This window comes from Oncorhynchus clarkii, chromosome 13, assembly GCF_045791955.1.
Source record: "Oncorhynchus clarkii lewisi isolate Uvic-CL-2024 chromosome 13, UVic_Ocla_1.0, whole genome shotgun sequence".
Taxonomy (NCBI): Eukaryota; Metazoa; Chordata; class Actinopteri; order Salmoniformes; family Salmonidae; genus Oncorhynchus; species Oncorhynchus clarkii.
Genome location: NC_092159.1, coordinates 40393635 through 40537813, shown reverse-complemented (window position 1 = coordinate 40537813; position 144179 = coordinate 40393635). Strand labels below are relative to the sequence as shown.

Below are 144179 nucleotides of genomic sequence, written 5' to 3'. Positions count from 1 at the left end.
GCTTGCAAGCCTCCCCTTTTCCTCCAAACATAACGATGGTCATTATGGCCAAACAGTTCCATTTTTGTTACATCAGACCCATGTGTAGTTGCAAATGGTAGTCTGGCTTTTTTTAATGGTGGTTTTGGAGCAGTGGCTTTTTCTTGCTGAGCGTCCTTTCAGGTTATGTCAATATACAGTGGGGCAAAAAAGTATTTAGTCAGCCACCAATTGTGCAAGTTCTCCCACATAAAAAGAGAGTGGCCTGTAATTTTCATCATAGGTACACTTCAACTATGACATACAAAATGAGAAAAACAATCCAGAAAATCACATTGTAGGATTTTTTATGAATTTATTTGCAAATTATGGTGGAAAATAAGTATTTGGTCACCTACAAACAAGCAAGATTTCTGGCTCTCACAGACCTGTAACTTTTTCTTTAAGAGGCTCCTCTTGTCCTGCACTCGTTACCTGTATTAATGGCACCTGTTTGAACTTGTTATCAGTGTGAAAGACACCTGTCCACAACCTCAAACAGTCACACTCCAAACTCCACTATGGCCAAGACCAAAAAGCTGTCAAAGGACACCAGAAACAAAATTGTAGACCTGCACCCGGCTGGGAAGACTGAATCTGCAATAGGTAAGCAGCTTGATTTGAAGAAATCAACTGTGGGAGCAATTATTAGGAAATAGAAGATATACAAGACCACTGATAATCTCCCTCGATCTGGGGCTCCACGCAAGATCTCACCCCGTGGGGTCAAAATGATCACAAGAACAGTGAGCAAAAATCCCAGAACCACACGGGGGGACCTAGTGAATGACCTGCAGAGAGCTGGGACCAAAGTAACAAAGCCTACCATCAGTAACACACTACGCCGCCAGGGACTCAAATCCTGCAGTGCCAGACGTGTCCCCTTGCTTAAGCCAGTACATGTCCAGGCCCGTCTGAAGTTAGCTAGAGAGCATTTGGATCATCCAGAAGAAGATTGGGAGAATGTCATATGGTCAGGTGAAACCAAAATATACATTTTTGGTAAAAACTCAACTCGTTGTGTTTGGAGGACAAAGAATGCTGAGTTGCATCCAGAGAACACCATACATGTACCTACTGTGAAGCATGGGGGTGGAAACATCATGCTTTGGGGCTGTTTTTCTGCAAAGGGACCAGGACGATTGATCCGTGTAAAGGAAAGAATGAATGGGGCCATGTATCGTGAGATTTTGAGTGAAAACCTCCTTCCATCAGCAAGGGCATTGAAGATGAAACGTGGCTGGGTCTTTCAGCATGACAATGATCCCAAACACACCGCCCGGGCAACGAAGGAGTGGCTTCGTAAGAAGCATTTCAAGGTCCTGAAGTGGCCTAGCCAGTCTCCAGATCTCAACCCCATAGAAAATCTTTGGAGGGAGTTGAAAGTCCGTGTTGCCCAGCAACAGCCCCAAAACATCACTGCTCTGGAGGAGATCTGCATGGAGGAATGGGCCAAAATACCAGCAACAGTGTGTGAAAACCTTGTGAAGACTCTGTTATATACCCTTTGTTGGCAATGACAAAGTATTGAGAAACTTGTTATTGACTAAATACTTATTTTCCACCATAATTTGCAAATAAATCAATTAAAAATCCTACAATGTGATTTTCTGGATATTTTTTTCTCATTTTGTCTGTCATAGTTGAAGTGTACCTATGATGAAAATTACAGGCCTCTCTCATCTTTTTAAGTGGGAGAACTTGCACAATTGGTGGCTGACTAAATACTTTTTTGCCCCACTGTAGGACTCGTTTTACTGTGGATACAGATACTTTTGTACCGGTTTCCTCCAGCATCTTCACAAGGTCCTTTGCTGTTGTTCTGTGATTGATTTGCAGTTTTCGCACCAAAGTACGTACATCTCTAGGAGACAGAATGCGTCTCCTTCCTGAGCGATATGATGGCTGAGTGGTCTCATGGTGTTTATACTTGTGTTCTATTGTTTGTACAGATGAACGTGGTACCTTCAGGCGTTTGGAAATTGCTCCCAAGGATGAACCAGACTTGTGGAGGTATACAATATTTTTTCTGAGGTCGTGGCTGATTTCCTTTGATTTTCCCATGATGTCAAGCAAGGAGGCACTGAGTTTGAATGTAGGCCTTGAAATACATCCACAGGTACACCTCCAATTGACTCAAATTATGTCAGTTAGCCAGAAGCTTGTAAAGCTATGACATAATTTTCTGGAATTTTCCAAGCTGTTTAAAGGCACAGTCCTTAGTGTATGTAAACTTCTGACCCACTGGAATTGTGATACAGTGAATTATAAGTGAAATAATCTGTCTGTAAACAATTGTTGGAAAGAAATTACTTGTGTCATTCACACAGTAGATGTCCTAACTGACTTGCCAAAACTATAGTTTAGGGATAGCCCCCTTTTAAAACAAATTTTGTATCCTAAATGACATACCCAAATCTAACTGCCTGTGGCTCAGGCCTTGAAGCAAGGATATGCATATTCTTGGTACCATTTGAAAGGAAACACTTGAATTGAATGTAGGAGAATATAACACAATAGATCTGGTAGAAGAAAATACAAAGAAAAAACCAATCAGTCTTTTTCTACCACCATTTTTGAAAGGCAAGAGAAAGGTCATAGTTCTAGTCATTACTCTGGTTGTAACTCTGATAGTGTCCACAAGATGGCAGTAGTGTATGTGCAAAGTTTCAGATGGATAACTTGAAGAATGAGTAAACAACAAGACTTTCAGTGTAATGTCCCAAGGTACATTTGGGCAAATCGTGGAGGAGACATTCGCATTCATATTCAGTATCGTCAAATCTGTATACTTGGACTTTGATTTAGCTTTCCAAGTATTAGTAGCCATATTATAAGTACAACATTTGCAAAATATCCAGTTTTCATTTATAACTCTGAATGTCCTTATAATTTTTGTCCAAAATGAAAAGTCGTACAGGGTTAGTAGCTACATTTTACGGCATATACATGGTTTACTGATACTCCCGTAAAGCCCAGCTCATTGGCTATCTAGCTAGCTTTGTGTGACCCCGATTGATGCTTATTCGACAAAGATACAGTTGTTCAAGTGATGGTCGCCCGTGTCATCGACATGCCATGAAGACGTCGCTCTCTGACCAAATATCGTGTCCTATAGGATATGCTACACCCCTAATGAAATAGTGAAGTCTTGTTACAAAACGACACTTCATGTTATCTCTGGGACCCTTTGGGTGATAAATAAGAGAAAGATTTCAGAATGTAAGTACACATTTCACCTTCAGATGTGAATTTATCAAACCTATCGCGATGAAAAAGTATTTTGTTAAGAGCTCTCCTCAAACAATAGCATGGCATTTTTTTCGCAGTAATAGCTCCTGTAAATTGGACAGTGCAGTTATATTAACAAGAGTTTAAGCTTTCAGCCGATATAAGACACTTATATGTTCCGACATTTGTTATTTCTCTAAAAATCTGCAATCTTGACAACGCGCTGCATGATTTACAACTGTCCCGTTGACGGAACGCCGATCCTTAAGAAGTTTTAACAAGAAATTAGTGGAGTTGTTGAAAAATGAGTTTTAATACACAACTTATGTGTATGTAAACTTCCAACTTCAACTGTATATAAAATACAGGAAAATCAGGTTTTTGACTGAACTGGGCCTTTAAGCTTTGTCGTTAGTTGAGTAGATACTCAGAGGGATCTTAGCAAATGTCAATTTGCTGCTAATGTTAGACTTCAAGATCAATTAGAAACTTAAACGGATTCTGTTAGTGTCGGTGTTACGGATACAGGTATCCTGTGGGTGTGTGTGTGTGTGTATCCTGTGTTCTTTTCTCTCCTTCTCCCCTCACAGGTGAAAATCATCACTCCCTGCCTCCCGGGTGGCGCAGTGGTTAAGGGCGCTGCACTGCAGCGCCAGCTGTGCCATCAGAGTCCTGGGTTCGCGCCCAGGCTCTGTCGTAACCGGCCGCGACCGGGAGGTCCGTGGGGCGACGCACAATTGGCCTAGCGTCGCCCGGGTTAGGGAGGGCTTGGTCGGTAGGGGTGTCCTTGTCTCATCGCGCACCAGCGACTCCTGTGGCGGGCTGGGCGCAGTGTACGCTAGCCAAGGTGGCCAGGTGCACGGTGTTTCCTCCGGCGCATTGGTGCGGCTGGCTTCCGGGTTGGATGTGCGCTGTGTTAAAGAAGCAGCGGCTTGGTTGGTTGTGTATCGGAGGACGCATGACTTTCAACCTTCGTCTCTCCCGAGCCCGTACGGGAGTTGTAGCGATGAGACAAGATAGTAGCTACTACAACAATTGGATACTACGAAATTGGGGAGAAAAAGGGGTAAAATTCAAAAAAAAAATAAAAAAAATATTTAAAAAATCACTCCCCAATCAGTCACCAATCAATCATCAATCAGAAGACACACCTCCTCCTGTTTCCTACCCAATCACAGTTCCTTTCAGTTCTTTGCTCTAGAGCTTAATCTCTCTGTAAATGCCATATGTCTGTAGATCGCTCTGTTTCACTCTCTCCTACTATGTCTCTCTATCGCTCTTTATGTATTGAGCTATCTTTTGTTTGAGCACCTCCATATCACTTCGTCCTCACCTGTGAGTATTGTTTTTGGTTATGGTGTTTGTTTGCTGGTGGGAAAAGGGGGAACCAAGACAAGTCGCCCATGGGCATACACTACCCGTAGGTAAACTTTGTTAAAAAACACTAGTTAGAACTGGACGGACCACACACTGTATTTTTGGTTAGTTAGTTAGCTGTTGTTGAAATAGGCTAGTCTAGCTCAGGGGTGTTTTGGATGCTTATTGTTTCTTTCCTTGGGTCCAGCTCAGCCCCCCCCATTACCGTGTTTTTTAATAAACCATGTGTTTGACGGTAATTTAGTTGTCTGTGGTAATTTCGTTCTCACTTTTACTTTTTCACTATTACAATTTGCATGAGTTATGTTACGGGTCTCGTTACCATCTCCCCTAGACTGTCGGGCCAAAAGGGATTCGTAACAGTCGGCATTAATAACCAGGATCAAGATCAAGATGTCTGTGGCCAGAACATATGTGATATTTTCTTTGCAAAAAATAACAAGTAAAAGTTTGTAAAACATTGAAGGAAACCGCATATCAACTAAATGACAGGCAACCTTATAATACGTCAATCATCAATAATAGTTTATTCATACTTACATTAGTGAAAATAAAGTTATTGAAATCAACAATGTCAAAGTATCTTGTGACTTGATGAAATATGGTAGATGGCAGTGCACCATAATGCCCATTGTAAAAGGAAGTGTTTTGGCTACGACGCACATGAGTATTTGTAAATGGTCTAATAGGTGTTTTAAAAAAAACAGCAATAGCTGGAACAGTTAATTTTTTTATAAACCATGTCTCTCATAGTGAGTTTTTCTGATTTTCTTAGATTCTCTGGGGAAGGGTCAATCAAAGCAACTTCAATCTTCATATATGAATGTTCTGCATGAGCTGTGCCTATTAAAAGTCATACATAATGCATTGAAAATATAGCGGCAAAATTCTGAGAAATAACATTTAAAAATTAGACGGAAGGTCAAAATGGTAACATTGATATAATTTGATGCAGAAATGCTTAACTTCAATTTGAAATGGGAAATATCCGACTGAATATTTTGCTTGTGCGCATGCATATGCTGAATAGAAAATCAAAGGGTGCAGTAAGCATGCTGAATATAGAAGAGATGTATATATGCCTGACTATTTTCCACCCCCTATTTGTGAATGACCTTTTTTGAACTTGTTTTTCATTTCGTTAAAGAATAGGTCACCATATTCAAAGGGTAGAGACCCAGTTTAAATTAATAATAGCTTTGGTATATTGTAGTTCAGTACAAACTCCTCATTCCACCTTTTTTGACACTTTTCGTTTTTTGTCTTGTTAGAAGGTAGCACAGGTGCATACAAAGCGCTATACTATTTTATTGGTTGGTCATCTTCATCGTTGCTCAGTCTCAACTAAAGACTCTTCAAAATGAACATTTTGGATTTGGTTCATGGTAGCCTAAATGACCTATTGGGGGCTGGCATAATAGACACTGTATAATATTAGATGTCAATCCTGTCAACTGAATCATAATAGTTTTCAAGTTCGCTATGTCACTTTCAATTGCCTTGCACCTCACTGCACAACTGTGATTGTCTTGGATGGGAAAGTACTGTTTCATCACCTAGACCGAGAGACGGATTGTTCCCAGCAGGGTATGCAGTCCTTTTGCTCTTACCAGCCACAGGGAGAACTAGGCTTTGGTAAAGGGACTAGGATACTACCCTGACAAAACCTCTGATTTTATCCGCACAATTATTGACAGTTATTTATTAAATATGTTTTGTTTCTCTCTGTGTACTCCCCCCTTACCCCTCGAGACATTAATCCATCCTAGAATAGACAGTCAAATGTTAGATGAGAAAGTTCCCCAGTAACCTAAATGTCAGGCCACCAGTGGTCTAGTTTATTCTGTGTGATATCCTAAAGCATAAAGGAATATAGACTTTAAAATTGAGGTCAAAGTGTCTCCAACTACTCTCAAAGAGGAACTTGGATATATTCTTATCTCAGAGGAGGAGTAGCTTGCACAGCCAAAGTAATGGGGGAAATGATGAAGATAAACTACAGCTTGTAACCAAAATATACTGTAGAGGTGAGACATTTTCATTAAGATTGGTGTTTTTCATTTTAAAACCATGTAACCACATCCTCTTAAAACAATGGCAGTGCATTGGGAAGATACAGTATTTAGTGTTCCTTCATAAAGTTGACAATATAACAAACATTTATCCTAATGTTCTAGGAATGCCATTTTTTTTTTCACTTTTGTAATCTTTTACGTCTGCATTCCTCTTTATCCGAAAAGAAGAATCTGTCCCTGTCTGACGCATTATCTCATAAACAATATGTCATTTATTACGGGTTACATCACACCATAAGAAAACAGGCAACAATGTGCCATCAGCTATAAACATTTTCCCTAAAGTTAATCTTCCAAAGGACATGTTACATTTGAGTTGAGACATAAATTAATGTGGTCCTAATTTAGGAACAAAAGCAGCGTAAACTGCTGTAGGACACATTGGTTCGGTCAGCTCATTAATTGGCTGGCAATTAAGGGAACAATTCCCCCCAGGAAGTTTTTTTCTTCAGCAAATGTACAGTATTTCTGCGTCATACTGCACTCTTGGATCTATTAGTCACAGTGTTGTGTGTCAAACCAAAAAAAAATGGCTTTAGCTTGAAGACTTTGTGATAAGTCAGTCATCATTTCAATTCGTGCAAGTAAATTGGAGGCGCTTTTGTGGATTGAGCCAGCTAATGTGTGCAGTGTTCCTCCACTGAGAAATAAACAGAACCAAAAAAAAGGTGAGGCGTATCATACTATATGATTACTAATACGAGCTCCCTTTGGCGATGAACTCCTATATCGATGCCAACATGAACAACAGTATCCAATTAACACCAAGACAGCAAGCACAGGGAACGAGATGGCATTGGCAGGAGAGTATTGAGTGTCCAATGGATCACATTGTTTTTCATTTTAGGCTTTCATTCGGAGCCAATTGGACTTTAATAACAGGGTTTCATTGCAGGGAAATTAAACCCGAAAGCACTGGAGGAGTGGAGTCTGAAAAATGATGAAATTAAATCTGTGAAATTGGTTGACAATTAAAGTAAACAGTGAGCCAAGTCCCACTCAGGCCTTGTTATGAGGAAAGGGCAGTTTGTTATGTGGAATTATATTCCACATTATAGGGAGGCAACTTAAAATCAAAGTGTTCATTCTATACAAAACACCACTAATTGACTACTCTGTGGTGTTGGAATATGATAATAGTAGCATGTCAGTTCTTTCTGCAGCGATCTTCAGAGGTGTCTATCGCCATTTTTGTTTCAGACTCTCTCGACGGGACTTTTCTATGTTGATCCCACATTTTAGTTACGACCGCCTCGGTATTCACTCTGTATTTACTCCTTAAGTGAAAAGTGAAGGTGTGTCAAAACTCTAAATGTGTATGATAAACTTTAAACCTGTGGTTCTCAATCTCGAAAGAATAAGAAACAAATACGGCTGCAACCCAACTCATCAAGTTATGCTGGAACACTTAATGAGAATAGTTTTACAATAAGCATGCAATTTCACATACTGTAGTAAATGAGAATATGACACACGATTTGAATACAGTTCCATGTTTCACATTCGACTATAACTGCGATCCATTGGAGGTACTGTATCACCCTCAGCCCCCTCTCAGTCAATGCGTCAGCATTAGTATGGAAATAGTGAGAGGATCCAAGGATATGACAAGCAGGAACGTCCCTGTAATTAACTCTAATCCGCTTTAGACCTGCTCGCCAATCTGTTCCCCAAGTCTGGTTGGTACATCCAGCATACAAGCTAGTCACAGCAACCTGCACATTTCAACAATGATTTGAGCATGATTCATACAACACAGAAAGCTGCGGACAAATTGTAAACATGGGCAACTTGTTCACCCTTCGTATCTGTGGTGTGGAGTCTGCAATAACCAGGTCCTAGGCTTAATGAGAACAATAGCAAGATGTTCAAGATTGCACCATATATATATACTACCTTGGCAACATTGAGTTCCACTGATGATTGTTCGTACATAACACTTCTGAAACCCAAAATGTTTGTAATTAGCTGTTGTTGACAGAGACACTGGCTGCTATTTTTTTCTTCATAATATTCTAACACTGGCACTCAAAAGACTGTTTGTGGCATTTGAAAGTACCCAGGACATAGACCTTCTCAAAGCCATATTTATATTTAATCATAGGGTTCTGTTAGAGGTGAAGGTGTGTAGAAATGCCTAGCTCCTAATTACAGACTGTGAAAGCCCCGTAGCACCTAGGTGACACTGGTGTCGTTGACTGTTAGACATAATTAGAATTTAGCAAAGGCAATAAAGAGGGCCTGTAAGTCTGCCCAAGTTTCATTTAGTTTGAGAAAACATGGTTGGGTTCACAAACCCAACTCGTTCAAATAAAATTAAAACATTTTTTAAATAAAATATTCCAGCCCTGTTTCCTTTTTGCATTCTACAGACTAAACATCATCATCACATAATCAGTGCCTGCAGGCCATTGTTTATTTCAACCACTCTCTTGTGTGCCATCGCTGTAATAAGTATGTTTTTAGGTCAACTACTGTCATAGTGTCTGTGTGCTTTATTTTAGGACAAAGGTGACCACAACCTCCACTTTGACAGGGTGAAGAGTGCAGTGCTTGTTGTCCCACTTGGTCCTCTGAGCCCAAACAAAGTGCATGGCTGTGGAGCCTGAGATGTAGTTCCTGGATGATACATACACAGGGCGATGCAGGCATTCATTATAAACAACCTGCTGTATTTATATTCAGCAACAGAACATTATTCACTCATTGTTTCCTCTCAAATCACATTCATTCACGCGCTATCTTGAAAATCAGATATTGACAATTGTTTCAGGAATATTGACATTTATTTTTTTTCACACACCCTTAGGCATTAACGCACAGGGCTACACTTACAGAAAAACAAAGCGAGTGTGCTGAGACGAGCATGCAATGGACGCAGTCAAACATCACTTCCTCCTCAGGAAAATCAGATGGATACATATTGACAGAAGGGAAATGTGTCCAGATTGAGTGAAGGAAGTGAAAATGAACTCCCATGCTGCATCTGACCAAATTCAATGTGAAGGCCAACAAACACTTCTCACATTTACTGCATACTCTCTCAGAAACATGGGTATTTTACAACAATGGGGAAGTACAGCTTGCAATTCGCAAAGTGAAATATCTTTTATACACGTTTAAATGCAAATCAGGATATCAGCCACAAGACGGTTTTCAGCCATAGTATAGAAAAGTAGCTATATCCAGCTATATGCAAGTCATCCAACCAGAAGGGATTTGTTTGTGTTTGGCTGTCTATTTTAAACCAGCATCCTGATGATTCGTTATTCATCCATTTCCACTGTGATTGCACATCCTGTGCGACAATATAGACTGAGCTCATTTCAATTTTGTCATGGATAATGCTACTTCAATTTCTGCCGCTGAATCACAACAAAACATCCATCAAACTACCCTCATAATATCATCCCTGACAGGGCATTTAAAAACAAATGCAGAAAACACAGGATAACTCTCAATGCTTTGGAAGTGCATTTGACTCAATCTCAGCATCAGTTATTGGACATTAAATTCACATTCAGCACCAGCTATTCTCCAAATGTATCTCCATCATTACCCAAGATTATACTGATTAACACTGACATTTCATTTCAGTTCTGTAGATGACTTGCAATTGCAATTTTTCTGTGTAACTAAATAAATGTGCACAGTACAATAAAGAGCACAGACAGGATCATTGTGTCATAAAAATCCATATCTTGGGTCTTTGTGCATGCGTGTGTCACTAGCTGACAACTGAGTACCAGTGGTGCATTTTTGACACAGCAAGCAAGAATTTGGAAAAGATTTTGCAACGCTATCTGGTTCTAGAGACCAGAATGAGAAACCACCCCCAGCTTTATGGGCCATGTTTGGATGAATATGTAGAATCATGGTTTCGATAAAGACTGATGCAGCCATGCCTTGCAGACAGATTTGCTGTGCTTCTTGTCTGAGAAAGCCAAGGCCTCTGTGTACGCATAAATCAATAAATCTGAACTAACAACTTCTCCTGAAACGAACCTGAATGACTTGGAATAATGCAGACGCCCTGACAAGAAGTAAGAGCAGTACACTGCCTTAGAAGACACACACAGATAAATGCTCAATGCCTGTCTTGTAGCGAAAACAAGATAATAAGGACACTGTAACGTATACACTAGGACTCATTTAATAATGAGTATAAGCAGCTAAACAAACCAGGAGACGCGCACTGATGTAAAACTGAGGGCTAAATAAAGGGGAAGTAATCAAGGTAATGATGAATTCCAGGTGTGCATAACGATGGGGAACAGGTGTGCGTAAATTGGACCAGTGGTTAGTAGACCGCGAAGTCAAGTGCCGGAGAGATGGACCTGGAGTAGGCTTGACAGAAACTCAGCCTATTGACATAATTAATCATGTACAGTACAGCAAGCACATACTCTACTCTACAGATATATGTCATGGTAAATAAGCAGCACCATCAATTGTTTGAGCAGGTGTTGTGCCTGATAAGAAAATTAAATATTAGCCAATAACTCACAATATTGGCAACCAAAACTGGAGGCTTTTTATTTTTGATAGTATAAAATGTATATTTATAACTGAGGCCTAATATTTTTTTTTTTATTTTTTTTTTATTTTTGTTTTTGAATTTTACCCCAATTTCGTAGTATCTTGTCTCATCGCTACAACTCCCGTACGGGCTCGGGAGAGACGAAGGTTGAAAGTCATGCGTCTTCCGATACACAACCAACCAAGCCGCTGCTTCTTTAACACAGCGCACATCCAACCCGGAAGCCAGCCGCACCAATGTGCCGGAGGAAACACCGTGCACCTGGCCACCTTGGCTAGCGTACACTGCGCCCAGCCCGCCACAGGAGTCGCTGGTGCGCGATGAGACAAGGACACCCCTACCGACCAAGCCCTCCCTAACCCGGGCGACGCTAGGCCAATTGTGCGTCGCCCCACGGACCTCCCGGGTGCGGCCGGTTACGACAGAGCCTGGGCGCGAACCCAGGACTCTGATGGCACAGCTGGCGCTGCAGTACAGCGCCCTTAACCACTGCGCCACCCGGGAGGCCCTACTGAGGCCTAATATGGACAAAGGCCCAGCGGTTATCATTTGAGGAAAACCGCTCTCTTCTTGTACCTACTTGTCTCCCCTCCACCATGTATTAATAGATCACGATAAAGTGCTTTGGCTCTCTGCTGATCCCTTAGATATCAATAATAGGCGTTTTAAAGTCAAATCAATAACTTAGAGCAAAAGGAATATAATTGCCTCCATGTTATCATGTAAAACAGACCCTTGAGTCCAGCTACATAATTCAGCTCAAACAAACAGTGTCCAGTTCTGTACAGTGTAGAGATAATATAGCTAATCAAGAGGTTATTGAAGGACATAAATTAAGAACGGTACGTCTTTGTCTCGTTGCCCATTCGATCTTGAGCTTTAGCTACAATAATTTTCTACTAAGAGAGGAAAAACGAACAACCAAATTACCAGATCCTGTTAAAGGACTAGTTCACTATTTTACAATTTGATGTTAGATGGTTCCTTAACCTGAACATAGTCTATGAACGTAACCATTATGAACTTTAGCCACCGCTAACAATCTATGGAAGTGATGGGGGTATATGAGCATGTTTAGAAAAACAATGCTCAAATCAACTCCATATTTGGTTTGATGTTACTTAATTAAAGTTGATTTGGCCATAAACAAACAACAACATGCTCACAAGCCTCCCATCACTTCCATTGATTGTTAGTTAATGCTGGCTAAAGTTAATTCAAGTTTGTAATATAAAGAAAACTGTACCCTGGATTACAGTTACTCCCGCTCCCTCCCTCCAGTGCTCGACGTCGCAGGTCTACTAACCACCGGTCCTGGCAACCCACATTGCGCACACCTGGCAACAATCATTGCCGCACACCTGCTCCCATCACTATGCACACCTTCTCATCATTTTCTCCTTGATTACTCCCCCTTTATTTAGCCCTCAGTTGGTATTGTTCTCTCTCACGTTCAGTACACTTCTTATGTTTGTTCTTGTTTATCCTTTCATTATTAAACTCACCTGCTTCCTGGTTATACATAGACTACGTTCAGGGTGAGGAATAATCTAACATCAAGTTGTAAAATAGTGAACTACTCCTTGAACAATAGCACCATAGGCTAATAGTGGAAACTACCCTGTGAAAACAGGGGTGCCCTGTCAAAATGTAAAATATGTGCCTCTTATTTATGGAACATCGATAATATGGACGTTCTGTCTGCAACTTGGCCCTTTGATTAACTCACTTCATTTGGATCATCTTTCTGGGGCTTGCCCTCCGACCCCAGCTTCAGAATGCACTGCAAGCTGGCTATTTGTGGCTTTGCCCGTAATAATCACTTTTGCAATGGCATCGGTTAGAGCTACATAATGCACATCATTAACTTATTGTAGGCATTTATGAGAATCAAATCTCCTAAAAATATGAAACAATTTCATACAAAACGTTTTAACCATTTGTTATTCTTCTTGAACTCACAATGCCTGATGTTGTTGGGCCAGACGACCAACAAGGGCAACGACATTACAATGGCAGTTTCAAGGGTAACTTCAATAACAGAACCAATGAAAGTATAAAGCAAAATGTCTCCTTACTCAGAACGTGTAACAGAAAAATGCAGCAGATTCCAAAGTAGAGAACGTAATAGACCTTCAATCTTCTCTTTACAGAGGCAACCCTAATGACTCCTCATCGATACGAGGGAGGATCCTCTGAAGCAAAATAGAGTAATTACTAAGAGACGTTCTCATCATTAAAATAGCTACCTTTGACATGGGTACCTACTTTATTGATCCCCTGGCCTTGCAGACTGAACCACTTCAAAGTCTAGGCCTGGTGAAAAAGCAAGATGTCAATATTGTCGCTTATGGAATATTTTTGGGGATTTTTCAATGAGAATTCCTGTCTCCTTGTTTAACTTTATCACGTTTATGCAATACTAATAATCTTTTACTTTCATGCATCGACAGGGAGAGAGCCTTTGAATTACTTGCTCAACTCTTGTCAAATTCGGCCTATCAAGAGGCAACAGCATGCATTATTCATCTCTACAAAACTCCCTGTGCCGTGTCAGAAACTACATCAACAGCCATGACTAGTCCTCTGATAGCTACAGTGCCTTCAGAAAGTATTCATACCCCTTCACTTTTTCCACATTTTGTTGTGTTACTACCTGAATTGAAAATGGATTCAGTTGAGATTTTGTGTCACTGGCCTACACCCAATACCCCATAATGTCAAAGTGGAATTATGTTTGTACACATTTTTACAAATTAATTTAAAATGAAAAGCTGAAATGTCTTGAGTCAATAAATATTCAACCCCTTTGTTATGGCAAGTAAATCACATAATAAGTTGCATGGACTCACTCTTTGTGCAATAACAGTGTTTAACATGATTTTTGAATGACTACCTCATCTCTGTACCCCACACATACAATTATCTGTAAGGTCCCTCAGTCAAGCAGTGAATTTCAAACACAGATTCAACCCGGAGGCGCCTCTTCACTGTTGATGTTGAGACTGGTGTTTTGCGGGTACTTGGATTAGCTAACACAACGTGCCATTGGAATACAGGAGTGATGGTTGCTGATAATGGGCCTCTCTACGCCTATGTAGATATTCCATCAGAAATTAGCAGTTTCCAGCTACAATAGTCATTTACAACATTAACAATGTCTACACTCTCTTTCGGATCAATTTGATGTTATTTTAATGGACCAAATATGTGTTTTTCTTTCAAAAACAAGGACATTTCTAAGTGACCCCAAACTTTTGAACGGTAGATTTGACAAAAACGCTTTATAAATTTGACAAAAATTGTACAAAAAAAAAAACATCTACATAACGACACTATAAGTCTATATCTATTCAGCATTCATCTTAAAAACACAACACTTATACAAATTCAACATACTTTGCTTGTATCAAAAACGTTTTTCCGGCCCTCTCTCTCTTGCTGTTTCATTGTAAATGTGTTGAGGTCTCTAGACATTGATGCTCAAATAATGTTCTTATGTGTTTAATGTTGCTTTGCTCCTAACGTTGTGTGTTTGCCATCGTAACCATGCAAATCGTTTTTTATTCAATGAAGATGGTCTTGTATAATTAACGGGCATATATTCTGTGGAACTGAATGTATTATGATGACTTGGCCAGTAGAGCCTGGGTCTTTTACATTAGAAGGTGCAAGATTTTCCCAAGTCATCTGACTGTCAGCTCAGCTGTTGTTACCATGGCACCCCTGGCTGGTAAAGGAGGAACCACAAACTGATGCAGACAGCAAATGCAAGAATAGAATAAGAATAGAGAAGAATGGTTGTGTTCTTTGCATAATTTGGAGGCCATTTTGTGAAGACTCTCAAGAGTACAATGTGCCAAGTCCAGTTAAGTGAATTCACCTCAATATGTGAATTTGAAATAAATTGACATGCCATATCTTTGAGACAGAACTGTTCAAATTATGTACATTACACAGTTATCGTATCCAACTTTGCCACATCATTTGGAATATTGTGTCAAGATAAAGAGAGTATATAGTAGATAATTAAGTTCCGAGAAGGGCAGGATATGAATTGAAACAGGCTATCATAGAGAAACCTTGCACATTAAAGTAAATGGAACTTAAGAAGAATAGAACAAAATAATAACTGGTTTATTTCATTAAAAATAATGCATTAACAATTATTTATTTCTGTCGAGGAATTTTCATAAATGTTTTTCCTTTTGCTAAAATTCATTAAGGGAATACAATTCAATTACAGCTGTAACAGTTTAGAATCACAAAGGACAACAATAAAACAGAATTATCTCAGAACCCAAAGTCTTTGAGAATACTGCTGAAACGAGAGATTCTCCAAGCCCACTTTCTTCGTCACATGTGTCTTTGATAGACATGGTGCTGGATCCAAAGAGTTAGGGAGCTTTTCACCGGAGTTTGAGGCAGCTTGTGGAAACCATTTATTGTGTGGAAAGTATTGGCAGCCCCCCCCCCCCCCCCTCCCCGAGGACTGAGCAAACTTCTCCTTAATGAAGGGGAAATATCAAACACCATCCACATCAGTACTCATTGCCTGTAGAGGCTTTCACTTGTTGTTTCACAGCAGTAGAATTACAGTGGAGCTTTTTAGTCTCTTACCACCAGTTAGCAGTGTGCATTGCACAGCGCAGAGTGTAACGCAGAGTGTAACACGCCTGCGGGGTCGAATTGAAGTCCGAACAACAGATTGTCTTTGCTCATCCTTCCAGGTGGAGTGAAGTACGCAGCGATCTCAATGTCAGTCGCTGGAGCCAAAACCTTTGTCTAATCAAAAAGTCGACCTAACGACACCTCTCACAATGGAGGAAAACCAAGCGATGGCTTTCTGGCATCAGAACATACATACTAATTGTGCCCCCTGGACTCAGACAAATAGTGACATAACTAAAAACATTAGTTTCAAGTTTTAATGTCACATGCACAAGTACAGTGAAATGCCTTTCTTGCAAACCCCAAAACGCAATAATCAATAACAATGTAATACTAGAAAAAATACACGAGAAATAAGAAGAAATATGAAGAAGACAATAAGTAAGTAAGTAAGCATACTATATACAGGGTCAGTTCCAGTACCATATTTACAACGTGCAGGGATACTGGAGTGATAGAGGTAGATATGTATAGAGGTAAGGTGTGTAGGGCCCTGTGAGTGTGTATAGAGACAGTGCAAAAATAAAAGGTCAATAAGGATACAAGGTTAACTCAGTCTGTGTAGCTATTTTGTTAGCTATTTATCAGTCTTACTACTTGGGGATAGAAGCTGTTCAGGAGCCTGTAACTGCTTGCCATGCGGAAGCATAGAGAATAGTCTATGGCTTGGTGGTTGGAGTCTTTAACGATTTTCCGGGCCTTCCTACCACACCGCCTGATATAGATGTCCTGGATGGCAGGGAGCACAGCCCTGTGATGTACTGGGCTGTCTGCATCACCCTCTGTAGCGCCGTGCAATCAAGTGTGGTGCTATTGCCATACCAGGCAGTGATGCAGCCAAATGCGCTCAAAGGTACAGTTGTAGAACTTGTTGAGAATATGAGGGCCCAAGCCAAACTTTTCCAACCTCCTGAGGAGGAACAGGCGCTGTCGCACCTTCTTCATGACTGTGCGCGCTTTTGGACCATTTTAAGTCTAGTGATTTGGACACAGAGGAACTTGAAGTTCTCAACCTGCTCCACTGTTGCCCCATCGATGTAGTCCACGATCAGCTAATTGGTCTTACTGACATTGAGGGAGAGGTTGTTGTTCTGGCACCACACTGCCAGGCCACTGACCTCCTCCCTACAGGCTGACTCATCATCTCCAGTGATCAGGCCTACCACCGTCGTGTCGTCAGCAAACTCGATGATGGTGTTGGAGTCGTGCGTGGCCAATCAGTCCTGGGCGAACAGCCGGGGACTAAGCACACAGCCCTGTAGGGCCCCTGAGTTGAGAGTCAGCGTGGTGGAGGTGATGTTGCCGACCCTCACCACCTGGGGTAGGCCCGTCAGGAAGTCTAGGATCCAGTTGCAGAGGGAGGTGTTCAGACCCTGAGTCCTAAGCTTGGTAATGAGCTTGGAGGGGACAATAGTGTTGAATGCTAAGCTTTAGTCAATGCACAGCATTCTCCCATAGGTGTTCCTCTTGTCCAGGTGGTAGAGGGCAGTGTGGAGAGCAATTGAGATTGCGTCGTCTATGGATCTGTTGGGGCAGGATGCAAATTGGAGTGTGGCTAGGGTGTTTGTGATGGTGGAGTTAATGTGTGCCATAACCAGCCTCTCAAAGCACTTGATTACATGAATACAGAAGTGAGGCCAATAGTCATTGTAGCATGAAGTCTTAGAGTTCTTAGGGACAGGAATGATGGAGGTCATCTTAAAACATGGGGATTACAGACTGGGACAAGGAGAAAATTGAAAATGACTGTGAATATGCCTGCCAGCTGTTCTGCGCATGCTCTGAGATCGCACCCTGGAACACCGTCAGGCCCTGCGGCCTTGCGGCTGTTGACCTGATTAGAGACCTTTCTCACATCGGCCTCGGAGAGCGAGATCACCCAATCCTCTGGGTCGGCGACGGCCCTCACACACAGCACGATGCCATCGTTGTCAAAGCATGCATAACATGCACTGTGTTGGTCTGGTAGAGAGGCATCGTTAGGCAGATCACAGTTGGGTTTTCGTTTGTAACCCGTATTAACTGTAGCCCCTGCCACATGCGGCGGGCATCGGAGCCCGTGTAATATGATTCAACCGCATTCCTATATTGTCCTTTTGTTTGTTATACCTCAGATTCACATCACTCTATGTCATCCATAGGTTCATATCCATACGCATTAATGAATGACTTGCCTCGTAAATAATGCAGCAATATGGTTAATGCCCTGAATGTTAATAATGTTCACAACTTTATAACTCTCATGTGCGACGCAAAGGCAAGCTCATTTGACTTGCCAGTTGTCATCGACTATCACCAACAGTGTTCTGTTAAGCTGTGATTTAAAGGCCCAATCTGTAAGATTTCCCACTGTTCAATGGCAACTTAATGAGATATATATATATATATACCAGCAGGATCAACCTGCTGAAATAACAGATTGTGCCTTTAGGAGGGATATCTGGATTCCTCAGTAAGGGCTTCAGGGTGATTCCCTTGAGTGAGAGACTCTGGTTTGATTCTCATCCAGCTCATTCCTGGCATTTCTGAGTGTTCGGCAGCCCCTTATACATGTCACCCATCCATCATTTCTCGACAATCGATTACAGTTAAAGTTCAATGTAATTAGTAATTATTCTTAACGTTTGAGCTGAGAATAATAGTGCATCTTAACCCTAATGGAAGAATGTGCCATCTCAGACAACCTTTCCTGAGTGAATGCATGCGTCATTCTCACTAATGTAGGATACATTACAAGATAGTCCCTTGTCAAATAGATGTTGGATTGAACACTCATCAGAGCTGTCTAAATGAAAGAGTTGCTTTTGAGGGCATCAATTACATGATACACCTATCGTGGCCTCTTGATTTCTATACTCCCAGTGCCACGCGATAACAATTCAATGTCAACTATCTTCAAAGCTATGGCTGGAATGGAAAGGCTAATCAGCCAATTTCCATTGAAAAGATGAAAAGACAGTCAGTGTCTGTTTATCCTGTCATTTTAAACCCCTTCTTCTCACTATATGATTGGCAGCAATAAACAAAATATACGGTGCTGGATGCTGCAGTATGGTGCTGGATGCTGCAGTATGGTGCTGGATGCTGTAGAGCAGATATATGATTTTTATGGGATGAAAAAGTTTTCACAGATTTCATGAACATTAAGATCATGCCTTAGATTGTTAGCAAGTGAACTTCAAAGCCAAACCCGAATGCCTTTTTTTGTAAGTTCCTGTGGCAATTAGACAAAACAAGAAACATCCCCGAGCAAATCATGTTTATGCCACTCTGTATACACACACACTTTCAGAATATCTTATTAAACACCAGTTGATTCTTTTCCCGAGGACAAAACGGGTTTGAAATGGAATTTCTCTGCATGTTTTATTTATTTTACTGCACATATACATTAAGATTACGTAGTGATTTGCAGTTATCCCCTTTTCCTCTTTGCAAATGAATCAAAATATCCTTGGCAGAGGCAATGCAACAGACAGATTAAGTTTAATTAAATGCTCCATTTGGTTAAATATCGGGTGAATAAAGTAGCGATGTGCAACTTGTTTTTTTTAACTACTTCATATTGAGCCATATGCAGTGATGACAAACTGGTACTGCATATCCTATGGTGTTGGCACATTCTGACATTCTGATTCTGAAGAAAAATCGGTCATGCCATGTTTAAATTCAATTCTGATTCAAGTGAAGTGCTGTACCTCAGAAATGCAAATCTTAAAAATAAAAAAAAATCATAGGTCACATGTATAATTCAAAGCTCTTGTGTAACAGCAAGAAGAGTCGTTTTCCCCCTTCATTTGTAGACCTCCCGCTGCTTTCCCTTCTGAGAGAAATGTTAGATGTCTTAACAAAAAGTCTTGTCTCCTGCTGCTAGCCTGAGAACTATCACCAAAGGTGAGTCAACAGGAATGACCAGCAGAGCACCGTGGGAGCTCTCTGGTTCTCTAGACAGCCAGTCAGAACAGTTTAGCAACCAACACCCCTCCATAAACACAGGGGAGGTTGTTACAACATACACTTCTCTGTACTGATTCGGGCCATATAGTGGAACTTACTGTAGTGCTGTGTCAAGCTCTGCCTTCACCATCCTTAGAGAGATGAATGGCTACATGTAGTCCAAAAGACTCCCTAGTTTACACTGTGAGTTCCAAAGTAATCCAGGAGAGCATCCAGCTATAACCAGAGACACAAAGTGAGGGAATTTCTCTTCAAAAGGGTTTGGATTTGATAGGCAGGGATCATTTAAAGCAATTAAGACTTGGCATGAAGGTCTGAAGGGGATGAACATTTGTACGCTTCAGTGATTTGTCAATAATATTATTTGGGGGGAAAAATGAGTTCTCTTAACCACCAGTGAATTTTAAACAGGAATATTTTCAACTGTACACTTACTTACAAATCAGTCAGGGTTAGAATAAATAATCTGTTCAAATATTTCTTGCCCTGAGAGTCTGTTCTATATCATGTTCAAATGACATGTCATGGGCTAATTTGTAGGAGATAGTTAGAAAGTGCAGATAATAAATGTACTTGGTCCGTTTTTGTGAATAAATCATCAACACCTCCCATGTTTTCCTTGTAGTGGGACCCAACTAATTTCCCCTGTCTGACAGGTAACGAAGCAAGATACCCCAGAACTAGCCCTTGCGCCATCTGTCTCACCACACGCTCCATTCCAGCAGTAACTTCTCATTTACACTGTCCACCAGCCTGTGATCCAGCCCTGCAACCCCAGAAACCAGTTACACACCTGTCCCTTGACAAGTTAATTAAATTAAAGGAATAATTGGTCCATGGCAGAGGATCCTAATAGCTCTGTCAAACTGTCATGCAATTAAAAGAGAAACTTCTAATGGGGACTGTATGGAAGTCCATGTGGCGTATAGGTACTTCATACAGTAAGAACATATGGGGTTTCAGATACTACCTGAATTAAAGAAGAAACTGCCCTCCATCTCTCTATGTCCTCCCTCTCTCCAAAGATGGAATTCAATTGATCTGCCAGACTAGCTGATGAGGAAAGCTAACCCTTGAGTACTCCCGGACGGGTGTAATTGTGAACATTTATGCTAGAAAGAGAAATGTCTAATTGAAGAGTGAAGTCTGGACACCTGTCTGAAGTCTTTTGCCTGATTTCAAGACTTCATGGTGTAGAGAAAGCTACTTAAGCACCTACTGTTGTACTGTATATTGGCAACCTAATGCCTGAACAGGTATAAATATTCAATTGCATGCCTCATTGTACCCTCCCGCATCCTTCAGGAGGGCCTGCACCTAGATGTTTGCAGACAAGCCTCTTAGTGTGTCCGTGCCCAAATGGTGTAGCTGAACCATCAAAACTATGAACTGTGTCAAGAGATTTCTGGATAAGAGCATCTGATAAATGTGTAAAATGTCAATTCAGGTTCATTTAACTGTCAGTGCAGTTATGAATGCTTGGCCAGTCAACCATAATTTGTGCTTGCTTATAAAATTGGATAAGTGGATAATGGCCTAAAAGTCTATTCAACAAGCTAGGGGGTGTGTGTTGGTAATGTCGTTTAACTTCATCCATTTCTTCTTCCAAGAAGTGAATGCAGCGTCCTGATGCAGTGAACTGATTATTGAGTCAACTGTGTTGCTCTAATGCAGTCACATTTGATCTTATCCTTTCTTTGATGTCATACAGATGTGAGCACTGTGAATCAATGCTCTAAAGATAGTTTTTTTCTGCTGTGTCAAAGCAAGATGAGGTGACTAGAAAATAAATACTGTTTCCAGATTTTGTCATTTTCTTTTTTACGGTTTGCACATCAGAAGTTTCACATTTTGTTAAGCAAAGGTAATCCTTTAACAAATAATAGCCAAGTGTCAGGATCTGCATGCAATGCTTGGTTGGCAACTTTATTCGTCCTTCTCTAAAGGCCGAATCCTAACTTGACAAGCACCAATTTCTCATGTGTCATCCAACTCTGAACTCAAATGACTGCAGACAACATCACTTTACATTCCCAAGCCACTTCCTGAATTTAACCACTAAAAGAGAGGCTCCTAATCTCCCGGATACAGGCTTTTAGCATAAAAGCAAATTAACTCATTGCTGACGGAGCCAGGTAGCTACATCTATTAACAATCCCTGTGGGAATACATTTCCACCACAATCCATGAGAAAGTTTATTGGAAATCCCTAGTGCTGCCTGAAAGAAAGGAAACACATTAGAAAGTTAACTTCAAACAGTTCCTCTAAAGCAGTGGAAGTCTGTTCACAAGCCAGATGATTAAAGAGGTGATCTCATTTCCATAATTGAATTTGAAGGAATTTATAGTGCCTCCAAATGATTCTTATTTTTGTTTCGCTAAATTGGCTACTATTTACATACAAGCCACCAGCTGTCTCCACAAAGGTAAATTAACCCGCAAGGCATTATGCCTAGCCCTTTCAGCAACAGCAGTAACAAGTGCAAAGGGATTGTAGGATTGCATCTAAATATGTGTCAGCAGCACACAGCGTTTAGGGAATAATATTCAAATGTGATCTGAATACCAAAAGAAGTGGATGATCAACAAGTAAGGAGGAGAAAACCAAAATGGGTCAGCTTTTCACATTTCTCTCCATCAACGGAAGAAACAATTGGGATTCAAGAAGGTTTCTTCTTTATTAACGTCATTTCAGCATGGCCAGAAATGTGTTCAACAAAGTATACTCAGTCATCACTCCTAAAGAAAAAGTGATATGTTGCCTAAAGGAAACCAAATAAGCAGATGTAATTAATACATTCACATGAACTATCTATTTCATTGGTGCCATAAATACATGCAAATCAAGTCATAATTAGGTTTAAAAATTCCATTTCATGGGATAATCAGACTTCAAAAAACTCCATTTTAGGTATTAATCAGATTTCAACAAGGATATTAACTCGGTGGTAATTTGAAGGGCATTTATTCATGTAGAGTATATTCAGCCTAAGCCTGAGAGCAGTAGATTAATTAAATAAAATTAAACCGTTGAGAGCTTTTATTCAGTAGAAATGTTAAAACACTGTTAGGCACTATGCTAAAAGAAAGATGTTTTGTTTCACCAATTTAGTATGAACAACCCCAATTGAAAGTAAAATGTCTGATTTTTCAAATAATTTGAAAAGAATAGGAATTTAAGGGGTTATCTTCTGTTGTGACCCATAAAATACTTATATCTCTCATTCTTTTGCAACTTGTAAAGGCTGTATAATTCTGAAAAGCAGCTGGTAGACATTATACTTGGGGATGGCTGAACACAAAGGCTGGCATCAGAAGTCGTGTCGTGTATCTATTGAATAGCAGGACTATCTTTACATCAGGGTTTGTAAAGATAGCAAAATGCCCATTTATAAACTGGGATTGAGCTCTGAATGCTGATTGGCTGACAGCTGTGGTATATCAGATCGTATACCACGGGTATGACAAAACATTTATTTTTACTGATCTAATTATGTTGGTAACCAGTTTATAATAGCAATAAGGCACCTTGGGTGTTTGTGGTATATGGCCAATATAGCACGGCTAAGGGTTGTGTCAATGCATCGTGCATAATTTTATAATTGGGATTAAAAATTAAAATATAGGACAAAACACACATCACGACAAAGAGCAACAACACAACACTACATAAAGAGAGACCTAAGACGACAACATAGCAAGGCAGCAACACATAACACAGCATGATAGCAACACAACGTGGTAGAGACACATGGTAGCAGCACAAAACATGGTACAAACATGATTGGGCACAGACAACAGGACAAAGGGAAAGAAGGTAAAGACAATAATGCATCACACAAAGCAGACACATGATTGAGTCTTTGAATGAAGAGATTGAGATAAAACTGTCCAACTTTTATTAAGAACAGCCCTTAGCCATATACAGTGGGGCAAAAAGGTATTTAGTCAGCCACCAATTGTGCAAGTTCTCCCACTTAAAAAGATGAGAGAGGCCTGTAATTTTCATCATAGGTACACTTCAACTATGACATACAAAATTAGAAGAAAAAAAATCCAGAAAATCACATTGTAGGATTTTTAATGAATTTATTTGCAAATTATGGTGGAAAATAAGTATTTGGTCAATAACAAAAGTTCTGCAATACTTTTCACACACTGTTGCTAGTATTTTGGCCCATTCCTCCATGCAGATCTCCTCTAGAGCAGTGATGTTTTGGGGCTGTTGCTGGGCAACACGGACTTTCAACTCCCTCCAAAGATTTTCTATGGGGTTGAGATCTGGAGACTGGCTAGGCCACTCCAGGACATTGAAATGCTTCTTACGAAGCCACTCCTTCGTTGCCCGGGCGGTGTGTTTGGGATCATTGTCATGCTGAAAGACCCAGCCACGTTTCATCTTCAATGCCCTTGCTGATGGAAGGAGGTTTTCACTCAAAATCTCACGATACATGGCCCCATTCATTCTTTCCTTTACACGGATCAGTCGTCCTGGTCCCTTTGCAGAAAAACAGCCTCAAAGCATGATGTTTCCACCCCCATGCTTCACAGTAGGTATGGTGTTCTTTGGATGCAACTCAGCATTCGTTGTCCTCCAAACACGACGACTTTAGTTTTTACCAAAAAGTTCTAGTTTGGTTTCATCTGACCATATGACATTCTCCCAGTCTTCTTCTGGATCATCCAAATGCTCTCAAGCAAACTTCAGACGGGCCTGGACATGTACTGGCTTAAGCAGGGGGACACGTCTGGCACTGCAGGATTTGAGTCCCTGGCGGCGTAGTGTGTTACTGATGGTAGGCTTTGTTACTTTGGTCCCAGCTCTCTGCAGGTCATTCACTAGGTCCCCCCGTGTGGTTCTGAGAATTGAACCCTGTGGCACCCCCATAGAGACTGCCAGAGGTCCGGACAACAGGCCCTCCGATTTGACATACTGAACTCTATCGGAGAAGTAGTTGATGAACCAAGCGAGGCAATCATTTGAGAAACCAAGGCTGTTGAGTCTGCCAATAAGAATGTTGTGATTGACAAAGTTGAAAGCCTTGGCCAGATCGATGAATACGGCTGCACAGTAATATCTCTTATCGATGGCGGTTATGATATCGTTTAAGACCTTGAGCGTGGCTGAGGTGCACCCATGACCAGCTCTGAAACCAGATTGAATAGCGGAGAAGATAGTGAGATTCGAAATGGTCAGTAATCTGTTTGTTAACTTGACTTTTAAAGACCTTAGAAAGGCAGGGTAGAATAGATATAGGTCTGTAGCAGTTTGGGTCTAGAGTGTCTCCCACTTTGAAGAGGGGGATGACCGTGGCAGCTTTCCAATCTATGGGAATCTCAGACGATACGAAAGAGAGGTTGAACAGGCTAGTAATAGGGGTTGCAACAATTTCGGCAGATAATTTAAGAAAGAGAGGGTCCAGATTGTCTAGCCCGGTTGATTTGTAGGGGTCCAGATTTTGCAGCTCTTTCAGAACATCAGCTATCTGAATTTGGGTGAAGGAGAAGTGGGGGAGGTTTGGACAAGTTGCTGTGGGGAGCGCAGGGCTGTTGACCGGGGTAGGGGTAGCCAGGTGGAAAGCATGGCCAGCCGTAGAAAAATACTTATTGAAATTCTCAATTATTGTGGATTTATCGGTAGTGACAGAGTTTCCTAGCCTCAGTGCAGTTGGGAGGAGGTGCTCTTATTCTCCATGGACTTTACAGTGTCCCAGAACTTTTTTGAGTTTGTACTACAGGATGCACATTTCTGTTTGAAAAAAGCTAGCCTTAGCTTTCCTAACTGACAGTGTATATTGGTTCCTAACATCCCTGAAAAGTTGCATATCACAGGGGCTATTTGATGCTAATACAGAACACCACTGGATGTTTTTGTGCTGGTCAAGGCAGACAGGTCTGGAGTGAACCAAGGGCTATATCTGTTCCTGGTTCTACATTTTTTGAATGGAGCATGCTTGTGGTGAGGAAGGCACTTTCAAAGAACAACCAGGCATCCTCTACTGACGGAATGAGGTCAATGTCATTCCAGGATACCCCAGCCAGGTCGATTTACCAGAGCCCTATCAGCGCTCTGGTGAAACTCCAGGCACTTCATTTACACTACATTACAGAAACTAGTGAAACGCAGCATGTCCCTGAAGCTGGAAATTGAGGACTCTTCAAAGACAAGAATGGGAGGGCAAATGATTAGACACAAGGTAGCCTTAACTACATGGAGACTAGGAGAAAGATCTTGATCTTCTTACCAAGCAATGCACCAATATTGGAACAAGGAATGCCAAAACAATGCATTTATTCAGGATTGTGTTAGGCCTCTAAACATTTCTAGTTTACTTCAGAAGTTCCTTGCACACTTTCCTGCTGGAGCAGGTGAAACCTTCACACGTGCTGTGGTTAATCGTACCACAATGACCTCTGCGTCAGCAGCAATAACAAATCGAACTTGAGGTTACCACGGCGGTGGAAAGAAATCTGGACAGCATATCAGCTCACACAGTGTTCAACGTAATCTATTATGTCCCCTCCTACCTACACACAATGCTTGATGGTAAAGGTGACTGGCTCCAAACCACTCTATGGTGGAACTTGTATAGCCGGTGCTAGTCTCATTTATGGCAGTGCGGTTGAAGGAGTATTGAATAGAAATGCCTTGCTCATTCAGTCGGTTTAACTGGGAAATATTTGTGTCTTTGGTCTTCAATGATTTGTGAAAAGTCGAGACATTTGAAAAACATAATTCAAGGTAGAGTTCAGTGGTCGATACCATGTAGACAACGTTTAAAATGAGGTTGATTTGTCACGCACGTACCTAATATTTTTGTGCAGGCTCAGATGTCCACATTACTATTCATTCTATGTGCTGTGTAACACAAGTCATGTGGAACTCAATACACCAACAATGAACCCTTTACAATCTAGCTGCTGATCACTTATATAACTGAGGAGATAACAGGGAGGTATCGATGGCTTGAAAGTCACAGCTCACTGGCTAATTGTATGAAGGTTTATAATAGCGTCATGGAGACAGGGCCCCTCCACCAATGTATGGTATCAAATAAATGAAACCTTCCATGTGCTTCTTTATGGTGAGGTTATTTTCATCATATTCTCTATTTTAAGAAACATTTGTATCTGTTTCTCCTTTCCCCATCACATTTAATTGTGTTCTCAGTCTATTGCACAGTTCTGATACATTTGTTTCTTTGTTCCTGGTAAAATCAGCAGAGTACTTTCAAACCCTGAGCGCCACATAATTACAGAAAGTAGTCAGTGACAAGAGAGACAAACAGGCAAAGTAAATAGTGCCAAATCAACACTACTGTGGGCCTTCATCCCAAGGTATTTAGCTCTGTATCTGAGGGAAATCTCAATCAGTGGCAGTCCACTTGGCAAAAATAATTCAAAACCACATCATTTCAAGCAGAGCATTCAAATGCCAGCCTGATGATGTATTGAAGAGCACATCCCCGCTCTCTGAGAGCGAAGACCAACACTATTTATAATGCACGGCTTCAGTGGCATTAGCCTTTTCATTAGTCATGCTGTCCATGGCTCTTTCATCCAGCCCGTTTTCCCTTTATAAGCCCTAAATGAGAGAATGATTACATGTTACTACATGGCTGGCAAAACAGATTATAAGCATTACAAATGGCAAACTGGAATACTTATTATCTCACATATACCAAATGTACTTTGTACTACTTCAAACATGCCTGACAAAGGAAAAAGAATAGTTCTGACGGGCACAGAAATTTACTTGAGGAACACGGTGGCTCTGATGACAAGGGCTTGATACATACAATACATTCTGGCCCGTAGATGTTGATATCACCGTGTCTGTGGGCAAAGATGAAAACAGCCAGTACGGAGAAATTGTTGGCCTGCAAATGCACAGCTTATTGATACCTCAAGGGTGCCATCTTCTGGTAGGCTAAATATTTCAGCTCGAGTGAGAAATGAATGATGCATGCTTGATCCAAATTTCTTGTTGGATTTACAGATGTGGTATGGATGGGACTTGTACTTATAAAGTATGTCTAAAATATTTTAGGGAAGGTTTCAAGAATTGTAGATGTTGACTAATGTTAATCATTGTAGAATATCCATCGATTTTAATGAGTTGGGTAAAGATATCATAGCACACTATAGATTTTTTTTACAAAAAGTACATTCAGGAAGGAGAAATAGAGGGGCTCCTCAAGTGCTTTAGCACCTCAAGCCGTTCTTTGCAGGTGAACAAAGCTTACAACACGCATTAAAATATACAGTCAGACTATTTTATTTTCTCTGTACGACCGGGCAAGGAAAAACAACTCCGACGACTCCTTTCGGCTGGCTTTTGGTTTGACTGTCCTGACGTCACGGAACACAGCTGAAAGCTTCTGTTGAAGCTGGTGCGCCAATGCCCCGTCCCAATACTTACAAATGAGAGAGCCACCGGTCTGCAACACCTTCGCAGCCAAGTCAATCAATGACAATGACATTGTGATGAGTTTTTCATGGTCCATCTCCTTGAAACCACTGGCATTGGGTGCCATATCACTCATGATGACATGAGCCTGGGCGCCAGGGAGAAGTTCAAGCAGCTTGGCATGTGTGACTGGGTCGGTGATGTCATGATTGGACAGGAAGTGAGCTCCATCTAGAGGTGCTATACGCAGAAGGTCAATTCCAACCACTGTGCCACGGGGGAATTCTCCATCTGGAAGAAACAAAACATGCAAGAGGTCATGAAGTGTGGAACTACTGTCATAACTCATTTTCACAGCTTCTTGTGCTAAAAGAACATTGGATAACACTGTCGAGCCTTGACAATTAATTTCACTGATGTTCTACAGATGATCCGAATGCTTGTCACACAGCTCTCCACAAGACCAGCAATGAACTTAAAATGTCAGAAAAGAGAACAATGAGGCAACTGTACATTGATTCCACCACCAAAAGTAACATTCATATTTACTATAACGGTACTGAGACGGTTCAAGGTTCGGTGGCCAGTTTGGATCAATTTGTCCACTACTTCGACCAAATAAAACCTCTTGTTGCTAAACTTAAAACCTCTCCACTGTCACTACCGACAACAGCCTCCACTCCCTCTGTGCCCTAGTATGTAGTCCCCAGTGTCGCTGTTCCTCCCTCGCCTGCAGCAGACACAGCCCTGAGCATGAATCTCTAACGCGTGACACCAGCAGTACCACAGCATCTTCTAGAGGAGGAGATCAGCCTGGTGCTTCACCATCGGGATAAGGTTTGGGAGCCGCAGTGTGCAATGAATAATGTTGAGGAGGAAAACCAGGCTCTTAGAACGGAAGTGTGTAGACTTAGAGAGGAACTGCCCAGCACAGTCAACACCAGCCACATGCACGACCTGCAGAAGGAGCTACATGAGCTAAGGCAGGAATTTCTCAGCCACAACCATCCACTCTACAAAGAGTCCCACAAAAACCAGGACAAGAGCTGAATCAGAACCCACCAACCCAACTGACCACTCCATCCCCAACTCACAGCCTGTAATTCTCCAATCACTCCTGCCATCCTCCACAGACCTGCCGAAAAACCAGACATTATATTAATCATGGACTCAAATGGAAAATGTATATGAGAGAATAAACTTTTCCCAAATAAAAACGTGTCAAAGTTATGGTGCCCCACAACAGAGAGTTTTGGAGATAATGACTGTGGCCCAGCTTGTCTCACCCAGACATATCATCATTCACACGGGGACCAATGACCTGTGTGCCCAACAGGAGGGGGTGACCACATTACTAAGGGGAGTGATAGAAAGGGCCTCCACCATCTTCCCCTTCGTGACTATAGTAATATCTACCCTGTTCCAGAGGAGAGATTTCCACCCACCACCATCCAGAGGGTAAATGCCAGCCTCTCTCGGGACTGTGTGCTAAGGCCCAACGTCAGACGTTCCAATAGACCTGCATCTGGTGGCACCTCACAGAGATTGGAGAACAGGCAGCAACACTGACCCCGCCAACACCACCCTCTACCACTTCTCTCCAAGGAACTGCATACAGATACACTGAGCTATGCCCAAGCCGTACGCAGTCAAAGAGGCCCCATGCAGAGTTTGGAGCATCGCCGGCCACACTGCCCTCCACACCACCCTCTTCAATTCCCCTTACAATCTCCCTCCCATGGTACCAGACCAGGCCCGCCTCAGCACAGCACAACCAGACCCATCACAGCACAGCTCAACCAGACCAGACCCATCACAACACAGCTCAACCAGACCCATCACAGCACAGCTCAACCAGACCAAGCCCGCCTCAGCACAGCACAGCTCAACCAGACCTGGCCTATCACAGCACAGCTCTACCAGACCTGGCCTATCACAGCACAGCTCTACCAGACCAGGCCCACCTCAACTCAGCCCAGCGCTACACTGCACCGACCACTACCCTAGGGTCTAGCAAAACACTGTTGAGGTTAGTGCACCACATGATGCAGTCCACACCATGTATCATTCACATAATCAGCCACACTGTCCTCCATACCACCCACCTCAATTCCCCGACAACCTCCATCCCAGGCTAGTTTTGGTTACACTCCCTACTCCCATCCCCGGGACAGGCCTGGGACACTCCTGCTCCCCATAGCAGCTCCAGCCCAGCAAGAGGAGCCACACCAAGGCCTCCTGTGCACACCCAGAATGCAGCATTGGCAGCCGCCTCCTTTGGCAGGAGCTTCATCAGGGTGGACTGAGCTCTGCCAACACTGCTCTCCCAGACCCCCCCCCCCCCCCCCCCCCAGCCCCTGCATCCAGCGACTTGAGGGAGGTCTGTCAAATGCTGTCTACTCTGCTCTCATGTGGGTTGGCCAGAGACCATGGCTAAGTCTCAGCTCACTCAACAAATAGCTGCAGATGACCCTGTGCCTGTTAGCTCTTATGGGACTGAGCTAAATACGCCCTCTGACTTTTAATCCCAAGGGTCTTGGGCTGATGCACCTAATTGTGGGAAGTATGATTTTTTTAACATTTGGGTGCAGGACTTGTGTCCGGACATTCTGGTTCTCTCGGAAACATGGTTAAATGGTTCTGTATCTGATAAAGTCATTGAAGTAAATTATTATAATGTATTTAGATGTCACAGATTACAGAAAGGGGGAGGAGTGGACATAAATGTCAAATCTAATTTCATGGTGTCCCAATCTTTAAATATTTATATTCCCAATACATTTTAGCTCCTGGTTGTAGAAGTGCCCATTAAACCAGAATACACACTTATTTGTTTCTGGGATTTACCGCTGCCATGGCGGATGTTATTGGTGTTATATCTGAGAGTTTTTGTCCACGGAGTTGGTCATTTTATGGGATTTTAATCTGGATTGGCTATCCCCGGCCTCAAATCAATTTAAGAGCATATACATAGATTAAAATCTGACTCAATTGATCTCAAAACCCACACGACTAAATGTGAAAAACCCTGTTAACTCCTCATTGATTAATTGAATTCTCACTAATAACCCCGAAAATATATATTTTAGTATTTGCGTATGATCTCAGTGAAAATTGCTCCATAGTATGTATTAGAGATACAAAACAACAAAACAGCAAAACACTAATCGGTGTTTAATTAAGAAGAGACATTAAAACATTTTCTCCTCAAGGGTTTTTAAATGACATGTTCTACTCTGATTTAGCCACTATCTCCCGCATTTTTGGATCTACTGCAATTTCAGAGCACACTTGTCTGGGTGTGCCAGAGCACACTTGTCTGGGTGTGCCAGAGCACACTTGTCTGGGTGTGCCAGAGCACACTTGTCTGGGTGTGCCAGAGCACACTTGTCTGGGTGTGCCAGAGCACAGAATAACTGATGAATTTTCGAACACTCAACACCCGTTGAATATGGCAGGTGTCAGTAAACCTCAGCAAAAAGTTGTATTTAAAATTGTTGCCAGCAGCACAGTTACAGTCACCAACCCTCTGAATAACCAGCTCTGCTAGGGCGAGAAAAATGGTCTGAGTGAGGTTCTTTCATTTATGCCTGGAAGTAGCTAGCCTGCTAGCTAACTTAACCAGTGAGCTTGGGTGCTTGACTGCCGTGAGGTCAGAACACTCGGATCAACCCTACTCCTCAGCCAGAGCGTCCAGTGTGCACTCCGAATGCTCCGAATTTACAAACGGACAACGCTCTGAATTTATGAACGCCCAGAGCGCACTCTGAGCTCTGTCTGGCAATCCAGAATGAATTTATGAACGCACCCCTAGTGAATCTTTGTTTTCAATTTTAAAATGCACTATCTGTGATGTGCTAGATGCCTTGCCTAAGATTGGGCTGATATGCTTGATATATTTTTGCTGCAGCTCTCTGCCCCCCTGATTGCTAAATCATTAACCCATTTGTTTAACCTGATGATTATATCTGCGGCTATTCCCAAGGTTTGGAAGGCAGCCCATGTACTCCCCCCTTCACCAAGGTGGTGACCCTTGTGACCTAAATAATTATCAGCCTATTTCTAAAAGCTTTCTTGCCTAGCTAAAATATTACAATCCTTGATTAATTATCAGCTAAGAATCTTTGAAATGTATTCTAAATGTGCATCAGTCGGATTTTAGACCAGGTCATAGCACTATCTCTGCTGCATCTCTAGTTATAAATGATGTGGTTAACTGTATGGATAAAAGGCAACATTGAGCTGCTCTCTACATTGACCTTTTGATATTGTTTATAATTCACTGCAAATTCAGAGGCTTTCCTGAATTGGCCTAGACCAGGCTGAATGTAACTGGTTTAAAAATGACTTGACAGATTGAACTCAATGTGTATCTACTGATGGTGTTAAATCAGGTTTCCTGGATACTATGAAAGGTGTCCCACAGGGGTCGATTCTGGGTCCTGTACTTTTTACATTAACAATATCGACTTGTCTGTAAAAAAATATTTTACCTGCACTTGTACACCGATGATACTGTTGTGTATGCTATTGCCCCCATGGGTGACCAGGCTCTATCTGAGCTACAGTCTTTTTTTTCACCTATTTAACCAGGTAGGCTAGTTGAGAACAAGTTCTCATTTGCATCTGCGACCTGTCCAAGATGTAGCAAAGCAGTTCGACACATACAACAACACAGAGTTACACATGGAATAAACAAACATACAATCAATAATACAGTAGAAAAATCTATATATGGCATGTGCAAATGAGGTAGGATAAGAGAGGTAAGGCAATAAATAGGCCATGGTGGCGAAGTAATTACAATATAGCAATTAAACACTGGAATGGTAGAATGTGCAGAAGATGAATGTGCAAGTAGAGATACTGGGGTGCAAAGGAGCAAGATAAATAAATACAGTATGGGGATTAAGTAGATTGGATGGGCTATTTACAGATGAGCCATGTACAGGTGCAGTGATGTGAGCTGCTCTGACAACTGGTGCTTAAAGCTAGTGAGGGAGGTAAGAGTCTCCAGCTTCAGTGATTTTTGCAGTTCATTCCAGTCATTGGCAGCAGAGAACTGGAAGGAGAGGCGGCCAAAGGAAGAATTGGCTTTGGGGGTGACCAGTGAGAAATACCTGCTGGAGCGTGTGCTACGGGTGGGTGCTGCTATGGTGACCAGTGAGCTGAGATAAGATGGGGCTTTACCTAGCAGAGACTTGTAGATGACCTGGAGCCAGTGGGTTTGGCGACGAGTATGAAGCAAGGGCCAGCCAACGAGGGCATACAGGTCACAGTGGTGGGTAGTATATGGGGCTTTGGTGACAAAACGGATGGCACTGTGATAGACTGCATCCAATTTGTTGAGTAGAGTGTTGGAGGCTATTTTGTAAATGACGTCGCCGAAGTCGAGGATTGGTAGGATGGTCAGTTTTACAAGGGTATGTTTGGCAGCATGAGTAAAGGATGCTTTGTTGCGAAATAGGAAGCCGATTCTAAATTTAATTTTGGATTGGAGATGTTTAATGTGAATCTGGGAGGAGAGTTTACAGTCTAACCAGACACCTAGGTATTTGTAGTTGTCCACATATTCTAAGTCAGAACCGTCCAGAGTAGTGATGCTGGACGGGTGGGCAGGTGCGGGCAGCGATGAAATTAGTAGCCTACTGAATGCAGGTAAAACTAAGTACATGTTGTTCTCTAGAGCAGATAAAAATAACTGATGATTTAAGCATATGTCCTTGGGATGGTGTTCATATTGATCTTGTCCCTGCTTACAGGGACATATGAAAACTGTCTTTAAAAAGTATAATTGATGAGTTAGTAAGAAGCTTCTTCTATAGAAATATCATGGGCTTCTTCTATAGAAATAGGTCCTGCCTCTCGCTAAATAGTAGAAAGCAGATTATTCAGTTGACGTTCCTATCGGTCCTAGACTATGGCGACATCTATATGAACGCAGCTGCCACTTCATTAAAGGCATCAGATACAGTTTAACTTAGCGTACTATGCTTTATTACGGGCAACAATTTTAGTACTCATCACTTCATTCCCTATCAGAAAGTTGGTTGTCCCTCTTTGATGTCACATTGCTATGTTTTCATTTATAAAGCCCTTTTACAAAAAGTCCCACTGTACCTAACATCTTGACTAAACTTTAGACATAGGAGTTACCACACCCGATCTCAGGGATGGTTAACTCTGGAAAGTAACTAAAAGCTGATTTACCTTTCTTGCACCTTATTTGTGGAACAATCTTCAAAATGTTCTTAAATGTGATGTTCTGGTGCCTCTAGGGCAATGCAGAAAGCTGATTGAGGACCATATTACTGATGAATGGGTTTGTTTTGTTATGACCATGTCGTTCTTTCCGCTTGCATTTGTTGTATTTCTATTGTGCGTATTTTCAGGGCTCATCTCTAAAAGAGACCTTAGTCTCAGTATGACTCCCTGACAAAATAAAGGTTAGATAAATAAATGTAAATAAACATGGCAGTCAGAACAATGTCAGATGCAGGAAAATATATATTTGGCCTGGCTGGTCGATTAATTATAACAGCATGTCATGTGCTAATCTGCCAGTTGGGTAAATACAAAACGTACTCACTAGCCCCAGTTGAGTTGACCCTGTGAACAGCTATCTGGCTCCAAGCACCCGGTGCAGCACCACAATCTATTACGTTGAATCCGGGTTTTAAAAGTTTGTATTTGTCATCAATCTCCAGCAGTTTGAAGGCGCTTCTACACCGGTAGTTGTGCACATGGGCAGCCTTCACAAAGGGGTCATTAAGCTGCCGAACTATCCAACGCTGATCGGCAGTACTCTTTCCTTTCAGATTATGCGCAACCTTTTTTAGGACATGTACAGAGGTATGTAGATATGATTTTTGTAACACTGAGTACCACATTATTTAGCTAAATGTAATGGCAAAGATGTTCTAATCTGTGCTAATGCTGCTGGCAGACAGCATTTCGTTCGAATTTGTAGTTGCACTTCCTGATCACGTGAATGTGTTGGACACGCTCGATTTAGTCAAAGACAGCCGACTCCGCAATTTAGGGCTCCCAGTAGTCCTTCAGGGCGACATTAGAATCATAGGTGATCCGCCAACCCGGCGCGCTGTGCGAACTAAATTGATCGCAATTAATGAATCTGTCCGAGAACGTCAATAATGCACATAATCTGCGCAGATCTACTTGTTGTGGTGAAGTTATAACGCGTGGCAAATATTTTGTTTTCAAACATGTTAAATTATATGAGGATGCGTAATTAAATATGTTACCGTAATACTACAGCAACTGCTATCACCAGCTATGGATTTTTTTTATGGTTTGGCATTATACTTCTGTTTCCAGTCGACAATATTTGAGGGTAACACATTTTCACAGATCTTTAACTAAAACGACCAATTTTATCCTTTACCCATGTCGAATGTTACAGGTCTCGACACATTGAATACGATCACATGGCAGGCCTTACCACTGTCAACGCGGGACTGGAGAAATTCGTTATTCATTCTGGATAACTCTAATCTATGAAAACCATTTAAGGACTAGATTGACAACCTAAAAGTTGCTATAAAGGAAAGTTACTTGCATGGAGTTTTACTTCTAGTCTACTTGAAGAATGCAATAAAAGGCTACTTGTTCAAGTTTGCTGCTGTGCACTGCTGTGATGTCTTGCATACCAGAACTTTTACAATAGTGTTTTGTCAGAAAATAACTTTACAGAATACTTCTCAATAATCTGCAATGTATCATCTCTAGAGATACTGTAGCTTCGATGCAACCAAGAGAGTGAGGTCATCCATGGATTGTGGTCTACTGATTATTACACACCGATTATGTATATTACAGGTACAATGTTTACCAACAAGCTGCTGACCCTGGTGCTGGTGGTGCAGCCTGGACGGGTGCTGCTGGGCATGAAGAAGAGATGGTTCGGAGCAGGGAAGTGGAATGGGTTTGGTGGCAAAGTCCAACCTGGGGAGACTATTGAAGAGGCTGCCAGGCGGTGAGATTGTTTGCAGTCCTCTGTAGATGTCTTGAAAGGTTTCCCTACAGTTTGGCTTAACAATTTGCATGTAAAATCATGTTAACAGATTTCAGCACTGGGCAGCATCTGATACTACATACCCCCATAAATGTCATATTGTGATGTTACAGTAGGCATGGTCTGATTATTGCCTGTTATCTGAGGCCTACTATCTATTTTTTTTCCTACTCTGGTCTGAAAGCGACACACTTTCCTGCTACTTTCTCTCTACTTACAAACGGTTTGTTTCTTCCAGAGAACTGCAGGAGGAAAGTGGCTTCACAGTGGATGCACTTGATAAGATTGGAAATATCACATTTGAATTCATCGGAGAAACAGAGCTGCTTGATACCCATGTTTTCCGAGCTGACAACTACAACGGGGAGCCAACAGAGTCGGATGGTATTCATTCTCAATCTCATGCATTCTATTTAGGGCCTGGTTTGTGACCAGGATAAACTCAGCCCAATAGGCTATAATCATAGACCCCATAGTTTTCCTGGAAAAAAACTGCTGCCCTATACCACATGCCTTTTTTATAGACATTTTAGACTGATGTCTGACGAAGTTCACTAACTTATACCCTTTCTCTTATAGAGATGAGGCCGCAGTGGTTCGACTCGGACAAGATATCCTTTGGTCAAATGTGGGTTGACAATATTCTGTGGTTTCCACTGATGCTTCAAAAGAAGTTCTTTGGCTACTTCAAATTTCAGGGTCATGACTTGATCATCGATCACAAGTTAGAGGAGGTAGAAAAGCTGTAAGACCGACTACTGGCCTCGGACTCATTCATACTGTATCAAAAAGCATTCCCACATGTTGTCTACCTGAAACATCCCTGGAGAAATACTGCAGGATTCCTACTGATTCCAGCTACCCTTGTTCATATTCAGTGCCAATAAATCCCCAGGTCTTTGTAATTTACAAACCCTTTGTTGCCAGTGACCATATGCCTGTGAATCAGTCAAATTAATTCCCACTGAGCCAAAACTAAATACTGGATGTGTAAATGTTGCTGACACATGTATCCCATTCCACTGTGTTTATATTACATTTCTAAAGTATGTGCGAATGCAGTGTGCTCTTTAGTAAAGAATGCACCTCTTTTTTGTTACTTAATTTTTTGTTACTTAATTATTTTTTCTTGGGCCTCTATAACTATATCTATTGTTTTTTTTTTGCGAATTGGATTGATCCCCCCTACCACACGGAACCCAACTAATCCTACCGACGGAAACGCACGAGGTGGCTAAAAACAGACCTCCATCCTATGCTAGCTTGCTACCGATGGCCTGGCTAGCTGTCTGAATCGCCGTGACCCTAACCAACCTCACTACTCACTGGACCCTTTTGATCACTTGACTAAGCATGCCTCTCCTTAATGTCAATATGCCTTGTCCATTGCTGTTCTGGTTAGTGTTTATTGGCTTATTTCACTGTAGAGCCTCTAGTCCTGCTCACTATACCTTATCCAACCTATTAGTTCCACCACCCACACATGCGATGACATCTCTTGGTTTCAATGATGTTTCTAGAGACAATATCTCTCTCATCATCACTCAATACCTAGGTTTACCTCCACTGTATTCACATCCTACCATACCTTTGTCTGTACATTATACCTTGAAGCTATTTTATCGCCCCCAGAAACCTCCTTTTACTCTCTGTTCCAGACGTTCTAGACGACCAATTCTTATTGCTTTTAGCCATACCCTTATCCTACTCCTCCTCTGTTCCTCTGGCGATGTAGAGGTAAATCCAGGCCCTGCAGTGCCTAGCTCCACTCCTATTCCCCAGGCGCTCTATTTTGATGACTTCTGTAACCGTAATAGCCTTGGTTTCATGCATGTTAACATTAGAAGCCTCCTCCCTAAGTTTGTTTTATTCACTGCTTTAGCACACTCTGCCAACCCGGATGTTCTAGCTGTGTCTGAATCCTGGCTTAGGAAGACCACCAAAAATTCTGAAATGTTCATCCCAAACTACAACATTTTCAGACAAGATAGAACTGCCCAAGGGGGCGGTGTTGCAATCTACTGCAAAGATAGCCTGCAGAGTTCTGTCCTACTATCCAGGTCTGTACCCAAACAATTTGAACTTCTACTTTTAAAAATCCACCTCTCTAAAAACAAGTCTCTCACTGTTGCCACCTGCTATAGACCACCCTCTGCCCCCAGCTGTGCTCTGGACACCATATGTGAACTGATTGCTCCCCATCTATCTTCAGAGCTCGTGCTGCTAGGCGACCTAAACTGGAACATGCTTAACACCCCAGCCATCCTACAATCTAAGCTTGATGCCCTCAATCTCACACAAATTATCAATGAACCTACCAGGTACCTCCCCAAAGCCTTAAACACAGGCACCCTCATAGATATCATCCTAACCAACTTGCCCTCTAAATACACCTCTGCTGTCTTCAACCAAGATCTCAGCGATCACTGCCTCATTGCCTGCATCCGTAATGGGTCAGCGGTCAAACGACCTCCACTCATCACTGTCAAACGCATCCTGACACTTCAGCGAGCAGGCCTTTCTAATCGACCTGGCCGGGGTATTCTGGAAGGATATTGATCTCATCCCGTCAGTAGAGGATGCCTGGTTATTGTTTTTAAATGCCTTCCTAACCATCTTAAATAAGCATGCCCCATTCAAGAAATTTAGAACCAGAAACAGATATAGCCCTTGGTTCTCCCCAGACCTGACTGCCCTTAACCAACACAAAAACATCCTATGGCGTTCTGCATTAGCATCGAACAGCCCCTGTGATATGCAGTTGTTCAGGGAAGCTAGAAACCATTATACACAGGCAGTTAGAAAAGCCAAGGCTAGCTTTTTCAAGCAGAAATTTGCTTCCTGCAACACTAACTCAAAAAAGTTCTGGGACACTGTAAAGTCCATGGAGAATAAGAACACCTCCTCCCAGCTGCCCACTACACTGAAGATAGGAAATACTGTCACCACTGATAAATCCACTATAATTGAGAATTTCAATAAGCATTTTTCTACGGCTGGCCATGCTTTCCACCTGGCTACCCCGGTCAACAGCACTGCACCCCCCACAGCAACTCACCCAAGCCTTCCCCATTTCTCCTCCCAAATCCAGTCAGCTGATGTTCTGAAAGAGCTGCAAAATCTGGACCCCTACAAATCAGCCGGGCTAGACAATCTGGACCCCTTCTTTCTAAAATGATCTGCCGAAATTGTTGCCACCCCTATTACTAGCCTGTTCAACCTCTCTTTCGTGTCGTCTGAGATTCCCAAAGATTGGAAAGCAGCTGAGGTCATCCCCCTGTTCAAAGGGGGGGACACTCTTGACCCAAACTGCTACAGACCTATATCTATCCTACCCTGCCTTTTTAAGGTCTTCGAAAGCCAAGTCAACAAACAGATTACCGACCATTTTGAATCTCACCATACCTTCTCTGCTATGCAATCTGGTTTCAGAGCTGGTCATGGGTGCACCTCAGCCATGCTCAAGGTCCTAAACGATATCTTAACCACCATCGATAAGAAACATTACTGTGCAGCTGTATTCATTGATCTGGCCAAGGTTTTTGACTCTGTCAATCACCACATCCTCATCGGCAGACTCGACAGCCTTGGTTTCTCAAATGATTGCCTCGCCTGGTTCACCAACTACTTCTCTGATAGAGTTCAGTGTGTCAAATCGGAGGGTCTGCTGTCCGGACCTCTGGCAGTCTCTATGGGGGTGCCACAGGGTTCAATTCTTGCACCGACTCTCTTCTCTGTATACATCAATGATGTCGCTCTTGCTGCTGGTGAGTCTCTGATCCACCTCTACGCAGACGACGCCATTCTGTATACTTCTGGCCCTTCTTTGGACACTGTTAACAACCCTCCAGACAAGCTTCAATGACATACAACTCTCCTTCCGTGGCCTCCAATTGCTCTTAAATACAAGTAAAACTAAATGCATGCTCTTCAACCGATCGCTGCATGCACCTGCTTGCCTGTACAACATCACTACTCTGACTTAGAATACGTGGACAACTACAAATACCTAGGTGTCTGGTTAGACTGTAAACTCTCCTTCCAGACCCACATCAAACATCTCCAATCCAAAGTTACATCTAGAATTGGCTTCCTATTTCGCAACAAAGCATCCTTCACTCATGCTGCCAAACATACCCTCGTAAAACTGACCATCCTACCAATCCTCGACTTTGGCGATGTCATTTACAAAATAGCGTCCAATACCCTACTCAACAAATTGAATGCAGTCTATCACAGTGCAATCCGTTTTGTCACCAAAGCACCATATACTACCCACCATTGCGACCTGTACGCTCGTTAGCTGGCTCTCGCTTCATACTCGTCGCCAAACCCACTGGCTCCATGTCATCTACAAGACCCTGCTAGGTAAAGTCCCCCCTTATCTCAGCTCGCTGGTCACCATAACATCACCCACCTGTAGCACGCGCTCCAGCAGGTATATCTCTCTGGTCACCCCCAAAACCAATTCTTTCTTTGGCCGCCTCTCCTTCCAGTTCTCTGCTGCCAATGACTGAACGAACTACAAAAATCTCTGAAACTGGAAACACTTACCTCCCTCACTAGCTTTAAGCACCAACTGTCAGAGCAGCTCACAGATTACTGCACCTGTACATAGCCCACCTATAATTTAGCCTAAACTACTACCTCTTTCCCTACTGTATTTATTTTATTGATTTATTTTGCTCCTTTGCACCCCATTCTTTTTATTTCTACTTTGCACATTCTTTCACTGCAAATCTACCATTCCAGTGTTTTACTTGGCCACCATGGCCTTTTTTTGCCTTTACCTCCCTTATCTGACATCGTATATAGACTTGTTTCTACTGTATTATTGACTGTATGTTTGTTTTACTCCATGTGTAACTCTGTGTTGTTGTATGTGTCGAACTGCTTTGCTTTATCTTGGCCAGGTCGCAATTGTAAATGAGAACTTGTTCTCAACTTGCCTACCTGGTTAAATAAAGGTGAAATAAAATAAAAAGGTGGAATGACAATGATTTTGTTCAACATCCTGTTTAATTCAATTTAGTATCAGGGTAATTTTTTATATTTCTTTAACCTTTAACTAGGCAAGTCAGTTAATACATTTTTATTTACAATGACGGCCTGCTCCGGACGACACTGGGACAATTGTGCGCCGCTCAATCACAGTCGGATGTGATACAGCCTGGATTCGAACCAGGTACCATAGTGACACCTCTTGCACTGAGAAGCAGTGCCTTAGACCGCTGCGCCACTCGGGAGCCCATTAATAATGAGATGATACTTTTTTATTTAACATTAGGTGAGATTCAACATAAAACTGTACAATAGTTAAACGTTCCTGTATCTACATCCTTCACCTAATTCAAATTCTTTCTCAAAGATCATAAAGCATTTGTTACTCTTAATTTTTAAGACTTTCCCCCAAAAAATAAGGTTATGACAATATCGCATGTTGACACAATAATAAGGACTTGAGGAACCAATTAACAGTTCCACAGAGAAGACACAATACTGCATTGAATAACAAAACGTCTAATATTACTCAGTTCTAATTGGGAGACAACATTTTATTACACAGCCTCATTCATGTACTTTAATTACATGTATAAAACATGCAATTTGCACATCCTGCAAGAAGAGGGTGAATTTTGCAAGAACAGGTTACGTAAACCTTAAATTGTGAGTGAAAAAATAAATTTTTCATCAGATCAAATAATGAGAAATTTTATCAACATAATCTTATGCTTTAGACATGAAATCAATGTATACTGTTGAATAAGAGGACAATAAATCATTGGGTATATTCTTGAATATTGCATACACAGAAAAATATTCCATCTAGTTTTCTTCAAATCTACATTAAGTAAACACTGAACCACCATTATTGCATCTTAATTGAAACAAACATTGCAAACAGGTCAAAAGCATTAACACAGAGCACATTTCATTTCTACCTGAAATAAAATATTACAGGATAATTACTACTTAATTGCACTAATGACTATGTGGCATGTTTCTTTGGTATGTTCACCATTGGTCACGTGGAGTGTTATATCAGCCATAAATCATTAATTATTTTAATTTGATCAAACTTCTTCCTCTTGATAGCTTGCTCGGGCTCAGGCGTAGAAACTGAAGCAGCTTTTCACAGTATTGCAACGAAGATTCGATTGAAGCAAGGAATCTGGAGGCCTTTGCTCGAATATCAACACAAGCTAGCAAGCCCAGTTGCACAAGTGTGGTCAGTAGGATGATTAATACTTATGTTGCACTTCACAACAAACCATTGAATAGCATGCTGCTACTACATTTACTTTAATATATATTGGTTTGCCTGTCTTTTTTCAGAAATGAGCCCGTGCCCTGATTAGAATCTTTCTAAACATCTTAAACATTTACACTAGTCATTTTAAACACTTATCTTCCCTGTGTGGCAACATCTTCAATCAGCTTAATTAGTGTATTCTTACACGGAAATACATTCTTACATGTGTCTGCCTGCAATAAGACACTACATTATACCTCGACATAGTCGAATGATCCTCCAAGAAGTGTAGGTAAGAAGTCCCTCATATGGTAAAAGCATTGAGCTACAAAATAACACAAATGGTCCAGCTTTTCAACAAAATGTTCCCTATATATCAATTATGAAATCCATATTTTCCTCTTCTCATACAGAAAGGCAGCAGTACACATTCTTCAAAGCACTCTTCCACTTCCCAATGAGCTCCTTTGATCAACCTCTGACATCCCTAGTGAGGATGCACGTACGGCATAATGTATCTCGAGCTGCAGACCACATCCATTCATTGAAATCAGTGATGTAGTGCTAAAAAAAATAAAAAGTGGGTAAACTGTTCGCCGAGTAGCAGAGAAAAAAAGTAGTGCTCCCTATACTTCAATGCATTTTTCCGCATAAGGTGGATGAACTGTCCCACAAAGAAAATGAAAAAAACTGACTGACTTATACTTAAGGCACAGTTTGTAGTGTTTTTCAAGGTTTTATGAAAACAGTTCACCATCAGTCCCTTCTGAGAGTGACTGTCTTCTTGGCTTGCAAAGCAGCATATTCGTCGCTTGTTGAGAGAAGGGGACATGGGTGTCTACTTCGGTGTAAGAGGAGGGGATTGCATTTCATCGACACCGAAGAGACACCCAAGCTTCTGCTGGAGATCATTCCACACGGCACCCATCTAGTTATCGAACAAACAAAGTAGTCTGTTACAGTGAAAGCATCCTCTGGCCAAAATTACAAGACGATCATCTATAATTGTATTATCTATTAAAGATTAGAATCAACACACACACACATCAACCTAATGAACTGTGTGCTCCACTACTTCAACTCAATCCTGACACTGTATATTTCCAGGTGAGTCTCACCTCTTGGTGACCTTGGACCTGTGAGTTGACAAAGGCTCCCAGGATGTGAGAGGTGATGGGCAGGTATGTGAAGATGAGCTGAGTCTCCTGGTGAAGGCAGAACAGGGAGAAGTAGTTCCGCAGTTCCATGGTCTGAATGGCGTTCTCCTGCTGTTGGGGGAGGATACAAACCATTGCTTCACAAACCACAACCATATGAGTGTTATCAAGAGGAACAACCTCATTGATCATACGACCATGCTGTCATGGCCTTGTCTGTAGGAGTCAGTGTTGAAAAACATGACATATGAGATTCATTCTAAAGGCTGAACTGCCCAACTGTCAAATGCAATATCTTCCTAAGATGGTTTAGTATGAGAAATGCTGTAGGACCTACAAGGATATCAATCCTTATACCAGGGTATCAATCAACTCCCCAATGATGGCATCTAGGAAAATGCTGTTCCCTCCTTCCTCTCAATGTCAGAGAGGACACAGTTTCTCCGAGGGAGGGAGGGTGGGTTGGCCTGTGATGACATTATTTCATCTTCATTATCCTGACAACAGTGTTGATTTGACGTGTGACAACCCTGAGTAAATGAGGAAGGAAGAGCGCTTTTCAAGCACGGAGAGAGAGAGAGAGAGAGGGGGGAAGAGAAGGAGATAGAATGAATGAGAAAGAGAACCTGCACAATGCGAGACTCCAGTTGCTCCACTGACACCTGCTCTTTGGGCTGCACTGTGGCACTCATCATCTGCCTCTTCATCATACCGTACTTCTGCAGCGCTCTCTGGTGCTCGTGCAATACTCCCTTCTCATGCCGCTCACACAGATCCTATGGGACACAACCACACGGTAAGAAATAACTACCCTATTTTTACATTATAGTATTTAGCAGACACTTGTCCAGAACCACTTACAGTAAGTAGTACTTATTTTTACTGGTCCCACGTGGGAAACCCACAACCCTGGCGTTGCAAGCACCATGCTCTACCAAGTGAGCCACACGGGTCAAAGATATATTGTTAACACTTGAAATTAAGTTGCTGTTATACCAGTGTAGTGCATTTGTAATAACACTAGTAACATTGCATTAACTTGATACAGAGTTCTTCAGTAAATATATTTTTTTACATTTCTCAAACTCACTCTGTATGATTGCAGCAAATCCAAGAATAGATTAAGTTTTTCCACGACATCATCCTCTTCTCTCCTCCCCTTAAGATATCAATGAATAAATGATTATGAGTTTGGCAATACCACAGGAGAGCAGATGGTACGTATACAGTGAGCTGGATTGTACCTGCTGAGCACCTTTGTCGGCTAGCAGAGTAAACTCCACGGAAAGGCCTTTCAGAGACTGACGGAGAATGCCCCAGGTGCTTTGGGATGAGGCCAGAGAGGGAATGGGTGAACCATCAGAGCCCAGTGTACTGCAACAGAAAGCATAACTAGAGAAGCTGGACCAGTACGGTGTCTTGGCTTACAAAAATGATTTGAAGTGAAAACCCTGAAAAGGAAAAGAAAACAAATCCTTTACAATTGCCAACATTTTCGTCCCCAAAACTGTTGTATGGGTGGGGTAGCTAGCATAATACGTTTCCCTGGGCTAAAACACTTGTGTAGAGAGGGGCGATAGAGAAAGAGAGTTTTATGCCCTGTAAATGCTGAGTTCTGTACCTGAGCTCCCTTCCAAACATTAGCAAATCAGTGGCATTTTCCTTGGAGCGCTCGGCCATCTTCTCTGCCCGGTCCCGCAGCTTGTGAAAGCTGTTGTGGATATTCCTGATCAGTTCCCTGCTTGATGAAAACTGGGCCTGGATATCAGCTGGGAGATAATCCTACAGCACAGATGTACCAAGACTCACACTGCTGCGTCTCAGTAGGATTTCAAATAGTCATTTGATGCACTATTTCATAATAGAAACAATACAAACCTTTGCCAGAGTTGCCATTGTATTAGTCATGAATTCATCTCCCATTTTCTTGCAAGCATCACGCATTTTCACCTGAACGTCCTGAGAGTAAGCGAGAGAGAGTAAAGTTGTGTGAGCAGTACAGTCATTATCCATGGCAAGCCAAAGAACAATGTGATCTTGGGGTAGACGACTAGCAGAGATGGAGAAAGGTGGTATTTTCAGTAGCAGAGACGTACCGAGCCGTTGAAGGTTAGAAAGGTCTTGACCAGTTCGTCCTCGGAGAAGAAGGGGTGTCGTGCCACTAGGTTGATGAACCGACCCAGAGCACGCCGCCTTCCCTCTATAAAGTCCCTCTCAGACATGGAGGTCAGGACTGTAGACAGAGGTCAGTTAAAGAGCCAGCATATTCAGTTGTTCTGCTTCCGTAAAACAGAAGAGATCATACCATTTTATGTAATACAGTCAGGGTTGGCCCTTGAAGTAACTAATATTATTCTGCTGATTGCCCATTAAGGGTGGATGGCTTCTTTTGTGGTTGAATGAATTGGTAAGGCTTCCAAAACATTGACACCTGGCTCACTGGTCAATGCAAATCATCTGGACTACAGAGTTCCTGCTTGCTGCTTTGAAGCAGTGCAGTTTCAATCTCTGTTTCCTTCGTGAAATGCTTTTAGAATGCACAATATTTCAAAATGTAGGCCTTATCATGGGGAAAGCACTACTGAATGCAACCAATGTGGTTACTGTTTAAGAGAAAAGGGTCTAAGCTTTCTGGTCTGAAATTGTGTTTTAATATCCAACAAAGGGCACTCACGTTGGGCATTAAAGGTAGGTGCATAGGCATATATATTAATATACTGTTAGATATACATTTCACGGCTAACTATCAGTAAAAGGCTATATTTTGAGTTAGCGATCTAGCTAACCACTTCCTCATCTGGTGAATTAGCCCCAAATAAATTAGCCTCAAAATATAAATTATTGCCCAAAAAGATGTCGACATATGAATATCTGTTGATCAAAAAAATATATAAAAATTCTGTAAGCTTATCTTCATAGTAAAATAATAACAATTGCCTAGTTGCCAAACCCCAAGTCCATGACAATCACCAGTTTAGGTTGCAATTCAAAATAGCTGGAATCATGCAGTTGTACTTGAACATGATGTTAGAATAAACCATGTATTTCTTCAATCATACCGTGTTAGTAGTCTAGTACACCTCTGAATAAAAATGTTGAATTACTTTATAAGATGATAAGGCTACCATTTTTTTCTATTGTGTGACCCCACAGCAATTGTGGTGCAACCAAATCATGGGCTGGTGCCAACAAGTGAAAATGCTAGTATGGAGCCCTGTGATTATGCTCTTACACATTGAATAGAACATGAATTATAGGATCTTTAAGCTATGCTCTCACCCCATTTGGAAAGAATGTTACTAAATCAAAAAATACTATATTAAATCAACATTTTTAAGCATTTTCACATATGTCTGAGTGCTAGAAGTTAAAGTAATGCAAAAGTAATCCAAATGTAATCAGATACTTATTTGGAGTAATTCAAAAGATTATTTATCATGTAACTGTAATCAGTAACGGATTACATTTTTCAAGTTATCCGCCCAACCCTGAATAAAGTAATAACATTGGTATCTAATAATGGTAATATAAAGACAGAGTTTATGTCTGGATGTGAGAACACGGGTGAAGTTGGATTAATACAATTGGAGTTCCTCTGGAAAAGCGGGACCCCAGCTCTGATGCAGAGTGGAACACTTATTTACAGATCAAAGCCTCACTCTCCTCCTAATAATCAAACGTTCTGACTGACATCCTCCATATACCTCCTTTCAGCATTCTCTTAGGCGGCAACGCAGGCACCATTCTGTAGGCAAACCTCTGCAGCAAGAGCTCGTGGAAGACATCGAAATCACTGTACCGCCGGTAAACAGATATCTTAAAATGCTGAAAAGGTTCAAACAAATATTACATCTGTGAATAACCGAGATGTGCAAAATAACAATGCTTTGGGGTTGTGAATTCAACAAATATATTGACAATGGATGTGTTTGTCATGTGTTGGCTTTAGTTCATACTAATTGTGAATGCTCACGGCACAGAAACAACACCAGCTCTGTTCAGCTTAGGCATCCAGTGTAAATGATGCAATGTACTGTATGTATACATTCATTCTTAGATGGACAAGCATTAAAGCCATTCGTTTCACCAAGCCAAAAATGCAGAAATAATTGAGAAGCCAGGAATAGAGCCAGAGGGAATTACAGAATTTTTGGAGTTATGATCAAAATTCCTATTAATAAATGTTGCTTGTAATGTACAAAAGTGACCTATTTTAAGTAACAAGGTAAATGCATGGTAAAGTATGTGCCTTACCTTTCCTATTAATAACTTCCTTGACTGTTCATCTAACAAAGCCCATTTATGTTACAATCATATGTAATTAAATGCAGCCTTCACCTGGCTGGTGATCTGGTACTCCACGTGTTTGAGGAACAGACCCTTCTTTTCAGGAATTAGCTCCACCTGGACTGTATCCCTGGCAAGCAGCTTGCCCAGGGTCTGGGGCACCGTGAGGGGGCTCTCCTGAGTTGGCTGCATCCTCAGAGTCTGGAGGTCCTTGAACTCACCAAGTTGGGGCTTAGGGAACTCTGTCAAACAAACACCAAGTCAAACATGAGTTAATGCTCTCATCGACTCATTTATCTAGAAGGCAATCAGCACATCTATGCTCACAGACAAAGTGTAAACATCCAGCTCTATTGAACTAATAGACATAATTTATGATTTCCTGTAGTGCAGGTTTGAATATAAAACATTTTCCTACACACATCCATGTTGTGTGGGAAAAGCAATCATGTTCCAGTGTACATTTGACATTTCACCTCCCTTAGTGGCCCTCTGATCCTTCAGACACTTGAATTCTCCCATTCACAATTTGCCTACTTTTATTTAATCAAGGGAGCCCAATTGAGACCAGTGTCTCATTTGCAATGGTGCCCTGAGGACAAAAACGGCATCAATACAACAAAATATAAAAAATAAAACTACAATTCAGCTATAAATACATTATAACAAGTTATAATAGTCAATTGAAACAATTGCACACTTCTGTGAACTCATTTACAACAGAGTTTTAAACTGCCCTATCGACACCAGGGAATCCAGGTGGAAATTGATCGTAAGGTATTCCAGAACTGGGGTGCGTTAAAACGAAAGGCAAATTTACCAAACTTGGTGAAGACAACCGGGACCTCAAGAGTTAAGAAAACCTCGGAGCGGGATTGGTATCTCATTTTGAAATATTTCAACAGGGAAGTGAGGCATATTGGAATCTTGTGGAGCAGAGCTTTGTAAACAAGGAGTAATAAAGTAATCTACAGGATTTTAGTGAGGTCCAGCCAACCTTCTGATACATGATGCAGTGATGAGTACTAAAACTGTCAGTGAAGTGCACTATGGTAGATGGCTTCCAACAGTTTAAGAGTAGTGGCTTGCTGCAGTCTGGTAAAAGTATTTTCCCCCTTTCAGATTTAGCCAATTTTTTGCATATTTTTGATACTGAATGTTATCAGATCTTCAACCAAAACCTAATATTAGATCAAGGGAACCTGAGTTTACAAATACATTTTTTTTTTAAACGTATTTGATTTAATTCACACAGTTATGCAACACCCAATTCCCCTGTGTGAAAAATGTATTGCCCCTTACACTCAATAACTGGTTGTGCCACCTTCAGCTGCAATGACTGCAACCAAATGCTTCCTGTAGTTGTTGATCAGTATCTCACATCGCCTGAGGCAGCAAAGCATCCCCAAACCATCACCATGCTTGACTGTTGTCATGAGGTTCTTCCTGTGGAATGCAGACTCTTGGAAGAACGTTCTATGATTGATTCAAAAGTATAACTTTTTGGATGACATGGGTCCCATTATGCCTGACGAAAACCAAATGCTGCATTCCACAGTAAGAACCTCATTACCAACAGACAAGCATGGTGGGTGGTAGTGTGATGGTTTGCCTCAGGGCCTGGACGACTTGTCTTAATAGAAGGAACCATGAATTCTGCATCAGATAATTCTACAGGAGAATGTCAGGCCATCCGTCTGTGAGCTGAAGCTGGGTCGTGCAGCATGACAATAATCCAAAACACACATTCAAGTCTACATGAAAATGGCTAAGAAGCAATACATTTTAAGTTTTGGAATGGCCTAGTCAAAGTCCAGACCTCATCCCAATTGAGATGTTGTGGCAGGACTTGAAACAAGCAGCTCATACTTGAAAACCCACAGATGTTGCTGAGTTTTAACAGTTCATGAAAGAGTGGTACAAAATTCCTCCACAGTGACGCGAGACTGATAAACAACTACAACTACAGGAAGTGTTTAGTTTGAGTCATTGCAGCTGAAGGTGGCACAACCAGTTATTGAGTGTAAGTTGGCAACTACTTTTTCACACAGGAGCATTGGGTGTGGCATAACTTTATTTATGAAATAAATGTATTAAGTATGTCATTGTTGTGTTATTTGCTCACTCAGTTTCCCTTTATTTAATATTAGGATTTGGTTGAAGATCTGATAACATTCAGTATCAAAAATATGCAAAAGTAGAAACAATTAGAAAGGGGGCAAATACTTTTTCACAGCACTATATATAAATAGTAAAGAGCACAGGTCCCAATACCAACCCCTGCGGTACACCTTTTGTAATTTTGAGGAAACTAGACTTGACACCATTAGAAAGCTCACATAACTCTCCCTAAACTCAAATGTCTCTTAAGTCTTTCAAACAATTATGATGGTGTGATTCTTGTGACCCTGAATTTAACCCTCCTTGACATTCCACAGAGATATGAGTTAATCGTCCTCCTACAACAACCAGGAAACCAGCTCTACCATAGCTCAGCAGAGAAAACGTGACATCAGTTTCACATAAAGCAGTCAGCTGCCATATTGGCAGCACTGAAATAACACAGAGGGCCCTAAATAATCATATGAGCTTTGGAACAGAGCTCTAACTCAGGGCTGTGTTTGGAGTAATGGCTACCTCTGAAAAACCAAAGACGACGACTCCTCTCCAACTTAATGGTACTGTACACTTTAACACTCATGCTTTTCTTCACAAAAACCTAGCCACAGAATGTGAAAGTAAACTGATTCATATAATCAAGAAAAACAAGTGTACTTAAGAGAGAGGGAAGAGTTCTTCCTGTAACTTTCATTATGATTTTCACAGAGCTGTTCCTGAGGAAAAAAGGGCAGGGAAAGGTTGTGTGTCTTTTACAGAGACATGGGAAGGGAGCTGGTGTATTCCCGGACGCAATGCCCAGAGGTTAGAGGAAACCGGCCAACAAATACAACACACTCTGATAAAACTAGGACCAGCTTTTTAGCACAGCACACCTGCTTGTTTTGTGTGCAAATGCAATGTGTACTTTAGCTTGTCACATGCATATTCAACTTCACACAATATATAGCGAAGTGAACTTTCTCACACAAGCTGTTCATAGGGGTCACAAAGGTTTTTGACCTTAGACACTTAACAGTCAAGCCACTGATTAAGCTGCACATTTACTGCTGTGTCCTCCCTTGAAAACAACTCGTTAAAAGGCTTACCTTGTATGCAGTTCTCTAAGAGTTTTGGGCTTGGTTGCTTTCCTTGCTGAGCAAGGGCGATCAACGCCAGTGCTTTATATAGGGACAACTTGCTTAAGAATCCATCAGTGTAGTCAACATGCTCAGCAATCTGAAAAAGACAGGACATTACAGGACTCTCTTAACAGGTCATTGCTCAATCCCAAGGCCTAATTTCAAGCAGTGGTTGACAAGAAAATGCAGAGAACACTTTAGTAATGATCTAATACAGTAAGAAACATCAAACTGAACCATGAGGTCTAAGCTGAAATACACATTGAAGATGGAAACGCTTCATTGATGTAACACGTTGTATTTTTCATGTCCCATGTGCTCTTGAATAACACAACTTTTAAACGCCATCCCCTCAAATACCATCACTTTTGAGTAAGCTTTACTGAAGCAAATACCACTAATTAAATGGCAGCAAGGAGATAGTTTGCAGGAACCACCCTTTCTAATAACTGGTGCTGGAACTAGTATTGTAATTACCCCCTTAGTACTTAGTGGTAAAACAAATATAGGCTTGAGAGGGTCTTTGAATAGAGTGAATAGTTTGTATCAAAGAGCGCTAGATGTTTTTCAAGTCTTTTCTGCAGAATTTCTTCCAAGAAGGGAAGGGGATAGAAAACCCATACATAACAAACCAGCCTGTGCTTCTGTTTCATAACAACAAAAACTTGAGCCTAAAAAAACCCCCACAAACAGCCAGAACTTCCTTTCCACATTTGGCGGCCATTCTAAATCATAGATGTGACAACAAGTAAAGGAAAAGTTGCTGTTCACCTGGCCCTGCACAGCAGTGGGAAGATCTGTTCTGCTGAGCAACCTCTGGAAGACCTCCACCTGCACTCGTTCCTCTATCTTACTCCGGATGGCCTCATACACCTCCCTGTAGTATGGAGGCACTGATCCTGACAGAGGAGGTGCACAAACCATTAGGCATGGATTTATGTGGATAAAGACATTTCTATTAAATTGCATGACTTGTGGTTAGACATCATGGCAAAATCTGTTTCATTTAACCGAAACAAAGCAAATGTATTGGTCGCGTACACATATTTTGCAAATGTTATCGCAGTTTTCTAGCTCCAACAGTGCAGTAATACCTAACAATACAGAAACACACAAACTCCAAAATAAATATCAGAATGAGCAATGTCAGAGTACGGATACATAGATATTTTGCACAGTGTACAAAACATTAAGAACACCTGCTCTATCCATGACAGACTGACCAGGTGAATCCATGTGAAATCTATGATCCCTTATTGATGTCACTTGTTAAATCCACTTAAAATCAGTGTCGATGAAGGGGAGGAGACAGGTTAGACAATTGAGATATGGATTGTGTGCGTGTGCCATTCAGAGGGTGAATGAGCAAGACAAAAGAGTTAAGTGCCTTTGAACAGGGTATGGTAGTAGGTGTCAGGCACACCGGTTTGTGTCAAGAACTGCAACGCTGCTGGGTTTTTCACACTGAACCGTTTCTGTGTGTATCAAGAATGGTCCACCACCCAAAGGACATCCAGTCAACTTGACACAACTATGTGAAGCATTGGAGTCAAGAAGGCCCAGCATCCCTTTCGACACCTTTTAGCGTCCATTCCCCGTCAAATTGAGGCTGTTCCGCTCAATATTAGGAAGGTGTTCCTAATGTTTGGTATACTCAGTGTATATGCATATAATGGTTGTGAAAATATGGACAGTATATAAATATAAAAAGGTGTGTACAGCAGTAGTTATATAGGATGAGCCTTGACTAGGATAGAGTATATACATACGAAGTGGGTAAAACAGTATGTAAATATAATTAAAGTGGCCAGTGTTCAATGACTATGTACACAGGGCAGCAGTCTCTAAGGTGTAGGTAGGGCTGAATTCAGGGCTTGTAAAATGATACCTAGGCTAAAAATAAGCCTTCAGCATAAGAGCCACTAATTATAATTATTTTATCAAAATAGATTAACCTGCATTTTTGCAAAAATCACTGATCTGGCCTTCAAATCAGTCTACAAAAAATGACCTTTTTGTTATAATACCATTTGTTACCATAACCATGCACATCCACTAATAATGACCAACTTCTGGTAACAGGCATTATAGAAAATTAAAGGTGTAAAAATGTAACTTTTGGGCGACCAAGCATATTCACATAGAAATGTGTGTTATAGATCTGTCATTCTCACCGAACGCAAGTCTAAGAAGCTGTAGATCTGTTTTATTTGTGCTATTTCTATGCTTCCTGTACTTAAGTTTTGTTTTTGTGTTTTTTTACTTTCGGTTTTGTACATCAGCTTCAAACAGCTGAAAATACTATATTTTTTTCTAATGGAAAATATATTTCACAGTGGTTTAGATGGTACAATGATGCTCTACACTATATTTGCTTGTTTTGTCACAAACTGAAATTAGGCAAACTATTCACATTTTAGTAACCAGGAAATGGCGGAGCGATTTCTGCATAGTGCATCTTTAACACAGATCTCAAACAATCTCAAGCACAAGCCCACCTGCTAGTGAGTAGCCAGCTAATCTATATACTTAAAGTCTAGCCAACTTGGATCTACAGTGCATTTTGTTGTGTTACAGCCTTAATTTAACATGTATTAAATTGAGATTTTGTGTCACTTGTCCGGAGATTTTCCGATGTTTCTCAAAGAAGGGCACCTATTGGTAGATGGGTAAAAAAACAAAACAGACATTGAATATCCCTTTGAGCATGGTGAAGTTATTAATTACACTTTGGATGGTGTGTCAATACACTCAGTCACTACAAAGATACAGGCGTCCTTCCTAACTCAGTTGCCAGGGAGGAAGGAAACAGCTCAGGGATTTCACCATGAGCCCAATGGGGATTTTTAAGCAGTTAAAGAGTTTAATGGCTGTGATAAGACAAAACTGAGGATGAATCAACAACAAATTGTGTTACTACACAATATTAACCTAAATGAGAGTTAAAAGAAGGAAGCCTGTACCAAAAAAAATATTCAAAAATATGCATCCTGTTTGCAATAAGGCACTAAAGTAGAACTGCAAAAAATGTGTTAAAGAAACACTTTATGTCCTGAATACAAAACAATGTTTGGGACAAATCCAACACAACAGATCACTGAGTACAACTCTTCATATTATCAAGCATGATGTTGGCTGCATCATGTTGAGGGTATGCTTGTCATCAGCAAGGACTAGGGAGTTTCTTAGGATAATAGAAAACACAATATAGCTACAGTAAGCACAGGAAAAATCCTAGAGGAAAACCTGGTTCAGTCTGCTTTCCAACAGCAAAGCAATGTTGCAACAAAAATAATCGTTGCGACATGTCATGGAAACGGCAGATATAGGAGAAACTTTCTCAAGATCGACAACATTTTTTTGTTCGACAGGTGGATTTTTATTTTGTCTAACTTTCTGTATTATGACAAATGATGATTGAAACTGTTTTTTTTTAGAATAAATGATGATTTCCTAATCATTTTGAAGGTACATGTGATGTCACTGCATAATTATAAAGCTCCACTCCAGGTTTAATTCTAAATGCCTATTGCTTACAAAATACATTTTTTCCACAAACAAAATATATTATGTTTCTTTGCAGAACAAGGATTGTCCTGACTTTCAAGAATGCATGAATTGCTTCGCCTTGCTTGTCTGGTTGGCAAGTTTCACCATTAAATTCTTTCAGGTCTACAGGGGTGCAAGTTTTACCATGGCACCGACTGCAGCGATACGCTGGCACGTGACTTATTAGAATATGGCAAATATGAGTAAATGATTGCATTCTACACATGTTGGCTTTTGTAGGCTACCTGAGACATGCAACAGATAGGTGGGAGGGCATACAGGTTGTCGCCAAAAAAATGCCTAAATGGGTAATGGAAACACTTCATCCACTACATTTTTACATCGACACTGTCATTTTTTTGTGTGTGTGTGATGTCATTACGTCCAGGTGTTTTTATTGAAACGACATAGTTCAATGGAAACGCACTCTAGCAGGTAATTGTCACATATATTTTCTAAATGTTGACCAAAAAAATAAATCACTGGACAAGTTAATGGAAACATTGCTAGTGAATGTTCCTGAGTGGCTTAGTTACAGTTTTGACTTAAATTGGCTTGAAAACCTATGCCAAGAAAATGGCTATCTAGCAATGATCAACAACCAACTTTACTGAGCTTGAAGAATTTTTTTCAAGAATAATGTGAAAATATTGTACAATCCAGGTGTGCTCTTAGATACTTACCCAGAAAGACTCACAGCTGTAATCGCTGCCAAAGGTGATTCTCACATGTATTGTGTCAGGGGGTTGAATACTTTTAATCAAGATATATTAGTGTTTTATTTTTTAAATAAATTCTTTACCAAATGTTAGATTTTTTCTTCCAATTTGACAGAGTATTTTGTGTAGATCGTTGACAATTAAATGCATTTTAATCTCACCTTGTAACACAACAAATTGTGGAAAAGGTCAAGGGGTGTGAATACTTTCTGAAGGCACTGTACATACAGGTAACTGTCAAAATAAAGGAAATGCCAACATAAAGTGTCTTAATAGGGTGCTGGGGCACCACGATCCAGAGCAGCATTACTGCACCTTGGTTTAGATTCTACAAGTGTCTGGAACTCTACTGGAGGAATGTGACAGACACCATTCGTTTGCAAGAAATTCCATTTGATATTTTGTTGATGGTGGTGGAAAACACAGTCTCAGACACCACTCCAGAATCTCCCATAAGTGTACAATTGTTCAACCATGGCATATGGTTTACATCGTTTTCATGCTCATCAAACCAATCAGTGGCCACTCGTGCCCTGTGGCATTATAATCCATAGCATAGCCACGGTAGCCAAAATAATGGCCTGCCCAGCATTTTTATACATGACCCTAAGCATGATAGGATATTAATTGCCTAATTAACTCAGAAACCACCTGCTTTCATTATACTTTGTATCCCTCATTTCCATTATTCTGGCAGTTCAAGTATGGGCAAACCAGTGCTTAAAATAATCTATTTATGTATTTTGGCAAACATGTTTACAAAGTAAACTTAATCATATGTCATTTTCATAATGAAAGAAAATAAAAAATAAACTAGCGACAATTTTCCTATGGTAGTCTGGGTAACGTTACCAACTAACTCTCCACTCCTGTCATTTGCCAAGACGCTGGTAAAAAAAAAAAGAAAGCTAAACGTAATCTCTGCTCTCCCCACACCCAATGTTATGTTTACAATGACATGTATTACGTCAGAATACCCAATGTTAGAATGTTTCTAATCAAATGTATGAATTAAATTAATGTTTTTCTATCAGTCTAATTTGCATAAATATTGTGATTGGATGATAGCTGTGAGGGTTATCGAATCAGGATGAAATCTTAACGATAGAATGTTCACATGAATATTTCCTAAAGTCTCTTAGGCAAATGACAGGAGGCAAGTAGTGGAATATAATAGCTAAACAGAAGACAACCAGGCTAGTCTTATGCTATGGAATGTTGAATTCGTGATTTGGACAGGTCATAGAAATATAATCTAGATTGTAAATCTATGGGACAGGTAACATCCACAACAGATGAGAACATGACAATGAGCAGACCAATGCAAGAGTACAGCAGCCTACCCTACTGTATAAAATACCCCTACAGTTCTGTCAAATCACCCTTAATTACACCCATCTTATGTTCTTGTTTATTACGGTTCTGTACTTCTATGTATTTGTAGGTTTTATGTGAACCCCAGGAAGAGTAGCTGCTGCATGTGCAGTAGCTAATAGGGATCCTAATAAATTAAACACCCTTGCTAAACGTGTAATCTAATGCTCAGATGAGTAGCCTGTATTTTACAATTCGCAGTAAACCAATTATATTACTGTTTATGTTAAAGTTGACAGGTTTTGTAGTTACATCACGAATCGTAGGCTACACTATTTAGCTCTGAACACTTCACACCGCGTTCTCTGAATTCAATCACAAACATAACCTCCCCCCCCAAAAAAAACATTATTTCCCCTGTCGCTACGTAGAACGTTTACAAAAAGTCGAAAACACATTCTTAATTACAACATAAAGATGTGGAACATAACATGTATTTAGCAAATTACCTTCATTGAGCTCGCCTGCCATAGTTCAGATTGTCATGTGAGCACGACAGCACCTCCATGTGATTTCCTGATGAAAAAAACCCCCGAAGAATGAACTATTTCTTAAAGTTGTAGTGAACTTTGGACATTTTCCAGATTTCAGAACTGTCCAAACATTATTGTAGGCACTAAACAAGACCTGGATTACTGCAAACTGGATATTAGGAATCCAGAACATAGGAGCATAGGTGAACAAGTGTTATTGTATATGGATCCTCCCCCACAAAGGATTGAAAAATCTCAAATATGCCTCTGCCCTCGAAAAAATTGCTTTCCCACTCTCAGTCCAACTTTGGAAACCGAACAATTATGACATAGCCTAACCGCAGTGGTGTAAAGTACATGATAAAAAAATACGTTTTAGTACTACTTAAGTAGTTTTGGGGGGGTATCTGTTCTTTACTGTACTATTTATATTGTTGACCACTTTTACTTTTACTTCACTACATTCCGAAAGAAAATTGGGTACTTTTTACTCCATACATTTTCCCTGACAGCCAACAGTACTAGTTACAATTTGAATGCTTAGCAGTACAGGAAAAAGGTCAAATTCACACACTTATCAAGAGAAAGTCCCTGGTCATCTCTACTTCCTCGGATCTGGTGGACTCACTAAACATAAATGCTTCCTTTGTAAATTATGTCTGAGTGTTGGAGCGTGCCCCTGGCTGTCAAAAAAAGTAATAAAAAATGAAATTGTGCCATCTGGTTTGCAAAATATAAGGAATTTCAAATCAAATCCAAATCAAATGTATTTACATAGCCCTTCGTACATCAGCTGATATCTCAAAGTGCTGTACAGAAACCCAGCCTAAAACCCCAAACAGCAAGCAATGCAGGTGTTGAAGCACGTTGGCTAGGAAAAACTCCCTAGAAAGGCCAAAACCTAGGAAGAAACCTAGAGAAGAACCAGGCTATGAGGGGTGACCAGTCCTCTTCTGGCTGTGCCGGGTGGAGATTATAACAGAACATGGCCAAGATGTTCAAATGTTCATAAATGACCAGCATGGACAAATAATAGGTCTGTGACAGGTAGCACGTCCGGTGAACAGGTCAGGATTCCATAGCCGCAGGCAGAACAGTTCAAACTGGAGCAGCAGCATGGCCAGGTGGACTGGGGACAGCAAGGAGTCATCATGCCAGGTAGTTCTGAGGCATGGTCCTAGGGCTCAGGTCCTCTGACATAGAGAAAGATAGAGATAAAGAGAGAATTAGAGAGAGCATACTTAAATTCACACAGGACACCGGATAAGACAGGAGAAGTACTCCAGATATAACAAACTGACCCTAGCCCCCCGACACATAAACTACTGCAGTATAAACACTGGAGGATAAGACAGGAGAAGTACTCCAGATATAACAAACTGACCCTAGCCCCCCGACACATAAACTACTGCAGCATAAATACTGGAGGCTGAGACAGGAGGGGTCAGGAGACACTGTGGCCCCATCCGATGATACCCCCGGACAGGGCCAAACAGGAAGGATATAACCCCACCCACTTTGCCAAAGCACAGCCCCCACACCACTAGAGGGATATCTTCAACCACCAACTTACCATCCTGAGACAAGGCCGAGTATAGCCCACAAAGATCTCCGCCACGGCACAACCCAAGGGGGAGCGCCAACCCAGACAGGAAGATCACATCAGTGACATTTACTTTTACTTTGTACTTTTACTCAAGTAGTATTTTACTGGGTTACATTCACTTTTACTTGAGCCATTTTATATTAAGGTAGCTTTACTTTTACAATCGAGGACTTTTTCCACCTCTGCCTAACCATAACTTGATTTGAAAAAAAGAACTAGCCAAATCAAAGAACATCTCTTTGAGGACCAGTGCACCAAATATGTTTATTGGATATTGATATACAAATGTGTATATGATTATATTATAACCAATTTTAACTTGTTGTTCGTTTAATGGGTTCAGAAGGTCTAAAGGTTTGAAGGGTGATTTGTCTCCTCCAATAGATCCTGAAGGAGAGAAAAAACAGTCAAGTAACAGTCAGGGACCCTAAATTGATAATTACAAACATGTTGTTATTGTACAGTGTGTGTGTCAAAATGATTTCCTGGATAGAGCCCAATAGTTTGTTCATTTATCCTTTACTAAGCAGGTCGACTCGACAACTCGCTCTTACTTAAAATATGCCTGGGTGTGTGCAGCTTCACCATCTTGCCACCAGAGGCCACTAAGACACAAATCATTTGCTTTGCAACGAGATAGCGGCGCTGCGTAAGGAGTGGGGTTGTTGTGGGTGCGAGCGGGACTGCAATCTGCATCGGATGGTGTGGAGGTTGCAGCGTCGTAGTCCCCTGAACACTTCACCGGATTGTTGTTCATCTTTAGTGAATGAACAGGAATAGTTTACTTTAAACAATTTAGCAATACAGTAAAAGACTTGGTAGTCATCAAAGCAAGGAAAATTGAAGAAAAGACAAAGAGCGCAAATGGAACTGGAGCAACCACGGATATATCCGCTAAGCTCGTTAGCAAGCCAACTAGCCCGCTGCTAACTTGATACACGAGTAACAATCAACTGGCTATGACTGATAACGAGGAAAGGACAGTCAAATTGTAATCCAGAATGAATTATTGAGAATCAAATCAAATGTTTTAGCTACGCATTTTTTCTTACGAAAGTATTTGAATGGATTGGATGCGTTCTGTAGAATTGCTCAACAACTATAGTTAGCCGGCTAGCTAGCCAAGGTTACTTGCATGTTGAGTTGGGAAGCTATCCCGTTAGCCAAATAACGTTACGTCATCTGTACAGTAGTTAATAACTAGACGGCCAGGCAACTACAAGGTGGATGGACGGTCATCTGCGTGGGTGTGTTCGTGAAGTTAACGTTAGTTGACTGGGCAGCCCATTATTCCTCCTTCGGCTTTTTTCGACACAGTTTAGTATTACACATGACAGAAGTGAACATGTGAGTGTTATAGGGCAATGGATATAGTTAACTGCCGGTTTGTTAGTACCGTAGGGAAGAAGTGACAACCGATATCTCAGGTACAGTTTAACGGTGGACCACAATGAATTAGGTCTGACGTTCTGCTTTCGGACATAGGACTCTCTCTGGATTTGCTGGACCGCTTGCTAACAAGAACTTTATGACGTGGGCTCAGTCCTTTATTTAATTATTGACTGACCACACAGGTCACGGTTAACCTAAAGCGTCCACAGCCCTCATACCATGGCAGCGGTTGTCAACTACTCACCGCCGTGGTGGGTCAACCTGCTACACCGACTCCCTCATTTCAACCTTCAATTCGAACAAACAAGCAGCGATTTTCGCCCGGAGGACTCGTCCTATCAACAGGTAACTTTATGACATACACTTACTTGAACTGTGCCTTGTGAATCAGAAACAATAAATGGCTGTCAAACATTATACGTTTGTAAACAAGGGAGTTGCCAGTGGGTTGCTGGTGTTTGAGGTATGATAATATTCTGGGGTGATGCAATTGATTGTGGATTTTGGGACAGTCATCAGCACAGACCAATGCAATGTTATACCCCTGTGCACTGACAATGCAATGTTATATCCCTGTGCACTGACAATGCAATGTTATACCCCCGTGTACTGGCAATGCCTATTAAACTTGTTTGGGTCAGAGCCTTTGTAAGAGTACTCAAGACTCCTTATTAACTGTGGTTCCCTAGGCGGTGTACAGTACATAGACCTAGACCCTACTGAGACTGGGGGGTGACAGACAACTACTCTTGCAGGCTATATTTCTCAAACTGTTATCATGTTGAGTTCCCATTGCAGAAACAGCCACTGTTACCTTCTGACAAGACATTACATGTATGGATTCCAGGGATGGGTGGAGATGGACTAAAGACAGTGGTCTTTAAATCGAGTCATAAATTGCCACATAATCATAGCTACTCATCTAGGCCGGTTCTCCTAATTAAGTGTGTGTGAGGGGCAGCATAATGCCCATTTACTGTGTGGCCGTTATGGCTTTGGCCTGTGCAACAGCAAACAGAAACTATGGACATTTTTAAGTTAGCTAATCACAGGAGATGGGGATTTCCAAAATGAGCTTGTCTACTTCCAAAGTGTATGGAGGAGGACAGGATTAACAGATGGCTTCCCCTTCCCTGTCAGCTGCTGTGGGTATCACGACGACAGTTGTCTCAACAGGCTCTAAAAAGAGGGCTGTATTTTCTGGCACAGGGTGTGACTGTCAGTTGAGTGCTCAGGCAGAAGGGAAAGGGAGATTGCCAGAGCTGCTCATTCACAGCTTCTAGGACCAAGATAACCTGTCTGTTATCAGACTTAATACTGGGCCATGCATGGGCCTGCAGTCCAAACGCTTCATCCAGCCGACACTTCATCCAGCCAACACATCTCAAGATAACCCCAGATTAAGTCATGCTGAAGGAATTGAATGTACTATCCCTGACCTACATAGTTATTTCTCAAATTTACGGGATAACTCTGTCCTGACCAAAGCAAGCTGTGGGCCATGTCATTGTGAATGAGACTCAGTTATGTCTGTAATGTGCCATGTGTTAGCTGATGATTAGTATGTTAGGCATTATTTGCATTCTTTTCTGCATTCTTGTCATACTGTAACTCTGTTCCTCGGGTGACAGAGCCCAGCACCAATATGTCATTGAGACCTTGAGGTATGACCTTTGACCTGAGGTTGTGACCCCAAGGTCGTCTGGCTGCCCGATTTTTTTTTCATTTTAGTCACTTAGCAGGCACTCTTATCCAGAGTGAATTAAAATGAATGCATTCATCTTGAAGGGGAATTTCACTATTTAGGACCCTAATCTGTATTTTTAGGTTCCAGACAGTTTTATTTGCAATTTCACTTGATTTGGAGAAACTTATCCCACCAGCAATTGACTTCCTGAGCCTTCTGGGATTACAAGGCATCCAGAAAACATGAACTGATGCTCCAAATACGTCCTTTTACAAACGGCAAAGCTCTCATTATCCTGATGCAGGTTTTTAGATGTTGTACACATTACATTTTGTCATACTGAACTTTATCCACAGCTTTATAATATATATTTTTTTAACTCAAGCGGTAATTTCTAGTGTGCAATATTGGCGTGCATGCGTCTACTTCCTTGTTCCTCTTGCTTCTGCCTATACCTCAGTGACTACTGTGTGCGTATAAGTTGGGGCGGGGGGAGCGTGTTTCATAAACACCCTAGCCAGTCCACAACAACGTGTCCACTGTAAACGCAGAGCTGCTAGCTAGCTGCCGGTCGCTAATCTACCAAGCAAGCTAATAATTTTTTATTTTTTTACTATGCTACCAACATGTCTGACTAGAAAATACGAGGAGGAAATGTTCGAATTTTCAGGTGAGCCTTATTTACTTGAACCGGCATACACAGACGATCTTCAACAGATGGAGGATGACCGAGAAAGGAGAGGGCGGGACGGAGCAGGCAGGGGCTCAGGCAGATATTCAACCAGCAGCTGAGATGCAACTCAGGACCTCTGGAAACTGGTGGTATACCTGTGGGCAATGCCAAGCGATGCCGACTGTTGACAAGTGTCTTTGCTGCGCAGAGTTGGACCTGCTTATACCAGCTTTGGAAAATCTATACTGAACAACAATATAAACGCAACAATTTGCGTTACAGTTCATATAAGGGAATCAGTCAATTTAAATAAGTTAATTAAGCCCTAATCTATGGATTTCACATGACTGGGCAGCGGCACAGCCATGGGTGGGCCTGGAAGGGCATATGCCCACCCACTGGGGTGCCAGACCCAGCCAATCAGAATTGAGTTTTTCCCCACAAAGGGACTTTATTAAAGACAGAAACACTCCTCAGTTTCATCAGCTGTCTGGGTGGCTGGTCTCAGATGATCCCGCAGGTAAAGAAGCTGGATGTGGAGGTCCTGGGCTGGCGTGGTTACACGTGGTCTGCGGTTGTGAGGCCAGTTGGACGTGCGGCCAATGTTGGGGGTAGCTTATGGTAGAGAAATAAACATTAAATTCTCTGGCAACAGCTCTGGTGGACATTACTGCAGTCAGCATGCCAATTGCACCCTCCCTCAATACTTGAGATGTGGCATTGTGTGACAAAACTGCACATTTTAGAGTGGCCTTTTATTTTCCCCAGCACAAGGGGCACCTGTTACATTTTTCATATGCAAAAAAATATAATTTCTCTCAAATTCTGCCCACAAATTTGGTTACATCCCTGTTAGTGGGCAATTCTCCTTTGCCAAGATCATCCATTGACCTGACAGGTGTGGCATATCAAGAAGCTGATTAAACAGCATGATCATTACACAGGTGCACCTTGACGGGATCCTGAGGCCCATTGTTGTGCCATTCATCTGCCGCCATCACCTCATGTATCCGCATGATAGTGCACGGACCCATGTCGAAAGGATTTGTACACAATTCCAGTTCTTCTATGGCCTGCATACTCACCAGACATGTCACCCGTTGCAATGTTCTGGATCGAGGTGTACGACATCGTGTTCCAGTTCACACCAATATCCAGCAACTTCAATGGCTACAGCCATTGAAGAGGAGTGGGACAGCATTCCACAGGCCACAATCAACAGCCTGATCAACTCTATGCGAAAGGAAATGTTACGCTGCATGAGGCAAATGGTGGTCACACCAGATACTGACTCTGACTCTTTTCTGATCCACGCCCCTACCTTGTTTTTAAGGTATCTGTGACCAACAGAGCTCTGTATTCCCAGTCATGTGAAATCCACAGATTAGTGCCTAATTTATTTATTTCAATTGACTGGTTTCTTTATATGTACTGTAATTCATGAAAATCTTAGAAATTATTACATGTTGCTTTTATATTTGTGTTCAGTATACATCTCTGTCTTAATGTCCTTATGTGCTGGTGCAGCTAATTGCTAGATGCGCGGGAGTGTAGAGCGCTGTAGGCTATGGCATTAGTAAAAATCATGTTTCGTGTGTGGACTTTCTTTTATACAATTCATGTTTTCATTGCTTGCTAGTCATTTATATAAATCAATCTTTAAAAAAAGGGTTAGATGTGTCTAATTCATTATTTGACAGCAGTCAACAAGGTTGTTCTGGCTCTGAGGCCTACTGTTGTCTAATGTGTTGTGGCGAAGCTGACTTAGTAGCTCTCGTCACGAACGATTATCATTTATTTCCCCTTCTAAATTGTTTAGGGCGTTCATGTTTCCACGTATATCTAGTAATTAATTTATTCTAAATGTGTATACTGTTTCCTCTTTTGCCAGTGTCGTGGTATTTACCGTGTGCAAGGCTAATTATGTGTCGAGGGAATGTTTGGTCGAGTTGCATTTTGACTCGTTTCATATTTAAATGCAGTTATTAACCATTTTTGCAATCCTCCCAGTGGATGCGATGTTGAGGTGCCCACAAACACTTGCTACACTGGCGAGAAATACGTTTCTTTCCATATTAATGTGTCCCGTGTTTTGAGGTTATGCATGTCTCGGAACTCCATGTCTTGTTGGTTTTCTCCATGCATAATGGGAGTGTAACTCCTAAAGTAATGTTTTGCCTCCTGTCGGCCTGCAGAACTATTGTTATGAATTGTGTATTCATTAATGGACAGTATTCCCGCATATTATTTAGACAGATTATTTTGATGTAGGTATAATGAGGATGTCTGTTACATGATTTAATATGCCATATTTGGGTTAATGGTAAGGTTCATAGGAGGGGCCATAGGTGTAAAGGTACCTATTTCACCTGTGAGCTTCAGTTATGTTGTAGCTCTGCTATGTGAGCTGTGTGGGGGGGCTGTCCCTATACCCCAACCTGCTATAGTTGGTTTGACAGGGTAGGCCTGATTTGAGGCTTAGGTTTTTGATTCATATTCAAAACTGTATTTTGAGTCTGTTCATTTTGTAAATATCTTTTGTACGTTATGTACATTTTCATTGCATTTCGTCATTCACTGGACCTGTCACTGTTACAAAACTGGACACTATTTTGCTCCAACATGTGCCTAACGTTGTGTCAAATGGACAAAAAATGCACCAATCCTCTCCAACTTGGCATGGTGAAGTTTGATACGGAATATTTTCTCAATTTCTAGACTAATCAACGGTGGTCAGGCCCGGTCCTGGCCGATATGTCGCCCTAGGCGGAACGGCAACAAAAAATACCTCCCTCCTATCCCCGCAGAGTAGAATAGTAGCCTAGGCTATACTGTCGGCCTGCATTTCACTTTTTTGATTGTCCGTGTAGCATACCGTTTGTAAAACAGGCAATTTACCATTCATTTATGTTAATACATGTATTAATACATTTTGTTTGAAGAGTTCAAAACCTCCTACACTTGTGAGAAACAACTTTTGGTTTATTTCATAACATTATTGACATGCTCCATATGAGCATGTGTCTGGTTTCTCTGTCCTGTTAATGTTGACGGAGCACGCATAGAAGTACCTGGCTTGCTTCTCGCAAATGTAAAGTGTAGGAAAGTGCTTCTCAGTTTTTCCTTCACCTCACACAGTAAGTCAACAAAGTCTGTTTTTAAAAAAAAAATGTATTTTAACATCCATTCAAATTTGTAGTAGTTCCTCACTGCATTCAAAAACTCCAACACTCTCCCGCTCGATAATCAGCATCGCTGATAATAGGCTATGGACATGTTGCATGTATTCGTTTCTATTTTAATGATGGTCAATTTAATCTTCATACTATAGCAGAGATGTCACCATTCATACGCTAATTGTCAATTCATTATCTTAGTCTACTTTCTGGAAAGCCTAAGGTAGGCCTAGGTTTTTTAATACCTTTTAAGGAAAGGATATATATATTTGCTCTTGTGCCTGACATACGCCAGTGGCTTTGATTGACGGGTGCTTTTACGGGGGTGTGTGAGTACGCTGATTCTCTCTATAGACCTTTATGTCCATTCAGAAAGTTTCCTAAAATAGACTGTCTGGACTCCATCTCTTTATTAAGAGTCAAACGCTCCCGTCTTGATTAAATCTTGTAAAAGGCCTGTTTCCGTTAGCTTAGGCTACATTATTTCTCTCATTACAGCGTCCTCTCATTGAAGAACGTATGCCACTGCCATCGAATGACAGCAGAAGCAGGGTTTGTGACGTTATGCAAATTAGAACACGTGTTAAAATCCGAAAAGCTTGTGAGAGTACAATGTAATCCACTGACTTGTGGTGCAACTTAATGGGTTGGTTCTGGATGACATGGAGCAGTGGTCAATAAACGTGAAGTTTCCTGTGACATAAAACCCCCCATAAACAACAAGACAACAATGCCAAATCAGTCTTTTATACAAAAAAAGCAAAAAAAGAAACTTCCTCTCACTGTCAACTGCGTTTGCTGAAAATAAACTTAACATGTGTAAATATTTGAATGAAGGTAACAAGATTCAACTACTGAGACAAACTGAACAAGTTCCACAGACATGTCACTAACAGAAATTGAATACTGTGTCCCTGAACAAAGGGGGGGGGGGTTCAAATCAAAAGTAACAGTCAGTATCTGGTGTGGCCACCAGCTGCATTAAGTACTGCAGTGCATCTCTACCTCATGGACTGCACCAGATTTGCCAGTTCTTGCTGTGGGATGTTACCCTACTCTTCCACCAAGGCACCTGCAAGTTCCCGGACATTTCTGGGGGGAATGGCCCTAGCCCTCACCCTCCGATCCAACAAGTCCCAGGCGTGCTCAATAGGATTGAGATCCAGGCTCTTCGCTGGCCATGGCAGAACATTGACATTCCTGTCTTGCAGGAAATCACACACAAAACGAGCAGTGGCATTGTCATGCTGGAGGGTCATGTCAGGATGAGCCTGCAGGAAGGGTACCACATAAGGGAGGATGATGTCTTCTGTATTCTGAAAAATGAGGGGGTAAGCAGCGTTCTGTATAAGATGAGGTCGTACTCTATGGATGCTGTAGAGCAAGTTACTGGTTGGATATTTGCAGAGAACAGTGTCCAGGGTCACACCAAGGTTATTTGCACTCTGAGAGGGGGACACCATGGAGTTGTCAACTGTGATGGAGAGGTCTTGAAGCAGGCAGGCCTTCCCCGGGAGGAACAGCAGCTCCGCCTTGTCAACGTGGTGCGTGGACATCCACGTTGAGATATCTGTCAGGCATGAAGAGACGCGTGTTGCCACCTGGGTGTCAGAAGGGGGTAAGGAAAAAAGTAGTTGAGTGTCGTCCGCACAAGGTGCACCTGTGTAATGATCATGCTGTTTAATCAGCTTCTTGATATGCCACACCTGTCAGGTGGATGGATTATCTTGGCAAAGGAGAAATGCTCACTAACAGGGATGTGCACAACATTTTTGAGAAATTAGCTTTACATGTTGCATTTACATTTTTGTTCAGTATTGTAAATGACAGATATCCCCAAAAACAACTCAAGTAGTGCTTTAAAGTATTTTTACTTATGTGCTTTACACCACTGGATGTTAGACAGTGTTAGCAGGCCTGGCTTAATGCTGTCCAGCACACTCTTCACTAGGCTAAAATGTACTTTCAGTCTTCAAATGTCTTTCAGGGTTATGGGACAGCTTTTGTCTTGGGCCAACTATGTCAGGGAATAATTAGACAGTCGGACAGATTATTGATGCTGACATTCTTGCCGTCCCTGGTGACTAAGGTCTTACCCTCTCCAACATCCCTCTCTCCAGTCTTTCTTGACGCCTCCTAAAAATATTCTACCCATCTTCTACTCTCCAACCCAACTCTTATCTATACTTACATATGCCATACCTCACACCTGGCTACTGTAAATGTGATTTAAACATACAGTATATGACCATCAGTATCCTACCTAATTTCTGCACCGGCAGAGTTCTCTCTAGTTCAAGCAAGGTAATGGCAACGAGGCATACTACTGTAACGGATAAATCCAGATTTTTGTTGAATACAGGGTGGGTGTAATGCTTTAGTTGATAAATGTACTAATAGGAATATAATTTACATTTTCGACTTTCAAATGTTACCACATAGCTTATTGGAGATCCACACATCAGGCAATGTTTACTTGAATGGATATAATAAATATATATATCCTCTGTAGGAAATCATAGAAATATAGATACTACATACAATAGGCATGATCATTTAAATTGACATTGGGTGGACCGATGGCCATCTTTGTGGCACTAATTAGAAGTTAAAATTGCAATTCACTTAAAATGTCAAAGGTGTTGCAGTGGTCTGAAGGGATAGGTCCATTCTATGAATTCTATTTCTAGGATTGAAATGACACCCACCCTGTATTCAAGAGCATGTTGTCTCAACCGATGACCGGCACAACACTAAAACGTCAGTGAATCTAAAGTAGAGTTCAAGCTAAAAACGTATGCGAATATTTAAAAAAATCTGACTTTACCCGTTTTTTATTCAACAAATAGCAAATATAGAATTTCTGAAAGTTTGACAAACCTATTTTGCAAGCTTTTAAACAATATCAAACTCAAATATTTATATTTTCCAGTGATGAAGACATGGATCTCATGATATGGTGGGGTATGCAGAACTTTGAGTACCTCGATCTCCTGGATGTGTTGGCCTTCAGGTCCAAAACGTCACTTTCTGACCACTTCTTCCATGGGCAAACATGTATGGAAAGTTTTTTTGTTTTGAATCAAAAGAGATGCTGTCAAAAAGTGATTGCATTTATATGGATTTACCCTAAGGTCATTTGCATGTACTAACTGCCCTGGCTATTGCCCATCACCAAGTTCCACTACCATAGATTTAGAGGTTAAGCCAATGAGTGTGTAGTAGAAGATGAGTGAGTGCAGCAGCCCAGTGCAAGCAAGCTGCACAGCTGAAGATTGGGGAGAACCCCTCCTGCACTCTGCAGCATGGCACTTGTTCAGAAGGTCAGAATTAATGGCTATTCTCAGCTCATTTAGTTGAGGGTTTCACTCAACTGTCCCTGAAGTAAAATCCACTGTGTCCTTGATGCACTGATCAGTGAACTTTTTCCCATTTTCTCTTTTTAATGGCAAGTGCTAAGATTTTAGTGTTGAAGTGGATTTCAAAATGAGAGATAATTGCCAGTCTGTCGACAGGGTACGACAAAAGCCAGGATATGTTTTACCCCCCCCTTCAAGTGTCCACAAATTTTGAGTACCGGTAGGCCTATGTTGCCAGGTACGCCAATTCTCCCCTTAACCTCTGATTTGGCCCACAAAGGAGATCTATAGGCCTAACCAGGCATATATGCAACATTTGTCCTGAGGCATACATACAGTAATCACACCTTTCATTCTGATATCCAATGATGTCTTAATGATGACAGACAGTCATCCAGTTTCTTCATTGGTGCTTTATAAAGGAGTTTGAAACGTTTTGGCAATAGTGGGAAACGAGTGAAGATGGCTGTCTTGACAAATTCCTTCTCGTCAGAAGGACAACATGGAGGGGGGTTGTCAAGGGGCAGCTTTTGTAAGTTGTGCACCAGAGCCAGGGTTGGCGAGGTGGAAGAAGAGAGTCTGTTGCCATTGTGATGGATGGGAGTGGGACTGGAGCTGGGTTTGTTTTGGGTGTGGGCAGACTGGGGTGAGGAGAGTAGACAGAGCCAGCATGGTTTCAGCCTCCTACATGGGTCAGAGAACCAGGAGAGAGCCCATGCTAGCCTGAGGAGTGGGAAAATATATATTCTTTAGATGTAGACCATACTTAGCCATAAATATATATTTTTAAAGTAGGCTACTTTGGTTAGGGCAAATATGTTGACATCCACACTGCCGATAGCACAGTGAGATATAGGTGTACGGGAGAACCGATGTTTATGTACCTGGTGTGGTGGAGTGTGTTGCACATTAGCCAAAAATGATATGTTCATCAAGCAGTTCATTTTGAATGTGGGGAATTTGACCTGGAAGTGAAACCTGATTGTAAAGGACAAAGTGGACAGTTGAGTCAGCATGTGTTACTTCCTCTCCTCTCTTCCCTTCTTGTCTTGTGATTTGGGTCTGCTATTCTTTCATGGCAATGTGTCTAATTCAAAGCCATACTTAAGTGCCCTTTAATGGAACACAGATGTACCACGATTTGCTCTTTTGACTACCGGTATGTGAAAAACGGAACTCCCATTCCTGATATTTGAATCGCAACATAAAACAAGGACCATTTCCTTTTCTTGACAATGGAGAGTGAAAATTAAAGAAATCTAAAAGGTAGAGAAGGACTTTTAAATGTTAAGGTCGTTATTAGTCAGCATTGAATTCCCATTGTCTTGGATCAGAAGCTGGGAAGATGAGAAGGGGTTGTAACAATGCCAGCATCCTGTTCACAGGATGGTACGGCTCCTCTCCAGCCCCTTTGAACTTCACTTAGTCAGACAGTGACATTGCCTATTTTCCATTTATTTAACCACTCGCTGTATGAATTTTCCATACTTGCATTTCAGCATATGTACAATTTTTAAATGTTTGCACAGTGTATCCATGAAGTAGTGGTATAATATCACTAGGTAACACAGATGGCTGCCCAGGAGATGGAGCTCAGTGAGATACTGTAATTTGAGTTCAGATTTTGTTTCTCCAGGGTCGGGAAACGGTCTCGATAAAGCGCTTCAATGGAGAGGCCTCAATTCACCAAGAGCCCAGGGGCAGCCTGTTAGGCTGATCTTACTGAAAAATGCATCTGTTTAGAGAACCAGGGTGCCGGTATTTTCCTGTTTTAATATATTCGCTACTAGGGGAAGAAAAACGGTCTGGATTGAAATCTGTGTAATTACAATGAACTCCCAGCCTGTGTGAACTACATATGAAGTGCCTGCCCTCTCCCTATGTGCTGCAGGCTGAAGTATGGGACTGCAATAGACCCGTTTCTTTAGCACAATACCTAACAGGCCGTGAGATGCATTTGATAATGTGTTATGCTGTTTCTGTTTGATCATATTTAGCCTAAGCTGGTTCACTTAAGCTATTCAGTTTGTTAGTTCACTCGTTCACTCACTGACACGCCTTTTCATTACTTAAACACCTCACTTTTTCACTTGCTCGTGCTCTCTCTTCACCTCTTTCTTTTTCTTTCTTTCTAGCCTAGTGGTTAGAGCGTTGGACGAGTAACCGAAAGGTTGCAAGATCGAATCCCAGAGCTGACAAGGTAAAAATCTGCCGTTATGAACCTGGCAGTTAACCCACTGTTCCTAGGCCGTCATTGGAAATAAGAACTTGTTCTTAACTAACCTGCCTAGTTAAATAAAGGTCAAATAAAAAAATTCAATTCGAGAGGCTTCATTGGCATGGAAAACATGTGTTAACATTGCCAAAGCAAGTGAAGTAGATAATATACAAAAGTGAAATAAACAATTCAAATGAACAGTAAACATTATACTCACAGAAGTTCCAAAAGAATAAAGACATTACAAATGTCATGCTATGTGTATATATACAGTATTGTAACGATGTACAAATGGTTAAAGTACAAAAGGGAAAATAAATATCTTTGAAACACACACACGTTCACCCTAAGACTTCCAAGGTTCAGCAGATGGGTGCCTTTTCACATCAAAGCTCTATATCGTAAGATCTGATCCCAGACCATATGACATCTATCTACCTTGCAGCCTAGCCAAAACTTTATGTCAGTATTGAACCCACTTTCTTATCATTTTGATCCACTTTACCCGTAGGTGAATAAAGTGTCCTACTCCTACATTAATTGTCTTGCTGATATGATTTTACACTCCGAGTTGAGAAAGCTACACTGCCAATAGAGAAGACAAGCTCTTGCTATTCTTTGGACATTAGGCTAAATCAGGGGAGCAGGCATATCATCATTGACACTGGCCGTGCTCCCAGATTGGCTTGTTTTAGCTGCATTCCTGCTCAGTTGCAGCTTTCCGTTTCCCGTTCACTTTTGCCTTACTTTTAAACCAGTTGGCAGTTTCCACATAGAACCTTGTTTTCTTTTCCTTGTTCTGAGATGAGGCGATGTGAGAGAGGTTCATTTGCCACTATAGCACACTCCAAATCATGTCTTGATGGTTGATTCATGCTTTATAAAGCTCAGTTGGTTACAATTATCAAATCTAACTTTATTTGTCACATGCTTCGTAAACAACTGTGAAATGCTTACAACAACGCAGAGAAAGTAAAAAGAGACATTATAGGAAAACTTGGTTGTATACACTGGGTGAGTGTGCAGGGATACGATGTAACTGAGGTAGATATGTACATATACGTATGGGTAAAGTGACTAGGCAGCCGGATAGATAATAAACAGTAACCCGACACTCATTCAACACCATCCAAAATCATTTGTTAATTTAAGCAGCAAGGCACAGGGGGGTGTGGTATATGGACAATATACCACGGCTAATGGCTGTTCTTAAGCACGACACAATACGGAGTGCCTGCCAATCAGCTGTCAGCCAATCAGCATTTAGGGCTCAAACCACCCAGTTTATAAAAACGGATAGTTACCAGCTTCTGTGAATATCCTTTTTCATTTAAGGACTGTGAATTATTTGTTTTCCAAACAATCTTTACTTGGCATACAGTTGGCAGTATAAAGTCTATTTTGTTTTTCCTGTGCAAGAATGAATGCCTTTTTGCCTGAGATTTGCTAGATGCATCTAAAAACTCATTCAAGTTAAGAAGTCTTAATGGATTTACTTCGAGAGCCTTCATTTCCCTTTATCTACTGTTCCATTTTAGGGAGAATGCTTTTTTTTGTTCGCTTTTCACTGTCCGCACGCATGAACAGCAGACTGGAGCCCAGGCAGCGCCTAAAATTAGATCCTTATTTAGCATTTGCCCAAAGGAGCTGGGCTGTCTTGCATCTTGGAAATAATTTCCTATCTCAAAGGAGCTCACCACGGCTGTTGTTGAGGGAACGTGCGGTAATACTGGATTCATTCTCATTTTAAGGCTTTACAACAACAGGAAAAGGTGGAGAAGAACAAACCAAAATACCATTTCCTATGCACATTTGTTCTCAACTTGATATCCATGAGTAGGGAAGCCAAATAATTACCACTGGTATCTGGGCATTTTAATCATATACAGTATTGCAATGGGCGATTCACTGCAAATGTACATCTGACAGCAGTAAAGAGCGAGTGAGCGGTGCTAAGCCCAAACAACAGTGGCTTTCCCCTCAGTCACACCAGGGCCCTGGTCACTCAAGACTTTGACTGTGTCACTCCACTCCAGACATTTCTCTCTTCCCTCTGGTGGACAAGTACTCTGCCTCCTCACACGAACCCTGACTATCTTTTACCCCACTTCCTATAAAGTCACAAGCTCTCTGATCTGGCCTGAGCCGACACAACGCTCTCTCCAGCACCCCGTACTGTAAGCCCACACAGAGTAGGTGAGACGAACTTTGCACACGCTGCAAGGGAAACGATGGCACCTTGTGAGCGTCAAAAGATTCCAGTCATTTTGAAGTGCTCACATGGAAACAGGAGTTCACCGGGTCCACAAAAAATCTAGTTATTTGATATCGAGCCCAAATTTCGTACAGGATATATCCATTACGATGAACCATGAGACTGAAGTTACTGTACAGCAGACAGATTGGGAGCATAATCTGCTTTACAGTAACTTCTGTTTTTATGATTCATCGTAATGGATATATCCTGTATGAAATTTGGGCTTGATTTGAAATAATTGTGGCCTTCCCCTATATTATGAGAACTGGCTTTAAGTGAAACTTCAAAATGAGGCCAGGGAAACACACACTTTATTCATGTGTGATGACGTTCGGGACTAGGATTATATGGTTTCTATGCGTTTCAGTAGGCTTTGTCAGAGTATGCGTCTTGTGGTGGTGTGTTTATGCTTGTTCATGATGGGGAGTTTTAATGAGGCTTGAGGTTTTTCTCCTCTGCCTTCTACGTTATTCTCAAAGTTATGACGATAACCCTTAATTAACTGTGATCTGGTGTAAATGAGCTATGACGAGCCAAAGGGCATAGCTAATAAACAGAGAGACCATCTCATTACCATGTGATTCCTCTGGGTGGTCAGAGTGTGTATCTGCTTTAATAGCCTCTCATTCCTTGCAGACTGGATGCGCAAGATAGCCTAGCGGTTAGAGAGTTGGGCCAGTAACCAAAAGGTTGCTGGTTTGAAGCCCCGAGCCGGCAAGGTGGAAAAATCTGCCGTTCTGCCTTTGATCAAGGCAGTTAACCCCCAACAGCAAATGCTCCCTGGGCTCTGATGATGTGGACGTCCCCTGCACCTCTCTAATTCAGAGGGGTTGCGTTAAATCGGAAGACACATTTCGGTTGAATGCATTGTTGTGCAACTGACTAGGTATGCCCTTTCCCCCAATATCATTCCAACAGGCAACATCTATGCAGTAAAAATAATAATAATAAAATAGTCTAAATTAGTTCTAGGACCACAAAATGGATCCTGGATGCTTGGCTCCTGTATCTCTACATTCTACATAGTCTCTCTGAAAGCTTACACACAAACAACAGCGGTTGTATGTGTGTAATAACCGCAAAGCGTTCCGTTGCTATGGGTCATTATGTGTGTGAGATGACGTCTCATCGCCCTCTTGTTCCCCCCCCAGTCCATCCTGCTGCTGGGAGGCGTGGCTCTAGCCTGCCTGGCCCTGGACCTCCTCTTCCTGCTCTTCTACTCCTTCTGGCTGTGCTGCCGGCGGAAGAAGAGCGAGGAGCAGCCCAACGCCGACTGCTGCTGCACCGCCTGGTGTGTCATCATCGCCACGCTTGTCTGCAGGTGAGTCCCGCGTGGAAAGACGTAAGGCTCTGATCACTCATTGGTTCACTACCCAAAATACAGGCCTCGCTGTAATGAGGTGGGTCATCTCTAATTTCAACATGTAAAGCCTGGGACTGCAGATAACAATGCAAGGATTAGCCATGTTCACCATTACCCCTTAACCTCCTCGGATTAGCCATGTTCACCAGCACCCCTTAACCTCCTCGGATTAGCCATGTTCACCATTACCCCTTAAACTCCTCGGATTAGCCATGTTTACCATCACCCCGTAACCTCCTCGGATTAGCCATGTTCACCATCACCCCGTAACCTCCTCGGATTAGCCATGTTCACCATCACCCCTTAACCTCCTCGGATTAGCCATGTTCACCATTACTCCTTAACCTCCTCGGATTAGCCATGTTCTCCAGCACCCCTTAACCTCCTCGGATTAGCCATGTTCACCAGCACCCCTTAACCTCCTCGGATTAGCCATGTTCACCAGCACCCCTTAACCTCCTCGGATTAGCCATGTTCTCCATTACCCCTTAACCTCCTCGGATTAGCCATGTTCACCATCACCCCTAACCTCCTCGGATTAGCCATGTTCACCATTACAATTTAACCTCCTCGGATTAGCCATGTCCACCATTACCCCTTAACCTCCTCGATTGGCCCTGTAAGCGTATTTCATGCATGATGGAGCAGTTTGTGCCTTTTTAATCTCCTTGATGCCTTTATCTAACACATTGCTAGCAGTCTTGCTCTGAGATGAATGAGCACCACCCACAGTGTCATACGTGACTGGTTTTAAGACCTCACGCATAGACTGCTGGAGGGAATTTATTAAGGGTTTAACGGTACATGTATTCGTACCGAACCGACCTACGTCTCTTGAGTACATTTCAGGCTATTCCGTTAAAACAGCTAGAGCCTTTGCTCACGTGTTAATCAACATTTTAATTTTAATTGGCGCATATCGAACTGTCCTTTTGTGAGGCGCTTAAGTTAATTATTTTTGTATGATGGCGAGTGGTGGGGTTGATTAACCAGAATTGGAGGATCTTCATTCGTTGTTTAAATCTCCAGTTTGGGAACATTTTGGCTTCCCAGTAGATTCCAGCGCCGATGGACAGAGAGTTGTAGATAAATGCTTAACAGTATGTCATTCTGCTCAAGGAGAATAGCCTATGCAGCTGCCAACACCTCATGTTGACACCCCAGTATACCAGAGCAAGACTGAAACGCTAAGAAACAACAACAACATCGTCTCCCCTCTGCATTCAAGCATTCTTTGGCAGCTGATTCTGACCTGGCCAAATAAATTCCCAGAACGATTGGTAGACTGTTTTATTTTTTGCTGTCTTCGGTTTATAACCCCGGACATGCGCCCATTCACGGTGGTTGAGAATGGGGGGTTTTCAGCCCCTCTTAAAAAATGCTCGAGCAACTATCATGGTGCGTTCATAACCAAGAGGGAAAGGTATATTTTATATTTACTGGGAAGAATCCACTTGAAGGGCCCTCCAACTGGTAATTAGTAGTTGGAACATTGTGAATGCTGAACATTGTGAATAGCATTTAATGTTCCCGCTGTACCGAAACCAAACTTAAACGTGACTCCAAAACCTCAATACGTACCGAACCGTGGGTTTGGGGGACCGTTAGACCCCTAGAATTTATGGATAGTTTACTCTGCCGGAGGCTGAGCTCTAAGGAGAGCAGAGATGTGACCTGTCTCCTAGCTCATAATGGACACAGGAGGTATTTGACACACCCACACACACTGTCTGATGCAGCTTTTATTGTTTTTTACACCTCTCCCCTTCTGAACTGAGGATACAAGAGCAGACCTTCATTTGACATTGGACTTCACAAACCATGGGTTGCATGCTGTGGTCTGGGGTTGACAGACAGGACCCCCACAATTCTTCTGAACTTTGACCTGTAAACTTAATCCCGTTGAGAAATGATTCTGTCTTTGTGTAAGCAAACAACTTCTCTGCAGTGGAAGGGATGTAGTGTTTAAGTTTGTGGTAGAGTGTAGCGTCTGAAAGCTGCTGGTTTAGTGCCAACTACTGTGGTGAGATGGTATTCTCCTTACTTCATTGGAGCTCTCAATTGGAGGGTACTTGGGCACTTGCTGCTTTTCTTTAACCCCTTCCTTATCTGGTGTTCACATTTTTTTTAAACAATCTTGCATCTGTAAAATCTGCTGAAGCAGAGAATGAGAGGTGCACAGGGTTAAGGCTTGAAACCACAAATCCCTCTAGGTACTTTCTGCAGTCTGCCTCAAATGAAATAACCCTCAGTCACGGATACTTTTTTATGTCTAGGCTATTAGCTTTCCTTTCTTAGTCTAGGTTATCTAACTATTATACTTATATTATATATCAACAGACAACGCTGCAATAACAATCACATATGTTTAGTCTAACTAGGCCTAATCAAGGATAAGCCAGGTCTTTCTGGGATTCTCAATGCGTTTTTTGTGACTTCCTGGATTAACATATGTGGATTAATTATAGTGGGAGTGGTATTGATTTGTTTAAAGCTGATGAAGTGGTTGTTGTCTGACTGAGAGACGCTGTTATGAAGATGAGGACATATTTGATTCTATTTCTGGAGTAAGTTGATGCCACAGAACACTGAATAAGTGGAACGAGGAAGTTGGAGAGGCATTGTTGTGTCATGTAATCTGTATGATTATGAACAGTGAAGAGTTCACAGAACATTTTTTGTGGTCATGTGATGGGTCCCAGCTGTTGAACGGGTCTCAGCTGTTATTTTTATTTATTTAATTTAACTAGGCAAGTCAACTGTTGAACAGCTCTAGACTGAACCACAACTTGTTTTAATGGCCAGCCATCCATATTTAGGCTTTAGTTTGCGTCATTGGTATACGCAAGTTCCTGTGCTGCACTGCAGTCAAAATTGCCATAGAATCATGCCAGTTTTCAGCGTCTCTGTCTGAAATGTTTGTTCCTTACCAAACACCATGCCAACGTCCCTATGCTCTGGGATAGACATGATAGCCATGAGCTTGTGAGGCCTCGTCTCTGCAGGTAGTCCTCAAGCAATGTACTGGAAAGTCACATTCAAACTGAAATCATGTGACAAATGAGTCCCCACCGTAGTTTCCATGGCAACATTCTCTCCGAGGCCAACTCAGGACACAGAAGAAGACCCAGAGGACTGGCTCAGAGCAGGCAGAGGGATACTCAAGGACTGGTGGTTTGGAGTTAGAACCCTTTGAATGACAATAAAGTGGTGGTGTATTTTCAGGAATTAGGCTACTCCAAGAATTTTGCAAAAGTGTCAATCTTGCAGAGCTAATCACACTAGATGACCTATATAGTATACAAGATCCCAGACATTTTCCATACGCACAAAAAGCTTATTTCTCTCAAATATTGTGCAGAAATTTGTGTACATCCCTGTTAGTGAGCATTTCTCCTTTGTCATGTCAAGAAGCTGATTAACCGGCATGATCATTACACAGGTGCGCCTTGTGCTAAGGACAATAAAATGTGCAGTGTTGTCACACAACACAATGCCACAGATGTCTAAGGTTTTGATGGAGCATGCAATTGGCATGCTGACTGCAGGAATGTCCAACGGAGCTGTTGCAGGATAATTTAATGTTAATTTCTCTACCACAAGCCACCTCCAACATTTTATAGAATTTGTCAGTACTGTGCTGAGGATTATTTATGTCTGTAATAAAGCCCTTTTGTAGGGAAAAACTAATTCTGATTGGCTGACCATGGCTCCCATGGCTGCGACCCTGCCCAGTCATGTGAAATCTATAGATTATTTATTTATTTCAATTGACTGATTTCCTTCTATGAACTGTAACCCAGTAAAATCTTTGAAATGTTGCATGTTGCGTTTTATATTTTTGTACAGTATACTTCAATGGGATGGCAAAGTACCACATTGGGGTAAATGCTAAGGACAGTATGCCCTTTCACTATCAAAGAGTAGCTCTGTGTCTAGTACATTGGGAAACCAGACCAAACTGTTGTCTGTTTCTGAGTCCTTCCTTCCAGAGTCCCTCCCAACCAATGATTTACACGGCTGTCTGGAAGAACGACAGGCGAGTCCACCCACAGTCACACAGACAAGCTTTGGAATCCCTGGGTCTCACAAAGGGTCATGTTCTGAGTGGCAGTGACAGATAAGTGAATGAACAGTGCTGTCTGTCAAAATAATGGACCTAGAATTCCTAGAAAAACCTTCCTTTTTGATTATGCAGCCCCTTTGTGAGTGATCTCTGAAGACAAAGCTATTGGCCAGTATGGCCACTCTGGAGTGTCTGAGGTCTGGGGCACAGCCCCGTATTTATGACTGATGAAGGGTTTTTCGTCTTCTCACCTCAGGCCCATCCATCCGTCTGTGGGATAGGCACTCCCCAGCCTTCTGTTTCAAGGCGCTGGGACCCAGATGGAGGATGGTACCTCTCCCTGAACTGTAATTGCATCTCTGGCTGAATCTGAATGATGGATATCTCGCCTCCCTGAACCCCCAGTGAGTAATGACAGTCTGCACCTGCTGCTGCCATAATAGTGAGCTTCTGGAGTCTCTCTGCCTGCCTCTCTGGCCCTGCCCCTCCTGTGAGAACGAATCCATCCACATGATGCAAGTCTCTGCAAGCCCAGGCAGCTGAAAATATTTCTTCCCGGCTGTGGGAGTCTTATCGACTCCCATCTATGCTTGTAGGGAGAAGAGATTTACCGAAAACTCACTTCGCCCTGCCCTCCTTTCACAGGCTGAGAGGGTCTCTCCCCATTGGGAAGGAGCACAACCCATAATAAGCAGCGGAGGTATCATGAATTGAGCAAGACTACGCTCTGTGCTTAATGCTATTGTATAATTCATGTGGTCTGTGCTAGGGAAGGGCCCGATTTAATCGCTCAAACGTTAGTTTTTGATTATTTGTGAGTGTACATTTTTTGCTGCAAAAAAGGTATAGGCCTATTTTAACATTGAAAAGGCTTTGCCTGAATTAACTCAAATGATCCATGATGTGACATTCCTACATACAAGTATATACCGTGACATTCGACATTCTTCATTTAATAAAACAAACTTTTGAATATAGTTTTTATGATGTGTGCACTATAAAAAAAGAAACCCCGGTAGCCTTCACACATTTCACGCGTGTAAATCGGTAGCCGATATGAACAAAACCTTTTAAACAGGTCAACATTCACAAAGCTGCTGGGCCAGACGGATTACCAGGAAGTGTACCCCGTTCCGCTAGCGGAACCCCTCGCCAACAGCCAATGAAATTGCAGGGCGCCAAATTCAATCAACAGAAATCTCATAATTCAAATTTCTCAAACATACAAGTATTAGACACCATTTTAAAGATACAATTATCCTTAATCCAACCACAGTGTCCGATTTCCAAAAAGCTTTTCGGCGAAAGGTCAGCAACTAGTCACAGAAAGCATACAGCGATTTCACTGTAAAGTCTAAATTGTTTAGTCAGCCACCAGTATTTAGTCAGCCACCAATTGTGCAAGTTCTCCCACTTAAAAAGATGAGAGGACTGTAATTTTCAAAAAAAAATCCAGAAAATCACATTGTAGGATTTTTAATTAATTTATTTGCAAATTATGGTGGAAAATAAGTATTTGGTCACCTACAAACAAGCAAGATGTCTGGCTCTCACAGACCTGTAACTTCTTCTTTAAGAGGCTTAAGAGGCTCCTCTGTACTCCACTCGTTACCTGTATTAATGGCACCTGTTTGAACTTGTTATCAGTATAAAAGACACCTGTCCACAACCTCAAACAGTCACACTCCAAACTCCACTATGGCCAAGACCAAAGAGCTCTCAAAGGACACCAGAAACTAAATTGTAGACCTGCACCAGGCTGGGAAGACTGAATCTGCAATTGGTAAGCAGCTTGGTTTGAAGAAATCAACTGTGGGAGCAATTATTAGGAAATGGAAGACATACAAGACCACTGATAATCTCCCTCGATCTGGGGCTCCACACATGATCTCACCCCGTGGGGTCAAAATGATCACAAGAACGGTGAGCAAAAATCCCAGAACCACACGGGGGGACCTAGTGAATGACCTGCAGAGAGCTGGGACCAAAGTAACAAAGCCTACCATCAGTAACACACTACGCCGCCAGGGACTCAAATCCTGCAGTGCCAGACGTGTCCCCCTGCTTAAGCCAGTACATGTCCAGGCCCGTCTGAAGTTTGCTAGAGAGCATTTGGATGATCCAGAAGAAGATTGGGAGAATATCATATGGTCAGATGAAACCAAAATATAACTTTTTGGTAAAAACTCAACTCGTCGTGTTTGGAGGACAAAGAATGCTGAGTTGCATCCAAAGAACACCATACCTACTGTGAAAAGCATGGGGGTGGAAACATCATGCTTTGGGGTTGTTTTTCTGCAAAGGGACCAGGACGACTCATCCGTGTAAAGGAAAGAATGAATGGGGCCATGTATCGTGAGATTTTGAGTGAAAACCTCCTTCCATCAGCAAGGGCATTGAAGATGAAACGTGGCTGGGTCTTTCAGCATGACAATGAGCCCAAACACACCGCCCGGGCAACGAAGGAGTGGCTTCGTAAGAAGCATTTCAAGGTCCTGGAGTGGCCTAGCCAGTCTCCAGATCTCAACCCCATTATAAATCTTTGGAGGGAGGTGAAAGTCTGTGTTGCCCAGCAACAGCCCCAAAACATCACTGCTCTAGAGGAGATCTGCATTGAGGAATGGGGCAAAATACCACCAACAGTGTTTGAAAACCTTGACTTACAGAAAACGTTTGACCTCTGTCATTGTCAACAAAGGGTATATAACAAAGTATTGAGAAACTTTTGTTATTGACCAAATACTTATTTTCCACCATAATTTGCAAATACATTTATTAAAAATCCTACAATGTGATTTTCTGCATTTTTTTTCCTCATAGTTGAGGTGTACCTATGATGAAAATTACAGGCCTCTCTCATCTTTTTAAGTGGGAGAACTTGCACAATTGGTGGCTGACTAAATACTTTTTTGCCCCACTGTATTTATATTATATTATTTGAATAGTGAAAATATTTAAAATGCCCATCCCTAGTCTGTGTACATGGAAGCCTTTTTGGAAGGAGAGAAAACAAATCCATTCTTCCATTAATGATAGAAACAGTAACCAAAGTAGTGGGTGGTTTTGTAACAGAGACCCACTGTGGAGCCAAAGTGAATCTTAACTGTCATATGCACTTTGTGTTGTGTGTTTAATAATCTGCCAATAAAGATTTGGGAGGATGAGGAAACGGCTCCTTCAGCTTTAATTTAGAAGAGCTTTGTGTTGTGGGTTCAGCCCCCAGACCACCCAAACAAGTAAACAGTTTAGTCTGTTTCCTATTTGTTTAGTACTTCTCAGGTCATGGCATCATTGTCTACACAGCCAGGAGTCTCAAGGCGCTGAAATGGAAGTCGTTCTGCTCATCTAGGGACGCACAGACTGACACACAGACAGCAAAATGTAGACAGTCACTGTCTGTAGCTCGTACATAGATGATCAAAGCGGAAATAGGAAAGCAAACGCAGAGAAAAATGGCCTTGTGGCAGGAGAAGGAAGGAAGGACAGACAGATGGAGAGATATTAAAAAGGGCCTATATCTTCTGCTCATGATCTTAGTCAGTGTTTTCCTGTTCGCCTGTTGACCACATGGAAAAAGAGGCCTCGGCTCTTCACGGATCCACCCAAATAAATTCAATGAGTCAGTTTAATGTATTGCGCTGCGTTCAAGGACACCTTTAAGAATCCAACCATCTGCTTTGTGCAGTTTATGTTCAGCATTGTGGAGGTGTGAAAACACAGCCTTAAAAAAAATCCACTACAAATCTGCCTGGAAACAAAGCCTATTCTCTCATGTATAGATGAGACCATCATTGTAAATAAGAATTTGTTCTTAACTGACTTGCCTAGTTAAATAAAGGTTAAATAAATAAAAAATATCTATAATAATTACTATTTAAGTAATCCTCTGGAATTTGACTGTTAGGCCAGATACTTGTATAAGCATGCAGTCTCAGAGGAGTCATGAGAAAGGGAAGAACAACATGAGAGCAGAGCGAAGAACTCCCACGCATACAGAAAACTGAAAAATGTGGAGGATGCCCAAGAGAGAGAGACATTAAAAGCTTCCATATCCCCAATAAAGAGTTAATTTATATGGGAGAGCTTGTGAAATCCAAGCATGAGCTTCTTTGCTGACTCAATTGTGGAATCTTCCTGTTTTTGTCACTATAACACTGGGCTTCGCCGACTCCTGTTTTCACTTCCCCTGAGTTGGATCAGTTCAGAGCCATCTTGTTGGATTCAGCTGAAATCACTGCAGAGCGGCGCACAAAAGCATGGAGACTTGATGAGCATGTGGGCTGCATGACAATTACTCTCTCCCTGTGTGTGTGTGTGTGTGTGTGTGTGTGTGTGTGTGGTGAGAGCGCGAGCAAAGTGGGATTAGAGCAGTGAGTAAAAATGCCCCGTGCGGTATGTCAATTCAGTTTAATGCAACATGAAAGACAGGCAGTTTGTAAGTTTATGGTCCAACTCTCATGAAACCTGAGAGAATCTTGATGCATTTTTTTTCTCTTTTTTCTGAAGTCTTGCACAAAGCTCATGATTTGAGGGAGTCCTCACAGTCACATGCCCATCCTCTCTCACTCCTGTTACGTTTTGGCTGCGTAACTTGAGGTTGTTGAGATTAAAGGAGTTGTTGCTGCTTGCCTAATTTAAGATGATAGAAAACCCAGGCAATAGCCTAGGAAGCAGAACTGCCTTTCATGTAAATCCGTTTTTAGGCTTGACATTGAGTATGCGATAACATCTCTCTGGTTTGTCTTCAGCCTACTGTAAACGCACTGTGCTGGTCGATGACAGGGAGATGGAACTCAGATATGTCATTTCTGGCATTGTCTTTTTGAACACCCAAACGTAAAGCACTTAAAAAGTCATGTTACAAACTCAAACTATCAGGGCTAGAGGTCGACCGATTAATCGGAATGGCCGATTAATTAGGGCCGATTTCAAGTTTACATAACAATCGGTAATCGGTATTTTTGGACACTGATTTGGCCTAATTCTATTTTTTTACACCTTTATTTAAAATGTATTTAACTAGGCAAGTCAGTTAAGAACACATTATTATTTTCAATGGCGGCCTAGGAATGGTGGGTTAACTGCCTTGTTCAGGGACAGAATGACAAATCTTCACCTTGTCAGCTCGTGGGATCCAATCTTGCAACCTTACAGTTAACTAGTCCAACGCTATAACCACCTGCCTCTCGTTGCACTCCACGAGGAGACTGCCTGTTACGCGAATGCAGTAAGCCAAGGTAAGTTGCTAGCTAGCATTAAACTTATCTTATAAAAAACAATCAATCAATCATAATCACTAGTTAACTACATATGGTTGATGATATTACTCGTTTATCTAGCATGTCCTGCTTTGCATATAATCTGACTGAGCATACATGTATCTGACTGAGCGGTGGAAGGCAGCAGCAGGATTGTAAGCATTCATTCAAACAGCACCTTCGTGCATTTTGCCAGCAGCTCTTCGTTGTGCGTAAAGCATTGTGCTATTTATGACTTCAAGCCTATCAACTCCCGAGATGAGGCTGGTGTCGCCGATGTGAAATGGCTAGCTAGTTAGCGTGGTGCGCGCTAATAGCGTTTCAACCGTCACTCGCTCTGAGACTTGGGAGTGGTTGTTCCCCTTACTCTGCATGGGTAACGCTGCTTCGAGGTTGGCTGTTGTCGTTGTGTTCCTGGTTCGAGCCCAGGGAGGAGTGAGGAGAGGGACGGAAGCTATACTGTTACCCTGGCAATACTAAAGTGCCTATAAGAACATCCAATAGTCAAAGGTTAACCTCTAGTGACACCCCATCCCGTGAACGGGACCGTTGTCATCATCTGACACTAATTAGCATAACGCAACGGACATACATCTTCCTAGAAAATATTCCTATTCATGAAAATCACAAGTGAAATATATTGGAACACAGCTTAGCCTTTTGTTAATCACCCTGTCATCTCAGATTTTCAAAATATGCTTTACAGCCAAAGCTAGACAAGCATTTGTGTAAGTTTATCGATAGCCTAGCATAGCATTATGCCTTGCTAGCAGCAGGCAACCTTGTCACGAAAATCAGAAAAGCAATCAAATTAAATAGTTTACCTTTGAACTTCGGATGTTTTCACTCACGAGACTCCCAGGTAGATAGCCAAAGTTCATTTTTTCCCAAAATAATATTTTTGTAGGCGAAATAGCCCTGTTTGTTCTTCACGTTTGGCTGAGAAATCGACCGGAAATTGCGATCACGACAACGCCAAAAAATATTCCAAATTAGCTCCATAATATCAACAGAAACATGGCAAACGTTGTTTATAATCAATCCTCAAGGTGTTTTTCAAATATCTATTCGATAATATATCAACCGGGACAATTGGTTTCTCAGTAGAAGCGATTGGAATAATGGCTACCTCTGTATTTTACGCAAGAATTTCTCTGGGAGCATCAGGCGACCACTTGCGCAATGAAGCCGCCTACGGGTATTATTCAACATAAATGCGTAAAACTACGTCACAATGCTGTAGACACCTTGGGGAATACGTAGAAAGCGTAATCTGGTTGATAGGGCATTCACAGCTCAATAGGGACGCATCGGAACGCAGGGCTTTCAAAAGATGAGTCACTTCCGGATTGGATATTTCTCAGGCTTTCGCCTGTAACATCAGTTCTGTTATACTCACAGACAATATTTTTACAGTTTTGGAAACTTTTGAGTGTTTTCTATCCTAAGCTGTCAATTATATGCATATTCTAGCATCTTGTCCTGACAAAATATCCTGTTTAATTTGGGAACATTATTTTTCCAAAAATGAAAATACTGCCCCCTAGTACCAACAGGTTAATGAAATACAAATGGTATAGGGGGAAATAGTCCTATAATAACTACAACCTAAAACTTCTTACCTGGGAATATTGAAGACTCATGTTAAAAGGAACCACCAGCTTTCATATGTTCTCATGTTCTGAGCAAGGAACTTAAACGTTAGCTTTCTTACATGGCACATATTGCACTTTTATGTTCTTCTCCAAAACTTTGTTTTTGCATTATTTAAACCAAATTGAACATGTTTCATTATTTATTTGAGGCTAAATTGATTTTATTGATGTATTATATTAAGTTAAAATAAGTGTTCATTCAGTATTGTTGTAATTGTCATTATTACAATTACAAAATGGGCGATTAATCGGTATCGGCATTGAAAAATCATATTCGGTCGACCTCTAATCAGGGCGGTCGAAGAGAACACTAAACCAACAAACTAGTGGGGCTGTTGTGTATTTAATCCCTGTCTGTTTTTCCTGTTTGAAGTTTCCACCACAGTTTACCAGTCCCCAGAGGGAGATGTGCTTTGTTTGCCCTGATCACAAACCCATAGCTCCAGCTCAACTTTCCATCCTTCAGAGTATGAGAGGAAGAGATTGCCCTAGTTAGCGGCAGACCAGGAAATTGCCAATCCCATCCACTCATTGGATGCAGGGTGTAGAGGAGTGGACTGGCTCCCATTTTAACAGGAGGTGTTTCCCTTGTCAACATGCCATTTGATTTAATCCTCTCAGACGTCAGATGCTCTTGTGTAAAGAGGACTGGGGAGAGGGACTGGGGATGTTATGTCACAGGCATGAAGGGGGGTGGTTAAAATCTATAGATTTTATGCAGGGGGTGATTGAAAGTCTTTCTCCAGGTTTGTTCTGAGGTAGTTTACCTTGCCGTATATCTATAATGATTGACTCTGCTTCTTTCTCTCCTCCCTGAGGTAATTGTCGTATTGTACAGCTTTAACTTTGCTCAAGTGGTTGCCATGGCAATGTCATAAGTATTTGATGGTGCGTCAATGTGATATCACTGTTGCTGTGGCTGAATCGTAGAATTCAGTTCGACTCTGTTTAGAGATATTCTCCTCATCCGTCCTTGAAGATTCTCTACTTCAACTGAGACATTATGTTGAGTAAGCCTAGTGTCTGTTGATGTAGCCTAGTTATTGCTGCAGCCTTAAATGCATGACACTCAAACTTCTCTTTTGAAATGTTCAAGGTTTTGTTTACGACTACTGCAATGGCCTGGTCTTGGCTCCATTGGTGCTGAACAAGCTAGATGTTTATCAATGCCAGAGGAACCCTTTGTTTGGCCTTACCCCAGACTCACACCCTATACAGATCATCCTGGCAGATGTACTGCCTTGCAGGAATGATGGGAACTCTGCTACGGCTGCAGAAAACCATGTAACCATAGCCTTAGGAAGATCAACTGAACGTACCTGCTGTTAACATACTGTAGGATAATGACAGTGAAGCTTTGAAATTCTGCAATACAATGTTAAAAGCCAGTCTGTTTGACCAGAACGTCTCTTTTGATACATTGCCCTCAGACCTTCCATCTTGCTTGTACAGTCCCTCCAACTGCCGTATAATGATGTCGTCATGATATCGGCCTATTTGCTTTAGTTTATAGCGCTGAAGGACTTTCTGTATGGAGCCTGTCCTCCATCTGATGTCACGTTTGTGAACTGTAAATGGACTGTCCTTCACATGGAATGCTCCTCCAGTTTGCATGTGTTCAGCTGAGAGTGACCATATGGTCAATAGGCTATTGTTTGGGCTGGCTGTGTGGCTCGGCAGTCTCTCAGTTAGCAGGGAGGCAGTGATTGTGACGCCTATTCAACTGCTCACAATGGGATGTAATTAAAGAATATTGATTATTTTATTTATGTTAATATTGTAAATCTCCAAAGTAAGCTTTGGCAATATGTGCATTTTTACGTCATGCCGATAAAGTAAATTGAATTGAGAGAGAGAGATATAGTGACCCCTGGTGGTGAGGTATTTGTTTCCCAAAGGGGAAAGAGGTTAAAAGTAGTGACAACTCCTCCTTAGACAAGGATACCCCCTGATATCATTCTCATTGTTGATTCAAATAATTACCCCCCACACATGTATTGAGCAACAGTCTCACTCTCACCAGGTCTTCAGTTCCTTACGAGTTTCTTGGGTTGCATTCTAATCTAAAGGACAACACAGACTTCTAAAAGCCTACTGGTAGTAGTTTTTAGTAGGTAGCTAATATTTGGAATGTTAATGTAAGTAATTAGATATTCAGCGTTGAATATTGCCACCTCTAATGCATTTGATTCCACTTGTTTATAGGTTAGCTCATTGGTCCCCATGCCTGTCTTGACCAGTGGTTTCCAACCTTTTTTGGCTACGGTACCACCATCTGAATTATGCTCTGCCCAGAGTACCCCTGAAGTATCCCCTCATGTGCATTTTACCAGTAGACCTATGGTCTCACGAGTCTTCTCAAGTACCCCCTGTGGATAGAGCAAGTACCCCCAGGGCTCCTGGTAATCCTGGTTGGGAACCACTGGTCTAGCACTAGCTGGGAGGCAGTAGGTCTTTGTGATTGCCAGGGCGGCTCCCCCTATAATCTCCGGCCTCCATGAATGGGCAAGGGTTGATCTCCTGTGTCAGTACAGCCTTTGTCAGCTCTATGGTGGGGCTCTGGGCATTGCTGACCCATTCCTCTTGGTTGCTATGGATTCTGTATAGAGAGGCTTTCTGCTGGAGCTCAATGCTGCCTGTTCAGTGGCATCTATCCCTGGCAGGAGTTGACGCAGGGTTCACATGCCTACCCGCTTCGTCTGTCTGTCTGCCGTGCTATGCCGACCTCTCTTCCTCCTCTTAACCGCTTCCTCTCCTCCCCTTTGTCTCCCTTCAGCGCCGGCATTGCTGTTGGTTTCTATGGGAACGGCGAGACCTGTGACGGAGTGAACAGGCTGACGTACTCCCTGCGCCACGCCAACCGCACGGTGGCAGGAGTGCAGAAACTGGTAATACTCAGAACTCTGATTTGAAACAATGACACCCCAGCAAAATCTCTACTGTCACAGCCATAACATGGGCTGGGTCCACCATTCACAGTCATCATACTGTTGGTCACTATAAGGAGCAGTGATTCCCAAGCTAACCCCACGTAGATACGATATAATAAACACTATTGATTTTGTCTATTCCCATAAGGAGTGGGTTGTTTGTGACTTTGGGTGTCCCTCCCTGTGCCTACTACCTAGGTATCAGACGGCACGGGCTCCCTGAAGCAGACGGTGGATGGCAGTCTGGGGCAGCTGGAGGGCCAGTACGCCAAGCACACAGACTATCTGTCTATCATCCAGAAGCTGCAGGGCCAGCTGGACGAGCTGGTGAGGCAGATGGTGGAGATCCCCTTCTGGGGCAACAGAGACATCTCCCTGGAGGAGCTGGCCGTCAACATCGAGCTCTATGACTGGTACAGGTGAGAGATGGACAGACTTGGGAGGCTCAATATATGACATCTCAGGACATACAATTTCTATTGTTCACCAAAACCGTTACCAGAACTGAGGCCTGTTTGTTTTAGTACATCGTTTGTCTATTGTAGGTGAATGTAGTTGGAGTTTGTTTTCCTGTCTTATTGTATTATACATTGTTTGTATTTCAAGTTGGGGATGAGGGAGTTTTTGTTATTAGCTACTTTTGCTGCTGCCTCATTTACATACAGGAGCTCACAGCAACCTGGGTTTAATGGAGTGTGAACAGAACTACACAACTTCCACTCTGAGAGGAATCCTGCACTATATGATTAGCAATTTACGCGACCAGTACGTCATCCCTCATAGATGAATGTTTATGCTGGTGTCGTGCTGCAGAATTCCACTGCTAGGCCTTTTAGAGAGAGAATCATCTCAGTTGATACTCAGAAAAAGATAATATGAACCAGATCAGAGCTCTGATTTTTCTGGGATAACCCTTCGAATGAACCACGTAGTGGGAGGAGACACTGGATGAAACACACAACACAGTCCTCCCTCCTGTAACTCGTGTTAACAACCCTGCAGTGTAAGATAGTTTATATATCCTCAGTACATTTCACAGTTAGATAGTTCATCTCTCTCCTGGTGAGGCTGTCCAGCCAGCCAGTCAGTGATGGTTGGATCTGTATGAATGTAGTTAACGGAGACGGCTGCAGTCAACTGTGGAAACGCCTTTACAGTAAAATCAGTCTGATTCAGCAGCCGGCCCTCCCTGCTACTTCCTCTCAACATCTCAAACACTTCCTCCCTCAGCATCTCGCAGGGGAAGTGGTCTTCAGATCACATGTTTTTGTTTGATGTATGTTTGAAGCCATCCCCATGTTTGTATCCTTTTGATTTCTTTAGCAGTACCGATGTAATTGGTACACTGGTCATAGATATTTTTTTCTTGCTGTACTGTGCTGCGTTTGTCAGCAGGTGTTGGGGTTTCTTTAGTCAGTCTGTCTATAGTTCCGTTGTGTTTGTGGTTGAGTGTTGGTTTCGTGACTGTTGTTGTTGTTGTTTTCCACTTCAGGTGGCTGGGCTACTTAAGCCTGCTACTTTTCAACATCCTCATATGCCTGCTGGTGCTGTTTGGCCTCATTCGCAACTCCAAGGGAACACTTATTGGGTGAGTCCTACCATGTGAGGGAGTGAACCAAAAAGAACTGTGGGGAGCGGGACCATATTCTGCTAGACCATATATTTATAGCAATTGTCATTCTATTGAATTATTTAAATAAAATGAAAGCCTCCAATGTGTCAGAGGTTTTATCTCATGTATCACTTTGTACGCCCGTTGCAAATTACGTTTGACTGTACGCTGAATAACCTTGTCATTGCGATTATGTGAGACGAATTCACGCTTCATAAAGTGTCAGCCAGTCACAGTCCATTTGGCACGTGCTTTAAAACTAACCTCTCAGAAAACTCTGCAGGACCGTATGTTAGATCCTTTTTGAAAGGCATCAAGGACACAAGCTCAGTGCTGCCTGCCCTCCTCTTCAGTCCCTTCCCTTCTATTTCATTTAATGATCTGTGTCTGTGGATACAGTGGGGTCAGTTTGGGTGGCTCATTGTCATGTGAGTCAGTTCCAGAGCATTGGGCTTCATGGTTCCCCCAGCCAGGTCCCCCTCTCCTATCCCTCCTATGTCCTTTCATCTCACACATCCTCAGTGAATCAGACCCAGGTCATCCTCAAGCCCTGCCCAGAGACCAATGAAGGGGTACTTCCTCTGACATAATTAACCCTAACTCTCCTTGTGAGATGAGGGAAACATTATCCCAAGTCCCTGTGGGTGTTTAGGGTTGAAATCAAGGTTTCCTTTTTTCTAGCATTAAACATTCAACATTAAACCCACCAGCATTTTATTTAGATCAGTCAAAATGTGTAATAGCCTTCGTTTGGGGTTAAGGCTAAGCAACTCCCAGTCTCATGGAATGTTGGCCTGTATGATAGAACAGGTATTTCAATTGTTATTCCATGCTAAAATGTGGCCTTAATGGTAGGCCAACATTATGACCAAACAGCCACAGTAGGCCACAAGTAGCCCACTTGGCCACAAGTAGCCCACTTTTTTTTTTTGCGGCATTGAGAACATTTTTGTCTCCTTGGTGCAAACTTGAATGTTTTGAAAATTCTGTGCAACTTCCAGTGCGTTTTTACTGTGTGAACTGAGGCTGTACCCAGTTTTTTGGTTAATTTTAACAGTGGCCAAGTGGGCTACTTGTGGCCAAGTGGGCTACTTGTGGCCAAGTGGGCTACTTGTGGCCAAGTGGGCTACTTGTGGCCAACTGTGGCTGTTTGATCATAATGTTGGCCTACCATTAAAAAAAAACTATGGAGAAAATGCATCCAATAACATTTTAGCATGGAATAACAATTGAAATACCTGTTCTATCATACAGGCCTACATTCCACTTTTGAAAACATGCAGGGCTTGACATTAACCTGTTTTGGTTACTTGTCCTTCAGACAAGGAGGTGACTGAAACTGTTGTTGTATTGTGTTTGATGCCAAAGGCCACTTTACAAAATAAAATGGATTATTATTCCCATAACATTATTATTGTTATTATTTCAGAGGATCAGACAAAAATGTATGCTACCCTCTGCAATATTGCCTACTTAGCTTATTCAAGCCTGTCTTAAAATACAATATTGAAGACTTGCTTTTCAAAGAGTGCTAGAAATGTACACATTTTGTGAAGGCTGGGAATTGCCAAGGACCTCACAATACAATGTTTCATGGTTAGGTGCCAATATGATATGTATTGCGATTCTATATGTATTAGTGATTCGATACTGTCATTTTATTGCGTTCAGAACATATTGCTCACAAGGGAGAGCCATGAGAAAATGAGTTTTGAACAGTCATGGAAATAAAAGTGCATAAAACAAATGGGCTCCCTGTTAATAAAGAAGATGGAGAATCAGCTATGAAGGACAAGTACTGGAGTTGTGCAGGTACAGCCAACTAGCGCAAAAATAATAATTGCGATTGTCAAAACGATACGAAATATCATAAATAATATATCGGATATGTAACTCTTATCGATTTTTTTTTTATTTTTCCCCCATCAATAGTTTTGTGCTCTTGTAGGAAACAATCACTCCTTCATTGCTTACCAAAAATGTGCTACAGTATAATTTGGCAAAAAAACTCACTAACTATCAAAGTATAGGCCTATGAACAAATGTGCTAGAGCTATCCCCGACGGGGGGGAAAAAATAAAAAATTATAATAAACTTTGTCGCCCGAGAGTCGTCTGTTCTTTCGACCAATCTATTGGTCAAAATATTTAAACATGTATTTTTCATAAATAGACACATCCTATGTGTGTTAATCAAATCAACGATATGCACTGAGCTTGTCTGATGCTTTAACCTCTCTGATCTACCCATCCCGGATCCGGTATCGTGAATACAGACTCAAGCTCATTACCATTACGCAACGTTAACTATTCATGAAAATCGCAAATGAAATGAAATAAATATGCTAGCTCTCAAGCTTAGCCTTTTGTTAACAACACTGTCATCTCAGATTTTCAAAATATGCTTCTCAACCATAGGAAAACAATCATTTGTGTAACAGTAGCTAGCTAGCGTAGCATTTAGCGTTAGCATTATCGTTAGCATTTAGCATGCAACACTTTCACAAAAACCAGAAAAGCATTCAAATAAAATCATTTACCTTTGAAGAACTTCAGATGTTTTCAATGAGGAGACTCTGTTAGATAGCAAATGTTCAGTTTTTCCTGAAAGATTATTTGTTTAGGAGAAATCGCTCCGTTTGGTGCGTCACGTTTGGCTACCAAAAAAACCTGTATCCAGGAGTGTATTTATCCCGGCAAGCTCATTAGCATAACGCAACGTTAACTATTCATGAAAATCGCAAATGAAATGAAATAAATATGCTAGCTCTCAAGCTTAGCCTTTTGTTAACAACACTGTCATCTCAGATTTTCAAAATATGCTTCTCAACCATAGGAACACAATCATTTGTGTAACAGTAGCTAGCTAGCGTAGCATTTAGCGTTAGCATTATCATTAGCATTTAGCAGGCAACACTTTCACAAAAACCAGAAAAGCATTCAAATAATCATTTACCTTTGAAGAACTTCAGATGTTTTCAATGAGGAGACTCTGTTAGATAGCAAATGTTCAGTTTTTCCTGAAAGATTATTTGTTTAGGAGAAATCGCTCCGTTTGGTGCGTCACGTTTGGCTACCAAAAAAAAACGAAAATCCAGTCATCAATTACGCCAAACTTTTTTCCAAATTAACTCCATAATATCGACTGAAACATGGCAAACGTTGTTTAGAACCAATCCTCAAGGTGTTTTTCACATATCTCTTCGATGATATATCCTTCGTGGAAGTGTGCGTTTCGTTCTGAATCCCAGGACAAAATGACCGCAACTGAATCAGAATCATAAAACACGGGACGAGATGTTAAAAACTGTCCATTGTGCCAATAGATGGAATGCACTCGCATGAGATTTGCCGTGATGTTGACAGAGTGGCATGGGAGGTTTATTTCTTAGACTGGGTTAAGATGTCAATTTTGGGACACATCCTCAGTAGTGTGCCTTCGAATCAGTGGGTGTTTCGGCCTTTAATCACTAAACACTCTCATCAAAGGTGGCCAGCTAAAGGGTGATCAAGCCTTAGCTTGTGTCCCATGCCCAATTAAGATGTCCCACGGGACTATGCAAGGCAGGGGCGTCCTCTTCCCTGAGCCAGTCCGACAGCTGACCGCATACCTCATATGCCCTCCTCAAGTTGGAGGGATCTGAATTGGGTTCTCAGGTGGGGGTGGGGGGTCATGAAGTTATAGCCCAGCAAGGGTCCTTCCGTTTAATCCAGATCCACTGGCTGCCTCTTTCAGCTGCTTGAGAAACTGCTCTGACGGTCTGCCGCAGAGCCTGTCCATGGATTCCAAGTTCTTTCAGCAACCTGATGGTGGAAGAAGCCACGAATCCTCTGCATCCCACTTCAACTGGCCAGACTTTTGCATTCCAGCCACGCTGAGTTGCGTCTGCTGCCAACTCTGTGTAACGCAGTTTCTTACGCTCGTAGGCCTCTTCAACAGAGTTTTCCCACGGGACTGTGAGCTCTATGATGTACACAGCCTTTCGTGAAGGGGACCAGAGTACCATGTCTGGCCTAAGGTTGGTAGAAGCAATCTCAGGTGGAAAAATTAGTTGCTGGCCAATATCGACAAGCATCTTCCAGTCCCGGGCCATGGCTAGGTGTCCAGTTTCTGGCTTTGTAGGAGGATACTTGGGCCTTTTCTGTCCCTCCCGGATGAATGTTGTTGTTTTGACAGGATTGCTTGTTTTTGGAGGTAATGAATTGGTTGCACTCCTCTTGGTCTCAAGTGCTGCAGCCAGGCTCTTGAGGACCTGATTGTGCCTCCAGGTGTAACGGCCTTGTGAGAGGCTGGTCTTGCAACCTGTCATTATATGCCTGAGAGTCGCTGGAGCTGGGCAGAGGGGGCAGGTCGAGTCCTCGCCATACCATTGATGTAGATTTTTTGGTGATGGAAGCACATCATAAACAGCTCTTATGATGAAGCTGATGTTGTTGCCTCCATTTGCCAAAGCTCACTCCAGTTGATCTTTCTCCTCTCCAGGCCTTCCCACCGCGTCCATTGACCTTGTTTAGCAAGAGAGACAGCCTTTGCACTTCTTGCAGTCTCCTCCTGTCTGCGCACCTCCTTGACCACCAGCTTCCTGCGTTCAGATGTTGTTGCCTTATGGAACGTTGGTTTGCTTGCTGCCAGGCCAAAGCCTTCTCTTTCATGCTGGATATTCCCCACAATGTCTTGGTGTCTCAGGGCTGATGTTGCTTGCTGCACAGCCTTGGATGATGTCCATTTCTGTCCAGTTTGTAGGGGAGGTGCAGCCTTGCTAATGGTCTGGTCTTTAGAGTCCTTCAATGTCATCTGAAGTCTTACTTTAGAGCACTTGTACTCCTCCGTTAGACTTGTAAGAGGTAGTTCAAGGACCCCTTTGCCATAGAGGCCGATGTTACCCAGCCATTTCTTCACGTATGAGGTAATGGTTCGCTCCATCTTCTCCACTGTTGTTATTGGGACCTCATAGACGGTGAGTGGCCACATTACCCGGGGGAGAAGTCCAAACTGTAGGCACCAAAGCTTGAGCCTCCCAGGCAGTAGGGTCTTGTTGATGTTCTCAAGACCGTCGGCGATGTCCTGCCTTACTTGCTGCACTTGATCTTTATCCCGGAGGCTTTCGTTGTACCATCTACCCAGGCTCTTGATGGGTTGCTCAGACACCGTTGGTATCGGGTCATCTCCAATGCAAAACCTCACATCTTTAAGCTGTCCCTTGACTATGGAAATGCTTCGAGATTTGCTTGGCTTGATTTTCATCCGGGCCCACTTGATGTTATCCTGCAGTTTTGCAAGTAGCCGCCTGGTGCATGCTGCAGTGGTGGTCAGTGTAGTCATGTCATCCATGTATGCTCGGATAGGTGGGAGACGGAGCCCCTCCTTAGTTCTCTCACCGCCGACCACCCATCTCGATGCCCTGATGATGACTTCCATGGCCATAGTGAAGGCCAGAGGAGAAATTGTACAGCCTGCCATTATGCCTACTTCCAAGCGCTGCCATGTTGTTGTGAAGTCAGGTGTTGTGAAACACAATTGCAGGTCTTGGAAATAGGCCTTTACCAGTGTAGTGATGGGTTCTGGTACGTGGAAAAAGTTGAAGGATTCCCAGAGGAGTTCATGGGGAACTGAGCCAAAGGCATTGGCCAGGTCGAGGAAGATGACATAGAGGTCTCTCTTGTCCTTCTTAGCTGTTTGGATCTGGTGCCAAATCATACTAGTATGTTCCAGGCAACCAGAGAAACCAGGAATGCCTGCTTTCTGTACAGATGTATCAATGTACTTGTTCCTTTCCAGATAAGTGGACAGCCTCTGTGCTATTATACTGAAAAAGATCTTCCCTTCGACGTTGAGAAGGGAGATTGGTCGGAATTGACTGATGTCTGTCGCATCCTTCTCTTTCGGGATTAGCACACCACCAGCCCTTCGCCATGCCTTTGGTATTATTTCCTTCTGCCACACTATCCTCATGAGCCTCCAAAGAAAGCGTAGAACAAGATTACGCACGAATTTAGATAAAGGCCACCGGGCGGACCCCTGGAAAATGTAGTCTCTTATGGCCAATCTTCCAATGATATGCCTACAAATACGTCACAATGCTGCAGACATCTTGAAGAAACCACAGAAGCACATGGTCGTTCCTGCTGCATTCACAGCCATATAAGGAGACATTTGAAAACAGAGCTTCAGAGATTCTGCTCATTTCCTGTTAGACGTTTCATCTTGGTTTCGTCTGTAGAATGAGTTCTGTGGCACTCACAGATAAAATCTTTGCAGTTTTGGAAACGTTAGACTGTGTTCTTTCCAAAGCTGTCAATTCTATGCATAGTCGAGCATCTTTTCGTGACAAAATATTGCGCTTAAAACGGGCACGTTTTTTTATCCAATAATGAAATAGCGCCCCTATAGGCTTAACAGGTTAAGCACACTGTTTCATTAAATAATTAAGACACACAAATGACTAGAGGGAGTCCGACCGCAATTTATTTGATTGTGCCAGACTTGCTGCTCTAACATCAACAGAGTTTATCGATCTGTCCGTGTTGTTGAAGATGCAACATAATTACAACCATTTCTGACTGAAAAGTTCTGTTACCTAAATCCCTAATTTGTTTCGGAAAAACATTCCCTACTTGCTTGACCCTTGCTCTTAACGTGACACGTGTATGCATCGGATGCATGTGACCAATAGGGCTAACCTATAGCATATCATAATTACATCAATCAATTAGTTATAACAAACTCCGAACACCGTAATACGTGACAGCAAAAGGGATGCAGAGGACGTGACAAATAAGCTTGAAACAGGAATGTTTACTGGTTGCTCAGGAGGTAAAGGGGAAGTCAGATGTGTGGAATAAATGTGACTAGTTGTGGAAAATACTAGAGATCAAGAAAAAGAAGATAAGGAGCAAGCACTGAGTGCTTTATTTTATTTTTTAACTCAAATGCTTGATTGCATTTCAAATAATTAATGACCTGTATGCTGTGCGATGACATGAACAGCTGAATGATTGATTGATTGATTGATGGATACAGTACTGTAGCCTATTTAACTATTGAAATATAGTCCTAAGTAAGTTACGGTATTAAGACTAAACAGGAGGTGCTCTTAGGCAAGCATTCTAATGACATTACTTATTATTATTATTATTATAATGATGATCATAATAGTAATAATAACAAGGAGATCAAGAAAAGGGAGGGTTGTTATTATTATGATTATAAATGTGATTTTCCTGACAATTTGGAACTGTGTAAACACTAAATAAATGATAAATAATACCAGAGGCTGTTCTAACAGAATAAAATATGTAAAGACTTTATTACAGCATAGCAAAGATTACAAAACAGCCGGATCTGTGAAATTGTTTATCCGACTTGTTGTGGTTGCGTGAGGCTTGGTGCTCACGGAATCAGTAGGCTATTAAGCAAACACTCAAACAGGCAACAGAAACAGGATCTGTCTTATTTATATATATATATATGGATGATTTATAAAGCCTTTAACATTTAGGGCTATTGATTAAATATAGACTTAATTAAGTTTCCTCTCTCCTCACTTTTCTTAGTCAATTAAGGCAAGAGCTGTTTTCTCGTCTCCAAACTCTGCTGCTGCCTCCCACATATGCTGGCTAACTTTGCTATTATGCACATAGCAACAGGGTTTAGGAAAAGCACCAATTCAACAGCGTATTATTTCAGAACCACGGACAGCGACCACTATCCAACGCGGGAGAAAGAGCATTTGTTATAAAGTAATATTATTTTTATTAGTGTTGCATCATTATTCTTAGGTAATATAACCATATACAATTTCAGTAGCACGTCTTAGTGATGGACTGTGCCATCCCCACTGATTCCACAATGGATTAGTCCACACAGACAGGTGCCAATCAGACAGATGTCTTGTAGACAATGATGATAAATAAAAACGAAAGACATCTCGAAATAAATCCCGAAAATGTGAATGCGGATACATGCGATTCTTCACTTTGATCTCAAAAGTGCATCAACTTGAGGTCGCTGGTGCCTGTCAATGCAATAGAATCCTCCTCCGATGCGCTCTGCCTATAACAAACTCTCACTTTTTTTCCTGGTATGTTGCATTGAAAGGGACAAATATTATGTTGATTCGATCACAATTCTCACAGTAGAGGGAAACGTTGCAAGTGTAAACTAACGGGGTGATTCTGTCGTAAAGTTGAGTGAAGTTGAATCTCGTGCTCCTCTGTGCGGGCTGGGATGTCTTCTGGGCAGCAGTACTGTTCTAACCTCTGTCCTCCCTCTCTCTGTCTCCTTCCCCAGAGTGTGTCTTCTGGGCATCCTGGCTCTGGTTATCAGCTGGGCCTCCCTGGGTCTGGAGTTGGCTGTGTCTGCCGTGAGTGTCTCCATGGGAACATGGCTCTATATCTCTATGTTGAGGCTTGGAACCCAGAGCTCAGTCCAAGTAGTGTGGGAGTTAGAACCTGTACAACCTTTTACCTGAGTCACTGCAGTGGGCCAGCTGACACTGAACAAAAAAGAATGTTTGGCATGAGGTACTATTATCAGTATGATTCATGGAGTTAGGTTTGTTAACACTTGCCAAGTTTATCTAGGGACAATTGCGAGGCAGACTAGCTACTACAATTTATAGCTGGTACAGTGTGCCGTTCATTGTGCGCGGCATGCCTTTATCAAATATTTAGGACCCAGTGGGATCTGTCTTTATGCAAATCCCCCTCCCACACCATTTCAAATGGATAATTCCCTCCCCTGCATATGAATCAGAGATGACCCCCTGCCTCGTCTTCCTTCCGAGACACGATGGTGCATGTGATCTTTATTATCTCCTGATGGAATCCTCCAGTGAGACTGATTATCCTACAAACTGAGCATTCTCATTATTCTATCTACTGTGTTGTTGGGAAATGTCCTGTTGTGCTTTCTGACTGTTTGGTTTTTCCCACCGTGTGACTGTGTTTTACTCCCTCTCTGCAGACCTCCAGTGACTTCTGCGTTGCTCCTGACATGTTCGTCACCCAAATGACCGAACAGTATGGAGTGCTTAATAAAGGTATAGATTCATTTAGAGGAATCGCCAGTGTCTTAGATTTGTCACGTTTATTGTGAGATCGATCATAAAGTGAAATACAGACACTGCTCTCTGTGAGATTCACATCTTACGCTACTTTTTAAGTTGTTTGTGCAAGAACGCTGAGAGGCAAGTGTTTGTTAAATTTCTCGGTCACAAGCTTTCATGTCCTGTTTGTTTTGGAGGAGAACCGTCTGCTGACTATGAATTGCGTTCTCTCTTCAACTTGACAGAACACTACAGCAGTTGTAGTAAATCGTTGGAGGGGGAAATGCATAACACCAATGACAAGTCTGGCTCTAACACTCTGTCTGTCTGTGATAAAATATAAGTGTTTCTTTTGTCGTGGGGTACTGTCATCTGGATGTTTTTGATAGCTCTGACAAATGATTGGATTCATTCCCTTCAGTAGCATACACACTGGGATATGATGCGGAAATAATGACAGAGCAACGACACAAATGCCAAAAGCGCTTTAATATGTGCCAGACAAGCCCAATCACTGTGATGCTCAATCAATCCCCCATCCCACCCTGGGGAGAGAGAGAAACCTGTTTCTATTCTCTGGCCAGTGGTGAAATGTATTGCTTTCAGATTTATGGACCTGGGCTGGGGTGCATGAGCTACCTCCTCAAACCTGTAATAGGACTCAATAAATTACCCCCAGAGCATCTGTGGCCGGGCAGACAAGCCAGGGGTGACGGGCTGCGCTGCGTTTTAAGTGTCTAATACGGCCCGTGGCGTAATTGGCCAATCTGGTCCCATGATGAGGAAAGAGAGATGGAGCCAAGGGTGTGTGAAGTAGTGTGTGTGTGAATGAGGTAAGACCAGTGGAGGAGGGGGGTGAGGAGAGACATGTTATGGTGCGAGAGGAAGGCAGGCAGTGTGCGTGTGCGTGTGCGTGTGTGTGTGTGTGTGTGTGTGTGTTTTCTACTGCAGTCGACGGTATCTGTGGATAAGTACTGCGTAATTTAACACAGTCACCAGTAGGGCTGGGAATTGCCAGGGACGATATAATCACGATACTTAGGTGCCTTGGGATTCTCACAAGGGAGCCATGAGAAAACAACAAGTTTTTATCAGTCATGGAAATAAAATATGCTGAAAACAAATTGGCTACATTTTTCATATAAGAAGCTATGAAGGAAAAATACTGTAGTTTTGGTGCAGGTAGAGCCAACTAGCGCAAAAATAATAATTGCCATATTGTCAAAACAATACATGGTTAAAAATACCCTGATATGTAACTGTATCGATTAACATTGTTTTTCCCCCGACACTAGTGTCCAGTTAGTGTCATCCTCTTTCTAAATCACCACTCCATTGTCAAGTCATTGCTGGAGAGAATAGAGCTCTCTACCCTGTCATTGTGAATGCCTCTCTGTCTACTCTCAATAGGAATACTAGAGGAGGGAGCTGAACATTTATATGGCATTGCGAGATTTTAAATTTTGTCTCTCTCTCTTCAACATGGTGTCCAGTACATGTTTGTGACCCCTAAGAATGACCTTGCCCTAAGGTTGTTGTTCTCAATTCGCAAACGGCAGCCTTTGAAAAGGTCCCCCTTTTCGTTACCTTTATTCCGTTCTGTCCTTATTTCAAACCTGAAAGTGTCCGTCCTGGACAAGCCGTTGGTTTTATTACTGCACGCAAATTCCTGTTTTATTTTACCCTGGTAAATGAACCCTACAGGTTATACTTCACTCTGCAGCAGCTCGGGTTCCATTCTTCATCTTATCTGTTGTTCCTCGCTGGCTGTAATATGTCTGTCTTTACTGCCCTGTCTGAGCCCCAACAGAAAGGCTGTTCTATTCTCCCGCTTTCTGCTTAATGTTTTCGCCCGTTGTTTCTCTTATACATCACTCTGCCGTTATGGTAGTAAAATCCCGAACCGAATTATTGAATCTTCCACAAAGATAAGTTATGAGTCTGTCATCTCTGACTGGCTGCTTTAAACACTATTACAAGCCGTAAATGAGAGGTCTTCTATTCAGCCTGTTGTATCTGGCCATCCAAGGATATCATTGAACGAGCAGTTCATTTCCTTCGTCAGTGCCATAATTACACTGTTTATGAGTTTAGAGGAGCTATGGCAGATAGCTGGCGCATCCATAACCAGAGCAGACTTGTTCTTCTCTCTACCACTCTGTGTGTGCCCACTTGATTGTGTGGTAATCAGTGAACGTCACAGGCCAGTGTAGCATCAGAAATAGGATGCCATGTGTTATGTTGGTGATGCTGGTGCTATTCTCTGTGATTAATACTGGGGACCAGAAGGAGAGCCACTCTGATTCAAACCTCTGCCATGCTGTGCTGTGTTTGAGTCACACACTCCCAAATATCATTATTTATTAAATGTCATGAGTGTGTGTGTGAGAATACATGTCTCCTTCTCACACCATCCCAGATTGAGTTCCCTAAAGCAGGATACTGTTAATCCTACTGGTACAGTGTGCCTGAGCGTGCTGCTAGCTAACCCATTAGCATTGTTTACGGAGCTCTGAACTGTCCCCATCGACCCAGGTTCTGTCCCAAATGGCACCCTATTCCCTATATAGTGCTCTACTACTATTGACCAGGGTGAAGGGTAGGGTGCCATTAGAGACGCAACCCCAATCTCCTCTCCTCACGAGCCCCCGGTCTCCTCTCCTCACCAGCCCCCGGTCGCCTCTCCTCACGAGCCCCCGGTCTCCTCTCCTCACGAGCCCCCGGTGTCCTCTCCTCATGAGCCCCCGGTGTCCTCTCCTCACCAGCCCCCGGTCTCCTCTCCTCACGAGCCCCCGGTCTCCTCTCCTCACAAGCCCCCAGCTAATCAGCAGCCATTGATTACTCTGCAGGCCCTCCCAAAGATCATTATTCACCCTCCTTCAGAAAAGCAACCCCAAAAAATAACCCAATCTCTGTCCGTCTCTCTCTGTCTCTGGGGAAGCTGACCTGAGATGATACCACATCACTGTAGGTTATGGGGTTCACCAGCTGACATTCAGTAGGCTGGGCACTGCTTCAGGCAGTGGCATATAAAGGCTATGGGATGTCAAGGTCAGGGAATAGAAATACCATCCAGTAAGTCACCATGGTGGTGAATGACAGCTCCCACATACTGCAGCTTCTAAAGGACCTGCTTTCACAGGGGAAATGGTTGGAGAGAGAACATGATGGCCCCTGTGAGAATGTGTTCATGCAATTCACCTTGTAGCAGTGACCGTCACCGTACTACTAGAACTAACTAGACTGAGGTTGTCTGCGGTATTGCTCACATCATCTGATCCAGGCCTGTTGTGTGTGTTTTTCCACAGACATTTTGCAGTACTACATGACATGCAGTGTGGGCCAAACCAACCCATTCCAACAGGTAGGCTACTTCAAACAGACTTTTTACTGGCCATCATATTTTAGCGAAGCTTTTTGTCCAAAGAATACTGGTCAAGGCTGCAAGACTGTTTTTTTTTGGTCACAAAAAGCATATTATGACATACACTCACTGTACCAGTCCAACTAGAAAGGAGCAGTCTTGCTGGGAGAGAGAGAACACACTCCCTGTGCCTTTCATCTTTTAGGCCAAATGTCAGCTTTTCCTGGAGGTGTAAATGTAGAACTGTGAAACTGCCACAAAGGCCATTGCCAGTGTCAAATATTAACCTGATTTGAAGACCCTGCCCATAAGACCCTATCCGTGACCTGCTTTTAATGGACTAGTATTTCTTTCTTCTTCTCAGTGCAGCACAAGCCCAGCCTAGCTATCACGGGCACGTCTGTTAAGAAAAAGGGTTGATACATAATGAATGTAATATATCTGACGGGTACCAGGGTGTGAATGTGCCGACATTGGGTTGAGTGTAAAGGGACATATTTGACTATCAGAAAGGACTAGAGTTTGCTAGCAGGGTTGTTTTTTACATTTTCTGTGTTAGGGTCAGGAGTTTTTCTTACCAAAGACATTGAACAAGTAGAGCAGTACTCGGTGCCATGTCTGATACAGGCGGTTGTGTTTCCCCTCTTGTGTTGTAGAAGTTGTCCGGGAGCCACAAAGCCTTAGTGGAGATGCAAGACGACGTGTCTGAGCTGCTCCGCTCGGCCACCAGAGAGTACCCCCAAACTAAGGTGAGCGTCCTGACTCCTGACATCCATCACTTTACTTCCTGCTGTGAACGCCACCTGCCAGAGTACTGATACTACTGTATAACCTGCTGGCTCAGTCACGCCACACAAACACACCCAGCCTTTTCCCCCTGGTCTGAATACACCGGCTGTACCATTGTAGCAGTTCTAAGGGTTGAACAGTCCACTGAATGGAACCAGTGGACCAAGAGGCAGAGAGAGGGAGGAGACGAGTGCACCTGGCCACAAAAGGTCTACTGGCACTTCACCTTTGCGTTATGCTCATGTTACTTTCACTGCCGTCCTCTGTGTACAGCCCTGTGTTGTATTGTCCAGCGCTGATCTTTCCGCTGTGTGCACAGAGCAACAAATGGGGCCTGACATTTGGGACGTGTTGGAAAATCGAGGCCTACTTCAGTGGCAGAGTGAAGAGAGAAAATGCTGAGTTCATGGGAACATTTCACATACTGTTGGGCTACCAGAGATGGAGAAGTCAAACACTCATCAGCCCTCGTTTCCCATTTAGTCATTTAAAATAGACCTCTGGACAGACGCTGTTCTCTGCTGGCCGTTACAGTCCATAGGAGAATCCGGACGTGGTTTGTTATTACACCTCGTGCAGACAGACGGCGGTATAGCCTAAGTTTGAGGTTTCGGAGGAAGTACCCTCATTTCAATGGAAAAACCTGGAGTCTGTCTGCACAAGGCTTCAGGGTTGCTGACTCTGTTCTGGTTTGGGAGTTTCCTCAAAGTTTCACCGACTCTCTACTTTTGTTAACGTCATACCAACCTTTACTAGTTTAAGTAGGACACAAAAATGAAGTACTGCCAGTATCTCTCTCATACACTCGCACACACGCTCACTGAGACAGTGGTCTGGCCTAATTTGCTGTGTTAAATGTCGACTTGGCCTTGTTTTAAAGCGTTTGTGTGTTTGTGTTTTGCAGGGGAATCTAGAACAGATCCAGGGGGTGCTGAACACCACAGAGATCGGCCTGCATCAGCTCACTGCCCTGGTGGACTGCCGAAGCCTTCACATGGTGAGCTGCCTTCCTGCCTGGGACACCAGGGGGACCATGGCTAACATCCTTACTCCACAGGGGATGTCGTATGGTCTCTGTGTTGCGTGGTCACGGTCTACATGTGTACGTATCCCTCTCTGGGATGTGGTTGTTAGTATGTACGGTACATTGTACGGTGCATGTCCAGTCCGATGATGTTGGCAGATGTGTTTACAAACTGTGTCTAAACGGTCCAGTGAGTCGTGGTGTGACCCGCAGTTGGCTTTCCCTCTGCCTGTGTGATGGAGAGGACCACGTTCACGGTTCACACTCCTGTGCACGTGCGTCTGTGCTCCGCTCAGCTGAGCTCAACTCTGCTCCACTGCTCCTGGTTCAACCCTGTATTCAGACCTGCTCCTCTCTGCCTGCAGTGCTTCCGCCGCCCTGGGCTGAGCTGCATATCCCTCTGATCTGTAGTAGCAGCCCTCCCTGACAGCTCTTCACGTCCTCCTCTGTTAACCCCTATGTGGCCGGTGCCCTGGGCTGAGCTGCATATCTCTCTGATCTATAGTAGCAACCCTCCCTGTTAACCCCTATGTGGCCGGTGCCCTGGACTGAGCTGCATATTTCTCTGATCTGTAGTAGCAGCCCTCCCTGTTAACCCCTATGTGGCCGGTGCCCTGGGCTGGGCTGCATATCTCTCTGATCTGTAGTAGCAGCCCTCCCTGACAGCTCTTCACGTCCCCCCCTGTTAACCCCTATATGGCTGGTGCCCTGCCTGGGTCTCACTGTTCCTACTGTCACTCCCACTCTCACCCCCACCACTCACAGCGGAGGGCAGGAGAACCTGAGCCAATCAAGCAGTAGCCCAGGAGCTTACATTCGGCCTAAACCAGGGCCACTTTCAGTAGCACATAGAAATGTCATGACGTGAATAGAGCTGACATGGCTTGTTCTTCTACAGAGAGGGATGTTTGTTCTGCATCGTATATTTCTTTCTGATCATTGTGCTGAGCGTGGAGGATGGTGTAACGCGCCTGCCTCTACATCACATGTAAACATGCTGTACCTAGAGGGAACAACCAAGACGTCTCTCAGTGCAAATGTAGGAAGCAGAAGCGGTCGTCATGAAATGTTTTCATTAAAAGCTGGACAATATTATTCCCAACTTACTCTGCTTTGGTCATGTTGAATAGCACTCCCGGGTATTGCGCATGTTGTCACGCTACTTCCTCTCGATAATGACTGTACTTTGCTTGGCTCTGAAGCAGCACCGTCTTGGCCTGCTTTCTCACTCCTCCACGCCATGTATCATTAAATAGTCATGTCTAACCTCCCTCCCCCCAGCATGTGTGTCAGATAGGGCGCTGTGTACAGTAACCCTGTGTAGCAGACAGGCAAAATGTAGCATCTGTTTGGTAGGTTAGTTGTGTCTCTATGACGTGATGTGAACCTCTAGCCTGTGCACTAGTTGTCATGGATACATGTATATGACATGGCAACCAGACGGCAGTGATGAGAGGAAAGTTCCATGTAGTTACATAACGGGTTATTATTGTTTGAAGGTATAGCTCATAGTTTTCACAATATCGCAATATTATTTTTGCGCTAGTTGGCTGTACCTGCACCAAAACTCCAGTATAGCTTGTTCTCCATCTTCTTTTTAAATAGAGAGCCCATTTTGTTTTCAACTTTAAGTGACTTGATCAATTCATTTTCTCATGGCTCTGTCTTGTCCCTCTGCAGAAGCAATATTTTTGAATGATCGACTCGCAATAAAGTCACAGTATCGAACCGCAGTACATATTAGAATTGTGAGAATCGCAATACATATCATATCGGCACCTAAGTAACGCCCTACTAGGCAGTGGAGTGTACTATGTGCAGACAGATCTGTGACCATGTTAGTGGTATTGTATCCAGGCATTGCAAAACTTCACATTTGCTCATGCACAATTGCATCACTGTCCTGTCATACAGGCCTACTATGTATGTATGTATGTATGTATGTATGTATGTACATTTCAAATACATTTCAACTCATTTTTTCTGACTCACAATTCCTGACAAGGCGTCATGAGGAAGCAAAATAATGTGGATATATTCGCATTCGTATTGTGCCGCTAGAGGTGAAATTCTTGGACCGGCGCAAGACGGAAGAGAGCGAAAGCATTTGCCAAGAATGTTTTCATTAATCTGTACGTACAGTTGAAGTCGGAAGTTTATATACACCTTAGCCAAATACATTTCAACTCATTTTTTCACAATTCCTGACAAGGCGTCATGAGGAAGGAAAATAATGTGGATATATTGAAGCAACATCTCAAGACATGTCAGGAAGTTAAAGCTTGGTCACAAATGGGTCTCCTGACAAATGTCAAGAATTGTGAAAAACTGAGTTTAAATGTATTTGACTACGGTGTATGTAAACTTCTGACTTCAACATGTCTGTTTGTATGACATCTACTTATGATCTAACGTCATGCACCATCACATAATTGAAGAGACTGATGCACTGTACCACCCTGTGCATACCGTGATCATAAATAATGTCAGGTATCATTATAAATTACTTGTCTGTTGCTGTGTTCCAGGCTATAACAGGCTTGTGTTGTGTTCCAGGACTATGTCCAGGCTATAACAGGGTTGTGTTGTGTTCCAGGACTATGTCCAGGTTATAACAGGCTTGTGTTATGTTCCAGGACTATGTCCAGGCTATAACAGGCTTGTGTTGTGTTCCAGGACTATGTCCAGGTTATAACAGGCTTGTGTTATGTTCCAGGACTATGTCCAGGCTATAACAGGGTTGTGTTATTAACTGTGTTGCTGTGTTGTGTTCCAGGACTATGTCCAGGCTTTAACAGGGTTGTGTTGTGTTCCAGGACTATGTCCAGGCTATAACAGGGTTGTGTTATTAACTGTGTTATTGTGTTCCAGGACTATGTCCAGGCTATAACAGGGTTGTGTTGTGTTCCAGGACTATGTCCAGGCTATAACAGGGTTGTGTTATTAACTGTGTTGTGTTCCAGGACTATGTCCAGGCTATAACAGGGTTGTGTTGTGTTCCAGGACTATGTCCAGGCTATAACAGGCTTGTGTTGTGTTCCAGGACTATGTCCGGGCTATAACAGCGGTGTGTTGTGTTCCAGGACTATGTCCAGGCTATAACAGCGGTGTGTTGTGTTCCAGGACAATGTCCAGGCTATAACAGGCGTGTGTTGTGTTCCAGGACTATGTCCAGGCTTTAACAGGGTTGTGTTGTGTTCCAGGACTATGTCCAGGCTATAACAGGCTTGTGCTATTAACTTTGTTGTTGTGTTCCAGGTCTATGTCCAGGCTATAACAGGGTTGTGTTATTAACTGTGTTGCTGTGTTGTGTTCCAGGACCATGTCCAGGCTATAACAGGGTTGTGTTGTGTTCCAGGACTATGTCCAGGCTATAACAGGGTTGTGTTCCAGGACTATGTTCAGGCTATAACAGGGCTGTGTTGTGTTCCAGGACCATGTCTAGGCTATAACAGGCTTGTGTTGTGTTCCAGGACTATGTCCAGGCTATAACAGGGTTGTGTTGTGTTCCAGGACCATGTCCAGGCTATAACAGGCTTGTGTTGTGTTCCAGGACTATGTCCAGGCTATAACAGGCTTGTGTTGTGTTCCAGGACTATGTCCAGGCTATAACAGGCTTGTGTTCTGTTCCAGGACTATGTCCAGGCTATAACAGGGTTGTGTTGTGTTCCAGGACTATGTCCAGGCTATAACAGGGTTGTGTTGTGTTCCAGGACTATGTCCAGGCTATAACAGGCTTGTGTTGTGTTCCAGGACTATGTCCAGGCTATAACAGGGTTGTGTTGTGTTCCAGGACTATGTCCAGGCTATAACAGTGTTGTGTTCCAGGACAATGTCCAGGCTATAACAGGGTTGTGTTCCAGGACAATGTCCAGGGTATAACAGGGTTGTGTTATTAACTGTGTTATTGTGTTCCAGGACTATGTCCAGGCTATAACAGGGTTGTGTTGTGTTCCAGGACTATGTCCAGGCTTTAACAGGCTTGTGTTATTAACTGTGTTGCTGTGTTGTGTTCCAGGACTATGTCCAGGCTATAACAGGGTTGTGTTGTGTTCCAGGACTATGTCCAGGCTATAACAGGGTTGTGTTATTAACTGTGTTGCTGTGTTGTGTTCCAGTACTATGTCCAGGCTTTAACAGGGTTGTGTTGTGTTCCAGGACTATGTCCAGGCTATAACAGGGTTGTGTTATTAACTGTGTTGTGTTCCAGGACCATGTCCAGGCTATAACAGGGTTGTGTTATTAACTGTGTTGCTGTGTTGTGTTCCAGGACTATGTCCAGGCTATAACAGGGTTGTGTTGTGTTCCAGGACTATGTCCAGGCTATAACAGGGTTGTGTTATTAACTGTGTTGTGTTCCTGGACTATGTTCAGGCTATAACAGGGTTGTGTTGTGTTCCAGGACTATGTCCAGGCTATAACAGGGTTGTGTTATTAACTGTGTTGTGTTCCAGGACTATGTCCAGGCTATAACAGGGTTGTGTTGTGTTCCAGGACTATGTCCAGGCTATAACAGGGTTGTGTTATTAACTGTGTTGTGTTCCAGGACTATGTCCAGGCTATAACAGGGTTGTGTTATTAACTGTGTTGTGTTCCAGGACTATGTCCAGGCTTTAACAGGGTTGTGTTGTGTCCCAGGACTATGTCCAGGCTATAACAGGGTTGTGTTATTAACTGTGTTGTGTTCCAGGACTATGTCCAGGCTATAACAGGGTTGTGTTGTGTTCCAGGACTATGTCCAGGCTATAACAGGGTTGTGTTATTAACTGTGTTGTGTTCCAGGACTATGTCCAGGCTTTAACAGGGTTGTGTTGTGTTCCAGGACTATGTCCAGGCTATAACAGGGTTGTGTTATTAACTGTGTTGCTGTGTTGTGTTCCAGGACTATGTCCAGGCTTTAACAGGGTTGTGTTGTGTTCCAGGACTATGTCCAGGCTTTAACAGGGTTGTGTTGTGTTCCAGGACTATGTCCAGGCTATAACAGGGTTGTGTTATTAACTGTGTTGTGTTCCAGGACTATGTCCAGGCTTTAACAGGGTTGTGTTGTGTTCCAGGACTATGTCCAGGCTATAACAGGCTTGTGTTATTAACTGTGTTGCTGTGTTGTGTTCCAGGACTATGTCCAGGCTTTAACAGGGTTGTGTTGTGTTCCAGGACTATGTCCAGGCTTTAACAGGGTTGTGTTGTGTTCCAGGACTATGTCCAGGCTATAACAGGGTTGTGTTATTAACTGTGTTATTGTGTTCCAGGACTATGTCCAGGCTATAACAGGGTTGTGTTGTGTTCCACGACTATGTCCAGGCTTTAACAGGGTTGTGTTGTGTTCCAGGACTATGTCCGGGCTATAACAGCGGTGTGTTGTGTTCCAGGACTATGTCCGGTCTATAACAGCGGTGTGTTGTGTTCCAGGACTATGTCCAGGCTATAACAGGCTTGTGTTATTAACTGTGTTGCTGTGTTGTGTTCCAGGACTATGTCCAGGCTATAACAGGCTTGTGTTATGATGGACTGGAGGGCCTGATCTACCTGGTGCTCTTCTCCTTCGTCACGGCTCTCATGTTCAGCTCCATCGTCTGCAGCCTACCTCACACCTGGAACAACAAGAGGTCAGAACCCTTCTCCCGTACACACCACTATCCTCCAGTACCACATACAGTCTGTCCAATTGGACCTCGATGCTATTTCTGTTTCTATGTTAGTGTTCCATGTCTATGAGCAAAATGGTTCAGAAAATAAACAGTTAAGTATTTCATGGTTAGAGAAACTATTTAGAATTGCTTCCAATAGAACTCATACATTAGTTAATAGAGCTTTTGCCTGAACCACGGACTGTAGCCTCTTGAGTCCCATTTTTACATTACACAGAAATGACTCAAATGATAATGATTTGCCTGTAGACAGACAGAGACAATACTATTATAGAATTTAATTGTTTTTTTTCCTGAAGAGTTTCTAAACCCCTGACTAAATGTGTTCGCTGCTTTACGTCTTCCGTTGCTAGTGTGTAGAACACTGGCAGTGTTTTCCATCAGACCTGGCCAGGAGGGCCCAGCTGCTTCCCCAAAAATATAACTTCCTGTTATCCCCCTCTCCCTAATCGTGCAAAGCTTTGCCTAAATCTATTGCAACCATTGCATGGAGTGGTGTAATTTTGGAGGTTGACGTTGTACTTTATGAAATCCATCTGATTTCCCTCCGCTGGGTGCCCCTATCAGCAGCAGATGGATAGGATGAATCATAATGCCTTGTAAGAGAGATGAGAGTTAGCTGTCCCTGGCCACGCCTCCAGTTTAACTCCACTATGTAATTAGCAGAGTTCTGAGGATACTGGCGAATATGTTATGTGCTGCAGTTTGATCTCAGCTCGCTGTTCCTGTTATACAACAAAGGGTTTTGCATAGGAATGCATCTTCTAAATGACATAGTTGTTTGAGTAATAACTCATTGTTTTAATGACATGTAGTTCTTAATAACCCAACATTAAGCTGTACTGCTTTTAATGCCATAAGCCATTCCATTGGTATGTTTTATATATGAACACGGTAATGTTGGAAATGAGTTATACCCCCCCCCCCCCACTACATACTCTGTTTTTGTAATGTTCTGTATGGGTGAATGCGTGCTGCCCTGAATGGGATGATGTCATTAATTAACTGTGTGGAGGAGAACGCTGTGGGTGGTGTGTTGAACACTAGAGGGAGACAAGCACCACCATGTCATCATCATCATCAGCGCTATTCACTGCAGCGCCACAAGGGCTATTTTTTTTGTCTTTTGTGGTCCATGTTTTATACCCTGACCGTTGTGCTACAGGGGGAAATGTCTTTGTTTGTTGGAAATGTGACGATGTGGGCTTTCAGTGGTGCCCGTGCGCTAGTCACGATCACAGCTCCTGTTTGAACAGAAATGGCAAAGTAAAACCAAATCCGTATTGTAGCAGATCAATCTGTAATATTCGTGTGGAAACTGAATACATGTTTATCTTAGTGGAGCGTGGTTTTATTCCTTAAGCTCAGTGGGGATTTGCTCATTTCCCTTTCTCAAAGAGAACACACTTTCGTCTCCCCTTGGGCAGTGAAGAAATTGACTAGAAACGTGGCTGTGGATGAATGCAAAACGTGACTGAATGTGCCTGTTTTTGTGCTGCTGCTGCTCTCCCCCGTCAGTGGGAGAGGGGCTCCACCTTGTGGCCGTTTGTCACTCTGCAGGGTTGTAGTCAATTCCATTGCAATTTGGAAATAAACTGTCATTCCAATTTTTGTCCTCCACGATGAAATTGAGAATGGGACTGTGGATGTGTCCTTGTCTGTTTGTATGTTCGTCACATGCAATAGCCCGAGTTTGACAATTTGGGTGAATGATGCGTCTTTCCATAGAGATCTGACATTTACAAAATGACACTGATTTGCCCAAGGCATGAGCTATAGTAATTAACTGAAATGTGTTAGTCACATGTAATATCTCAATTGGTCCAAGCAGGGGGTGCTGCATCCTTAGGGTATGACATGTTTTCTGTTGCCTTTTCCTCAATGATTTTCTATGAGAAAATGTGGAAGTAAGATTGGAATTTCTGTTTTATTCCTGAATTGAAATGGAATTGACGCCAACCCTGGTAGTATGTGTCCTGGTGGATGTGTGACTCAGCAGTGTCTCTCTCTGTGTCTCTAGGAACGAGGCAGACAGCGAGGACGAGTCCATGTCCCACGGAGGCAGACTGCAGAACCACGACAACCTGTACCGCGTCCACATGCCCAGCCTGTACAGCTGTGGCAGCAGCTACGGCAGCGAGACCAGCATCCCTGCTGCAGCCCACACCGTCAGCAACGCCCCCGTCACAGAGTACATGTGAGTACAGTAACACCAGTCCCGTGGAACACTCGTCTCAAAGAGAATCGCTGGGCAACAGTGGGTGCACTTCCCCTCCACTTTCTCAGTGTTGAAAGGTTCAAAGCAGGCTGTGGTGGTGAGGGTTGAGGAATGTGAGATACCATGTGACCCAGGGCTGTACTAGCACAGCCTCCACGTTTAGGGCACTGCTGAGAAAGAGAGGAGCGGTGCTCTGCTCCCCCGTAGAGGGTCACATTCTGGCGGCCATGAGTGATGCAGCTGTTGCTCTCCAGCTGTGGTTCTTTGAAACCCAACAGCCTTATGAATGGACCTCTTAGGATTTAGGATGGGGCCTGGGGGAGGGGATTTGGTGGTGCTCTGGTTTTGGTGGATTGTACAGTACAGTACAGCCATGGATGTTCTGTGGGGATCTGTGTCTGTGGTGCCTGTAGGGGTTAAATGGTATCATGAACTATTTGTATATGTGGGTATGTGCTTCTGTGGCAATGAAAGTATATTTTGAGGGTCAGTAAGTCATGTACGTGTTTGTGCACCTGTTTCTGTGCGTGTGTGTGTGCGCGCGCACAGGTCCTGCAGCTGTAGTTCCATCCCCGCCTGTGTTTAACCTTGGGAGTGTGTGTTTGTTCTGTTACACAGGACCCAGAATGCCAATGCCTTCCAGAACCCGCGGTGTGAGAACACCCCACTGATAGAGAGAGAGTCCCCTCCTCCCTCGGTAAGTGTCCCAATGTCTACGTTATACACTGATGGACAGAACACCTCCACTGACTGGGTCATTTGGCAGCCATTGTGTAGGACACGATAATGAAAGATCTTGTTTTAAAGTAAACCGTCTGCCAACGGGGCCTGGTTTTGGAACTGATGTCTCGGTGTAGTCGGCGTTTTGTTTTTGCCTCTTATTTTGACATATTCAAGTTTGGCTCACAGTAAGAGCTAGAATCAACATGACGATCCTAGCTACCAGTCTCCACAGGTTGTGTGTTGTAAGTCAACCTGAATCCCTCTGTCAGTGGTCCCTGGTCCTCCCTGGCCGGTCGCCCTCCTGTCCTGGAGGCTGAGCCCCTCCTTGGTGTCAGTGTGTCTGCTTGGGCCTAGACTCTGCGCTGTGCATCTTCTCTATACTGTCTTGTCGCTGTTGTTTTCTTTCCTGCAAACCCACACAGTTGTATTTGACTGCCGACATGGACAGTTACAGCCGCAACAGCTGGCAGTTAAAGCCCTCGGCGAGTGAGAGATCGTTTTGGTAACCTCCTCCGCTATGCTAACAGGTACAGACAATGCCCACCCCTACCACCCACCCACCTACCTTCACTTACTGGCCTGTGTTCCCCCCAAACCAAGTCTACTCCCCCCCCCCAACCCCAACCACCCACGCCCTATCCAGAGTTACCTGCCACCCCACTGCCCTCCTGTGTCTTGCTAGTGTGACCCCTCACCTAACGCGTGTCCCCTGACTGTGGCCTTGGGCAGCATGCCTTCCTATCCCCCAGTACTGCAGCTGTTTTAGGTGGTACACGTCACGTTCTTGTCCTGCCTCCAGGCCCACCATGGCCTTTCTTTCAAGAACATTTAAGCCTACGTCCGATAGAAAACGGCATTCACGTAACTGCGTTGCAGTCTGCCGAGCCCTTCAGACTGTTGCATTCCCCTTTCCACCGGAACCAGGGAGGGTCTGGTAAGGAGTGGACACTGTGAATGACCTCTGAGTAGACTTTTTTTAGGGATTGACGGTTTTGAAAACGGAAAGAGTTAATTACTATAGAAGAGAACAAATTTATCCATTTTGTTGCCAGGAGATTCCCCTGGTCCAGGACTTGTACTGGTTCATTTTGGAAGTCTTGAGTTCTTCTGTGAGCCAGAACATCTTTCTGCTATTGTCAGGTTGTTCCACCTATGTGTCCGTCTCTCTCCTGGCCTTCAGAGCTCATAGATGTACACTATAAAGGGTCAAATGGCTCCTGAGTGTGGAGTGGGATGATCTCCACCTCACTTTACCTCTACGTCTAAGAGACTCCCATTGAAAGTCATGATGATCTGGCAAGGCCACTTTTCAGTACAACCGTGTGCAGGATATAACGTCTGGTTCTATCCAGTTGGCCGAGCATGGCGCTGGCAACGCTGATGATCCCGGGTGCACACATGACTGCAAGTCACTTTGGATAAAAGCTGAATGGCATGTATATTCTATAGGAGTTATAGGCAAGTGGAATAAGTCCTGTTTGTTCTGTAAACCTGTCACATCCTTTCACAGAGTATGTACTGCAAGTGCACCTGGTTTTGTGTCTGCTTCTTCCTTTGCAATAAATACATTGTAATGTACACAGATGTGACAACCCAACCCAATTCCAGTATGGTTTATTATCTCTAAGTACAGTATGATAAGCCCTTACTTTCCCATGTAGAAACATACTATATATACACTGGATAGATGGGTGGGTAGGTAGGTGCGGTAGATACGGTAGATAGGTACAGTTGAAGTCGGAAGTTTATATACACTTAGGTTAGCATCATTCAAACTCGTTTTTCAACCACTCCATTAATGTCTTGTTAACAAACTATTGTTTTGGCAAGTCGGTTAGGACATCTACTTTGTGCATGACACAAGTAATTTTTCCAACAATTGTTTACAGACTGATTATTTCACTTATAATTCACTGTATCATAATTCCAGTGGGTCAGAAGTTTACTTACACTAAGTTGACTGTGCCTTTAAACAGCTTGGTAAATTCCAGAAAATGATGCCATGGCTTTAGAAGCTTCTGATAGTCTAATTGACGTCATTTGAGTCAATTAGAGGTGTACCTGTGGATGTATTTCAAGGCCTACCTTCAAACTCAGTGCCTCTTTCCTTGACATCATGGGAAAATCAAAAGAAATCAGCCAAGACTTCAGAAAAACAAATTGTAGACCTCCACAAGTCTGGTTCATCATTGGGAGCAATTTCAAACGCCGGAAGGTACCACGTTCATCTGTATAAACAATAGTATGCAAGTATAATCACCATGGTACCACACAGCCGTCATATCAGGAAGGAGACGCGTTCTGTCTCCTAGAGATTAATGTACTTTGGTGCGAAAAGTGCAAATCGATCCCAGAACAACAGCAAAGGACCTTGTGAAGATGCTGGAGGAAACAGGTACAAAAGTATCTATATCCACAGAAAAACGAGTCCTATATCAACATAACCTGAAAGGCTACTCAGCAAGGAAGAAGCCACTGCTCCAAAACAGCCATAAAAAAGCCAGACAATGGTTTGCAACTGCACATGGGGACAAAGATTGTACTTTTTGCAGAAATGTCCTCTGGTCTGATGAAACAAAAATACAACTGTTTGGCCATAATGACCATCGTTATGTTTGGAAGAAGAAGGGGGAGACTTGCAAGCCAAAGAACACCATCCCAACCGTGAAGCACAGGGGTGTCGGCAGCATGTTTGGGGGGTGCTTTTCTACAGGAGGGACTGGTACACTTCACAAAAAATATGGCATATTGAGGAAAGAAAATTACCTGGATATATTGAAGCAAGATCTCAAGCCATCAGGAAGTTAAAGCTTGGTCGCAAATGGGTCTTCCAAATGGACAATGACAACAAGCATACTTCCAAATTCGTGGCAAAATGGCTTAAGTACAACAAAGTCAAGGTATTGGAGTGGCCATCAAAAAGCCCTGACCTCAAACCTATAGAAAATTTGTGGGCAGAACTGACTCAGTTACACCAACTCTGTCAGGAGGAATGGGCCAAAATTCACTCAACTTATTGTGGGAAGCTTGTGGAAGGCTACCCGAAACATTTGACCCATGTTAAACAATTTAAAGGCAATGCTACCAAATACTAAATGAGTGTATGTAAACTTCTGACCCCCTGGGAATGTGATGAAAGAAATACATGCTGAAATGAATAATTCTCTCTACTATTATTCTGACATTTCACATTCTTAAAATAAAGTGGTGATCCTAACTGACCTAAGACAGTGAATTTTTACCAGGATTAAATGTCAGGAATTTAGTTTAAATGTATCTACCTACAGTATCTACCACTAGTATCTACCTACAGTATCTACCACTAGTATCTACATACAGTATCTGCCACTAGTATCTGCCACTAGTATCTACCACGAGTATCTACCACTAGTATCTACCTACAGTATCTACCACTAGTATCTACCACTAGTATCTACCTACAGTATCTACCACTAGTATCTACATACAGTATCTACCACTAGTATCTACCTCTAGTATCTACCTCTAGTATCTACCACCAGTATCTACCACTAGTATCTACCTACAGTATCTACCTACAGTATTTACCACTAGTATCTACCACTAGTATATACCTACAATATCTACCACTAGTATCTACCTACAGTATCTACCACTATTATCTACCACTAGTATCTACCTATAGTTTCTACCTATAGTATATAGGTAGATACTGTAGGTAGATTTCTGATCTCACACAGACTGTTCAGAGCCAAATCTGAGGGTAGGGGAATCTGCGATATTCTGAACATATTGCTGATCCTAGGTTTCCACAATAGGCTGTCCAAATGACTCCCAGGGTGACATTCCCACAATGCAAAGCCCCGGTGCTGTATCGCTAATGTACTCTGCTCAGTGACTCCATTTCAAATGAATTAATGGACACAGAATGTTTTCTCTGTTGGTGTTGTCATCTGTGATGTGTGGAGCTTGTTCATTCTCCAGCCCTCACAGCCAAACCCTCTCTATTGATTTGTTAAGGTGACCTGTTGTTCTCAGCTTGTTACATTAGTCATGCTTTTTTGATGTCAGGGCAAAGACCTGCACTTTCCAACATAGAAAATATCAAATATACACCCCTGAGGCAGAGGCAACATGTAAAGACTTCTGTCTTCATTACAATGTTTTCCAGAGGCCCTTTCATGACTTTTCAATTTTTATATAGTTCTCTATTGGATGAAAATGTTTTATCTGTGAATACACGGGTCATCCCCTGCTGTTTTGTTACGCCTACATGTCTCTTTCTCTCAACAGTACACCTCCAGCATGAGGGCCAAGTACCTGGCCAACAGCGGACCGGGTCCCAGTACCTCCACCCCCGTACTTCCACAGCACCCATCACAGCACCAAGAACACGACTCGGCACACCACTCACGACAGCACACTCCACACCGCCCACCACATCACCCAGCGGCGCAGCTCTAGACAACACCGAGGGCGTGACCCACCAACAGACACACCAGTGTGGAACCACCTAGCCTCTGGAAACTCTTCTCCAATGCCCCTCAACATCTCTGTGACGTCATCGCCATCCTCATCCAGGCTACAGTCTCCATCTCCTTTCCTCTTCGCTCTTACTGGCCCTCTCCCCCAGCAACAACTTCAAACATCTGAGCCAAATATGTCTTTTGAAGTGTGCTTGATGGCAGAGCAAAGAAAGGAACGCGCAAGGCAGACGCATCATGTAAATAGTTCTGTCGTCATTACAATGTTTTCCGTAGGCCCTTTCATGATGTTTCCAGATGGCCAGTCTGAGCTGGGCCACAGCGGAGCAGCTAGCCAGTGCAGGGTGAGGGCCAATGGGAGGTTATTTCCAGCATTGTGTGATCTCTGTCATCTTCTTCATGGGCTGCTAGTGGACTGACTGAGTGGTGGCCCTTGTTCCCCTGCTACCCCCTACCACCGCCTCGCCTCAGTGCTGGGCCACCCTCGGGGCCCAGGGACAATACAGACTAATGAGGCAACTGGCCTCCAGCTCTTCGTGAAACATCTCTGCTCCTTTTCCACTCCTCTGTCTGCTCAGTCCACCAAATATCATCTTGAACGGAGTGATATTGTCTTACGTGAGGATATGTTGCTCAAACAACATCTTTTGGTTTTATTTGTCTGCCACTTGTGGGGTCTTCCTGTATTTGATATTGTATGAAAGAGACATCCACCATCAAATGGTCTCCATGTTACCCACTGCAAAAACCACTGGTTATGGTGCTGTGAAGTAGAGAACACCTGAGATAATGAAACTAAACCCCCATTGCTTTGGTGAGGACTGAGACAGTTATGGGAATATCTAGCACTGATTACTATTGATAGTGATTTTGTTCAATATGTTGCTACGTACTGTTCTCTCTCTCTCTCATTGCTGTAGGAGATGTTGAGCAATGCCTTACACAGAGAGCTGTGGAAAGGCCTAGAAACTACTGTTCTCTCACACCTTTTTACAGAACTTGGCCTCTATCATAGCAAGTTGGGATCCAGGCACGGTTCCTCAACGGCCGGATGTACCTCAACAATACTATGGCCCTGATATGTCTGAACGACAAAGACCAGTGTTTCTCAAGCATTCCGTGTTCCGGGTTCTTCATAATAGTGAATCATCTCAGTTCCTCATGTAATCCTGTTATCTGGAGGACTTGCAACACGACCAGTAGAACGCCGGATCGAGGAAAGGGCATTAACATCAAGTGGTATTATCCGTTCTCTCAATCCATGTATCTGACGAGATCACACTGATATATCGTTACTACTGTCTAACCAGCTGAGACTGCTGATTTCTTATCCACGTAGACATCAGCTTGTTATTGCATTTGTCTCAGACTGTGAGTGGGACCAGTTATCTCATTTCATAATGTCTTATAGTAGTAGGTCTATGACTGGAAAAGACTGGGACCTCTTAACTCTTACATTAGTCCTGACCTGCATGTTTGTGGCTGGGGGAGTGATCTAGTATGCCACTATTCCTGAAAAATGACTGAAGCTACATGGATTTTGAACTGGAGAGTTTTGCTGTGGAAAACAAGTTTATTTTCGATTCCAGCGTCTGCTCTTGGATGGTGTGAACTGAAAAGACGGATGACGCTCACTAAAGAAGAAGAGCTGTGAACGGTGGGACCCGCTGTCCTCTCATCAATACCACAGACTGCTGGTATCAGAACTGCAATTCTCATTACATCCAAGAGTTTGGTCAATTGAGGATATGCTTAATAAAAGGTCCTTATGAAACTAACAGAAGCACAAGCTTTTTTTTTTCAACAGACAGATATGAGGACTTGTTCCAGGTTGCTGAGAGACCAAACAAAATAGGAGTTTTCCTCCACCATTATAAGACTCATTTAAAAGATCATTTGCAGTAGTCTTCTGTTAGCCAGGTATCTTGTGCTGGTGTTGGTGTTCGTCTGCGTACAGTGGTCGGTGTGTTTGCTTGCCAGTCTCCTGTCCTCCCAGCAGATCTCTGACCGCCTCGCACAGTTCTCCTCTGCTGAACCCTATGGATATAGTCACAGACTGTAACATCACGTTACATCCAGTGTCTGGAGGCTGTGTACATGTATTAGTATGTATTTCTTCTAAAGAGGTGTAGAATTCATGTGTTCTAGTATACGGTTATGCATGTTACAACAGCCAAGACAACTGCAAGATGGACGTCCTAATGCACCAGCATTTCATGGTCACAAAGATGTGTTTTAGCATAAAGAATTATTTTGGAGAGAGGGAAAAAAAATACAACTGCGGTAATTGTTTCACAATGGGTGAATTGAAGAAATGCTGTGGTGACGCGGGTTCACTTGTACCATTTACCTTTTCAGCAAGAACATCCTACTTTCCTGTGGACTCTTAAAGCATGGTGTCCCTTCAAACGTAGAGTGAAATATTGTTGTACGTTGTTGCTACCGACGCTTCTCTTGGCGCCCCTTCGTCCTGCGTTGTGATCAATATGAGAGGTGTGGTCCTTTCTTCAGACTGTGACAATAACCAAACACAATACCTTACCTTTACTAGGATCTTTTTAAATGTCTCACGTAGGCCTGTTTGTACAGTTCACAGCACTGCGGTTGCCTGAGCAACCAAACGAGGAGAATGAGCCCTACATTTTGAACTGAAAATGAATTGTTCTTTTATTCTCTGTGTGAAAGACCATTTATTATAGTAACGATGCATTTTTACTGTGTTTAGAGTAGTCATATTCTCTTTGTTAATGTTGTAATGCTAGACCAATGTACAGACTTTAAAGGGATACTTCGGGATTTTGGCTATTAAGCCCTTTATCTACTTCCCCAGAGTCAGATGAACTAATAGACCACCGTCTCTGCATCCAGTATGAGTTAGAGGTAGATCTGCGAGCCAATGCTAACTAGCGATAGCTGAATGAGTGGAAGTGTATGGTATCTACTAGCAAATGCACTAACGCTAGTTAGAAACTTCCTTCAAACTGCACGCAGAGACAAAAAAATGGAATATACCAGTGCATCGGACTATGGGGCAGTAGATAAAGGGATTGATTGCAAAAATGCTGTAGTATCCCTTTAAAACATGTTTGCTAAATGAGCTGGTGAAGTTGACATTTCCTTTGTCATTGTGATTAAATCTTTTTTGCTTCATTAAAAAAAAGGTAATTTACCATTGATTATTTTTAGTGTTCATTGCATATATTACAATGTGTAGCAAGCAGAACATTTTTGTTGCTTTTATGGGAATACGATATAGTTTTTGTCTTTCATTGCTTTGTTTTGATAACATTTCCCTGTTGATTTACTCATTTGTTTTCATATTATTTTAAAGCAATTACTAAAATATTGTACATGTTAAACCTGTGGTTTTATTGAGCTTGAAATCAGTGTTTTGAAATTAAACCAACCTTAACTGTTGAACCCTGACTTGTCCTTACATGAAGTGAAGACTAGACCATGTTGATCATAACTGTTTTCAAATGGACAGAAATGCATGATTTATATGAGAGTTTGATTTTAACTCAGGCTTCCACTGTAAAATAATGTAGCCTATGGGCAGCTACCAATGGTGAACAAAGATAAGATTTCTTGCTCCACTTGGCTGACATTGTGACTAGTAGCACTAGGTAGCAGCAGAACTGCACAGTGTCTCAGTAAATATATCTGCGCTATAGTACTCTGAGGTGATGGTTGTTTGTTGATACAAGTATTTTGATATACCAACACAGCAGGCTTTGTTACAGGCAGTAATATAGCTCAAATGTATTTCTGGGTTGTGCTATTGTTCTCTGTAGTGTGCAGATTGAAAGGCTATAGGCCTGGATGTCCTGTTGACTGGAGGAGAAAGGCTGTGTTGTCTGTGTAACCTCACTGGGCCGACGGCAGGCGAGAGGCCAGTGTCACAAACAGGACAGACGTCCAGCATTGTCTCCTTCCTGTAGGGCAGAACGTCAGGCAGCTGCTGTCTCTCCAAGACTGGCGTCCTGTCTAGTCTAAGGGGGGTTGGAGGGATGGGAACGGGGATGGATGAGTGAATGGTCCCTCAATCCTAAATGATCATGAGCCAAAGTACTTTAATCCTAGTATTTTGTTCATACCATTTTACTACAAATGTGACGTTAGGGACTCAGCCTTTACGATACACGAATTTAACAAACATGACAGAAATGTCCAACAAATCCTTTTAAATCAAATCGGTTTTGTCACGTGTTCTTCCAACATAGTATGAACAAAGAGAACTGGTCAACACTTCTTCCTGGGTCGTAGGATGATGATAAGTGAACAGCTGGAGAAGTAGATGAACTCAGCAGCTGTCTGTTCCTTCTGGCCACTCACTGCACTGTCATCAGTTTGGAAGGTCCATTTAGTATCTCGCACCAGATGTGAACTTTGGTAACTCTTTAGGGTATACGTTAAGTATGCATGGAGACAACAATGCATATCAGATGATCTTATATTGGTCTTACATGTAAATGGTTAATGATGCTTACGATATTCGGTAATTTTTTAAAATGACTTTTTCTAATTCTTGTCTGAATATGCAGCAATCACATCTACCCCCTTTCCTTCCCTGCGTCCCTTCCCTCCCTCAACGTTTCAGTTTGACTGAGAAGTAAAGAAACTAAGCAGAACGGTGTTTAAATAGTCTTGTTTCTCCTGTAGAGGCAGCCAAGTTTTTCGCAAATGCACCGGAAATGTATTCAGCGAGAAGGAGCGCGCTAATGAAATTTCACACAGTCTTACTCTTGAGGAAATTGAATTACTCCCCATTGTTGAATTGGAGGAATGCATTGCTAATGCATTGAGGTGGAGGGCTGAATGACGGAGCTGGGCGAGATGGTGCCAGGGCCCTCTGACCCCCAGCAGATACTTCCTGAGTCGGGCCTGGGCGCGCAGCCAGATGCTCCTACACTAGCACAGCTCTCTCTCCTCTGGAGGATTCTAACCCCAGCTATCTCTCCTCTGGAGGATTCTAACCTCAGCTATCTCTCTAGGACTCCGAGCAGCTGCATGACAGACCAGACAGAAGAAGCCTATTAGTGTAGATGCCTCTCTAAATTGTCATCCATTTTAGCTTGAATTAGAAAAGTCTAATTCTAGAGGATGTCTCGGTGTATTCTGATTCACTCTTTTTTTAACACAATGTACAGTAGTGTCCTGTGGGACTGAGCCAGGCAGAGAGCAGTGAATGCAGGTCCCAGGCATCTGACTGGAGGGACGTCCTACCAGGCACATTGTAGTTGGGAGTCATGGGAGGGCCTGGGAGTCAAGGAGACAGGGTGTGTTGCTTGTCCCTCCTTTGTGGCTGGACTCAAAAGAGAGAGGCAGCTGTATCCTGGGGGGGGGGGGTGTCTGTGTTACTCACATCCCAGCAGCTCTTTTACACACATCCCCCACACACCAGGAGGGGGAATGAGGGATCGCTAGAGCTACCCTGTTGCCCCCTCCCTAACCTTTTATTCCATGGCTGTGCTCAAAGCCAGTCATTTTGAAAAGCAAGCATTGGTATTGGTGCACGGTAGTTATCTTCTCAAGCAAATCTCCTCCCTCTCACTGTCCTACTTTTTACATTGATCTAAACCGTATCCCTCTTCATTCCTAGGCTTTGAGGAGAGTCTTGCCTCCTGGGCAAAACTACTGTCTTGAACTAATGTTTTTCCACCACCTCCGGTTTAACAGGTTTAACAAGGTACATTTTCACATTAGTTTGCCACACTTGCCGTGAATGTGGCCGCATTCCTCCTGTAGAAGCAACAATGGCTGGAAATGGCATTTACAGAACGAGCTATTGTGTTAGAAGGCAGGGTGACTTGTATATCGCTACAAAGAACTGGTCTTCCTCTGTGATGACGATTGTCTTTTTGCTGGTTGGTTGCTGGTTGGTTGCTGGTTGGCTCTTAGGCCTAATACATAAATACTGCAATGGAATGATTGAACTGAGCCCCATTTGAAGTGTGGGCACACCCATAACAGTAATCCTAGATTACAGATGCATTAGTTGGATTTGGTATACAGTAGGTTATGAATAAACAGCATTATGCAATAGCTGTAATATACTGTATTTAACTGAAAATCTCCAGACCTAGCCAGTGGCTATGAGGCATACATGGCAGTAATCAAGCTTCAGTCAACACTCGTAGCTTGGAGTCATATCTCTCGAGTGTCTGCCGGGGCAGAGGCCTGGAGAAGGTCCTGTCTGTCCGGAGAATTAATTTGCCTCCTGATTTGCATTCCATGCAAAAGCTTGTGTCTCGCACACCCCTAAGACACTTACACAAGAAAAAACGATTTCTTCAGTTCGACATGTGTTTGAGTCCCTAAGTTAGGACTGTTTTTCCCTAAAAGTTTTCAGGAAATGTTCTATTTTGTTGCATCTGCTATCAAATGAACCTTTCCTGCATATCTCTGCTGAAGATCTCTTTGGTGTTCCACAGTAAGAACAGGCCTTCTTCCTTGTGTACATTTCAGAATGTGTTGTAATGGGGGTCAAATTACTTTAGGCGTGTCAACCTAGTGTCCAACTGGTAAAGATGATGGGTCTTCATCTCTCCAACATCCAGCATGTCTTACGCGACACAACCTGGGGTGTAAGAGCTGCCGGTGATATTTGCATATCTGAGAGTAGCATCAATATTGAAATACTGATCTCCTCTGGTGCTACTGTTATGATGTTAACGCTGAGGGTGTGGGCCCACGTGTCACTCAACAGCCCTGCAGGTGCCAATGTTGTCACTGTAGATCACTGGAGTGGGAAGAGTATTAGACCCCAGGGCATACAGTACGAGATGATCCTTCACGAGATGATCCTTGTTCCCCAAGTATAATGGAGTTCGTGTTCCTGCCTCACAGTGGAGCTCCCTTGTACACGGAGTATACCAGACATTAGGAACACCTTGAGTTGTACCCCTCCCCCTTTGCCCTCAGAACAGCCTCAATTTCGTCGGTGAATGGACTCCACAAGGTGTCAAGGGTTCCAAAGTGGATGCTGGCCCATGTTGACTCCAATGCTTCCCACAGTTGTGCCAAGTTTGCTGGATGTCCTTTGGGGTGGTGGACCATTCATGATACACATGAGAAACTGTTGAGCGTGGTAAAAACACAGCAGCGTTGCAGTTCTTGACACAAACGGATGCGCCTGGCGCCTACAACCATACCCTGTTCTAAGGCACTTAAATCCTTTGTCTTGCCCTTTCACCCTCTGAATGACGCAATCCTTCTTTAACCTATCAAATCAAATTGTATTGGTCACATACACACGGTTAGCAGATGTGTAGCGAAATGCTTGTGCTTTTAGTTCCCACCGTGCCGTAATATCTAACAAGTAATCTAACCTAACAATTTCACAACAACTACCTCATACACACAGGTGTAAAGGAATTAATAAGAATGTGTACATATAAATATATGGATGAGCGATGGCCGAACAGCATAGGCAACATGCAGTAGATGGTATAGAGTACATTATATACATATGAGATGATTCATGTAGGGTATGTAAATATTATATAAAGTGGCATTGTTTAAAGTGACTAGTGATACATGTATTACATCCTCCCATTCCTCTACAGTGATTGAAGTGGATTTAACAAGTGACATTAATAAGGGATTGTAGCTTTCACCTGGATTCATCTGGTCAGTCTGTCATGGAAAGAGAAGATGTTCCTAATGTTTTGTGTACTCCGTGTATGTTTAAGTGTAGGAAAGTACTTTGGGCCTTGGGCAGCGATGGTATATGAGTGAGGAATGGGCGGGGCAGCCTTTCATGTCTTTGATGAAATAAGTGGATGTTTTCAGATAATTCAAACGATTCAATTAGGACAATGTCATGGAAAGTGTGTGAGTACATTATCATTGTCACTCTCTTAAGACTGTTGGTGGATAATTCAATTACAGCTTGTGCCAACAGGAATGAATTGCCCAGCACTCAGATCAAATAATTCTATAATCATGAGTTACAGGCACAGCCTTTCCGAGTCAATGTGGGATGGATGGGTGAGATCAAGCTATTGGCTGAACACACAGGAACTGTTTTTGCCTGCTGTGGGACACTGTAGAAGGTCCCTAATGTATTACCTTACCCAATGGACCTTTCAAGAGGCTATGGTATATGGATGGATGGATCGGTCTGGGAGGAGCCTGCAGCACTCCTCTGAGGCTGGATCTTCACTATAGTCTGTTCAAGGACACTGTCTTGACAAGTAATAGCCACTCTGAAGTTCAAGCGAGCCTTCACTTCTAGAGATATGTGACACCTGGATTATGGTAAAGACAGCCTTCCCAGCTTTTGAGTATATGTTGAGAAAGCGGATTAAGCCCTCAGCCAGTTGCTGTGAGTGCTCCCTCCCAGTGGGGCTATACGGAACTGTCCTGCCACTCCAGCCGCTCCTAATCCCACAGACACTGTGGGCTGTTAATTGGAGACTGGCTAGGTGGGTGATCTGCAGGGGAAGGCCACGGTGACAGCGTGTGAGTCACCAGCGTCTCCGCAATCCCCGGCACGCTGTGGAATGTTTGTCTCCTGGCAGTTGTTCCCAACATTGGACGCCTTCCATACCTCGCCATTTTTCTGCCTTGTGCCAGGATTCACCATGAACATCACTGCAGGAGTTTCCTAATCCACACCACCACTGCCCCACCATTGGCCCAGCGTCGTCCGGGTTTGGCCAGTGTATGCCGTCATTATAAATGAGAATTTGTTCTTAACTGACTTGCCTAGTGAAATAAAGGTTCAATTCAAAAAATACATTTAAAAAATGGAATTGAAATGATGTGGAAACAGCGTTGATTCAACCAGTGTGTGCCCAGTGGGTATGAGTGAAAACGAGGCAGACCTCCCTAATAAAACATACTTTTCGTGTGTGCTTTGACACATCTGAACCAACAGCAGGCAGTGAGGTGCGAGATGTAACACCTATGAGGCTATAGATTCTCTGAGGTGTTAAAGTGTCTTGTCAGCAGGGTACAGACAGTTCCAGATCATCACCGTCTATAGCCATCTCTGACACTTCTCTGTAGATAAAATTATCGTTGGATTAACTGATGAATGTGTCCACCAAATGAGTCCGAGTGAGTCAACATGCAAACTACCTTACCTCAAGAGTGTTTAACAGGTTTGCTTTCACATTTCATTATCAAGCCACCAGTTGTTCTGGCCTTTACATTGCACATTTGTGGGGGGGGGGGATTTCATGATTTAAATATAGTTATATTTGTAATGTTTGGAACCCTACTCGCTCTATTATTGGCCTACACATTCTCAAATAGGTTGTGAGCTTTTTTTAGACAGGAAGCACCCATTAAATGGACCGTCTGGGAAAAGGCGGAACTCAGACCGTCTGTAGCGTCTGAAGTGGAGGGGACCAGTCAAAACAAATAGGAAACCTTTAAGTCCATGTGTGTTTAAAGTACTTATGAATTCATGTCAACTGCCACATGGGAATTCTCAGGACTAACTATCGTTTAAAGGGTGGCAGAGCAGACAGACAGAGTCTAGATACATCAGCTATTCATGATGACTGACGCCCAGGGTTAAAGCCACAAGTACGGCGAGGGTGAGGGCAGACAGTTCGACTGACACGATTCTGGAGAAGCTAACACAAGGAAGACTGGAGATTGAGTGTCGACTGGCATCAGTGTGTGGGGAAACAACAACTATGCGGATAATTCATCATTTAAAAACGGAATTTGGATAGAGGACTGGTTTGGTTCCTAAAGCCTTTATCAGTGATAACAGGATGTGGCACAACACCACCCCCGGTTCTATTTCAACATTATGTCTCGTCACCAGAAGAGATGGGCTGTAGCATCCTGTTGTTGCTCTCTGATAACCCTCTCACCAGTTACATGTCTTTCTGTTTGTCATCTGTCACCTTCTGTTGTGTCTGTAACTACACGTCTATGGTTGTCTGTCTCTTACACTCAGGCTACAGTCCCACTGAATGGAAGTCCTCTCTCTCAAAGCATATTTTAATCTTTTGATTTACAGTCATTTGTCCATTTAGAAAACATTTCATGTGAAGGGATGAAGGACCCGTCAGTGAAGCTGAGCATGTGAGACAAATTACCAGAGAAAACATCCAGACCACAAAGCCATAATCGTAGCTTGGCTTGGTGATATGTAGTGGGAAAAGTTACAGGCCCTTAATGTGTCGGAAGCTCAGTTTCAAACAGACATCTGTCATCAAGCTCTCTCTCTCTGTTCTCTCCTCTCCAGTGACACATGAAATGATAACTGCCCCCCCCACCCCCAATCTTTATGGAGGTGTGAAATGTATTATATGACACAGGCATGTTAAAGCCATCACTAGTAACCGTATCCATTTAACCAGTGGCTATTGGTTAGGTTAAACTTTATCCAGACTAACCCAGAAGAAGGAACGGGTTCCTTTACTGGCACTGGACCCATGTGAACAGCATCAAAATGGCTAAAGTATATGAACTCTTGTACAATTAAGGGGTAAGTCGCGGATGTGTCCTCGTAATAACATGTCTTCTTCGGCACCGAGAGCGGTTTGATTTTTCACTTCGAAAAACAAAGTTTTTTTCATGAATAACAAATCCTTAATTGAAGAGTAATGTGATCTCCTACAGCTTTTGGGCTCCAAAGTCTGGTCTGACTCACAGGGTTACAGAAACGTTACCTTGGTCAGTCGCTTCTTAACCTAGAGGGATGGAAACTTCTGAGAAGCTTTTCTGCGCTATAGGTGAGACTGCATTGGTTGAGTGATGGACGTTGGGTCTAATATCTTTCAGATCAGGCAGGGCTGTTAATGTACTGTAAGAGGGGTACAATGCATTACCCACAATTCCTCATTGCCAAACTGTTTTCCCACACTGTGTGATGAATGATTTCCTCCATCTTTTGCATAGAATTCTAATGTCTGAAGAAAAGCAGTGGCTCCGTCTGTCAGAAACACAGGAATGTCACGTCTGATCACAACCAGTGGAATTAGGATTGTGACACATGGAGAACGGTGGTTCCACACGGAGTCTGTTTATTTCCTCGCAATCCATTTCGACCGCAACAATGTCCTTTCCCATACCCAGTGTTGTAGACTAATAAATAAAGTCTGCGTTGTGGCTTTTAAGTGTAATTTACACGCTGGGCCTCGGCCAACATTCAGACTCACTGGGAGAGGTTGTTTGCCTAAATGCTTTATTTAGTGAGACAAGCACAGGGCTTTAGACTCTAGAATTTGGGCATTGCCATTTCTATACAGCCTTTTTCTATGGCATGGTTGTGAGAGATGACGGAGTTTACAATGGTGGTGTTTAATCGTCATGCCTGGGTGTGCCTTCTAACAGACGGTTTACATACAAAACCATAACAAAGGTACAACACCCTATTTCATCCCTTCTAAATAATGACGTGATTGAATAGGCTGATTTTGGTCACACACACACACACACTAAAAATGTCAAGGATGGTTTATTCCATTCTAACCTTTTATGTAGAAGTCGATCTGTAATCTCATGCTATGAATGAAAACAAAATACGAAACAAAAATAGTTTCTCAGTGGTTATCCAACTTTATTTCAAAGCGTCATGTTCAGGCACCACAGTGGTGGCTTCCCTGAGAAGCAAACAGAACCATCCAGACACTGGAGGATAAATAACAGCCCTTTAGCGCAGGTACAACAAGCAGTAAAAAACATGTCCAGGTCGTTAAAATCATTTACATTCTAATCCGCAATATACACATTTAGCATTTCAACAGAAAAAGCCACAGTACACAAGTACTGCTTTATAATCAACATATACAAACCTACCCAATATGGGTCATTTACAGAGGAAGAGCACCTCTGTGTGTGTAAACACTGGTGTTGCTCTTGCAAAGCACAATTTCAAACCAACTCGCATACTCACTGAGGAATAAATTACACTGGTGTACATGGCTCTCCGTCAATCCATTTTGTGCAAAAAAATTAGAGTATTACATGTGTAGATGGTAATCTAAAGTAAATAAACTCAGTGGAAGAGTTGGAGGTCATTTAGCTACTTCACAAGAGCAAGCAAAAGTTAATTTGAAACCCAGCTGTGCAATTTTTAAAGAAGACCATCTTCAAACAAATCAACAGTTGATTGTAACAGAAAAAAAATCTATAGCAAAGATATATATATTATTTTCCCTGATTCTATCAAATGCAAGGAATGTTCTTAAATACAATCAAATCTAGAGATATTGATATTTTTGGGGGTTTTGACACAGCTGTGAAACATATCTGAGGACGTCAATTCATTCATTTAAAACTATCAATAAGGGAGAAAGTGCTTATTCCGGATATAGCTCAGATTTTATAACCTGACGGCACATTCGGAAAACTGCCTTCTGCCAGCTCAAATCATATTAGTAATAACACTGACAAATCATTAACAAAAAGCACCAAAATATCTTCATATTATTGTTTTTGTCCGGAGTCTGAGATGAACAAAACAAATAAAACTACAACCAAAAATCCCAAAATGAAAACCATTTCCTCCACAATCTCAGAAATTCTGACCGTCTGATTATTTCTATAGAACCTAAAAGGATTGTCTTGAATGGCTTCCAAAACCCAGAAGAAACTAAAAGAAATTGAGCAATAAGGGAAATAATTCCGCGGAAATTCAACAAATGAATCATGTAAAGCTGGCAAAAGGCTTGGATATATAGGTAGTATATTCTATAAGAATTGCAAATACATTTACAAGCAACATTTAAAACAAAGCACTGATTGCCTGCAAAGCCATAATGCTGAAAGCTCCTTCCCACTAAGTGCCTGCCTGGCTCCTCTGCCCCTATGCCAGGGGAGGAAGCCGAGACACCACACAGGAAGGAAATGTCCCAAGGCGGGCCGCACAGCAGCCCAGTAAAACTATCAGAGTCCGTGTGCCACTGAAACAAAAATACAGTGACATCACAGTCTGATACCAAACACGGGTCCCCACCAGCCTTTCAGATACCGAGGCACGACGGGGACGAGGATACCAAAGGAGCCGGTCACCTAGTAGGCAACCTGAAGCGGACACCAAGGGGTGTCTGGGTACAGCAAACAGTGCACAGACTTAAACCTGGAACACAAGGAGCGAGAGACATGGAGGTTAGATTAACAGAGAAAAAAATATATACCCTCCTTACAGTCAAGATAGTTCAGGTAGAGTAGGATCGCCATTTGTGTATTAGTTGTCATGCAGAGGTCATGTCTCACCTTGATGGGTCTTCCTCCACTGGGAAAGCCCCTTTCATATTGATGATGTTCCTCTTGTTCTCAAACATTCCATAACTCAATGTGATCTGGAATAAGCAAATACAAGAAAGAAATTAGCACCCCTGCCCAATAAGTTCAGATAAATGCTGAAACTCTATTCTCACAGAAACAACAGACGGACACACATGCCCATCTCACCTGTTTGTGAAGCTCAGATCTGGACACCTGTTGCAGGTTCTCCAGATGGGAGTGGAAGAAGTTGCTGCGGGTCAGAGGCACCCCCAGCACCGACTCGATGATGTAGCCGATGGTGCAGTCGTCAGGCAGACGAATCTTCTCTGCCGTGTTCATAAAATGGCCGCCACTGGCCCATGGGCTCATCTTCAAAGCCAGGCCTCGACTCACACAGAAGCCGGCTCCCCCAGTAGCAAACCAGAAGTTTACTGGTCGCTGGGGAATAAAATAAGAAAAAAGACAACGAGCATGTTAAGTTGTTGTTGTTATGCAACCCTTCTGAAGCATCTCAAACTTTTAATAACCAATTGAAAAGTTGTTATAAGTTGTTATAAGCCAGGAGGGCTAAGTCCACCTACCATCTTGTTGTCTCCTAGCCTCTCTGTGGCCTCGATGGGCCGGTCCAGGCTGGGCTTGCCAATGTACATGTCCTGGGTGTGGGGGTAGTGGGACAGCAGCTTCACCAGAGTCCTCATGTTAACGTAGTTATCATCATCCACGTGACAGAACCACCTAAGAGGGGAAAACACTGTTCAAGCGTTCTAATATTTCAATTAGAACAATAATCAATATCAAATCTAGAATGACATACAGCCTGGGTAAATGCAGCACTTTAAATAGACACTTACTTTTTCCCAGACTCAATGAACTTGTCGTACTCCACAGCCATCTTGCAGGATAGAGCTTGGCGGCTGTGTGCTGCTGAACAGTTGGTGTTGATGGCATGACTCCCTGTAGGAACAATGAGGGAGGTGAGTTAATAGTGAGGGAGGTGATAGTGAGTTACAAACTAGTACCTTACAAGCTAGCTAATGCAAGTAATTGTAGCTATAGCGCTGTTAGAGCCTTAACCCCATCTGCCACTAAGACTACATGCCCCAAGAGCTCAAAGCAACAAATTCCATGGGGATTAAAATAGGGGCTTGGTTTCTCACTATCAAATCTGGACATTTAATGGTGAACTAATCCCAGCTACTGTTCAGGTTAAGACAAATATAAAATGATAACTAAAATGTTTCTAAAAATTTTTTTTTAAACTCACCCATTTTCTTCTTCAGCTCCTCATCTTCTCCGTCTGTGAAGATATATGTCTGAAAAGGAGGGAAAATACATCAGATCACGTTGTGGGAGTAGAAATCCATGAAATCAAAGCCCCTCACAGAACAAGTGGTGGCACAAGAGTCAGCTGGATTCCAAACTACAGTATGTCTGATGTCCTTGTTCACCATACTGCAAATTCAGTGTGATGACCATCTATCAGCAGTCTTTTATGCATGTGGAAAACACATGGCGTTAAACAAGCCATATTCTAATAAAGACCTCTTATGCAATGTTCCCCTCTCTCCATAGCAACTGTGCAGACCCCCCCCCCCCCCCCAAAAAAAGTATCCCAGACAGAACAAAGAGGGAGGCAACCCCCACGGACCCCCAACATCCTTAAGACCCAATTCCATTCTGGATCTGTACCCACTCCCTAGCTCCAACATGTTGACTAGAAATCGATGGCCATCATACAGATATCAATGGGGACATCACCAACGATCATTTCAGCACCACCTGTGTGACACAGAGTAAGGTCTTGGCAGCCAAAGAATAAAGCTGTCAAGGTTAGAACGCTGCAGGCTGGTGTTTAGTTAACAACAAAAGGCAGCCTCAGTGGCACACTTAAAAGAGCAGGTAGGGATTAGGAGTTGTTTTATGGTGGGTAGGGCTTAGCAGGTGCTAGGCAGCCCTCCCCCAGGCAGACAGGGCTGATGAAAGGGCCCCCATGGCCTGTTTGTGTCTGCCGTTGCCTGTTTGTGTGTGTGTCTGCCCGTTGCCCGTTTACTTTTCGTGCCCCAACACGCCAGGTAGCAGCGCTCACTCAGCCCCACTCCCTCCTTCCCTTTCTCGCTGCTCGCGACCTCCCAACAGCTAATAACTGAACCAACCCCACATTCCCACTAATTGATTGCTGCCTCTGACTGTTGAGCAGCAACAGCCATCTGAGATCTGTATCTTAACCATGGGGCTGGCTGAGTTCGTGCCAGAAGGCGATAAGGCAAAGACATTCACTTTTCTAATAACTCCCCTCCCATTTCTACACTTCAGTACTATCTGCCCTCGGTGCCAAAGATTTATCTGATTGGTTTGCACAACAAACTGGGAGCAGATGTTGTGCGATGGATGCTGCAAGGCCCTGGGCCTGTGTTTGTTTAAGGAAGGGTGGTGGTTTCACTGGTAAAGGGATCAGAGGCTGGCGCTGCTTGCTTTAAGTCCCGCTGAATGGACAGCCTAATCACTGAGGCAGCTGCCAGAGCGGCCCGGGTACTGACAGAAAGGGGTCGAGAGGGGCTGATGGAGGGGGGGGGGGGGGTCTCACTGCTGATTAGTAAAATCGAAATCTGTGTGTGGTCATTCACCCCCACTTCAAGCCCCTACCCATCCCCCGTTCTCACCACCCCATACGCTGCCCCTCTTCAATAGAACAATGCCGGGTGTTTTCATGCTGGTTAAAGTCCTCCACTGGGTAAATTCTAACTATGTTTGCTTGTATTTGCATACAGCTGCAGCAGTTAACTAAAAGAGAAGTCTCCAAAGGGCTAAATGTCTTTTGTCTTAACTGAAACATTAAAGAAAAGTTATCACTCAAACGGAATACTAATTTATTTACCCCCGTAGTTTGATGAATCCTGTCCCGTGAGGAGAATAGAACATTTATTATGATGACTGTCTGAACCACAGATGAGGGCTGGGGTTGGGGGAGGGGGGGGGGGGTGAGGGGAGACTGCACTCCTCCCCACTAAAGAAAGGCCTGGCACGGCCCAGTCTGAGCATGGTGCCTGGCTGGCTGTCTCAAGATCCCCGGGAAGGAAGGGCACGGACTACACCCCCCTCCACTCATCTCCCTCCAACAACCACCTACACCCCCCCACCCCCCTCACTCAACCATGCCGCTTTCTCCCTTCCCCTTAGCACAGCACTAAAGTCACTGGAGTGTGGACTACAGTACTGGACAGAGAACAGGCCACCTACAGACACACAATGACACTTTCCCACTCTGACCAGCTGGACATTCACACACTCATTCCTTCATACTGTGCAGGGCTATTTGATTAACTCAACAACGGAGCCAAGTCTTCTCCAAACTACCAGACGTACAGACGCTCGTTTTGGGAGTGCTGGCGAATTAATATAATCTCAATTAAAAATGGAATGCATATCAAACCACTATGCCAGGCTACCAGCTGTCCTGTCCAGATACAATCAAAGTCAATACCTTTATAATGCCCATTGATGTGTAGTTTAGAGCTAGATTTCAACCTGTGTTTGGTTGCTAGTTATATACTGCAGAGCACAGAGTACTACTAGCCAGAGAATGCTGTTGCTGCACAGTTTGTTCTCTCATTGTTTTGAGGCTCACTCACTAGGGAAGCTGCATTGTTCCAGGGGGGAAATCTGCTGAAACACCGGAAACAAGGGCCTACTATTTGAACAACCCGTGCATAATAGCAAGTTGTAAAAATAAAAAAAAACATTGTATTTATCATGTTATGTCACAGTACTTTTGCTTACTCACTAACTTATGACTCATTAAAAAACAAACAATTGGGCCTTTCACTACAACGATTCTCTGAACCAAATAATTTCCCCCCCAATAACTTCTTTAATTTGGTGTAATAAAAAAACAAACTTCTGACCATAATACTAAATCAGATATATTATTCTGCCAGACACAGTAAGCCACAGGCACAATTCTATCATGGTAATCACAGATTGGATCTACCCTCTCTATTTACATATAAACATGATCTGATAGCAAGTCCGTTGGCTTAAGGAAACAGAAAGTGTATATCCTGTGCTGGAAATACTAATCAGGGCTCTGATCTGCCCAGTGAACCAGTGCACAGTTCTAGTCAGGCCTCACCTGCTGGCAGAATGCCATGATCTCTCTACCAGCTTCAGATACCAGCTACAGACATGATCAACTGGATGCAGTCAGCTGAGCTCCACAGGTGTTCGTCAGTTGAGCATTATCATTTAACCTGGGTGCAGATGTCCATATGTGCTGGGACCGGATTCCTATGACTGGCATTAGAACCATCCTTTGTTCTCTAACTTCTGGCCACCTGTCAGCCTTCCTCCAGGAACTCCCATTTGTATTGTGGGCCCAGGCTGGCCTTTATGCCTGCACTGGCTCCCACCAGCTGCCTGATTAAACCCTGCTGTTAACCCATCTCAGAGAGAGAGAGAGTTCACTTACATCATCCACTACGGTAAGCACAACACACTCAACTCCCCATACTCTATTGACAGCCCATCTTCCTGAGCATAAACCTGTCCTGAAGAGTGTGTGTGTGTGCGTGTGCGTGTGTGTGCGTGTGTGTGTATATTTGATAATGTATTGGATTTTGTAATGTATTTGATAATGTGATGCATCTTATGTGTTCAAAGTTGGCAACAGACTCAACGCACTCCACTTCCTCTGCATACAGAGAGAGGGACAGTGTTGCCATGACTAACCTTGCCATTTTCAAAACGCCCAACACAGAGTGGGGTTTGGCTTGGGATGGAGAGAAGAGTACCCAAAAGAAGGTGGATAAAGAATGTGTGATTGTGCCCGAGGAGAATTTAATTGACTTTTGAAAAACATGCGTGACAACTCTGGGTAGTGGATAAAATCACTTTGACTAGCCTCGGTTTCCTCTCGGCGATGGCTGTGACTGCCTTTGTGCACCAGTCTAAAAGAGCTTGGTTCTCAGGACTGAATGTTCAAACTCAGCGTGCTACTCCCAGCACAAACCTCCCTATAGATGCACCCCTTTGTCCCAAGCATCCCCTTAACGAAGCCCCCGTTCTCCCATCCCTTGGCTGCTTGACCCAGACTCAGCTCCCACGTTCCCATGGAGCGGCTGAGACAAGGGGGCTGGGAAAGCTTTTCTTCCCCCCCTCAGAAAGACGCTTTGTTAGACCCTGGAAAGGGGACAGCACTGGAGCTGCTGCTGTGAGACATACATTGCACCAGGGCATTCACAGGGACACCCAAAAGAGTGGGATAAAAGAGAGAGGGGGAAAAGGAGGGGGTGCAGAGTCCTGAAATTGCTCCCTGTGTTCTCAGGGGCATCACTTAAGGCAAAATACAAAGTGACAGAGCCTAAGGAACTCTGAATAATTAAGAGGGTAATATGGACAGTTTGGGAACAAACAGTTACCTCACCTGACATGAGTGGGACAGATGTTTCAGTGGGTCAGCAGTAACACTTAACTCTCATTGGTGGGTTGTTGTAAAGCATCTTTGATGGGAGAAAATTAGGCCTTTTGCCCATTTTTGTAAAAGCATTGTGTGCTATGGTAAATTGCCTAGCCTAAGCCTACTAAAAGGAAACCTAGTGAAAATATGTGATTGTTTCATTCTAGACTTTATCCATGGAAGATTTCAAATTAACGTATTCTTCTGATGTAGTAGTGTTGGCTTACCTGCTGCATGTTTCTAGAGATCCAGGTATCCAGAAGGAGATTCAGTCGAGACTGATGGAACTTCTTTGTGGTCTTGACAGCGATGAAGATGTCATCTGCACTGATGTCCTCTGCGGGGGAGGCATCTGTCGCTGACTGAGCGGACCCTGCAGGCTTGTCCGCCTCTCTCCGTCCCCGGGTCAATTTGGAAAAATACGCAGAGAATCCTTTTTTTTCCTGCGCCTCCGAGTTGACCTGTTGCTGAGCAGCCTTCACTCCGTCCGTAGCCAAGGTGTCCGTGCTCTGGAGTGAGCGCGTCCCCATCTCTCTCTGGTTTGGAACCTCATCTACCTGAACTCTTTGATGCTGCGCGACCACCAAGAGCAACAGAAGGCAGGTGAATCCTGCACTGGTTATAGAGATAACCGTTTTCTTACCAGAACTTTTCGACATGTTGATATATTTCAAAACTACAACATGTAGTATAATGAGAATCACGTATATTGAAAGTCCATATAGTAATTCTCTCCAGAATGAACAAAAAAAATCAAACAACTTTCCCGTGCGTCTGCATTATTGTAATACAATGCAATTTTGTTCTAACACAATTTTATAACCTACCCGCCAAGCTAGCCACGCCTCATGGGCGGTCTGTAATGTTCCATTGCGCTCTATTGTGGGGACGCTGAGAAAAGACTCTCCCCCCGGGCGGGATCTACATCGTAGACACGCCCACGTTTGGAGGGTGTGTGTGTGTGTGTGTGTGTGTGTGTGTGTGTGTGTGTGTGTGTGTGTGTGTATGTGTGTGTGTGTGTGTGTGTGTGTGTGTGTATGTGTGTGTGTGTGTGTGAAATACATTTTTGTAAGCCCCTTGTTACATTTGAATTCCTTGCCCGACAAAGTTTTCACATTTCGCCTTAACTATTTTCTATAGGCCCTTTGCTTGTTCTTGAATCTACTATAGTTAGGCCTTTATAGTAATTTGGTAAATATAACATAAACATATGTTGCTGTGTGAGCATGTGACATAGACGTTTGAATAAAGAAGTATTGTTATCTGGAGGAGATTAAGGGTGGCATCAGATCCTAAGGTTTTCCTTATCAGGGAAGTCCCATGGCAGCTACAGATAAGAGGGACATATTTACTCTAAGAAAGCAGCAGGTGGACATTGTTCATGTTTTCAGTTAGCACCTTGTCTGCAGCTGCTGGTGGTGAAAAGTAGCATTTTTCAAGTAGGCTTGAATAATCAACAACCCTATCTGTCTTTAGTTGGCCTGTTTGTGATTGTCATCAGAGCCTCACAATCTACAAGAGATGGTGCCTAATTGAATAAATCTTGATAATATTTAGGCTACTTATACATACATCCTTGTGATTTTTTTGTTTGTTTGGTTACAGAGCAGGTTTCTGAGTTTACAATGATTGATTAGGCCTACCATTGGAAACTTCCATTTTGAACCGGTGGATTCTGTAACATTTGGCTACGTTCCACGTCTTACAAATGTCTCTCAGATATAAAAAGTTGGACTCCTCATTGAAATTCTTTGTGAATTTATTCAAATTCTGCCAAGTGTGGACAGCTTGTTCACCAGCCAAGCAAATGCAATTATTCTGCATTGACCTTTTAAGGGCTTTAAACAGTTGGCAATTCCTCAGCCCTTGTTATTTAAATTCTGTCTCTCAACCAGTGGGGTGGCTGACCCCTGGACGTGACATGAGTTCCAGCAGACCGACTGCCATGCAGCTGGCAGTGACAGGTCTGAATACCCACACTCACTCCCACCAGTCTCAGTCTCAGACCAGAGAATGGCCAATGGACCAATCAAACTATTGGATGAGAATTATAATCTCATGTTTCTCAATAAATAAATTTAAAAAACAGTTTGATGTGAAAAAGCATGTGAATCATGTGAAATCATATTTTGGTTAGAGGGGTTAGCTTTAAAGTCATATGGAGAATAGTCCAACACGGACTGTCCTTATTTGCAAAGTCGTCTAGCTAAAGCCCTACCCCACCACTTCTATTGTTGAGCTAAGTAAACCAGAGTAAATTGGTATGGATACAACCTTTATACTTCTAGTCCTCTTTTTTTACCTGACATGGTTGAGCCAAAAGAGAACGCACTGTAAAATGGAGGAGAAGAACCAGTTAGAGAACACACTGTGAGATGGAGGAGAAGAATCAGTAAGAGAACACACTGTGAGATGGAGGAGAAGAACCAGTTAGAGAACACACTGTGAGATGGAGGAGAAGAACCAGTTAGAGAACACACTGTGAGATGGAGGAGAAGAACCAGTTAGAGAACACACTGTGAGATGGAGGAGAATAACCAGTTAGAGAACACACTGTGAGATGGAGGAGAAGAACCAGTAAGAGAACACACTGTGAGATGGAGGAGAAGAACCAGTAAGAGAACACACTGTGAAATGGAGGAGAAGAACCAGTAAGAGAACACACTGTGAGATGGAGGAGAAGAACCAGTAAGAGAACACACTGTGAGATGGAGGAGAAGAACCAGTAAGAGAACACACTGTGAAATGGAGGAGAAGAACCAGTAAGAGAACACACTGTGAGATGGAGGAGAAGAACCAGTAAGAGAACACACTGTGAGATGGAGGAGAAGAACCAGTCAGAGAACACACTGTGAGATGGAGGAGAAGAACCAGTAAGAGAACACACTGTGAGATGGAGGAGAAGAACCAGTAAGAGAACACACTGTGAGATGGAGGAGAAGAACCAGTAAGAGAACACACTGTGAGATGGAGGAGAAGAACCAGTAAGAGAACACACTGTAAAATGGAGGAGAAGAACCAATAAGCCTTTCTCCTTAAATACCCCTATAAACAAACTGAAAGGTGGGCTTTTTATCAAACAAAAATCACAAAACGTTGCTGAGAAGTTATCCTTTCACTTCGATTTGTTCCTACGGACAAGTTCTTTTGTGCATCTTTTAAAACTGCTCACCAAAAGGCAGATAAAAAACAAATATAATAAACCAGGGATAGGGGGTTGTCTCCCTGGCCCTCATTCTTCTTGGATCAACAGGCTCTTTCTCCTGGTTCTGCAGGAGATTCGTCCCACCTCTAAAAAGGCTTTTGGTCAGACTTCTGGGACAATGACAGTTGTTAAAATGGCGGGTGAAATGTACTAAGTGAAAGTCCTTCTTCTATACCAGCTTTATGCCAGCCATCCCCCTTTTTGCTCCTATCTTCCCTCCACTGACAGCAACAACAGAAACATAAAACCTTCTATTCCCTTTAAACTACCCACCACACTAAACAGCACCCCATTCCATCCCTGAGCCCTTCTAACGATGTTACCGCTGAATTCCAATGAAATGAAATCCCCTTTGTAAAGAGTATCCCACTTCCACCAGAGAGTGCCCACAGACCCACCAATAAACACAACAGCGCTTGATCTCTCTCTGAACATCTCTGGGGATCTGAATAGAGAGGGCCTGGGGGGCCTGAGTGGGGTGGTTATGATTAGAAGGGTGCTATTTATATTCCTAATTTACTGTAGGATGGATGCACAAAGGGGAGGTAAATCATTCCCGTCAGTTCTGAGGTCAGTTTGAGAAATATTACTGTTGTTTTTTATGTTTGTGTCTAGCCACAAAAATGTCTCTGTCAGACCACTTATTGTTAATGCCTTGTTCTCACCACTGAAACTTACAAAACACATCCACTCAGCGCTGAAAGATTGCACACTCACTGATAAAACTGACTACCTACAGTTTCACCTTGCTCTGTGCGTCATAGGAAGCATCTGTACATGGTAAAGAGGCTGCATATCGCTCTGGGCAATTCCTGTACTCATACGTTTTCTATTTATTTCATTTACATATTCGCTTCACATCCCCTTCAGCATTTGACAAAATTTGCTGCTCTTGACTATGAACAGACACATACAGTGCCTTCGGGAAGTATTCAGACCCCTTGATTTGTACACATGTTGTTACGTTACAGCCTTATTCTAAAATTGATTACAGAGACTTGTCCCGAAGCCACTCCTGCGTTGTCTTGGCCGTGTGCTTAGGGTCGTTGTCCTGTTGGAAGGTGAATCTTCACCACAGTCTGAGGTTTTAAGTGCTGTGGAGCAGGTTTTCATCAAGGATCTCGCTGTACTTTGCTCTGTTCATATTTCCCTCGATCCTGACTAGTCTCCCAGTTCCTGCCGCTGAAAAACATCTCCACAGCATGATGCTGCCACCACCATGCTTCACTGTAGGGATGGTGCCAGGTTTCCTCCAGACGTGACGCTTAGCATTCAGGCCAAAGAGTTCAATCTTGGTTTCATCAGACCATAAAATCGTGTTTCTCATGGTCTGAGAGTCTTTAGGTGCCCTTTGGCAAACTCCAAGCAGGCTGTCATGTGCCTTTTACTGAGGAGTGGCTTCTGTCTGGCCACTCTACCATAAAAGCCTGATTGATGGAGTGCTGCAGAGATGGTTGTCCTTCTTGAAGGTTCTCCCATCTCCACAGAGGAACTCTAGAGCTCTGTCAGAGTGACCATCTGGTTCTTGGTCAACTCCCTGACCAAGGCCCTTCTCCCCCGATTGCTCAGTTTGGCCGGGCGGCCAGGTCTAGGAAGAGTCTTAGTGGTTCCAAACTTCTTCCATTAAAGAAGGATAGAGGCCACTGTGTTCTTGGGGACCTTCAATGCTGCATACATTTTTAGGTACCCTTCTCCAGATCTGTGCCTCGACAGAATCCTGTCTCAGAGCTCTACGGACAATCAGTGATTGGTGGACTCCAATCAAGTTGTAGAAACATCTCAAGGATGATCAATGGAAACAGGATGCACCTGAGCTCAACTTCGAGTCTCATAGCAAAGGGTCTGAATACTTATGTAAATAAGGTATTTCTGTTTTTAAATTTGCAAAACATTCTAACAACCTGTTTTTGCTTTGTCTTCATGGGCTATTGTGTGTAGATTGCTGAGGATTTTGATTTATTCAATCTATTTTGGATTAAGGCTGTAACATAACAAAATGGGGTCTGAATACTTTCCGAAACCTCTGTACAGTCACGGAAACATACAGTAATGATAATGCTTCTCTGAGGAGATCATCTATCAATCACATGCTTAGACTTGGCCAAAGACTTCAAATCATTAGTCAAAGGGATTGCACACTTTGAAAAGAACTGAAAACTGAATATGTCTTGTGTGAATATAACTATACCAGTGTTGTAGTTGACCACAATTGAATGCATCCTTGCCTTTTATTGAATGAACTGTGTGCTGTATTTGAGTATTTTATGAGCTCTCTGTACCTCTGGATTCTCTGTGAGGTCTGGAAAACGTTGAGCCTCCTGTAAGCTTTGAGGCACGGTCATGCTGTTGTTCCTGAATATGGTACCAATAAGCGGAAATGAACACAGCTCTGAGTCTGACAGGAAGACCTTCTCAAACCACTCCTCTGTCTTCTTGTCATCTTCTCTCTTTCGGTCTCTTTGAAAAATGGATTAGTGGTAGTAGCCACAGTGATAAAAGCCATATTTTCCTACCTTTGATGCATTGTTTCTTGACACAGACCTGCTCATACACCCTGCTGATAGAGTGTCTTTCTGTTCTCTGCTGGGTAAGCAGGAAAACACTACTATCCCACAGAGGGAGTGTCCCAGACCCAAACCTGACTTATGGCCTACTTTACAGAGAAATCCAACCCATGTCTGTCTCTTTGGAGCGGTTCCATTCAACTTAATGGAAACTCTATCTATGTAATGTGGACCGATATAGAAAAACAGGCTCTATTTATTTGTCTGTCAAGCAGTGAGCCATTCTGCCTCTTATGATCCTGCGGAGAGCATCCTCTAATGTTGCATGGGGGACAAGGAAATTGAAACCCTCTTCTGAGGGGCCGACCCGTACCCTGGCTTTCACTTCTGGTGTGACCTGTAATCCTATCACTGCTAGTGTGTCCATGCTGGGAGAATAAGCAGAGGCAGGGGCTTCTCCTGCTGCCCGTTTCTCATTTACTGGTTCTCTGGCCCAGGCCCACATGCCTTCTCTGAGAGAGAGATACAAACGTTCACTGTCACATATTTTATAGACATACTAGACTGAGTTTACTAAACATTAATATTGAGTTGCCTTTTTGCCCTCAGAACAGCTTCAGTTCGTTGATGCATGGACTAGGTGTCGAAAGTGTTCCACGGGGATGCTGGGACATGTTGACTCAATGCTTCCCACAGTTGTGTCAAGTTGGCTGGATGTCCTTTGGGTGGTCGACCATTCTTGAGACACCTGGGAAACTGTTAAGCATGAAAAACCAAGCAGCGTTGCAGATCTGACACACTCAAATCGGTGTTCCTGGCACCTACTACCATACCCCGTTCAAAGGCATTTACATCTTTTGTCTTGCCCATTCACCCTCTGAATGGCACACACACACAGTCCATGTCTCAATTGTTTCAAGGCTTAAAAATCTTTCTTTAACCTGTCTTCTCCCCTTTCTCTACACTGATTGAAGTGGATTTAACATCAATAAGAGATCATAGCTTTCACCTGGATTCACCTGGTCAGTCTATGTCATGGAAAGAGCAGGTGTTGTTAATGTTTTGGACACTCAGTGTATAACTACTATTCTTAGTCTAAGATACACTACATGATCAAAAATATGTGGAAACTTGCTCGTTGATCATCTCATTCAAAAATCATGGACATTCATATGGAGTTGGTCCCCCCTTTGCTGCTATAACAGTCTCCACTCTTCTGGGAAAGAATTCCACTAGATGTTGGAACATTGCTGTGGGGACTTGCTTCCATTCAGCCACAAGAGTATTAGTGATGTCGGGCATTGATGTTGGGCGATTCGGCCTGGCTCGCCATCGGCATTCCAATTCATCCCAAAGGTGTTTGATGTGGTTGAGGTCAGGACTCTGTGCAGGCCAGTCAAGTTCTTCCACACTGATCTCGACAAACCATTTCTGCATGGACCTTGCTTTGTGCACTGGGGCATTGTCATGCTGAAACATGAAAGGGCTTTCCCCAAACTGTTGCCACGAAGTTGAAAGCACAGAATCGTCTAGAATGTCATTGTGTACTGTAGAGTTAAGATTTCCCTTCACTGGAAATAAGTGCCTGAACCATGAACAACAGCTCCAGACCATCACTGTTAGCACTATGCATTCGGGCAGGATGCTGGATCGAATCTCAGAGCTGACAAGGTAAAAATCTGTCTTTCTGCCCCTGAGAAAGGCAGTTAACCCACTGTTCCCTGGGTGCCGAAGACGTGGATGTTGATTATGGCAGCCCCCGGACCTCTCTGATTCAAAGGGGTTGGGTTAAATGCGGAAGACACATTTCAGTTGAATGCATTCAGTTGAACAACTGACTAGGTATCCCCTTTCCCCCCAATAACAGCACTTACAGTTGCCCGGGGCGGCTCTAACTGACTGGTTAAAAAGGTGGCATCCTATGAC

The 144179-nt window shown here is 42.8% G+C and overlaps 5 protein-coding genes across 7 annotated transcripts; 2 read left to right on the top strand and 3 right to left on the bottom strand.

Annotated features, from left to right (window-relative positions):
- Positions 1–28002: 28002 nt before the first annotated feature.
- Positions 28003–35247, bottom strand: LOC139364706 (rRNA methyltransferase 2, mitochondrial-like). Its single transcript, XM_071101686.1, has 2 exons — positions 34869–35247; positions 28003–28570 (listed from the first exon to the last, which is right to left on the bottom strand). The coding sequence occupies exons 1-2, from the start codon at positions 35167–35169 to the stop codon at positions 28137–28139; spliced, it is 735 nt and encodes a 244-aa protein (XP_070957787.1). The 5' UTR covers positions 35170–35247; the 3' UTR covers positions 28003–28136.
- LOC139364707 (oxidized purine nucleoside triphosphate hydrolase-like) lies at positions 34985–41690 on the top strand. The gene is made up of 4 exons (XM_071101687.1): positions 34985–35131; positions 36119–36275; positions 36553–36698; positions 36894–41690. Exons 1-4 carry the CDS (start codon positions 35122–35124, stop codon positions 37061–37063), a joined length of 483 nt encoding a protein of 160 aa, XP_070957788.1. The 5' UTR covers positions 34985–35121; the 3' UTR covers positions 37064–41690.
- Positions 41315–57405, bottom strand: LOC139364704 (sorting nexin-8-like). Of its 2 annotated transcripts, none has more exons than XM_071101684.1 (13): positions 57342–57405; positions 52022–52149; positions 51218–51347; positions 48063–48253; positions 47429–47549; positions 45821–45957; positions 45603–45683; positions 45346–45506; positions 44969–45098; positions 44815–44883; positions 44351–44500; positions 43686–43835; positions 41315–43495 (listed from the first exon to the last, which is right to left on the bottom strand). In XM_071101684.1, the coding sequence occupies exons 1-13, from the start codon at positions 57361–57363 to the stop codon at positions 43406–43408; spliced, it is 1560 nt and encodes a 519-aa protein (XP_070957785.1). In that variant the 5' UTR covers positions 57364–57405; the 3' UTR covers positions 41315–43405. The 2 variants fall into 2 exon arrangements, with proteins under 2 accessions (XP_070957785.1, XP_070957786.1); XM_071101685.1 differs by having other exon boundaries at positions 41841–43495; positions 43686–43832; positions 57342–57398.
- Positions 57406–59576: 2171 nt separating this feature from the next.
- On the top strand, positions 59577–121312 carry LOC139364703 (protein tweety homolog 3-like). 2 transcript variants are annotated; one of them, XM_071101683.1, is made up of 15 exons: positions 59577–60708; positions 74885–75054; positions 88852–88963; positions 89204–89424; positions 90498–90593; positions 98907–98979; positions 99582–99657; positions 102972–103027; positions 103684–103776; positions 104721–104813; positions 110310–110446; positions 112509–112685; positions 113325–113403; positions 113852–113956; positions 117702–117771. In XM_071101683.1, the coding sequence occupies exons 1-14, from the start codon at positions 60583–60585 to the stop codon at positions 113933–113935; spliced, it is 1593 nt and encodes a 530-aa protein (XP_070957784.1). In that variant the 5' UTR covers positions 59577–60582; the 3' UTR covers positions 113936–113956; positions 117702–117771. The 2 variants fall into 2 exon arrangements, with proteins under 2 accessions (XP_070957784.1, XP_070957783.1); XM_071101682.1 differs by lacking the exon at positions 113852–113956 and having other exon boundaries at positions 59580–60708; positions 117702–121312.
- An 8086-nt stretch (positions 121313–129398) lies between these two features.
- On the bottom strand, positions 129399–137338 carry LOC139364702 (beta-1,3-N-acetylglucosaminyltransferase lunatic fringe-like). The gene is made up of 7 exons (XM_071101681.1): positions 136772–137338; positions 132357–132405; positions 131944–132046; positions 131674–131827; positions 131279–131530; positions 131081–131166; positions 129399–130943 (listed from the first exon to the last, which is right to left on the bottom strand). Exons 1-7 carry the CDS (start codon positions 137201–137203, stop codon positions 130877–130879), a joined length of 1143 nt encoding a protein of 380 aa, XP_070957782.1. The 5' UTR covers positions 137204–137338; the 3' UTR covers positions 129399–130876.
- Positions 137339–144179: the final 6841 nt, after the last annotated feature.

Coding starts and splice junctions, on each gene's coding strand:
- LOC139364707 (XM_071101687.1), top strand. Junction 36,276..36,552: donor ATTGAAGAGGCTGCCAGGCG/GTGAGATTGTTT, acceptor TGTTTCTTCCAG/AGAACTGCAGGAGGAAAGTG. Junction 36,699..36,893: donor GGAGCCAACAGAGTCGGATG/GTATTCATTCTC, acceptor TTTCTCTTATAG/AGATGAGGCCGCAGTGGTTC.
- LOC139364706 (XM_071101686.1), bottom strand. CDS start 35,169: ATGTGGTACTCAGTGTTACAAAAATCATATCTACATACCTCTGTACAT. Junction 28,571..34,868: donor GGTCAACTCAACTGGGGCTA/GTGAGTACGTTT, acceptor TGTTTCTTCCAG/ATGGAGAATTCCCCCGTGGC.
- LOC139364704 (XM_071101684.1), bottom strand. CDS start 57,363: ATGGCAGGCGAGCTCAATGAAG. Junction 45,099..45,345: donor ATGTTTGGAAGGGAGCTCAG/GTACAGAACTCA, acceptor TTTCTGTTGCAG/TACACTGGGCTCTGATGGTT. Junction 44,501..44,814: donor ATTTGCTGCAATCATACAGA/GTGAGTTTGAGA, acceptor TGTGTCCCATAG/GATCTGTGTGAGCGGCATGA.
- LOC139364703 (XM_071101682.1), top strand. CDS start 60,583: ATGGCAGCGGTTGTCAACTACTCACCGCCGTGGTGGGTCAACCTGCTA. Junction 89,425..90,497: donor GAGCTCTATGACTGGTACAG/GTGAGAGATGGA, acceptor TTTCCACTTCAG/GTGGCTGGGCTACTTAAGCC. Junction 113,404..117,701: donor GAGAGTCCCCTCCTCCCTCG/GTAAGTGTCCCA, acceptor TTCTCTCAACAG/TACACCTCCAGCATGAGGGC.
- LOC139364702 (XM_071101681.1), bottom strand. CDS start 137,203: ATGTCGAAAAGTTCTGGTAAGAAAACGGTTATCTCTATAACCAGTGCA. Junction 132,047..132,356: donor GGAGCTGAAGAAGAAAATGG/GTGAGTTTAAAA, acceptor TTGTTCCTACAG/GGAGTCATGCCATCAACACC. Junction 131,828..131,943: donor TTCATTGAGTCTGGGAAAAA/GTAAGTGTCTAT, acceptor TTCCCCTCTTAG/GTGGTTCTGTCACGTGGATG.